At 38.7% G+C, this 129,746-nt stretch overlaps 2 protein-coding genes across 2 annotated transcripts; both read left to right on the forward strand.

The window, feature by feature from the left end:
• The first annotated feature begins 37,564 nt into the window (after positions 1 to 37,564).
• LOC149284612 (centrosomal protein cep57l1-like) lies at positions 37,565 to 56,480 on the forward strand. Its single transcript, XM_089496463.1, has 12 exons — positions 37,565 to 37,618; positions 42,995 to 43,048; positions 43,660 to 43,834; positions 44,328 to 44,507; positions 44,901 to 45,019; positions 46,308 to 46,421; positions 47,349 to 47,426; positions 48,065 to 48,154; positions 48,904 to 48,981; positions 49,065 to 49,294; positions 55,610 to 55,754; positions 56,256 to 56,480. The coding sequence occupies exons 1-12, from the start codon at positions 37,565 to 37,567 to the stop codon at positions 56,478 to 56,480; spliced, it is 1,542 nt and encodes a 513-aa protein (XP_089352589.1).
• Positions 56,481 to 60,188: 3,708 nt separating this feature from the next.
• On the forward strand, positions 60,189 to 116,820 carry LOC149284613 (uncharacterized). The gene is made up of 48 exons (XM_089496464.1): positions 60,189 to 60,316; positions 62,267 to 62,339; positions 63,140 to 63,250; positions 63,636 to 63,749; positions 64,448 to 64,642; positions 65,372 to 65,510; positions 66,072 to 66,232; positions 67,280 to 67,432; positions 68,565 to 68,666; positions 69,372 to 69,512; positions 69,611 to 69,714; positions 70,216 to 70,351; positions 71,205 to 71,411; positions 71,847 to 72,039; positions 72,208 to 72,338; positions 72,671 to 72,871; positions 73,819 to 73,940; positions 75,211 to 75,439; positions 75,978 to 76,177; positions 76,698 to 76,853; positions 77,400 to 77,493; positions 77,848 to 77,991; positions 78,540 to 78,688; positions 79,449 to 79,560; positions 80,766 to 80,815; positions 81,083 to 81,253; positions 82,058 to 82,175; positions 82,605 to 82,767; positions 83,257 to 83,395; positions 84,438 to 84,591; positions 84,976 to 85,071; positions 86,495 to 86,638; positions 87,550 to 87,782; positions 88,615 to 88,753; positions 92,317 to 92,437; positions 92,754 to 92,863; positions 93,147 to 93,296; positions 94,654 to 94,707; positions 106,208 to 106,375; positions 106,734 to 106,886; positions 107,499 to 107,633; positions 108,253 to 108,405; positions 109,222 to 109,431; positions 109,832 to 109,952; positions 110,430 to 110,486; positions 111,181 to 111,311; positions 112,140 to 112,230; positions 116,729 to 116,820. Exons 1-48 carry the CDS (start codon positions 60,189 to 60,191, stop codon positions 116,818 to 116,820), a joined length of 6,648 nt encoding a protein of 2,215 aa, XP_089352590.1.
• Positions 116,821 to 129,746: the final 12,926 nt, after the last annotated feature.

Here is a 129,746-nt window from a genome sequence, read left to right on the forward strand (position 1 = left end):
AAATATGCCAAAATTAAACAGCTATGAACTTATTATAAGTTTACTTTATATGGTTCCATAAATAAAAGCAGTCTACCAAACTCCCTGTGTTAGCCAGGCCTAAATGTGGCCACTGCAGGCACATGTCAGGAACTGCTTCTGGCAAAATGTGAATGAAGGAAAAAACCCACCAGTGCGGCTGGGTTACTTCAGAGTTTTATCTAATGAAAACATAAGATCTGGAATAGGAAAATTATAATAAAAATATTGGCAGGCATTCACATTTCACTGCATAGTTTAGCAGTGTATTTATCCTTGCTAGAGGAGTGTGGTATGATTGTATGATATTGCAAATAAGTCCTGGGAGAAATAACAGTTTAACAAAATAACAATTCATTTCTGGAGTACAAGATGAGCTTGTGTTCACTTAAAGGGAAATAACACCAGTATAAACCTGAAAGTTAAAGGGACAGCCGAGTAGGAATTGCGGGCTATTGCTCATGTGCTCCTAGAACGTATTCTCTCCAGGGGTGTCACTCTAACCGTCATGGTTGAGGGTAATTAGTGTTTCCAGGAGCAACACTACACATTGGTACAGAAAAGGGTAGGGGAGTATCAACAACAACTAATCGATAAAATCGATAATAAGCGATAGTGAAAATCGTTGTTAACAATTATCATTATTGATAAGTTGAATCGATTTTATCGAATATAAGATGAATGCTCTGAAAAATACCCCTCGTTTTATAATCTGACGTCAAATAGAGGTCGGACTATAACACTCTTCAATGGCAGCCGGTGGGATTTTCTCAATCATAGCTTTTATTAAATAGGCAAAAATAGTTGACATGTGAATTCATATTTACTAGTAAAACTTTTTTAGGTATTAAAGCCTAGTTTGAGAAATAGTGTGTTTGGGTTCTTGTTCCTTTAAGATATAGCTTGTATTATTATGTCAGTAAAATAGGAAGGCGATTAGAGAAATGCCATTGGGATAGAGATAAAAGTGTTGTGTGCGCACAGTACAATGACATGTTAATGTAAATTTAAAGTTTTTTTATTCTGCTGTTTGCTTTTAACACCCACTAGATACAAAAATGCCTGTTCTATTAAACATATTATACATATATATATATATTATACATATATGTTTACAGATAACATATATGTATAATATATATATATATATATATATATATATATATATTATACATATATGTTATCTGTAAACTCTAGGTTAATGCTTGTATGTAATATTGTTTTTATTTGGGGCATTTTGAGTGTAAATGGCTTCTGATTAGTGTATAGCCGGTAGTGTTCGTGTTTGCAATTGCTTGTATGAGTGATATGTTGTGAGAACAGTTTAAGCAGACCATGAACAGACACAGATCTCAATGCAAAATCTCAAAGATTGGTTTGCAAAGAACTGCACTAGAGAAATCAAAAACTGAGCTGATTTTGGTATCTGAAGCAGGAGGTTAGAAGGTTATGTTTGCTCAACTAGGGTTTTCCCAGAGTGCTAGGCTCCAGCACATCTGGAAGCCTTGACTTTTGCTGATGAAACCAAATGAAAGAGCAGGAAACTGTGAGCTTTGAGTACAGATCCTGCAGTTAAAGGCAAATTCAGCTGACAGGAAAGGAGCTACAGGCTATAAGCCAAGATCATTAACCTCTGACGTTTTTTTTTTTTACAAGCCCTTAACTATGAGTTCTAAAGATCTTAAATTTTGAAAGTACATTTTTTTTAATAAAAAAAAACAAAAATGAAAAGATTCACAAATTACTGAAAACAGAATTTAACTGTAGTTAGGATAGTTAGCAATTAAACAGGATTATGATGTTTGGAAACAGGAAAAATAGTAGGTTTAGGCTGTAAAGCAATAAAAAGATCTCCCCCTCCGCCTGTTCGAGGGACTCCTGATTTTATTTCTTAAGCAATTTGATTACTTCAGCACATGAAAACAATGGAAATCCATAATACTACTGTAGCTCAAAGTACTATGATTCAGTGCCTATCAACTCAGGGTCATGACAAGAATATAGCCTCACTATCTACTAACAGATTTTATCTGAAACTTTTCACAGGGCTGACACAGCGGTAGACTACACATAGCTAGAACCAAAGAGGATTCTACCTAACACAACTTTACCCCAGACCTCAACACAAGGACCTCTAGTCACTAATATGTGAGTGATTTACTATTGCTTATTCACGTTTTCACCCACTTAAAATAACACTCAACTCGAACAAACTTGATTGCAACATGATTGCAGGTTACCCCAAGTAGAAGGCAGCCTAATATGGCTCCACTCTACCATGGTAATATAGCATGGTAGACTGTCATCTGATTTTAAAAACCAGATCCCTGCTAGTACCTAGGGATTAGCTAGTACCTAGGGATTAATGATGGTGACAATATACTGTATATACAACATACATTTACTCACAAAGTCCATTGCACACCATTCCAAGTTTCCCAAGCCTGGTGCTAGTAACCAGCAGTTTCCATATAAAGCACTTTCAAGAGATGGTCAGCACTCCAGGTCTTTAAATCGTCCTGAGGAAAGTCAGAAATGACTGAAACATTGGCTTTGAATAAAGAAAAATTGTTGATTTAAATACCTGGAGTGCTGACCATCTCTTGAAAGTGCTGTATATACAACATATACCGTATTGGCTCGGATATAGGCCGCCCCCGTATATAGGCCGCACCCTAAAAGTTTGGTGCTTTTTTAAAGAAAACGTTTTTTTCTTTAAAAAAGCACCAAAAAACATGCTGCCACTTCATCTCCCCCCCCGAGATATGCTGCAACTGTCCTCCTCCCCCCCCGAGATATGCTGCCACTGTCCTCCTCCCCCCCCCGAGATATGCTACCACTGTCCTCCTCCCCCCCGAGATATGCTGCCACTGTCCTCCTCCCCCCCCGAGATATGCTGCCACTGTCCTCCCCCCCCCGAGATATGCTGCCACTGTCCTCCTCCTCCCCCCCCCGAGATATGCTGCCACTCTGCCCCCCCCGACTTACCAGAGCAGACTCCCGGGTGTCTTGCGTTGCCGGCGGGGGACATCTACGCAATACGCGTATACAAGTTCAGCGTATACAATATCAGCGGATGTGTCGGCACCGGACGTTGTATACGCGTATTGCGTCGATGTCCCCCGCTGGCCCCGCAAGACACCCGGGAGTCTGCTCTGGTAAGTCTTGGGGGCAGAGGTAAAACGCATCGTGCTTAGACAACCTCCCGTGCCGGCACCCCCCCCCCGTGGAAAGTGCTGGCAGGGGAGGCTGTCTGAGCGGATCGGAGAGTAGGATGCACCGCTGCGGGGGATCTGTATCCTAACCCCGCTGCCTGTCGGGCGCTAGACCCCGAATATAGGCCGCACCCCCACTTTAAAGACTTAAAGTGGGGGGAAAAAGTGCGGCCTATATTCGAGCCAATACGGTATATGTTTTCAACTGTTAATTTGATCACCTAAATCTAACGCTACTAAAAAAAATGTATCCTGGCACTAAAAGGGTTTCATCAATTTACCACTCAACTTTTAATGATTCAAGTCCAATGAGTGACATTAAACAGTAAATAATCTGCAGTAAGATACCATTGCTAGGGAGCGGTCTGAGGCTTACTCCACAGATGTAAATGCGCTTCTAACAATGTGAGCCAAGAACCACCACTGGACAAAGTGGAAACCAGGACTCTTTGTAGAGGGGTTCTTGCAATAATATAATGCTGGTAGTTGAATGAAAAAATACTTCTGTTTTTGCAACAAAATGGATTAAATTGACTATTACATATTGTATTTCTAAATAATGAAACCCATTTCAAGCAGAGTAGGAAAAGTCAATCACGAGTAGAGTCATTGGCTTCTGAAAATACACTATTAACCTTAACTAACCCAAAAGCAGATTTCAAATTAAATTAAAAAAAAAGCATGTCTAGGTATGTCTCAAATTCATATCTGAGGTCTTTGACATGCGACGTAACATTGGTGTTTTTCAATCTTTTACAATGCAGGAAAGCCAAGTAAACACATTTTAACAGCTACGGGCGAGTTCGGTTACCTGAGATGACTTTATTTTATACAAGTATCCCAGCTCTCAAGAGTAAAGTAAATGTACTTTAACACAGAAATGAAAAATACATCATAGATGACAGAATCTTACTGAACAAGAGTCTAGTAATAACGAGAGTTTTACATTTTTTAAATAAATCCTTCAAACAACAAATCTTCTCAATCAAATGCCATTAACACCTCAAGCAGAACTGGTCCTAAAATCTGTTCTACTCTTGAGTAGTCCTCTGCTGAACTAGTCCTCAAAACTCAGACCTTCAGCAAGTCAGGACTTATCTTTGAGTTTCACACATCTCCCGTAACTTCCATAACAAGAAAGCCTAATGTGTGACAGTAAGCACTTCTGGGGCAGTTCTAAGTGTTAAGATGCCCTAAGCATTTTTCATCTCTGATACCTAAACAATGAATTTCAAACCATATCTAATTTTATTTCTATAAAGCAAATATATGTAATTAGTGCTTTACAGTTTAATAAAGGTAAATTAAGTTCAGCTGTATAATAAATACTGCAGTCATACAGATATTATCCCCTTAAGGACCGGGCTCATTTTTCGTTTTGTACCCTGTGGGACCGAGGCTGTTTTGACACTTTTGTGGTGCTTGTGTTCAGCTGTAATTTTCTCCTCACCCATTTAGTGTACCCACATAAGTTATATATTGTTTTTTTCAGGACAAGATGGGCTTTCTTCAGATACCATTATTTTGATCGTATCATCTTATTTACTATAAAAAAAATAAAAAAAACATGGTGAAAAATTGAAAAAAAAACACATTTTATGACTTTTATTTGAAAAATCTTTTACTCACCTAAAAAAGCAAGTAAAAAAACTAGCTAAATAGATTCTACTACTTGTCCTGAGTTTAGAAATACCCAATGTTTTTATGTTTTTTTGCTGTTTTTTGTAAGTTATAGGGCAATAAGTACAAGCAGCGTTTTATGATTTCCAAATCTTTTTTAACAAATCTGGTCAGTCTGCCTCCATCTCCTCTTTGGAACATCTTTGAAGCCGGTTAACTCAATTTAACCAATTCAAACCATATCTTTTTGAAAACTAGACACCCCAGGGTATTCCAAATGCTGTTATTTTAACCCTTTCCATGCACCAATTATACAACTACACTTTGTCAAACTTTGTAATAGTAATTTTTTTTATTTTTTTTCACACAAATTGTACTTTAGTTATAGATATACAGGTCCTGGTATATGCCACTGTCAAACAACACCCCAATGTGTGTTCAGGAACATCTCCTGAGTGCAGTGATACCCGACATGCATGGATTTGTCGTGTTGTTTGAGATTTAAAATGCCACATTTGGGAAGTGCGCTTTTTTTGTCCATTTTGGAAAGTCTGTACCTATGCCCTATCTTTTTTTTTATATTAGACACCCCTTGGGTATTTGAAGTGCTTTTATTTTAACTCTTTGTTGAGATTTTTGAGAAATTTTAGCACTTGCTCAAAATAATAAACTTTATTTTTTTATTTTATTTTTTTAATACTTTTTTTTTTTAATATTTTTTTACACAATTTGCTGGTACTGGATGGTTCATCTAGTGACATCACTGCATAATTATTTTTAAATGTTAGCACTTTTAATTTTTTCCATTTTTTTTTTTTTTAATATTTTACTAATCAAATTGTGATTAGAAAGCTGGGCTCCATTGACTTGCATGGTTGAATGCAGTACCTGTATTCAACCTGCAAGTGGAGCCAGAGTTCTCTAGACCATCTAGCGAACTTTAAAAACTTGTTTGTTTCTTTTACAGGGCGGCCGCCATCTTGCTGATGCTGAAGAACACCGGCAGCTGCGGCTGTGACCGCTCTCCGGAGCGGTCACAGCCCACCCAGAGGTAAGTGTTTGGTGTCGCTGGATGCCTCCTGATCGAGGCATTCCAGCGACACCATTTAAGTTTAGGAGGCGATCGTTGATCGCCTCCTAAACGCTTTTAAAACGGGCGTCCGTACAATGTATGGCGGCTGTTGACGCCTCGGTATCTGTATGGCGGCTGTTGACGCCTCGGGGAGGGGCCAGACGAAGGGGTTATTATATCAGGATACAATATATATAAATACATTAGGAAAGGAGGACCTGAAGAGCTTACAGTTTAAGCTGACCATTTCACCAACCTCCAATGTGATTTGGCATTTTTGTAATGGAGCAATAGTTGAGTAAGTTGCCTTTAAAAATCACTATTCAGCATGTTTGGTAACATTGCCAGGGAGATAGCTTATGTAAATGGACAAACCTCTCCGATTATCTCAGGGATAACAGCATACAGTGACTAGCCAGGAACCAGTGTTCTCTTGAAGAACACTGATACGAAAACTGTGGCATATATACTCCATACGGTTTCTAAAGCAAATATTATGACTATAGATCAAATATAAAAGAAATAAAAGTAACATTGCCCTATAAAAACCTCCAAGACTTGCTTCTCCTTGCCCTTTGATGGTCATGCCAATGTTTATCATGTATCCTGTGCTAGTGTATGTTATAGCATTGATATTGTGTTTGGCCTGGTGTGGCCCTGACTAATCTGTTCTCTGGTTCCCTGACTTTGGCTGTGTTAGATAGCTATGCTGAAAAATGTTTTGTGGACTAATGAAACTAAGGTTGAACATGCAATACTACCTTCATCGAAAAAAGGACATTGCATACCCACATGAAAACATCATCCCAATGGTGAATTGTGGTGGAGGGGGCATCATCGTGACATCCCAAGTTTACAGTGTGGCTATCTGCCAGCTAAAGCTCAGTAGAAGTTGTGTAATGGAGCAGGTCAATGATACTAAACATCAAAGTAAATCTACTACAGAATGGTTTCTAAAAAAACAAACCCGCCTTTAAGAGTGGCCCAGCTAGAGCCGATAGCGTAACCCATTACAGATGCTGTGGAATTACCTCATGAGAGCCGTTCACACCAGACATCCTAGGAAAATGGATATTAAGCATTTCTATAGGGTGGAATGGTCCAAAATTCCTCCTAAATATTGTGCAGTTCTGATCTGCAGCTACCAGAGCTTGTTTGAGATTATTGCTGCAAAAGGAGGTTTTATATAAAATCCAATATTTTAAATTTTAGGTAGGTGTGAACACTAGAGGCAGAAAAAAAACCTGGTTGTCTGCAAAAAAGCTTTTCCCCATCACAGGGGACACAAGGTCGTTTATTTCAAACATGTATTGCAGCTAGGGTTAGTTAATCCCATTAAGCACATCTCATGATTCTCATGATCAAGAAAAATGCAATAACGGCACATTAAGTGACAAATGTTACCACAACTGCTGGAAAACTACCAAGTGTATTATTTTAGTTGCTTTTTGTGTGCTTTTTTGGGTGCCTTTTTCTACTACCCTCTAACTACACTCTTTTTTTGTAATACCTCAGAATCAGCGCTATGGAATTTGATGGCGCTATATAAAACAATAAATAATAATAATCTTTGTTGTGCCTTACAGAGCTACACAACATTATCTTTTTTGACTACAACTCGCATGATGTTGAGCCAGCAATAGTCACAAGGATAGTCGCAGCTAACACTAGATTGTGCTAGGGGGCTACAATAAGTCTTCAGTACAAATATTTACTTTTATTTACTGCAACAACGATGATATTCAGCAGCCATATTGCTGACTGAACCTCATGGGAATTGAACACACTAACTGCACCTCCCATGATATACATTACTGGCTGAACACCATTGCATTACAGTTATTTAGATAGCGTCAGCAAATTTCGCAGCCCGGTAACAACAGAGTCAGTAAAATCATTTAAAATCACACACAATAACAAACTGGCACCAAGCTTACAATCTAGATGATCAAGGGTAGTTGTGTCTAATGTTTAGCACCCTAGCTATTGTAAAGTAAAGTTTTCATATTGGGCATGTACAAACTGGTCTGTTAGCTACTATCATATAATTTTTCCTATTAACGGATGACTAACATTTGCCTCCCACCAGAAAACTCCTTTTCTGTTCCAACAAAGGTAGGCATTGGGAAGAGGTAAGGAAGTATTGGTGTGGGAGAGGGGAAGGTGAGGAGGCTATTTTGCACCCCCTGAAAAAGATCCTGATGACTCCCATGTTTGGTGTAACCACCCTTTTCCTTGAAAACGTATCAATTCTTCTAGTTACACTTGTCAAGGATTTTGTAGGCATGTTGTTAGGTGTATGATTAAGCAATTATACCAAACAGGTGCTAATGATCGGAAATTAAATGTGTAGGTTGAAACACAATTATTAACTGAAACAGAAAACAGCTAAAACTGGGCGAGGAACAGCCAAACTCATTAACAAGGTGAGGTTGCGGAAGACAGTTTAATGTTAGACATCATACACCATGGCAAGACACAATAAGCAAGACTACATCAGCAAGGGCTCTGCCAGGCAGACATTATAAGTAAGACAGGGGTTTCTAGATGTTCTGACTAAGCTCTTTTTTTTTTAAGAAGAAGAAGCACAAAAAAAACAGGCAATGTTGAGGAACTATAGACGCAGTGGCCAGCCAAGGAAACTCATCGCAGAAGATGTCCAAACGTACCATCAGCTCAGCATTGAGTGTGCACAGCATCCCCAGTAAATTTTGGTGCGAGCGTCTAGAGAGGGCTTTTGCAGCACTGAGTCTTCACAGTAACTAGAGAACTATAGCACATCAGAAGCAGATGAATACTGTTAACACTGTTAATCTGTTATCTGTTAATTATGAGAACAAAATGTAATGCTAGTCAAAGTATTACATGTAAAATATTGTCAGGATAAGATTGTTTAGAACTAAGCAATAGATACATTTTCACTACTTAATTGTTAAAAATGTTAAAAATCAGTGAATGTAGAAGCCGTTCAACAATTTTAATTCATATTTGCGTGCTAAAATAAGAAGCCAACGTTTCATTAATAACTGAGTATCGCAAGAATAATTTGGCCAAGAACACGGTTCCTTGTTTTCAATCCATCTAAACTAAGATAAATAAGACAAGCTTTCCAAACCTAAGAAAATATTGTATTAAGACTTTCTTTGAACAAAAACATTACAAAACAAAAACATTATGGGTCACAAACCACTACCACTGCTCATGGGTGAATTGCCCTCTAATGCCTATACTATCAACTGCTCCATTGTTAATACTATCTTATCTTTATACAGCGCCAGCAGAGTTCATAATGCTATATCAGATCAAGGCTGAGTAGATAGATTTAAAAGCCTATGGATAATGGGCACACATGAGAAACAGAAAATAATATTTGCAGTCAGATATAAACCATTTGGCTTATTTAGTCTTCTTTTTTTCTCAGTGTAAGAACCTTATTTGGCTCTTGGTCTTGTTGAGCAGGGCTAGCTAATTGTCAGGGTTGGTGTAAGAGTGTTAGAGCAGAGGATGTTATCTCTTGCCAGGCACCCCTACCAGGTAGTATACGGCAAGCAGGACATCCTAGATCAGCAATAAGAAACCTATGGCTCAAATAGGCTCCCTCGTGATGCTGCGGACAATTGATGCTGATTGCCAGAATATGATGTCATAACCTAGTGCTTAGCATTGAAGCCATGGAAGAAGTTTATGGGGTTTTCATAGTGCTACAGGTCTTTACTCTTCCCCTCTGCTGGACAAGCCCTCATTAGATTGGATGGCAGTCACAGAAGCACATTCCTCTGCCTCTTTGACTAAAGACCATTGGAGGCAGTGTAATATTGTAATTGTGTGGGCAGGCTCTCCTCACTCTCCACAGGTGCAAACACCAACATTAGTCCACAGTTTTGGCATATTCCACGATTGCGGTTGTGGCCTACTCTGAAATTGCTCAGCTTTTATGCTGTATGACTGGAGGGCAGGAGAGGAAGACCACCAAGCATGAGAAGAAAGGGCCAGAGGGGCCTGTCACTGACAATCATGGTCAGTGGAAAGCAACCATAAAGGCATTGTTCCAGCCCTAGAAAAAAAAGTGTGATATATGTAGCTAGTGTGACAACATCGGCCATGTTTTCATATTGCTGACCAGCACAGATAAAGTGCTACCCTACAGAACATATCACATATGTTCTGTGGCACAATTTCAACTTATTCACTAAACCACGAGAACATATTATCATGGGGGTAAATGCTGTAACAGTACCAAAGCAAGCTTTATCCTGCAAGAAATGCAGAGTCAGTCGTGCATAATGCATAATTACATTTGTGAGAAAACATTCAAGAAAGTTCATCAATGTAATGACGCTGGAAGGGATGACTAGGCTCTTCTTGAAGAGAAGCTCTGCAGGGAAGATCATTCATAGTACATACTCAGTGAGATAAAAAATCAAATTATAGAGCACAACATTTTCTTTATCATTTGGTATTTTCTTATATTTTCTTGGCACAATGGCTATACGCTGATACTCCAAACATAATAAAAAATCATTCTGTCCTGGTGTGTTCCCCACAAGCAAGAACATTATTTAGCTTATCATGTAAACAATGGAGATGTTTTAATTAAAAATAAACATTTTCAATGTTTTGTGCTTTCCAGGAACTTGTGGCTAAACTTTATTTTTTAAAAATATAATACTGTGCAATTCATTGAAGACAGGACACTTGAGGATGATGGTTATACTAAAAGCATATGATTTCTTAATTTTAAATAGGTTTATACCATGTTGTACCATTAGCTGCCAATTATTATCTATAGTTTACCTTAATATTTCTGGCTTTGATTAATTCTAAAATGCATTTGACAGAAAAAGCTTTTTGAAAAGTGTGTGGATTGTGATGTCACATACAGCTCTGCCAATTGATGACAGCACTATCTTCTGATATGAAAAAGTGTTGATCACTATCTGCTGAAATGTATGTCCATGTTTATCATAACTACAGCACAAAGTGTTCTGTTTCACATCCAATCCAATTAGGTTGAGGAAACATTTCTAATTGACATGAGTTCATGTAGTTGCCACAACAGAAGCTCATTACAGCCCGTAGCTTTAGGTATTTTATGCTTGCATTGATGATGTTGACCTCATTTGTTTTGGAGAAAGTAATATGTATCAACGGATATAGTAACATTCTAAAAAAGTATCATTACATTCATGTTAATATTCATGTAAGGAATGCAATTATTAAATACATCTGTGCAACTGCTAATTTGGTGGCATATACTTTTGTGCAGTAGAAGTGTTCAGGTTTCTTTTGAAAAGGTTAATCGAAGTGTATTCTGTGTTTGTGCTATTTTTGCCTTGTTGTCTGGTGTTTATGGTTTAAAAAAGCACTTTTAAAAATGTGTCCACTTTGATTGTGTTAATAATCTGTCCAATTGGTAGCTTACTAGAAGTTGTTTTCTATTGACTTTAAGGTAGTTTTTTTTTCAGAATCTATATTCACCATTTGGAGTTTAGCCAGGGATTTGCCTCCTATGACATGAGTTTTTAAAACAAGTAAATACTTTGATGGGGCATCAAATGAAGCCCAAGGGGTTTGCACTTGGCTGAGAACAAATAATATTTGTTTTTTTTAGTTGGAAAGCAAACAAGACAATAAGGAAGTAATATTTTTATTCAACCTGCCTTCACTACAGCTACTGCAATGTAGAAATATCGAAAAACAGAATTCGACAGCAAATAAGAACCATTCAGTTAATTTAGTCTGTAAAACCCTCAAAACGTATTCAGCCCATGGCCTTTTATTGTATGAAGAATAGCCTTATGCCTGTCCCAAGTTTGTTTAAAAATGCCCTCACTGTATCAAATATATTTTAACTGGTCAGTGGTTTCTCTTTGAATAAAATGTGTAACAACGTAAGTGGAGGATTTGAGATTATAAAAAAAAGGAATTGGCATTTATAGCAGACAAATTTAAACCGAGTCTCTGTTAAAGTTGGAGAGTCCTGTACTGCAAACTGATAAATTATGAAATAGCATGACAAGTCTATATTTATTGTTAACCACATTAACGGTCAAAGGGATACCATTATGATACATATCTGCAATCGCAAGTCACAAGGCAATTGTTTATAATACTAAACAATGGGAGTCTTAAAAGACCTGTTTTGGTTAAAGGATTTCGCCGAACTAGAAAGACTATGTATCTAAACCAGGCCTACCCAGAACTGCCTTAAAGTACATTGACCCAAACATTACTCCTTACCTTACTTTAAGGGAACAGTTTGCTGTCCTCAACAACCTCTCACTAAAGAATGCATATTCCAAAAAAAAAAGATTAGGACTTGCCTGAAGAAGCAGATCTGCAGCTTCCCTCCTCAGCCTCTGTGATTTAATGATTTTTGCCAATGATTGGCTGAATACACCACCCGCAATGTTTGTTGAGCCAGCGCTGGAGCTGACCGGAGGTAAGTATATCACATGCATGATGTGTTCAGCCAAAGACACCTCGTCCTCGCAAAATAGGTGGGGGAGTGCAAACACATTTTTGGGGGGATTCAGTGGGGACACTTCCTGTTACTAATGATCAAAGGCCTCATCCGAATCCCTTCCATATATGACATGTTCTATCATATCATATCATATACAGAAGCAATCGGCAAGAGTTCTTTGATCATTAGTCCCATCTATAAAGCATGAGATAGCCAGAACTGGGGTTCTTGAGCCTTGTGCGTGATCGGTACAACCTACTAGACTTTTATATTTTCACTGGTATTTATTATATTTTCAAGATTGAAAATGTATCACTCCTTACACAAATAATTTACCCATCTACACATGTCCATTTACACATGTCCGTTTTGCAAATCAAACTCAAAATCAACAATGATTCCTACGGTGGTGTGTTGATAGACAGGTAGGAGCCGTGTTACATACATGTAAGGATAATAGAAAATCAATGGTAATTTTATATTCTGGGATATTATAAAACCACTCAAAATACACATTTGATTAGAAATCAGAAAAGAGTATGTATATCTATTTTAGTGATAATGGGGAAGATACCTTTTGTGGCGCTAAAAGGATTAACCCAAATTACCCAATTACATTCTATGTGAAGGGTGGCCAATATCTAACTGATGTGGAACTAGAAACTGAATAATGAACAATGATCCATAAAGAAGCCAAGCATCAAACAAGTTGTAGTTGTGAAACAGGTGAATACCCTTGTCCCCATAAGTATTTGCTTTTTTTAAACGGTGGGTTGGAAGTATATGCATGCACAGACATGCATGTTGTTACTTTCATAAGTGCATCACAGGGGTACTTCACATATAGCCTTGTTTAGCTGAAGGTTTTGCATGTGTGTTCTTGTTTCTGCACGCTCTACTGCAAGAAAGCTATGTTGTATGACATGCAATTGTCATTGTACATTTGAAAGACGTAGTTTCTCAGTAGTTTTTTGTTCAAATTTTTGTTCAAAGAATACCATAAACAGGAGTTGCCTCAAATTACAATCTACAGCTTTACATTTCTGCTAAAGTTTTGATTACAAATGTCAATATGATAAATTAGCTAGGCTTATATTCACTAAAATGCATAGTTGCCAAAAAATTTTTTTAAATTCCAGGGACACTTGAGCAGCACAAATACTGTACTTGCCCCACCCACTGTCTCAAAGCCCCACCCATTATGTCCAACATACATAATTAGCATAATTTACCTCCGCCTACTTTTTTTGGTGCAGGTTATTTCACCGAGTACCCACCAACACTACCATACATCTTTGGTATGCGGTAAATACATTTGCAGTACAGCATCTAGACCGGGCAGGTGAATGTTATTACCTTTAGGTAGGTTGGGTATCAGTGGTGACACTGTCAGTATAAGTGCAAATATATAGTAAGACCTTGTGCAGAGGTGCTTCAGTCAGAGGGCTGTGTCTACACCATAGAACAGACATTAGCTCACAAGAATAATTATATTGGAGGTATCGAAGAACAAATTACAGAAAGGAATTGAGAGAAATGGGAGCAAAGGGAAAATGTAAATTCAACACACGTGTCATGTTATGTAGAATATCTCAGATTGAGGCTTCAGTCATCATTCCACTGCTTCTGATTCTTTTAGTTCCAGGAGTTCTAGAGAGGATTTGTACCTGTGAGAGCTTGCACATGATCTCCCTCTCTCTTTGTTCCTGTAACTAACTGCCTTGCCTCTGTCTCTAACTCTGTCTGCATGAATCCTAAAACTTAAACTTTCCAAAACCGAACTTATCTTCCCTCCCTATGCTAACATTCCCTCAACATTTCCCTCAAAGTCAATGGTGAAATCATCTTCCATCCCCTCACGCTCGCTGCCTGGGTGTCACCCTTGACTCTAACCTCTCATTCACCCCTACAACCAGTCTGTCTCAAAAATCTGCCTCCATCTTAAAGACATTGCCCACATTCATCCTTTCTTAGCACAATAAAGCTGTTGTTTATGCCGTCATTATCTCCCGGGCTTGACTATTGTAACCTTATCTTAGCTGGTCTCCCTCATACCCATGTACCATGAATGCTGCTACCAGACTTATCTTCCATACCCTTCGCTTTACTAACACGTATGTGTCAGTCTCTTCCCTGGCTGCCTGTGCTCTTCAGGATTTAAAGCTCTTCATAGAGAATCTAAATAGAATTGAACACAAATTCCTTTGAAACTTCAGAAAAAGAAACCCTTCACATGCTACATTTACTTATTACCACACAAGGTTAATCTAAAAATCCTAATTATTTGGAGAAACAAAACCTTTGTAATCTCCCAGTATACTTCCTAAATGAATTATTATATCATGAAAGAACCATCTGTGCGACGATAACGAACAATGAAAAGGAGCAAAGTAACAATCCGTTTAAATACAAATTTATCCAAGCTTTGCTTTTTGATAGATTTTTTTTTAGTAATTTCTCTCCATGCTCCACGCAAACATCTATTGCAATGTTTTTCGAGAGGAGAAATTCCAGAGGTGTGTTGCGTTCTAACCAATAGCAGACAAATAACAAGTTTGTGCCAGGGCTCGATGCCCAAGCCGAGCTTAGTCTGAGTGTAATATGGATATGTTGTTTTCACATTTTCCTTTCCCTACCGATGCCAAATAATCACGGAAAGCCCCCCCAGCTGCTTAACAATTGCTTTGCAATTTTTTTTATAGCAGGTAAAAATAGGCGTAATTTGAAAGCTGTCCATTATTACACTGTGTGTTTCTTTAAATGTGACTATACTAATAACTTTTATGGACATGCTAACCTTATAATTTTATTTGGGATGTGGTAAGACTAATTATTAAGTTCTTCAGAAAGTATGCAAATAAACAGGAAGCGTTCACATACTTTAAACAGGCCACTGCATTTTTAAAACATATTTAGTATGTGTGAAAGAAGCATGGGTGGAGGTGGTGAAGAATCATAGGAAGATCCTTATTTTGTCATGCTGGTTTGCGTGTGCATTGTGTATTGAAACATACCCCAGCTTTTAAACTAGGGGAGCAAAATATCAGGAAAGAATGCAGACTCTCAGTATGTAGAGGGGAGAAGAGAGGGGATGTGATAGAAACATTTAAATACATAAAGGGTACAGCAGTTATGTTGTACCATACTACACTTACCTGAGCCTTCAGACTTTTAATCTTTCTTTCAGCTGTCTTTTAAGCCGTTCACACTCATAATGACTTTCCATGTCGTCACAACTTCCAGGTCACAGTAAGTCCTTCATGACAGCAAGGAACATCATGCCTTAAGTGAGCTACTGACTCGTAACCAGTGCAGGGGTCCTTATTGGTTTGGTGGTGCAGCTTTAGCTAAGTGAAGCAAAAGTATAATAGGGGTATGTTTGTTTTGGTACACTCCATATGTCTCAATATGTCTTGAAAAGATAGTACAACGATCAGCCATAACATTGTGTCCACTGACAGGTGAAGTAAATAACACTGATAATCGTGGCACCCGTCAGTGGGTGGGATATACCGTATTTGCTCGATTATAAGACGAGGTTTTTTTCAGAGCAAATGCTCTGAAAAATACCCCTCGTCTTCTAATCGGGGTCGTCTTCTAATCAGACCTCAAATAGAGGTCTGATTAGGAGACTAAGATCCAGATCCCCCCACCGCTGCAGGGGACCTGGATCCTCCTGTCTCACCCCCCCCCATCATACACACACTTACCGGTGCTTCCTGCTGTACTGCCGGGGCAGCGGGTTGACGTCTACGCGATTCGCGTAGACAACGTCCGCTGCAGCCGGAAGGAGGTGTGGCTAGCAGCGGGGGTTGTCTGCGTCCGTCGCGTAGACCTTCCCCGACTGTCAGAGATCAGAGTTCCCCGCACCGGAACCGCACCGGTGCGGGGAACTCTGATCTCTGACAGCCGGGGAAAGTATACGCGACGGACGCATACAAACCCCCCCTGCCAACTCCACCTCCTTCCGGCTGCAGCGGAAGGCGACGTCAACCTGCTGCCCCGGCTGGAAGCACCGGTAAGAGAGGGCTGAGAGGGGATAGAGGGGAGAGAGGGAAGAGATGGGTGAGAGGGGTGAGAGGGGGGGGAGAGAGTGTGTGTGTGTGTTAGTTAAATGGGGGTATAGGGTGTGTGTGTGTGTGTGTTAAATGGGGGCATAGGGCATTTCTGGAGTGGCGTTAAGGGGGCATTTAATAGAGCACTCTGCCTCCTGAAATGCCTTATACCTCCCTATATGCCACTCTGCCCCATAATATGCCTTTTAACCCCCTAAATGCCAGAGTGGCATATAGGGGTATAAGGCATTTCTGGAGGCAGAGTGCTCTATACAATGCCTTTTAACTCCCTTAATGCCACTCTGCCTCCTGGAATGCCTTATACCTCCCTATATGCCACTCTGCCCCATAATATGCATTTTAACCCCCTAAATGCCAGAATGGGATATAGGGGTATAAGGCATTTCTGGAGGCAGAGTGGCACATAGGGGGTCAAAAGGCATACCATGGGGCACAGTGGCATATAGAGGGTTAAAAGGCATATCATGGGCCACAGTGCCATATTGGTGTGGCAAGCCTGGGGGCAGATGTGCGTAACTGGGGGACAGGTTGGAAAATACAAGGAAATAAAAACAAAAAAAATATTTTTCTCAATCATAGCTTTTATTTAAAAAAATAGTTTACATGAATTAACATTTACTGGTAAAACTTTTTTCCTTTAGGGTCGTCTTATATTCAGGCTTTTTCTTTTTTTCCTAAGTTAATATTCAGATTTTGGGGGGTCGTCTTATAATCAGGGTCGTCTTATAATCGAGCAAATACGGTATATCACGCAACAAGTGAATATTTCAACCACAAACGATGTATTAGAAGCAGAAAAAAGTGTAAGGATCTGAGTGACTTTGACAAGGGCCAAATTGTGATGGCTAGATGACTGGGTCAGACCACCTCCAAAACTGCAACTCTTTGTGGGGTGTTCCTGGTCTGCTGTGGTCCAAGGAAGGTAAAGCGGTGAACCGGCGACAGGGTCATGGGCGGCCCAGGCTCATTGATGCAAGTTGGGTGCGAAAGCTATTCAAATCCAACAGACCAGCTACTGTGGCTCAAATTGCTTAAAAAGTTAATGCTGGTTCTGATAGAAGGGTGACAGAACACACAGTGCATCACAGTTTGTTGTGTATGGGGCTGCTGGACCATGGAGCAATGGAAGAAGGTGGCCAGGTCTGATGAATAACATTTTCCTTTACATCACGTGGATGGCACCAAGATGCATCCATGGAGGCCCCATCTCGCAATTTACAGGACTCAAAGGATCTGCTACAACGTCTTGGAGTCAGATATCATAGCACACCTTCAGAGGTCTAGTGGAGTCCATGCCTCGATGGGTCAGGGCTGTTTTGGCAGGAAAAGCGGGAGCTACACAATATTAGATAGGTGGTCATAATGTTATGGCTGATCAGTGTATACAATTTGATTACAATAACACTAAGGTCATATAACCTTGTTTGGTAAGATGCAGATCTTCCTATGGCTTCTTTCATAAACAGTGTTAATCCACAGGCTTTCAGTTTACACTGACTGTTGTGCAGTTGCTCGGTTATTATTATTTATTGTTTAATATAGCCCACTCATATTCTGTAGCGCTGTACAATGGGTAAAAAGGATATGACAAGTAGTATACAACATAACAATTAGACTTAAACAGAAACAACATGTGAGGAGGGCCCTGCTCAAACAAGCTTAGCGTATTGATAGTAATCCACTGCTTGTCATTCTCCAAAGTTTTGGAGCAATACAAAGAAAGGTTGATTGCTGAATTGCCTGGCTAACTAGAGTAGACGCTGGTTCCTGTATGCCATCTTCTAGTCGGTAAGGAACCTGTCATCCTGTGCAGAGACCTGCTGTCCGAAATATCTGTATTCTCCAAAATATGAGCTCTTTTGCAAGATGTCTCAACATAGCCATACCATACCCCACCTTTAATTGGGGTGCTTGGTGAAAATACTTGCAAGCCAGCAGTGTTAATATATATTTTACATTGGCATTTTAAATAGGTGAAAATGTATGTTATACGATGAAATTATACATCAGACTGAATTTATTTTCCTGTAAGTAATAATTTTTAGGATATTATGTAGATCTACCTCTAAAGATCTTAGCAGTGCTCATGGGGTAGAATAAATTAACAGGGAGATTTAGCTATACAGATCAAGTATATATGGATAGCCATAGGAAGGTCAGTAATACACACAACAATTTTTTTGAAGACTAAATATCCCATACGGCTAATAAACAAACTTAATCTATGTGAATTTACTTAACAGTTTTGGCCTGTCTATGGTCTATTGCATAAAAAAATAACACATTGCCTGTACTGAATATTATGTAATCATGATGCAACACTAATCAATATATATTATTCCATAAAGTTGTCTTAAATGTATAATCTGCTGAAAGTAAGAAATATGATTTGATTGTACACCGACACTAACAGTGTGTCATTTTCCATAAAGCATTCACAGTCAGACAACTGTTAGTATTTGAACATAGAAAAAAGGCAGCAAAAGATAAAAAGTATTCATGTTATTCAACAGTTACTATATGGCATCTCAGTTAACAGAGTAAAGTGTGTCCATATCTACTGTTAGGACTATTTATTTCTTTCTTTTCTTCCTGATCTAGAATTACATAGAATTTACACTTTTTTTGCCAAATATTCCTATACTGAATATTAAGTATAATAAATGTAATTACTGAAATGGCTGAGATTTCTGAAACTAAGGAAGGGACGTGTAGGATAAAAAACAGCAGTGTTTATTTTGTTATGTAAAAGTCTGTTTTGAGCCATACCACAATAAAGCATGATATCGATTCAGCTCTTTGAAAGAAGTATACTCACAGAACTAATAAAGTATAAAAAAACACCAACAAACTACAGTGGTGATGTTCCAATAATTCTGTCTCTTCACTGATACAAGTGACATAAAAGATAAAGACATATTATTTTGCACGTTATTTTTAAAAAACAGTATTAAAACGGATGGTAGAAATAGAGTTAAATGGAAATACACTAACTTTTAAGAGAAAGGCTAATGTCTATAATTGAGAATAAATGCTCCACTGTGCTAATTGTTCCACTGGCTCCCCATACACTCCAGAATCATATTCAAACCTCTTACCTTGACCTACAGAGCCGTTAACAACTCTTCACCCCCTATACCTCTAACCTCCTATCCAAATAGACCCCTAACCGCTCTCTTCGCTCCTCTCATGACCTGCGTCACTCTTCTGCTGCCATTACCTCGTCTCACTTCCGTATCCAGGATTTTCACCCGCGCTGTACCCCTTCTTTGGAATTCCCTTCCTCGTTCCTTCTTTCATCCCTCATACGTAAACATCAAAAGTTCTCTAAAACACACCTTCTGTAGAAGCGGACAAACCTTTCCTCCTAGCACACTCAGCCATCATCCTAATCAAGCCATCTGAACTATCAACAACCTCTACAGATCATCCAGACCCAATTGACTCATCCCCAAGCTGTCCTCGTCTACTCTTTCACTTCTTCTTCAACAACTGACTAGTTAGCTCACAATTGCAGGGCCCCCTTTCCTTTTTGTATGTTTGTAAGTTTGTTATTGTATGTGATTAAAAAAAATATTTTACTGACTGTTGTGAAAGCAATACGGAATCTGCAAGCACTATATAAATAAATGTATTGTAATGTTGAGAAACTTCTAGATTTTACAAAGGAATGAACTATTATTATGTATGATGCAAGAATTCTTCAGTCTGTGTGCATTAGGAACACATGTCAATCAAACTCTTGTTTTTTTTGTAATGCATGAGAGACGTTAGCAGGCTGAGCTTTCACTTCGGCAAATGACCACATTATTGCATCATTCTGACCTACATGTTAATCACCGGATACACTTACTGACTCTGCAGCGCCCCTTTACACCTGGCTGCTTTTTGATTTCAGTTCATGCTAAAACTACAAAAAAGAGCCTAAAAGAGGATAGCTATTACCATATTCACCTGAGCATTTTGTCAGGATCTTTAGGGATTTAAACCAGCAACCTTATGGATTACAGAGGAATTACCTATCCACTGCTCCACCAGGTGGATCCTGGGTTGCTGTTTCCTTCTGTCTCTTCTTGGCCATGTTATTCCTGCGTGCTCTAGTACTGGAAATACAAATCTTTGCAAATAGTTTGGTTCATTACTTTTGAGCGTGTGTAGCATTCAATTAATTCATATTAAAAATGATAAAGGTGCCAACATTGCAACAGTTATTTTTAAAGGGACATTGCAGCCATCATATGCACGTTAATGCACATGTAATGTTTTAGATCATTTTCACTATCATTTGGTTGCACTAGCACCACAGAATCATTTATAAATAAATGCAAAGTTTGTAAAATTGTTCAATTTCTGTGATCTCAATTGGTTGCTTAAATGGTTGCTTTGACCTTTATAGACAAGCAATAGTTTTAAACAGAAAACAGCAAAGTTACACATGCTAAACATGTAAGTGTGGTTGAAAAGTCAATTTTACTTGACTACGTACCCCACTTTGTAGACTAGTTCTGCACAATAGGTTATCTGGCCCATTATGCCCTAACATATTCACCACATATATCTAAAGCACAGAAAAGGCTGCATAATAAATAACATAACTTATAGTCATGTTTACCACATATTGTACATTGATTAGGGCAATTTATTATGTATTATGCAAGACCAACGTGACACCGGGGTCTGGAAATTTCCCTGTGGTTGGCCCTTTACCATGTATAGTATATGCAATGAGATTAAATATTGTGTCTTATCGCAATATACTCGTTGGTAAATAAACCGCTTAATTTATTGACTGTGAATGCAGGTCTGTGTATCTATGTGCAGAAATGTGAGTTTGGATTCATGGGACCCTGCAAGTAAGTGTCCACATGACTTAGTTCCAAAAGCTCTGTATGCTTATTTATATCTACCTTATAAATATCACACAAGACACTATCCTGAAAGCAGGTGCCCTAACATAACATTAGCGGTACAAATTCTCTGCACATCTACATGCATTCCTGCACGGATTCTGCAAAGAAATATAATAGTAGCGCACAACTTCATATGCCCCGTAAACACGAAACACTCCAAGGAGGAAACAAGCGTTACATTGACTCAATCCCATAGCTGCATTAAGTAAGCATTCCAGCCCTGATTAGATAAGCAGCAGCCAGATGACAGTGTGAGGCAACACAGTATCTGTGTGGGCAGATCACATTTACATGAGCAGGGTTATGCTGGGATAAGGACTTGTTTTGTTTACCAGAAACACTAACGTGCTTTATGTCTAACATAGAACTTGACATTGTCACAACGTATTGCATGCTATGATACCTTAAGTGGCAAGCAATGGCCACTTGTTTCATGTTTCATGTCAGGGAGTGAATACGTGACCAAAAATGGCTTTGTGTTAAGTTTGTAAGGTAAAAATTTTACGATACAAAATGGTGGTGGCCAGAGAACTAACGTGGAGCGAAAAAATTCTGACAACAATTCCTGCGAGACAAGGGCTTATTCAGTAAACAGGGAATTTGCAGGAGAGTTGACTTCCAACTCTGGGATACTTCAGAAAAATGCATATTAAGGTGCCACTGATTGGCTGCTTAAGCTGTCAATCAGTGGCACTACAGTATTTCCAATGAAAACAATGGGAGTATTACGGTCACTGATTGATCCATGAAGCAGCCAATCAGTGGCAAGAAAGTGCTCCCATTGAAACCAATACACAGATTTTATGCATGTGTATAAGTGGAGTCTAAACAGATCCCTGCACAGGGAGATGTGTTTGGTTGAATGCTTCTAGTTGGGAGTGTTAAAAGGAGCAAATGCATTTGGGGGTAAAATTTAAAGGGGCCACACACCTATCGCATGCATTAAATTGCATATGATGACTGGAGTGTATCCTTAGCAAGTGCTCCTCTCCAGAAGAGTTTGGTTGACCCTATATAATTAGCTAAAAGAATACAGCGCTAAGGCAGTATACCGGTATAAAGATATATATTTTATTATAAAAATACACAAGAAAAAAAAATATATAAATATACACAAGGTCAAATAATAGTTTAGTTTCTTTGACCCTATATAATGCACGGTTAAATCAGTGAGATTTCTTGAAAATCACTATGAATTATGTAGGGTCAACCCTATCCTTCTTATAGAAGAATATTGCCATGATTGTCCTTTCATAATGCAAAGTGAAAGTGATGAGCTGAAACATATAATATATATATATAATAGGTATTGAATACCAATCTGGTACCCATGGTTGAAAAGCCAACACAGCAGGGGTTTGGATTCTGACATGGATCTTATCCTTCCATGTTCCAACATTATGTATGGTTTTCAACTGAAAAATATTTCGTGGGGTAACATACGGGATTGATAATAAGAAACATATTTCCATTTTCTCTGGATCAATGTAAAGAGGAAGAGCACTTCCCATTTCATAGGCCAGATTTAGTTGCATGGGTTCCACTGTATTGCCATCGACTTTCGTAATCATTTTACGAACAATATCATCTGAAACAAAATATAAAGGAATATGTCCTCTGGTTAACTCAGTCATTCCAGATTGCACTTCATCCAAAAATGAATTTGTGTGGAATATTATCGGGTCGTGCATAAACAAAAGTTCACGTTTGAATTGTTCATGACTTTGGTGCAGATTAATGGAGTGAGAGATTAATTTAGAATGCATATTTGTGGTTACAATGGTGTCATTCACCATAACCATTAAGTCTACTAGATACTCTCTTTGTCGTTCCATTTCCCGATGAATAGCATTGATTTCTCCTTTTAAACCTCGAATTTCGTTCTCCAAAGTTTGAACGGAGACAGAGTTTGCGGCAGACATACCGGTTGCAACGACTGCACCTATGGCTGTACATACCAAGGCGACAATTAAGGCAACAAGGAATCTTTTAGCTCGATGATTCATTGTAATGGAGCTCGATACAAACGGCTTCCTGGCTTGTTCCAAAATTTCTTGAACGCGTCTTTGTGCTCTTTCAAGATGCATCTGGTACCAGGCCTTTAATTCAGGTAGCTGCATCGATGAAACGTTGTACTGTTTTTCGATGGAGATCTTCGGGTCTAAGCTGACAAACACACGTTGTGTTAGGATCCTCTTTTCTGTAAGGATGAATCCAGGAGCTTCTTGGATCATGATGCCGGAGGATGGTCCAGGCTCTGCGATCGGTTCCATCCGCATCTCGTGACACAGGAGTAATACGATCCAGACAATCGCCACATCCTTCTTGGACATCTTTCAGAACTTGAATCCTTGCCTTAATATTCAAAAAGAAGAGTAGTATGAGAATACGTACTTGTAATATCACTTGACATTAAGACATATCTATCCCAGCTACCTATCAATATTAATATAGTTGCTGGATGGTATGGAAATTAATGATATGAATATGCATGATCGCATAACATAACACACATTTCAAGTTGTATACGATACCACATTGTTGATTTGGATCTTCTGATTCCACACAGATGTTCAGTCTTCTATTTCCGATAGAAATGGATAACAAGCATTTTGCAATAATATTATCTGATTCGCCGTCCAGATTATGGATCCATCTGTCTTGGGGAGAAAGATACCGGATCATTTTAGGATTAGCGATCTGTTTTAACAGACTTTTGCTGATATAGCTGTTTTCGATCTCCAATTTCAGTTTGGCATTCTTACTTCTCCCTAGATCATTCACTTGAACAGGAAAAAATAAATTGTTATTAACCCTTTCAATTTTGTCAAGGAATTGGACATGACCTGCTGATTCCACAGATTCCACATAATTCCTGTGAAGAGAAATGGTTAAAACATCGCCTTCCAGAGATACATTTCGGATCCTCTCCGGTTGAACTTTTATGGAATGATCATCTGCAGGGGAAATAAAATCATTAACCTGCAAAACAGTAACATCAGATGACTGACTATTCCTAAAATGAATTTCAATAGAGTCCGGCCTTTCCTCAATCACATGGCAATTACGCCTGGATTGCTGATGAGACTTATCATATGGAATGGGTACTTTGGTTTGTGACCATACAATCCCATTCACACAATCTATGATTACATTAAGTCTTCTGAGTAGATCTATACCCAAAATCAATCGGTCATAGGGGAGATTTACCACTATTACCGGGTGTCTCAAGGTCTTATTACCTATGGTAAACTTTAACCAGGTAGAACCTACGACATGAAGGGAATTACCTCCAACACTCAGTAGAGTATTTGGAAAATCTCTTAGCTTCGGCTTTTCCGCTGCTAAGTCCATTACCTTCTGAAAGTACACATTTGACAGTATAGTCGCCTGTGACCCAGTGTCAATTAACCCAATGAAGGGTTGTGGTAATGAATCCTGTACATTTACCGAAACATAATATCTTCCCTCATATTCTTCTAGTTCACATAAGAACTTAGAATGTGTCAGCATATCACTTGTCTTCCATACGTTACCTGTCACGGCAGTAGTTCCAACCTGTACTGATGTATGCACACTCTTACCCACTAGTTCTTCCTTCTCAGGAATGTCTTGAGCATTCAAGCGGTTACTAGCGGTTGGCATCTCATCGGTTAACTCCTTCAGTTCCTGCGAACTAGGTGCTTTTAAAGACAAGTTAGCTTGCGGACTCATTTGGTCTGGCTGCAAAATAGAAGATAAAGTTACAGACACGTCCCCCCTAGCCAAAAGTGGAGGGACCACATAGGTTTTACCATCAATAACACAATCATCCGATAGATAATAAGGATCTGGAAGTAAAACAGGGTTAGGAATTATATCATCTGATAACCATCCCTGCATTGCCACATCGGCTTTAACTTTATTATGATCTATTGCGGGGGAGCTGGCATTGTAGCAGGACCTACCCCTAAAAAAGGATTGGTAGTCGCTGTAGCCATAGTTTGACTTAATTTAGTCATTTGCTCCGTTAACAATTTGATTTGGTCACTCATTTGATTGACATGATGACGCAAATTGTTTTTCCCATTCCTGTACTGCCTATTAGGTTTGGAGTTATTTGGCTGAGACTGTTGGGAGTTATCAGACTCAGATTGGCTGGATCTGTCCCTATTAGTCCTGTACAATTTCCTCCTTGCCTGAGGGTTTTTATTCCATTGGGAATTACCCTTCCTCCACTGTGGATTCTTTTTGGCAGTCGGACTTTTTCCTTTGTTATCCTGGGATGCCACATTAAGAGTTTTAGGCCTGACAACAGGTGAGGCTGTAGCCGATTCCTGTTTCTGAGGTTTTGGGGATTTAACCACCTCAGCATAGCTTCTCTTTTTCTGTGATTCTAATCCCAGATGGGCTTGGGTTTCTGCCACCTCTTGTCCATGAAATTTCTGACTCTTTTTATCAGACAAATCATCATTCGCATGCAGTACTGTATACAGCGTCATGCATTCATTAACAAGCCAATCTAATGAACAATCACTATCATAATCTCTAGCAAGATTTGTCCGAATTGGAGAAGGCATTGCATAGAAGAAAAGATTTCGAAATTCTCGAGAATCATATCTGGGCTTACGTTCTGTAAGAGAATAAGCGTTCTTTAGAACAGTTAAAAACTCTCTAGGACTTTGGTGAGGTCTACATTTCAGATTATACACAGCCTTTTTAGCGGCGGAGACAGTTTTATACTGTCCAAACTCAATCTTAATCTCATATTTCATTTTAGACCAAGATAGGGTTCGCATGCTTTGTAAACCTTCAAAGTAATGTCTGTGATGACTTGAAAAAGTCCACGACACATAGTGCTTCTTATGGATATCATCATCCATTCCCAAAAACTGTATTGCCCTTTCAAATGATTCTAAATGGTCAGCAATATTAGCTGTGCCCTTTTTAGAAAATTCAGCAACAGTCTCCTTAAGGAATTTAATTACCTTAGGGGCATCATAGACAGGTACGGGTAATTTCTTAGTACCCTTTTTCACTCCTTTAAAGTTACAGGAGCGCCCATCTGATCTGTGTGTTCTGGCCGTATTGGCACCTTGTAACATCACAGAGGGTTCACCTGAAACATGACCTTCTGAATAAACGGAAGATTCACTATCACTTTCATCACTACTCTGATTTTCATCAGAGTCAGAGGAATCACGTACATCAGAGCATTTAATCTTCTGATTCCACTGTGATTGGACCGAAGCCATCTGATTAACCTGTTCTTGTAGAGTTTGTAATTGCTTACTTATACTCAGAACAGCAGACTCTGTTATGGTGGTGTGGGTTTTAACCCCTTCATCACCTTCACCATACAAAGATAGCTTAGGCATTTGCACACTATCCTGGTTAGACAATTTGGCTTGGAGTTCTCGTATCTCCCCATGACAATTAACAAGATCATACTGACAATCAGTTACCCTGCTCTTAGCATCAAGGTATTGGCCATGAAGTGCCAAATGCTTATCATTTAAATCATCAAACTTTAGTCTCAACTGTTTGTACTCTGCCTGAGTATCATTTAACTGATCCAGGGCTGTTTTAGAATCTTGCAATTCTTTTTGGAGACTAGACACTTCTTTATCTCTAGTTTCACGATCTCGCAACAACCGAGAAGCCAATACAAAAAAATAGGGCCAGGATGATAAGATTAACCCTTCTCGCTCCTTCAAATCTGATGTTTGAATAATAGCATTCAGATGTCCAACCAAAGGTGATCCTTCAGACCATTCATTTGTTAGGGTCAATTGTACATTATCCTTAAGGGATTGGAGCCACTCTCCATAAGTCCCTTTGATTTTCATATTTTTATGATAACCTCTCATAATATCCTGTTTAATGTTATTAACATGTACCAGCATTTGTGCTTTATACATCGAAACATCTTCATCAGAAGCAGCACTCGATTTGCTAGATACAGACATGTTTTATGCACTGATCAGTATGCAATACACAGTACCAGAAATATACTATGTGAAACAACCGAAACTCACAACAACTACCGTATACCAATAATTTGAATTATTCTTTACGTGAAAGATCTCAGCAGTGCCTCCAAGTATGTTAGGGATATTAATGAGACAAAATAGGAAAAACCAATATTTTATCACACACGCAAAATAACGACGCTACCAAATATTGTAGTACCACACCCACAATATTAATTTAAGGAGATACCCTATATTTTATCTCCGATCCTAAATCCTTTCAGATCGCCGAAAATTATAATTCAAATCAGATATATATCACCATAATAATCAATCAAAAATATTTATTTATTGTGAATACAATTTATAAAATCTATATATGAGTCAAACAGTGCATAATATAAACACAAAGTTCTTAAAACATGTCAAATTGCAGTATATCCAAATACGGTATATTATCGAAAGTTATCAATATGAATTAGTACTTTATGAGTCTAACACAGCATTAATTTCCATCCCACTCAGCAACCAAAAATGATAATCAGGGCGGTAATAAAAAGATCACTAACTCTATTATATTAGTTTAACTAATATGACAATTTAAAATAATTTAATAATGTCCAAGAGTATTCAGTGACATTCCTAATAGATGCAAATAATGTCAAACTTCATCTACAGGTAAAAGTACCTTTTCATTATTGTTATTATCACGGGTTATAAGCTGCAGTCTCACAAGCCGTCATATACAATAATGCAATATAGTACTTCCCAGAAACAGGGAATTCTATACGAAGAAGACAAAATTCACCTCTAGTGAGAATAATAAAACAATTATATTTACCACCACTTGTTGCTGTTGTCCAACTGGTCCTTGTAGAAGTTAATCCAGGTTCAGTGGCAAGAAATTAAGTGGAAAGAAATATAACTTACTAAAAGTTATATAGATTGGGACTCAAAGTAATTCTAAGAGTAAAATTATGGTGCCAGGATCTTAAGATTCCAATTCTCTGGGGTAAATTTAAATGAGTCCGTCAGGGTCTGTCTGTTTCAGGTCCGTCTCTTTTTTTAAGGTCCCACCCTTAATTATTAAAAACCTAAGCTTTTAAAGACAGGGCTTATTATCATAGCCTCCACCTCTTGATTGGAATTCTCCAATCATAATGGTGGGTTTTACCCATTATAATTAGGACTTTTACTCGTATTTACATCGTTGTAATTTCTTAATTTACCTGCGAGAGACGCTCTGGTCTAAGAAATAACTTAAGACCATTACATATGTGTTAGGAATTTATCCTTGGTCACCTTATCTTTAGATGTTACCTCCTAGATAGTAAATCAGGTCTTTGTAGTCACTCATATCTCCAGACGTTGCCTCCTAGGTAGTAAATTAGGTTTTGGTGGTCTTACGACGTAGTATCCCCCATTCCAATTTACATTCCTAAGGATATGCAGTGTCTACTCCTTAACTTTCTCATGGAAGATAACATTAATTGGATCATATATACTGAATACTTCTTTGTTCTCAATTATTGAGGGAACAAAGACACACAGAAATAACCGTTATATGATTAAATAAAATAAAATGGCTCTGACTCCATTTTGTGCTCATGTAAAATACAGAATATATAGAATACATGTTTTCTAGCATAAAATATCTGACAATATATATATATATAAATATATAGTCACACAAACTATTAGGTGAGAGGATGATGTCTTTGCAACAGAAAAAGTCCTAGCTTTGACAAACATTTGTTATGTATGATGCAAGAATTCTTCAGTTTAGGAACATTAAGAATACACAATATGTCATAGTCACACTTTTTTTTTATAATGCCCATATTAATTACCTATCAATTCTGTAAAATTAGAGAGAGGACTATAGGGGTGATTTTATAATGGAGTTGCATGGTCGCATTTCTGTCTAGGAAGCACAAAACAGTTTAGTTAGGAAACAAAAACACCGCAAATGCCCACTTGTGGTATCCTAACTCAGACCCAAATGGCAAAGCAACTTTGAATGTAGCGGCTGTGCAAAAGGGACCCATCACAAGCCTTTGCCCTTGCTTTAAGCCCCCCCCCCGTGTTTACTCACATGAAAACAGCAAACAGCTGACATTGAAAAATATATGTTTTCAACATCAAATCAAAAGAACAAGGTGCAGTGTACTCTTTGGAGACGCTCAATATAATAATAATAATAATAATATTATTATTATTATTATTATTTTAGATGTGGCTATTTAAATACAATAATTGGTGATCACCACTTAAACCACATATCAAGCATCATAGAGTAGACTGATGACACTTATTATTGTACTATATAATAATGTAATATAATACTATATATAATATATTGGAATAAGCCAAACAGTGTATGTCATGTGTCATATAATACACAGAGAAGACACTAAATATAGAGCATCTTGTTTTAGAAAAAGTATAAACTAAAGCATAGAATATTAACTAATAGTAACAATTGTTGCCAGGGAAGACAAAAGAAATCTTTGTTGTTTCCAAATGAAAAGTGAAAAGTGATTTGAAATGATACAGGAAGCTTTCACAGCTCCATTGGATTTAGTTCCTGGAAATAGCAACATTGCACTTAAATAGTGTTAGTTGTGTTTATTTTGTTCATAGAAACAGAATGGGGTTTTTCACCCTTCTCTTTAGAACAAGAGGACAAAATTGGAGGGTCAGGGGTTTAGATGTAATGTAAAGAAGTTTTAATTTACTTAAAGGGAGGTAGATAAATGGAATGGCCTCCCGACATGCATGGAATAGGCATAAAGCTATCCTGCAACTAAGACAAGACGAAGGATGGATTAAGGTCTGAGTCTCTACATCAGGGAAATGGGCAGACTAGAAGGGTTGAATCTGTTGTCAGATTCTATGTTTTGTATATTCCTATGTTTCTCCTGTCTATCTCCTCTGTCCCTCTCCCTCCTTAACCCCTCACTCTCCCTAACCTCAACCCCTTTTTTTTTCTTTTCACTCTTAACAGTCAAGGGGTCTCTCATATAACAATCTCTTATATTTTTATTGTATATGCATACCTATATCTGTATTCATAAGCCTTGCCTAATCTACATCATGTGTGGTGACCAGTTGGCCAATAGATTCACGTCTATTTATTAATCCATTTATTTTTTCCTTATTGCTTTGTTTTCAACTCCCCCCTCAAATATTTAGTAAAACTCTTCATTAAACTTTCAATTACCAGCAAAACAAAATGGCTTTATGTTCTCGAATAAGCCACTGATACCCCCCAGTGTTCTTGAATAATGACTTTGCATACAATACATTAAACAGTTAAATATCCCAAGAGTAGATTTTGGCAAAAAAAAAAAAAAAAAGGGGCAATCGTGGTCAGTGAATACATACAGGCTAAGCCGGCTGGTACTAAATTCTGAGCTTCAAGGTCGCAATTTTGACAAGCGTTTTGTTTCTGGCTATCATACTATTATGAAATTAAGCAACATTTCTAATTGAGTACACTTTCAGACTATCCATATTTGTTTTTATGCACATGACATACCAAATCATCTACTGCAAACACAAAATAATTAATCGTGAAGAAATATATTCTAACGTTTACATGATTTTTTATGTTTTTTACATAAACTTTCCCAGCTCCTTTAGGAATACTTTAGTTTTTTTTTGTTTGTTTATTGCTACCCGAAATACTTTATTCTGGGAATGCAAAGAAATACTGTGAGGGATCTCTCTTTGCATTCCTCCTCCTCTTAAACTTGTTTTTTAACTTGTTCTATGTTCCATGTTTAAGTTCTTTATAGTCTTGCAAAACATTCAGCAGTTGGCCCGCACGTTGTGTTCTACCAGACATGGCTTTCCTCAGAAAAAAAAAACACAGAGAAAAGGGGGAGAGAAAATGTGTTTTTAGCTGTAAAAAGAAGTCTTATTATGGCCAGAGACTGGGTTGGGCAGTTCAATACATTGATTTATTATCTGTGTCCCAATAGCGCACACAGTTGTATTACTAAAGGCAATGTCACCTAAACAAGGTTTCACAGAATACAGAAATTACTCTAGGTGAAGTGCTGCTTCTTTGGGTCACTGTGGGGAAACCCTGGGTTGCAGCACACCCCCACTTCCCCTCCAACATCGGCTTGTGTCCGGCAATGTCATCAGGACCGACTAGCAGAAAGTTCCCAGGTATTTTAATATGCCTTTAAATTTTCATGTTGCCCGTTTTGTAAATTCTGCCGAACCCCCCCCATGTACATTTGCCCCTTTCCACCCATCCCAGCTAAATGGCATGTAAGAGATGTGTTCGGGAAAGACATTTCCCAGCACATGGTATACTCATTACCAGTCCAGCGCTCGTGTAAATGCTGCAGGCATCTATTCATTCCCCCATGCGCATGGATGGAAAGTGCTGACATTGACTTCTATAGGAGCACTTTCCTGCCACTGCTCCAAGCAGCCAACCAGTGGCAAGAATAGCCTGAAGATGGAGGGTGCTGGTAGGTGCTGCTGCGGGTCTGCATTTTCTGTGTCAAATAAGTGCTTTGGTTTTGTTTTTTCATTTACTTTAATATGCATCCTTCTTTATATGGGGTCCTGGGGACATTAAACCATCGCTTTAAGAACAACAGGTGTGTTTATTGTTTTTAACTACCCAGACCCTTTTTTTCCTCCCCCTAAAAAACACACACACAAACACCACATTAGTAAACGTTTTCAGACAATATTTGCTTTGCATGCCATTCCACACCTAAGCATAAAAGTTCCTGCGAATGTATCTAAGAACTGGAGAAATCTCAGTGCCTAATGGTCACAGTAAAACAAAGAACATCCCTGGTGCCCAATATGCCATTTTTTTCAAGCATACATCTAATTTATGCATAATGCAGGGAACAAGTAAGCAGTGGTCAGCAACATGTAAAAATAATGTGTTCTGGTCCAGCTGCTACGTGCATTGAGGGTATGTGACCGTACAGTTTTGATATCTGGTCTCTGATGGCCAGCACTGCTCATGTCAGAAGATCGCCAGCATAAAATAAACAAGCCATGTTTTTAAATGAAAAGATGCTCATCTGGCTAAAAGACGGGAATCGGCGAACCTGTACATTAAATGACACTGACCCTTTAAATTGGCAACAAACTTTCAGGTAGATCACGCCATTCCTGTAGAGTGTTGCAGGAGAATGCAAACCAGCCCGCTTTCTTCTTGGAAATAGTTAAATGAAGCCATTGTACAAATATAGTCATTTATTAACAAATAATTTAAATAAGAGCAAATATTCAATTATAAAATTGAATAAAAGATTTTGGTTAAAGGTGGAAAGGGTGGAACTGAATAACCTAAGGCGTTGCTATTTTATTTCACAGCAAAAGGTCAGTTTTTGTTTTTCCTTTTTTCTCCAACATAAGGCACATTCTGAGAGAACAGTGCAGCATGTGTTGCTTCATCAAAATTGATATTTGATAACAGGCAGCAAACCAACAATGATCTGCAAGATTAAAGCATCAGTGCCACTTGCTATGCAGCTATGTAAGTTCAAAGGAAAGGGAATGTTAGAACAAGGGGTCATAATCTAAAATTAGAGGGTTGTAAGATTGCTGATAATGTAAAGAAGCTTTACTTTACTGAGAGGGTGGTAGATAAGTGGAGTAGCCTCTTTGCAGAAGTGGTGGAGGTTAACACAGTTGCATAGGGATAGGCTATCCTGAATCTTAAATGATACCAAAACTATGAGTCTTTGAAGCATGAATAAACATGCAGACTAGACCGGCCAAATGGTTCTTCTCCGCCAGCGAATTCTATGTTTCTATGGTGCTGGTATGCCTGGGTTCACCTACCATCAGATCATTTTGCATAATTTATTTGTTGCTTCACCAACAACCTCTTATTAAAGGAGATAAACACTGCATCCTAGTGGCTATCATTGTAACCTCCATCATACGTTAACACTTGTAAACAGAAGAACTTCACAAAAACAGGTCTACTGAATCTTGCCCACATAATGTTACTAATGAAGTTCAACGCAGCTCCCTCTGACAGCTGTCAACATCACAAAATTGTCAGACAAGCCCTATTTGTTTCTTAGCAGCTGTGCTTATTCTTCTCCTGTGTATATTTAGAAATCTATACCATATTGCGTAACATTGAATAGGAGAAGACTGGTATTTGCTGTATCAAGACTTAATATGACACAGGAGTCCCCAGATTGTATATCTACTACAGAAAAAAAAATGAAGTTTGTTTTTTCTTAATATTTTCCAGCTCAAGAGAGATCCTTATTTATTGTCCATTATACCAAAGACTGTTAATGACTTTGATGAAAACCAAACGATGTTCAGGATTTTAACTAGAATGTTATAATGCTTCAAAAATATCTTTCTACATGTAGTACGGAGCAGTGAATACATGTAGTAGGGGACCAATATATTAAGTCAGAATAAATGGAAAATAACTAATTAAATAGAAAAAAAAATAATATAATAATAATAATAATGTTATGATTTCTTGGGTTGTGGCCAACTCTTCAGTGTAGCAGGGATTATTAAATAAATATGAAGTGTTACAGATAACAGCAATTTTAATAGGATACTGCAGTATTTTATTAAACTGCCCCAGTAAGGTAGGTAATCCAGTATTGTAGACACACATTAACCAATGTGGTTAATGTGTGTCATTTTCTTGTTGTACGTGGTTCAGAAAATGATGTCACCAGTCTGTGTTTGCTCACGAAAAAAATGTCAGGTGGTAAAGTTAAGTTCTAGAATAGTGGACATCAACACAGGTATCAGGCTTGGAATTATTGCTAAACAGGAAAAGTTCTACTGCGTATAAGCAAAGATAAGATAGGACAACATCTGCTGTTGTTCAGATATGTGAGAGAAGGAGGGTGAATCACTGAGTAAAATCAACACTGACTTCATGGCAAGTTTGCCCTCTTGTGTTTATTAAGAACATAAAAACTTAGGGTATTGGTCCATTATCTCAAAGTCGATACCTTTTATAGAGCCAAAATAGAAAAAGAAGGGGTTTTTTTTACGCTTAACTAAAAAAAAAACCTAATGGAATAGCAAGTAGGGATGGCAACATAATTACAGCTTACGACTTTTATTATCCGGTTTATATAAATAGCTTCATTATCCAGGATGGTATTGCTGAATGAGTTCTAAGTATAATGTCAAAAAGAGAAGCAGTGACAAATACAATGCATTGTATGGTGTTCAGACATCGCCTGGATATGAGTGGAAACAAATCCTGTTGACAGTACCTGGACTATACACCGATAGTGCTACTGCTCATAAACTGCCAAGTTTGATAAGTTTTCAGATATATCATCTGGTGAAATGCAATTAGCCTTCGGAAAGCAATCTCCTGTTGGCATGTATCTAAACAATTTAAATTGTGGCTTCCAAGCTCACTGGCTTTTCTTTATCATAGCACAATGGGGTGATAACATTCCGTTCTCGCTTCCACAATAATGTTTTCATAACATGGCAAAATATGGTGACAGAGTTATGAAGAGAAACCACTCATTAAGATTACCCAAGTGGGATTAGTGGCTTTGCTTTTTTGCCCGTATGATTCACTTAAAAAAAAAGTTAGCATTACTATTCTTTCATAATAAATCTGTAGGTCTCCCATACTCCGTGTGAAATATCCTGCAAAGCTGTATCTTAGCCTATTTCCTCTGTGAATTATCCTGTTCAGCAATCTAGTGTAACATTGGTGCAATCGTGAAAATGATTACCAGAATGGTCGTCTGTACATTTTCTCCTTAAAATAACATTCAGTTCAGCAGTTTGAGACAGCATTCACCACATTCAAATTACTACATTTTACTCACCAAGTCAATACACATTGGGTTACAAGGCACTGCAGAAGACAGGTAGTTTATCATTTTTGTTTGTAGTTTTGGCATGGGCTCCCATGGCTAATGTGTCTTGTGGTGTCCGGTGTATAAATCTAGCCTGGAGTTCCTATTTGTGGATGGTGAATGAGAACCTAAGGTAGGGTTACCATATTAGCCATTTTTTAGAGGGACACATAGACATTCCACAGCACGTCCACTTGTGAACAGCACAATTAAAGCCCTCCACCACATCAGCATGTAGGATGTATAAAGTGACCAACTGATTGAGGCTGCTTAACCCCTTCAATCCCAAGGGTTTTTGGTACCTCAAAGCCCGGAGGAATTTTGCAATTTTTGCGCTATGTCTGTTCAGCGATGATTCTCTTTTCCTGTGAATAGTGTACCCACATAAACTATATATTGTTTTTTCAAGGAGAGATAGAGCTTTCTTTTGATACCATAGTTGGATGATTAGCTGAAAATTTAGAATTAGAAATTTAGTAAAAAGTTTTTTTACATTTTCCCTCTGAATCCTCACAAAATTAGGTAAAGAGACAAAAAATTCCATCCACATTTATCAATTCAGGTGTCCTGATTTCAGAAATACCTAATTTATATAGATTTTCCATATTTTCCCAGCACATATAGGCAACATACTATAAGGTGTACATTACTTTATACAAAGCCGTTAAATTTTTACATTAGGTATGATGGGACTGCAACTCTAATTTTAAACAAATAAAACAAAAACACCCACAAAGGTATATATTTCTGTAAAGCAGACAATCCAGGTTATCCTATCAGGGGTATTTGGGCACTCTACATGCAGGTATTTGGCCACCAATCACTGTCAAAGGTGGCCACAGAAAATAGTTCCTGCATTTTTTTCACCAACGTGTCTTAGTATTTTGTAGTATTTTTAGGATTTTTTGTACAGGGTATGTGTTACGGCAGAGAAATCTATCCTTAATTGTTCAGCCGCCTCTCCAGATTACGGAAATACCCCACGTGCCTAGTTTTTTTGTGGTTTTCTGGACATTACAGGGCACAAACGGGACCATGCGCGTTATAGATTCCAAACGTGAAATTTTCACATTTTGCTTTAGTAGACCTATGTTTCGTTTGGGGCGACGCTGGCTTCTGCTGCCAGGGGGGAGTCCAGGCTGTCAAACAGCCTGGTCTCCCGTGCACCGGCAGGGATGTGTCCCTGACGTTGCACGAAGGGCTAGGCGTACCAGTACGTCCATAGAGGTTTCTTAGTGGGCGTTTTTTGGACGTCCCGGTACGTCTATAGGGGATTGAAGGGGTTAAAGTAGCCAATTAGTGGCAGGTTAAGCGTTCTCACTGGAAGCAATGGGAGCGCTTAATGTGCATGCATGCAGGGGGTCTCATTAGACCCCCTAGAACACTTGTTCAGGTCAGTGCTAGAGCTGGGTTGCGGCGAGTATTGCGTGCATGTGTTCTTGGCAAGCAGATGAGTTTGTTGTATCTACTGGAAGAACAGGGCACTCTTTTCCTTCTGTATCAGCATGTTTTAATGTGTATTAATGTAATTTTAAATTGTCTTTGATAATTGTATTATCATTGTCCCCTATTGCAACAGCACCTGAATCTGCTGGTGCTATATAAATAAATATAGTGTAATATAAGCTTAGGAGCATGCGTGAGGAGAGGCAAATGCATAAGAGGGGATTCTGCGGAGTCAAAGAGGACACAAATCATAATCTGAAGGTTACACTCGCCTATTATGTGCATAAAAGCGCATATTTTGCCTAGAGTGTCTCTTTAATCTCTGAAAAAAATCGAACAACATTGTAGGTTAGTGCATGCCAGCTTTGCAAAAAAAATAAATATCGACTGCACCCTTTCATCATCGTATTACTTAATGATATTGTAAATAAAGAAAAAACAAATTCAATATAACCTATTATCGCTTTTAATCCTGTTGCTTATGAATGTGAGTGGAATGAATGGATCAGTAGGTTCCCAGGAAAAATGTACATCTCGAGAAATATCAGTGGCTGTGGTTATCCACACAATTTTGGCCGGATCCCAACCTCCAGAATAATTTGTGGTCTTTGCTGAAGGTGTAATTTCAAGGCAACCGCTTTCGAAGCTCGTTTGATTTACTTTTCTAGGAAAAGCTTGGGGTTGTGTTTCAGTCACAGCTGTAAACAAACTCCACCAGGCTATGTAACATAAGACTGTTTTGTGAAATGCAGAACATTTTGTATCCACCGGGGTGGTGGGAGCCCTGCCCTTCCATGTGTTTACAATATTCTGCCTTTCGCTTGTACAAATGCTCTGTGTTACTCAAAGCAGCAGACGTGCCACTAGTTTCACCTACACTTTACACTAAGAGGCAATGGCAGACCCGTGAAGTAATGCAGTGGTAGATATGGCAACACTTAAAACACTCCGTACCACCTACTTCGCTGCTCTCAGCCAACAAGTAATTAAGATTAACACCAACGATAATATTTTGAGCCAGTAACCCAATCACTTGGAAAACCTTCTAATTATTATAATATCCATACTCAGAGAGGTGTGATCCTGAATATTACTTCAAGTGCCAGCCTGTCTCTTGTATCAAATAACTGCAAGGCATAAATGATCACAAATGCCTCCGAATGCCAAATCTGACATATATATTACAGGCCCCAAATTAGAGGCTATATACAAACAAAGGTAAGATTAAAACAGGTAGTACTTTTCCCCATAACTCCAGAAAGTTTCCATCAAATGATGGCTGTGATCGCATGATCCAGAATGCTATAATTATGTGGCTGTAATTTGGATGATGACCAGAAGTAAGGAGGGATTTGCCGTAGGTGGATATGTATATTAGTCAGTATTGCACAATAGGGAGGGACAGTATGAATATACTCTAGTAGCTATGCTCACTACAAGCACACAAGAACAAGCAGTGATGATAATAAGCTGACTACAGAACATATTTGAGTACATTGTCTTGGTAAATTTATAAATATAATGTAGTCATATGTGGATCATACTTTCAGCTAGACTTGGTAAACCAAAAGGTATGCTCTTTTTTTAATTTTTCAATTTGTAAGCACTTATACTCCTTTTAAGGTAGCTCCATGTTCAGGTATTATTAAAATGTATCAGTAAAAAAAAAACCCAATTCATATCACTATGCCAACCTGCTTCAGTCCTCAACTTTCTTTAAATGGGAAGTAATACATATTATATACTCAGGCATCATTGAAGCAAACTGGCACACAAATAGTTTGGCACTAGGTCCACCATCATGGGGGTACCACAGACATAAGCAGACATGAGCAGCAGCAAGTGTGTAAAAACCTGCAGTTAGGGTAGAGTTTTGAAAACTATTTATTACAATTTGTGCCATCTCTCCCCCCAAACAGCTTGTCAGTGCCACCTTAATTTCTGCCTGTGCCATTTTGCATCCCAATCAGCTTGTATGTGCCATCTTTGACCCAAAACCATTTGACCGTGCCACAATTGCCCCCAAACAGCTTGTGCTGTGTTATCTATTCCATCATTGCCTCCAGACAGCTTGCCTGTGCCATATTTGCTCCTAAACAGTTTGCCAAGATGCCAACATTGTCACCAGTTTGTCAATGTCACTTAGCTTGTCTGCGCCATCTTTGTCACCAGTTCATCAACTAAACAGACTGCTTGTGCCAAAAAATCAGTAGAAGAGAAAATCCTGATAGTATGTGGGGGGGTCATCTGGGGAGGGGGGCCCAGAACACTTGTTCTGTAAGGGGCTCTAAAATTTCTGATGGCGGCCCTGAAAATAATCAGGTGTCATAATGCAACAATGATCAGTCACATCATACCCAGGCTGTTTATGGAGATTATTCTGCTTTGTTTCTTTTTTCTTTCTTCCTTCAGGATGCTGCTCTTCCCATTAACTTTATAATCCACTTCTAGGAAACTAAATAAAGCAGCTACCCGAGATCTCCCATCTAGGGATACTTTTCCAAAAGATTCCACCTTTTTCCATAGTTGTAGTTCCCCGCTGATAAACAACTTGCAGCACAACCTGTTCCTTTCAGTGTCTTTTTATAGTGTCTGGCAGGCACACTTTACCCCTGCTCAATGCCAGCAGGATGCACTACTCTGAATTGTGCTCCTATTTCATTCAACAAGTTAATTTAATATATCCCATTCTTAGCTTTATTCCCTTGAGTCTTGCCAGTCCTCTCTTTACAGTACATATTTAAATACTTGTATATATTGAAATCACCCTCCTCCTTCTTTCAGATCCTTTCAACACCAACAGGCTGTCTACTCCTCACACAGGGGCAGGCTCATGGCCCAGAACGTGAGCTGGTCTACTGTCACTTCATGCAGTAGCAGTGTGCCCTGGGTCTCAGCCACCTCTCAGTTAGGAGGTGTAGCTGTTTGTCCTGACATTGATGCTGTGTTACCACCCTTCATGTACATACACTGTGCTTTGTTAACCAAATGTCTTCCTTGATTTGCAAAACAGGTACAAAATTACATTTGCACATACACATTCTGTAACAATAATAATAATAATATCATCTAAATAGAACAGGTTATGTGCTGACTAAAAGTAACTCCATGGTGAACTAAGAAAATAAAACAAAGGTATGGAAATTAGGTAAAGCCTGACTAATGTAGCTTTGATAGTTTTTAGGCACCTGTTGACAATTTTAGAGCACATGCTAGTGTAAATACTGCAGAACTGTATTTATTTATACATATAGAGATAGATTATCAATATGGATATGAGTATTTTATATATATATATATATATATAACCAATGTACAATTAACTTTTTATTTACATGTGTTTTGTGGCCCTTTCATTTTTTGCATGTGCAACAAATGGGTTTCAGGGGGTCATGGGACAGGGGTGGTAATTTGCCATTCCAAGGCATGTTCTTTTAGGATAGATTTGTGGAGAAAGAGAAAAGTTTCTTCACCTTTCTTTCTCCGCAAATCTATCTGCATTATTCTTGCATCCCGTTTCTGTCTTCTTTTTTTTTGTCCGCTTCTCCCTGTGTCTTGTTTTTCTGTCTTCTTCTGCTTCTCCATGACCCTGGCCTCCTGTTGCACTTCCACAAAAGGCCATGGGGACAGCCTCTCCCGTGTTCCCCCATTCTTTCTGGGAGGCCAGGTTCATGCAGAAGCAGAAGAATACAGAAGAAAGAAGACAAGAGGAGAAGCGGACGAAAAAAGAACAACAAAAGCAAGAGAAGAAGCGGAGCTGCGGGAAAGGAGACAGGAGACTGCGGAAGCACTCAGCAGTCAAAGAAGGTAGGAAGACATTAAGAGAATGTGTGAGTTACAGTGTTAAGGCAGGGCCACCCTCAGAAATGTTGGGTCCCCTTACAGAACAAGTGGTCTGGCCCCCAGATGACCTTTTCCCCCACACACCTCCATGATTTTCTTTCCTACCTATCTTTTTTCGTGGCAAAGATTGCACAGGGTATTGACAAGCTGTTGGAGACAAAGATGGCACAGACAAGCTGTTCGGGGTCATATGGGGCCATTGGGCTCTCATTACAAATTGTAGTTATTTTTTTTCCCGAATGTACTTTACCTTGTCCTATTTGCAGAATTTTGCTGTCACTCTTGGATCGTATCGCACAGATGACTAGTTGCTGGGCCCACAACATAACCAGAAGGCCAGCTGTCTCCAGATATCTGGGAAGGTAAAGTAGTAATGTGAGTGGCTAACCACCAGAGGGAGACAAAACAGGGTGGAGGCTCAGATAACTAACCAGAGCAAATTAAGAACAAAGGATACCTCTGGGAACTCAATTGCCAAGGATTAGTAAGGAACAGGGTGCTGCTCAACAGTACATTATCCCCTCAGGATTCTGAGGAAGAGACAGTGTGAACTCCCAGGGGAAGATGTGCTCTTGAAGATGAAGCCCTGGATGACTGAAAGACTTAATGAGACCAACTATGTGACGACCAGTGGTTTAACTTAAGTGGTGGTCTGCCCTATGGAATGTATCTATGTTATTCTCTTAAAATCCTTACTCTGCAGTTAGCAACAAGGCCTCCAAAAAACTGGCAAATGTCAATATCAATATGCAGACCACTTTGTAATTGTAATGTGGGCACACAAAACAAAATAAAGAGTCTTCAAGAGGCACAAGGTTTGAAGACGCAGATGATCCTTAAAAAGTTTGCACAGAAATGCAAAAATATAGAATTCGACTTTAAATAAGACCCATTCAGCCCATATTTCCTGATGTAGAGTCTCGGACTTTAAGCAGTCCTTGGTCTGTTCTCAGATTTAGGGTGGCTTTATGCCTATTCCACACGTTTAAATTCCCTTACTGTATTATCCTCATTGCAGCTCCTCATTAAGTCCCATTTTTTTTGTTCTTAATTAAGAACACAGAAAATCAAGAGTGAATTCAGGGCCCAGTTCATTAGACATGCTTTATATATATATATATATATATATATATATATATATATATATATATATAGATTGTAGGCTGATTTGAGCAGGGCCCTCCTCATCTGTTGTCTCTGTTAGTCAAATTGTTATGTCATATACGACTTGGTATGTCCTGTCTAACCATTGTACTGCCCTACGGAATTTGATGACACTATGTAAAACAATAAATAATAATATTGATTTTACCCAGTGAAATAATGTTTAGATATTTTAGACATCAACCACACATTTTCAAGACATGCTATCAGAGCATGGTAATGGAACCTTGTCCAGGCCCGGACTGACCATCTGATCTACCACTCTAGTCTTGGGTCAGCGGCAGGGTATGCCCAGGGGCACGCTAATTTTGTATCAACACTCAGCAATACATTTTATTTATTTCTACACTGACATGATGATGTTATTAATATTAGCTATCAAACGATATATTCAAAAATAGTAGGAAGACTGTACTGACAACCACAAAAAATGACATGGGACAGTTCTGTATGTTGTCGCCAATACGACTTATTACAGTGATGTGATAACGACAGTTATAAAGCTACTAAGATGTCTTGTTATTAGGTAGCCTCTGCCTCACAAAGCCCACTAACTCCGAGAGCATTACGTATCCAATAACTACTAGCGTCATGGCAACCTGGAGACAGGGAATGTCGCGCTCGGCCGTTATGTGACGTCACAGCCCCGCGACGCAAAACAACAGCAACGGCGCGACTGAGTTCCAGCAGGAAAAGTCCAAACATCGGCGTTTTAAAAGCGGCGGATAAGTCTGCAGCAGGATTGTCAGGGGTTTCAGGTAACTGTGCTGGCAGTTGGAGCCTTGAAAGTTGATAAGTGTGTGAGTTCCCCGGCCAAAGTGAATCCCCTCTGCGGCATCACTGCGTGAGGTGGTGTTACGGAATAGTATTAGTAGCATTAGAAGAATTCTTCCCGTGCAGCCAGACATAACTGAAGCCCTCACCGGCTCACCTGATCATACTGCCAATCACTGGCCAGAGCTTGCTTAGGAAGTTTAACTACTACTCCAGCCTAGGGCACACTCCACTATATACTCACAATAATATTGGAAGGAGTAAACCATATCAACTACATACATGCCAACATGTCAGGCAAAGATGCACACATGTGATGTCATCTAACATCATGTCTGCATACTCTGCATTTACTTTGAAGCTGTGTACTAAGTGCAGTATCAGGAACTCCATCATGTAAAGCCTACAGGTCAGGGCACACTTATATGGCCAGACTTGGCTTCTTAGTGATGATTGTCAGCTTTGCAAGTATTTGTATATGAATTGATATTATAAGCCCGTTGGTTTTTGCAATGTTTTAAATATTGAAGAGTGGGCAGTTTATAAAAGTTCCTGTAATACATGTTATGTATTACAGGTAGGAGAATCTGTGACTGGACTTGGAAAAGTCTTCAGGATCGAGAAGGTGCAAGTATGTTGGGTGAAAGGGCCCTGCTGTGTTATGGCAGTTCACACACCTGCTTATTTTCATAAGACTGTAGTGTGTGGCAGGTTGTTGTGATCCCTCATCAGAGGTCCTGCTTGTATCTGCATCTGGTTATATAGTGTTTTCATGAAAGACTCCCCACACGTTATCTCACACTCGACCCCTCAAATATTAATACCAGCCCTGACACAGCGGATTAAATATGCCAAGAGCATGCAAACAAAAAATGCGAGGAATAGGCTAAGGCTACAACGATGATGATTCTATATAACGAGGCTAAAAAAAATTAGATCCATTCAGACTTTAGTTTGTCAACTACTTGGCACCTTTAAAAATAAACAGAAAACTCAAGTGAAGAAATAAATCGATAGGGAAAAAATATATACATGCGTGTGGTTCACGTATTTGGTGGGGTTTCTTTATTAATGGACTGTATATCAGCATTGATAGAACATAACACATTTGAAAGGCGCTATATATATATATATATATATTGAATAATTATAAACAATTTAAAATAGAGTATCCTGTTTCTCTGTAATTTTAAAATAAAAGTTTACTTGTTTTATATCTATTTATGTTTATTATTATTTCAGTATCGTTTGTTGCAGATTCAGATGGACTCTGTATTGAAGGATAGCATAATGGGAAGCTTAAGTCCGCCTCCTAACAATACTCATGGAACAGAATTTCTGCAGTCCAAATCCTTACTACCCCAGAGCACAGCATCCTCAAATTCCTATGATATTCTCCAGGCACCAAACAGCAAAGGTAATCCAACGCTCTATGGATGTACGTGAGTATGAGTCAAAAGAGAGAAAAGTGTTCTCAAAAGATCAGTCCTTAACCTTAAATTATGGTCCACTTGAGAGCTGAAACTGTACATTGGCACCATGTATTGGCAAAACCATACTGAATTTGGTATACCTGGCTGTTCCTTTTTTTGGTACGCAGCTGTAATTGGTACTGTGCTATTTGATTGATGAGTACTTGTCATAAGAAATGAATTGGTTAAATCCAGGACCCAGATTCTATTGGTAAGTGCTTTGGGAGTGTGCGAAGTCTCACATGAGCAGAAGTGCTATCTGACGGTTCTGACCAAACAGCATTTGTAAGTGAAACATGGCGCATTTAACTGAAAGAAACAAAACATTGCTCCAATAGTCGCTGAAAATAATGGGCTTGGCTGTCCCCTTAATTCTTAATCTAAAGTCTAGTTTAAAATAATTAAGTACGCTCACCCTCCCTTATCTCTACCAAACAGCTCTTGTTCAGGCACTGAAGACTCTTCAGGAGAAGATTTCCCGCCTTGAAATGGAGGAATCACAAACTCGTGATCGTTTAAAAAGCTTATCTAGTGAGGCTGCTGAGCGCAAGACGATTTTGGATTCTGCCAGGGAAAACAAGGACCCTTCTCATAATGAAGAGTCACTTCAGAAAAATGGTAGACCATCATTAACTGGGAATATTAACACATTGCAAGGGGCACTGCAAAGTAAGAGGCACCTTAATAACAATCCACACAGTTTAGACAGCCGATTTCTTTATATTTGGCAGTTGTTTAATGGTACCTGAGCCACAGAAAACGTGATCATCATATACTGACAAGTTTAGTGTTCGGTGAGAACTCTTATCAGAACCGGTTCATCACCATAATACATTGCCTAGCGTTTTTGTGCCTGGCTATTTAAAAAAAAATATATACATTTTGAAAGGTTATTTGGGGTTGAACCATTTAGACCAGATGCAGCAATCAGCAATACATTACTTTCTACGTGAGGTGATAGTGCTGTATTTAACCGTTCAATAACAGTCTTTCTTTGTCTTCAAGCATTAGATGTAAATACCAAGCTACAAGCAACGCAAGAGCGTTGCTCGTTATTAGAAAAGCAGCTGGACTACATGCGAAAAATGGTTCAGAATGCTGAAATGGAAAAGCATGCAACGATAGAACAGGTACGTACTTTTTTTCCTTTTCAGTGGATTTAAAGGGACCCTCTAGCTATCAAATGACCTTTAATGCATATGGTAGCTGAGAGGTCCCTTTAACTTTAATGGGTGGACACACACACACACACACACACACACACACACACACACACACACACACACACACACACACACACACACACACACACACACACACACACACACACACACACACACACACACACACACACACACACACACACACACACACACACACACACACACACACACAATCTGCCTGCAGAAAATCTGTTCCGTTATGGCTTGGTTACCACCAATCAGCTCCAGTATTAGTCTAACAGGACCTGCTGTGCGCATGCCCATTGATTTCAGTAGGAGTGCTTTCCTGTCACTGATGGTCGGTGGCAAGCGTCATCTACCATGTAGGAGAATGGGAGCTGCAGTTTCTATCTTAGATAAGGGAATTTTTTTCCATACCCCCCATTTTAAAGAATTCATATTAAAGTGCCCACAAAGCATTTCAGTATATTTTATTCTTTGGTGAGGTACTGTCCCTTTAAGGTAAGAATACTCTGTTTTAGCCTTTCCACTTTTGGTTTTGGAAAATTTACACAAAGTAGTATAGATGTACTGAATAGTCAGACGTAATAAGCCAAATTACATCTTAATCTCTCTTCTCTTAATTTTCCCCCACAAAGTTTTGAGTATTCTTGATTTGTTCAATAGACAAATAGAAACTTCTACTTCCCAGTATTAAAAAAAAAAAGAAAAAAAAAAATTGATTAACAAAAGGGTCAGCCACTTGACCCACTGTAAGAAAACAAAATTTATCTTGGAAAATATTCCAAATGGTTGTTGTGGCAACAGTACTTCTCAAACACCCACGACTGTATACACTGGCTAACGTGGGACGCATGAGTCGGATTTAGGAGTGCTGATTGCAAAATTCAAAACCGATTTAATAAGCTCTAAGCTTTAGTTGCTGAATTAAAGGGACCCTGTCACAAAAAAAACTTAGCAATCAAAAGAAGGCTATTTCTATGTTGGTTTGATCCATATTATGTGAGGTTTTAAGATTGTATCCCACATGTTGGTTATGGTCAGTATTTCCTGGTTTCTGCACCTGTTGCAAAGCGTGTTCCAAGGCTGTTTTAGTAGCCAGGAAAGAAGAGGTGAATCAGTAGACGGGAACATTTATTGCACATATCTGACGTACAAAGTACCTTGTGTTGCTGCTTGTGAAAAAGTAGTGTTTGCGAGACCATTGAAGCCGAGTTGTACTTTTTCATTGCAGACATTGCCTCCGCAGGAAAACACACAGCATAAGGAAGTGCATTTAAAGCTGTCCAAGCTCGACCTTCTGCAACAGGAATGTCTAAGGCTCTCGCATACTCACAGAAGTGCAGAGGTGAGGCATCTTACTGCCATCTGGCCATTGCTGTGTCACTGATGAGCTTGTTTCCTCCTAAATATTTATGTTTGTTCTACCTTCACTCAAATGTGCTTTAGATGCAAATTTTAAAAAATAAAGAATACCCTCACCATTCTCTTCAGGATATTTGCCATGCCACCAGTATTTGGGTCTTTTCCTAGTTTTTATTTGGTTTACATTTGTGCCTTGTACAAATTCTATGCTTCCAGTAAGATGCAGAGTTAAATCTGTATCGCATGCTATGCAACTCAGTAGCTAATGATATTAGTAGTAGTAGTAGAATAATTATATCCTTACCTGATGTCTGTCTCTTAAATAACCACACGTGACATCATTGTAGAGCACACGGTGCAATGAAGTCAGGGCGTTGTTGGTCTATATTCTGGCATATTAGAAGTCTACATCTATATAAAAACTTCACATACAAAGCTACTATACCTATGTATTTGCTACAAATTTGGCTAACATAATGCAGAGAGAAAACTGTGCTGCTTGCAGCAGTGCTCTTTTAAATGATAGGTTCTAGAAACAAAGCTATGTTTCTCAGTCTTTATTTTTAGCTAGCATATGTGACCTAGGTACAGCTGGCGGTTGTGATACTGTGGAAGATAATGCACACAGATCGCGCTGCATGATCACCCTTGATACCAATTATATCTTCAGCACTCTTGTAACAGCAATTACGATATTAAATGAAATTACATAGTGAGGGTAGAGTGAGAGGGGTCTCATGGCCCAATACTAGGTCCTTACACCGAGTTTCAAGTACTCTACAGTACTACTAAATAGGTGCAAAAGCCATGAAGTGACTGTAGTGTTATTATACATGATAGATTGTTTTTTATTACACATTATTGTTAGTAAATATATATGTATTATATTGTTAACATATCTTTGTTTTAGAGCAAAATTCAGCAGCTGGAGCAACAACTGTCTGTAGAGGAACAGCAAAGGAAACTACTGCAAAATAAAGCAGCCGAAGTAAGATTTGTGTTTTAAGTACAGCTGCAACTAACGATTGTTTTCATAATCTAATAGTTTTACTGGTAAATATGAATTCACATGTAAGCTATTGTTTCTTGTTTTTATTTCCTTTTTTTTGCCTACCCCCCACCCAAATATGCCCCCAGATTCTGGACTTCTGTGACGGAACACCAAAAGGTCATGTCACACCGGCGCTCCATCATAGAAGCCCCGGCGGAAGCTCCGGGCAGCAGCGAAGGTTGTCTGCGTGCATCGCACTGGCTGCCGCAGAAGAGGATCCAGGTCCCCTTCAGCGCTGTGGGGGATCTGGATCTTAGTCTTATAGTCAGACCTCTTTTTGAGGTCGGATTATAAGACAAAGGGGTATTTTTCAGAGCATTTGACAACGATTTTCAGTATTGATTTTATCGATTAGTTGTTGCAGCCCTAGTTTTAAGTTTTAATTTGGAAAAAACATCATACAATAACTGACATCATTATGTACTCAAGAAGCACTACCCACAGCTATGTTTTGAATGGCTCAGCTGTTTTAGAATGGGTCGACTTTACAATTCTTTGTAAATCCGGCATTGCATTTAGATCTGTAAGAACTAAAGTGATAAAATAGAATTAACTTTATTGCTGTTTTTTTTCAGTTGCAAACTGGATTAGAAGTGAACAGAATTTTACTGTCTTCAGCCCAAAAGATACCTCCCAGAAAAATTAAAAAAAAGAAGCAAGTGAAGGTAATTTTCAATGAATTACTTGGTTCTTTCTTTTTTTCTTCAAATGAAATGGTGTTTGTATGTATATGTGCGTATATATACAGTGATGCAGTTACTCTTGACTCTGCCCTAGGCCTGACCCAGGGCAGCTCCCTCAGCTGCTCACAGCCACCATCTTTGCTACAGGGCACCAAGATATGACATAATATCCTGGAGCTCTGTGTCTTCAAGGTGGCAGTCTGTGGAGGCTATGCTGGCCTGGTACATCCTTAATGGGGTAAATGGGCTGGTTGGGGAGATCAGAAGTCTCCCCTGTAACTGGCCCATCGAAGAGCAGAGCACCAAGGGGGCCTGATCACGCAAAAGGGTGATCTACCCCCCTAGCCTGCCTAGGCCAGGATATATCAATATATATATAATCTATATCTTTATAGCCTGCAAGAGCTAAAAGTGAACCTGAAATATATTTACTCTTAAATACTCTTACTAGTATTGGTAAAGTCAGTTACCTGCCTAGGGAATGCAAAGTTTAGATTTGATGTATTTATGGATTTTCATTAAAATGCTATGAGGGAAAACGTGACATACACCGCAGGCTGCACAATTACCAACCAATTACAGGCATTCTTCATTCTATGTGGCGTTGCATGTAATGCATCCATGAAATATTGTACGCAGCAAGACCTATTACATATTGACTTCAAGATTAGTAGTAGACTAGAGTTTTTTGTTTCTTATTTTTAAAAACATATTTTTTTGTCTTTTGTAAGACGAAAGCTGCTCTTAGTAAGGATCCTGTTAAACAAGTTTACCCAAAGGCTGGACAGCTCCCATTTGTAGCTGGAAAGGTCAGTCAACACTTTTCCCCCCCTTTCTTTCAATGAATTCATGTGATGTGACTGTGTTGTTTAACTATGTCATCTTCTTATAGTCTACAAGTTCCAGTCATTCTCTGAGTGCAAATGTGCAAGCTGTTTTGCACATGATGAAACATCATAATCCTCGAATCAACCAGGAGTACCGTAAGGGCACTGTAGTGGACAAGGGTTTTAGACGTTTGCCTCCTGGTCGCACCATGACCAGGCCTTCAGCTCTCTCCACAGGTGACAGTCTGACTGACATTCTGCTGGCTTTGCAAGATGAACTGGGGCAAATGAGCTTGTGAGTATTCTGTATATTTTAAAGGCTGGCCAATTCATTAATGGTATAATTGTGGCAATCCTTATTTCCAAATCCTTTAAAAGCTTAGGGTTATGAAATGATTTCTGGTGGAGTCAATAATACAAATGTTAACTTAAATAGGAGTTTGTTTACTAAACAGTGAGTTTTCATTTGTGGTTAGCTGGTTGTATAGCATAGTTAATGTAGCGAGATGGTATTTTTCACCTCCCAGTATTAAACTTGGTGATTCAACAAAAAAGAAAGCGGGTGAAATTAATGACACAAATGTTTAAACCAAAGCATTGTTCGTCTTTCCTCCAATATGTGAGTCATGGCTTTGTTTACATGTGAAGCACTGATTAAAGTCTTGTAACTTTTAACCCCTTAATGACCAATGGCATTTCAGGCATGTCACTGCATTAAATTAGCGTAGAAAGGGATCTAAGGTCACTTTCTTCGCTTAAATGGTGTTGCTGTAATGCCTTATTGTTGCTGAACACATATTGGGGTCTTGTTTGTCTGTGACATATACCAGGAGCTATATATTCATACCTGAAGTACAATATGTGTGGGGAAAAAAACACAAAAGAAATTAGTGACACACAGGCTGGTAGTGAAATTAGTGTATGTAAAGTGTTAAAATACCACCATATATCTGGGGGTGTCTAGTTTTCAAAAATATATGATTTGATGAGGTGAATTGAACTGACCGGGTCAAACGTTTCCCAAATAGAACATAGGGACATGATTAATAGATTTGAAAAAAAATGGTTTTGAAATAGCAAAACACTACTTGTACTTATTGCCCCATAACTTGGAAAAATTGCATTTTCATTGGCTTTCATAGATGAGTAAAAGATTTTTCAAATAAAAACAAAAAAAAAAGTTTTCACCATACTTTTTTCCTGCCATTCAGTGGCAGTACGATTGGGGTATAGCCTCTTCATGTGGACAAGAAGACGCTACGGATAAAAAAGGGTTAATAGAGAGGAACCCTCCCCCTTAAAACCATAAAACCAGGCTCACCCTGAACACATCCAGTTTTCTTCTTGTCCCGTTCAGGGACGGACGTTGGCTACGGCTGGGGGATGTTTTCTCCCAAGATTTTCTGGTCTGGTGAGGCGCACGGGTTGCTGCCTGGGGGTCTTCTTCCTCCGATTGCTCCCCGGGTGGAGAGCAGAGCGAGGTCCCCTCCGTAGCGATGGCGTTACGGAGGGGTTTGGACAAAGAGTCTTTTATGTGTTTCCGGCTGTGGGAGTATCCGCAGTGAGTGGAACGCATGCCCGGGTGGCGTTGTGTTCCACTGAAGATCCGATGACGCTACTGCGCGTATCGGATCTTCTGGAGGGCGCCAAATTCAAACCTTTAAAAGGTTTGAATTCATCCTGTCTGTCTGCATGGGCATTGTTCAGCACAGGATACCGTGTCACCAGCCCCCCCCCACACGGTTCAGAGGATTTGGAGGTAGGATTATTTATCTTTGCCTTCATTTTTCTCTTCCTCCAGAAGATTATTTGTTTTTTGTATATATATGTGTATTTATATATATATATAATGTGTGTGTGTGTATATATATATACACATATGTGTGAGGCTTTTCAGGTTTCTGCAGCTCAAGTTCAGTCCAAGGTTTGGAGTAAATCCTCCGGCAAACGCAAAAGATCTCGGTCATCTTCCATATCGCAGCTATCATCAGGTGAAATCTCTCAGTCCTCAGGCTCTACTACTTCGTTCAGAGGATGAGGCCGTTTTTCCTCCCCAAGAACTTCGGAAATTCACCAAGGAGGTGACTCGTATTATATCGGACGAAGAGGTTAATAAAATCAAGGGCTTTCCTGTTCTTCCCAAGCTGAAGCAACTTATGGAAAGAGAATGGAAATACCCGGGAAAGAGGGCTTTTCTCTCCAGACATTTTAAGCACCTATTCAGGCTCCAGAGTGAAGAGCGTTGGGATGAGCCCCCCAAGGTTGATGTCCAAATAGCTCAGCTGTTGAAAAAAACAACCATTCCCATTGGAGGAGTCTCCGGCCTTAAAGACTCAATGATTAGAAGGGTTGAGACTTCCTGCAGGCGTATATTCCAGGCATCAGGTGCGCAATGCAAGGCTGCTGTGGTTAGTGCAGCGGTCTCTAGGGCTCAAAGCTATTGGATACAAGCCTTGGAAGAGTGCTTACCGGCCGATCAAGATTCCGAAATTTCTCAACTACTAAAGAATTTGAGATTGTCCAACAGTCTTCTTAAAGATTCCTCTCAGGAAATGGTGACGATTTCAGCTCGCAATATGGGCTTATCCTTGGTGGCCCGCAGAGCTTTATGGTTGAGATCCTGGGCGGCGGATACAGCCTCTAAGGCATCCCTCTGTGATTTACCCTTTGAAAGGAATAAATTGTTCGGAGCTCCTTTGGATGACTTGATTAAGCAAATGTCTGAGACTAAGAGGGCTCTCCCTCAGGATAGACGTTCCAGATGGAATAGACGGTATCCATTTAAAACCACCAGGCTCTTCCAGACGTCTTACAGATCACAGAATTTTCGAAGTTCCTTTGGAGAAACAAGAAAAGAGAGAAAATTCTGACAAAGTAGGAGGAAGGCTGCAGCGGTTCACTCATGTTTGGGAACGGACGACGCGCAACAAGTGGATTCGGAAAATCATTTCAGAGGGATACAAGATCAGTTTCATGTCACTTCCCAGAAGTCAGTTCCTGATTTCATTATACCCATCCCAGATGAAAAATTTAGCGCTTCATTCGGCTTGCCTATCTCTCCTTTCAAAAGGGGTCAAAGAGAGGGTTCAAGCTTCACTACACTTCCAAGGAGTGTATTCCAGACTCTTTCTAGTCCCAAAACCGGACGGATCCTTTCGCCCCGTTTTGGATCTAAAGAAAATGAATAGCTGCATCCCGTATCGCTACATCTGGATGGAGAACATCTCTTCGGTCGCCCGGTTGCTTCAGAAAGGAGACGTCACGGCAACCTTGGACCTGAAGGACGCATACCTTCACGTTCCAATTGCACAGTCTTCCAGAAGATTTCTCAGGTTTGCAATCTGAAGTGGAGTCATTCATCATTTCCAATTCAAGGCACTCCCGTTCGGTCTATCCTCAGCCCCAAGAATCTTCACAAAGATTTTGTGTCCATTGGCGGCATCTCTGCGAGAAAGGGGGATTTACATAGTTCCCTACCTCGACGACTGGCTCATCAAGGCCGAATCTTCAAGGATGCTCCGGGTGGACCTTACCACCACGATGCAGTTTCTGGAAGATCACGGCTGGATTATCAACCGAAAGAAGTGCAACCTCATCCCTTCCACCAGGATCCAGTTCCTCGGCTTAGGAGTAGATTCGATGTCTCAACAATTTTTTCTACCATCCACAAAAATCAGGAAGATCAAAAAGGAGATCAGGTCCCTTCAATTACACCCAACTTGCTCTATCAGAAAAGCCATGAGCATCCTAGGTCTACTGACAGCATCCATCCCGGCGGTCAAGTGGGCAAGAGCTCAACTGCGTCCCCTTCAATGGGATATTCTACGGAATTGGTCAAGACGAGAGGAAGACCTGGATCTAGATGTTACGATCGCGAGTCAGGTCTTATCCCAACTTACCTGGTGGAGGACGTCTTCCCATCTTTCCAGAGGCCTTTCTTTTCGTTCCCCCAATTGGGTAACACTTAACACGGATGCTTCCGGTATCGGATTGGGCGCCCATTTAAGTTTTCACTTCCGGCAAGGCGTATGGTCTCCAGAAGATTCGCTTCGTTCATCCAATTTTCGAGAATTAAAAGCGGTTCTTCTTGCCCTCTTAGCCTTCCAAACACTGTTGGAGGGTCGTGCAGTGAGGATACAGTCGGACAACGCTACGACAGTCGCATACATAAACAGGCAAGGGGGTACACGGGTAAGGAGCCTTCAGATTCTTTGCTCTGTGTTGATGAGTTGGGCCCAGCTTCATTTGGAAGACATATCGGCTACACACATAAGAGGCTGCGACAATACCGTTGCGGACGATCTCAGCAGGCTAAGATGGTCACAAGCAGAGTGGTCTCTAACCAAGGGGACCTTCGCCTCCCTGGTGTCAAGATTTGGCCTCCCAGAGATAGATCTGACGGCGTCCAGGAGAAACAGGAAAGTTCCAATTTTTGCCTCTCTCAACAGGCAAGATTCACCAGACTTCCTGGACGGTCTGTCCGCAAAGTGGGATTTCCGTCTGGGTTATTTTTTTCCTCCAGTCGCATTGATTCCCCGCGTCCTCCAGAAGATCCGTTCAGACAGAGCCCGGGTCTTAGCCATCATCCCATACTGGCCAAACCGCAGCTGGTTCTCCCTCCTAAAACAACTAAGTCTAACGTGTTGGGCTCTGCATCTGGAGCATATCCAGATGTTCAAGTTGACGGCCTGGCTACTGCAAGGATGATTCTGTGTGGTCAAGGTGTTGAGGATGATCTTTCTGACTTGCTGTTGAAATCTGTTAGAGGATCTACTTCAAGGATTTATTTTCAGATCTGGAAGAAGTTCCTTCTCTGGTATGCCTCAAGGGATTTTTCGGTTTTTCCTCCTACAGTCAACTCCATTTTACTGTTTTTAAAGGATGGATAAGGTCAGATTTCGGCTCTTAGTCATTTTTTTCTGGAAGACCTAGCTTCTCATTTACTAGTCAGACGGTTTTTTAAGGCCATCACCATTCAGCGTCCTCCGAGGAGAGGTCACTTTCCAGTTTGGGATCTTACAGTGGTTCTTCACTCTCTCTGCTCGCCTCCATTTGAACCTTTGGAGAAAGTTCCATTGAAGATCTTATCGTTTAAGACGGTGTTTTTGGTGGCCATTACTTCCGCCAAGCCCTTTCATCCTCTGAGAAGTTTACCATCTTCCATCAAGATAAAGTTGTGCTCCACCTTCAGCCTTCCTTTCTTCCGAAAGTTTTATCCAAATCCGCTATTAATCAGCCTTTAGTTCTTCCATCATTTTTTCCGTCTCCCTCCTCTCCGGAAGAAGCTAAATAGCACATGTTAGATGTCAAGAAAGCCCTTGAGTTGTATATTTCTAGGACTTCCGCCATCCGTTCCACTGACCAACTGTTCGTTGGTCTGGTCGTTCAGCGGGGAAGGCTGCCTCAAAGGCTTCCCTGGCAAGATGGATCACGAAAACTATTCGTATGGGCTACCAAGTCTCTGACGTTCCTCTTTTGTCTCCTGTCATGGCCCACTCCACCAGGGCTGTGTCTGCTTCATGGGCTGAGAAGGCCCATTTGTGGTCATCATTCAATAGTTCGTCACTACCGGCTAGACGTCTTCTCATCCTCTGCAGCGGATTTCGGGCGTAAGGTGCTCTAGGCGGTTGTTTCCTAGGAGTTTTGTTGCCCTCCCATTCTTCAGGGATCTTGGTACATCCCAATCGTACTGCCACTGTATGGCAGGAAAAATGGAAATTATTTACTCACCGTAAATTCCTTTTTCCTTAATACAGTGGCAGTACGGATTTCCCTCCCTAAATAAATTATTTTTTGCAAGCAGTTTTGGTGTTCTTGTTTTTTACTGGATGCGTTCAGGGTGAGCCTGGTTTTATGGGTAAGGGGGAGGGTTCCTCTCTATTAACCCTTTTTTATCCGTAGCGTCGTCTTGTCCTCATGAAGAGGCTATACCCCAATCGTACTGCCACTGTATTAAGGAAAAAGGAATTTACGGTGAGTAAAAAATTTTCTTTTTTATTATTATGATACCATCAAAATAACGATATCTAAAGAAAGCCCTTCTTTTTCTGTATACAGATATGTAACTTGTGTGGGTTTATTAAATGAGAGAGAAGTAAATTACAGCTAAAGCACCTCAGAAATGTTAAACCAGCCTCAGTCCAAAAGGGTACAAAGAAAATACAGCCTAGTCCTTAAGGGGTTAATATCACCATAATTGTGTCTTCATCCTGCTTTCTTTTTTATGTGTCAAGAAAAAAGTCACGAAGCGCCTGATGGATCTGATCTACCACCATGAGATAAATTGATACTGTGCCTTTAGTGTTGCTTACATTTACATATTTGTAATATATTTCATCAATATTATTGTATATGGTTATATTGTTTTAGGCCTTAGATTATTTGTGACTGGTAAGATTTTTGGGGGGAATTCTGTAAAATAACATTTATTTCAATCAGAGTTTTATCAGGAATCTAAGTTTCAAGTATTAACATTTGAATGCGCTGATGAATTTAATTATATAACATGGAAATAACCCCCTATGTGGACTACTAATTGCACTGCGTGTTAATAGTGCTGGACTGTAAATATGTGTGCTGATAGATGGAATGCCTTATTTTTGTGATTAAGGGAGCATCAGGAGCTTTTAAAGATGATACATGAAACCGAAGACAATGAGGCACGTGAAGATCTAGAGCGTGAAATGGAATGTCTTGTTAAGCAAATGGAAACTAAAAGTGACCAAATACTCAAGCTGAAACGGCATCAGGAGCATGTGAGTGCCATGATAACAAATAAGAGCTTGAGAATGTTTTACTGTTGTACATGCTGTACTACAGAAGCGAACCTTGCTACTATGTAAGGAAGCCCACATGCAAGGACCAAAACACAGTGGTGAGAGAGTTTGAGCCAGCTCTGCTCTAGCTCCCATTCTTTCAGAGTTCTGTAGCTGGGGCCAGCTGTAGGAATAATGGTCTTGTTTCATAAAGTATTCTATAGTTTGCTTTGTTTAGTTAAAGAATTCCACATAGTAACAGAAATATGGAAAATGAAGAAATTATTTTTTCACCAATCACTCTTAATCCTGAGACCATCCACCCAGGCTTTTGTCATTGCATATCTAGGACATATAAAGTACAAATACAGAACCAAATGTTTTGTTTAATTCTGCACATGAGTATTTATCATGAAATATGACTTTCCACTAAATTATTTTTTTATTTTAAAATGCAGCATGGAATTTTAGTAACACGGGTCTCTTTCCATATATTTCCAGGCTAATAAAAAGAAACCTACTCTACCCGTAAAAGGATGTTCTGCTACTATGCAGCCACCTGCGGCAGTAGAGCGTGTCAACAGCGACACTCTGAGCACCCCCAGGCTAAAGGCTCCAGCAAGAAGTACTGTGACTCCCACAAGCAAACCAACACTCCAACTGCTGAAAAATGTGCAAAAAATTCAGATGACATTAAAGAAAGATGACATAATGTGGGAGAAATAATATTTTTGTTTAGAATGTTGTACTTTTGTTTGTAAGGTGTCTGATCTTAATATATGAATGTTTTATTATTTTAATAAAGATTTTATATTGTGTGTGTATAAGAAAGGCCTGCACATAAATCAGAATGCTTATGTTTTTCCTTTGGGATGGAGATGCTAATCAGAACTATGAAAATTAGCTATCCATCCTTTTTCCATATGACAGTATCTCATTGACTATGCCTGCAAGACTGCTTCATTATCTGTATACAAGTTGGTGCAGAAGAGTTATTCATGGCTGTTCCCGGTAAAAGGGATTTTGTTTCCTACACCTGCCAATTTCAAAAATAATTGTACATCCTCCAGGGAGTAGGGAAGATTGTGCATGAGATGCCTGGAGAATGACCAAACTTTAGTAGTGTAAGCAGGGAGTGCTTCCTCTGGCAAGTGTGTGTGTGTATCGATGTACAAATGCACAAAATATGTACGGGGGCCCACCAAGTAATTTTTTTCCAGGTCCCTATTAATAATGATTGGAGGCTATCATTCTTCCTCCAGTAGAAACATAGAAAGTGACGGCAGATAAGAACCATTCTTTTAAATTAAAAAAATTGGCTGAGGTGAATTTGTGGACTCCTGCAGGAAATGCCTTCAGAGTGCCTAGTGACATTGACAAAGGAAACCTTGCATTTAATGATTGTATGGGGAATGTATACTAATAAACATCATTGATGGTAAGGGGCATGTTAGGATAAATCCATTCTGTAAGAAATAAAATGAAATATACAGTATCTCACAAAAGTGAGTACACCCCTTACATTTTTGTAAATATTTTATATCTTTAAATGTGACAACACTGAAGAAATGACACTGCTACAATGTAAAGTAGTGAGTGTACAGCCTGTATAGCAGTGTAAATTTGCTGTCCCCTCAAAATAACTCAACACACAGCCATTAATGTCTAAACCTTGGCAACAAAAGTGAGTATACCCCTAAGTGTGGCCACCGTTACTTTCCAGCACTGCCTTAACCCTCTTGGGCATGGAGTTCACCAGAGCTTCACAGGTTACCACTGGAGTCCTTTTCCACTCCTCCATGACAACATCACAGTGCTGGTGGGTGTTAGAGACCTTGCGCTCCCCCACCTTCTGTTTGAGGATGCCCCACAGATGCTCAATAGGGTTTAGGTCTGGAGACATGCTTGGCCAGTCCATCACCTTTACCCTCAGCTTCTTTAGCAAGGCAGTGGTCATCTTGGAGGTGCTATAATAAAATATTTACAAAAATGTGAGGGGTTTGCTCACATATATATATATATATATATATATATATATAATGGTCAAAACATAGACAGGTATATTTGATATAAGAAACGATGGAAATTGGTACTGTTAATTGCATAGGCAGCGTACAGCTCTTCTGCAAGTAGTGTCGGTGTGGTACCTTTAGACAGACTTGTGCCGCCTGCTGCTTGTACTGTGTGTTGCACTTAGTGTAACCTGGAGACAGGTTTCGGGTTGGGACGGTTGTGTGTATGGGGGTTGCCATGGAGACAAGGAGGCGCGTCTCAGCACACTGTGAGCAGCAGGAGTGAGCAGCCTTACAAAATAAAATAGAATTTACAGATTCTCCCTGTATGCACGGATTGACATAACCCGATTGAGTTGTACAAGAGGATACTTGACCAGAATCAGGTAACATTACAGGCACCTACTGTCTCATTATACAGATAAGCTGCGTTATTTCCTAGGGTTTAACACTTGTTTATTAGACTAATTCATTACATGCTACTATGACACTCAGAACAGGCTATATATTCACATAAATAGAAAAGAAATGTGTGTTGCTAGTTAACTCACATGAGGAGTGGTGAACAATGCATCGCTCATCCCATTGGCATTTAAAGGGTCATTGATATATCTTCCCTGTGTAATAAGCTGACCCTCACTATTTTAGTGACTGGTTGACGATAATGACTTCAAATTGTTCAAATAGTGGGCCTTAAGAAAACCATTATTTCTCAGGATGTAAATGTATTCTGAAATCAATCACCTGTATTCAAGTAGGGCGTTTAATCATGATGTACAAGTGAGAAAAGCACCAGCTGGGCACGTTCAGTTTTCAATTCAGAACAGAATATGATGAAGTCTGCTATGTTAGGAATATGGTTATCAAATCTTTTTTTCCATTAAGACAAATTGGTGGGCATATTATTGATTGCATCTGATTATTTAAAGCCAGAAGTTACATTTACAAGCCTAAAGGTACAATACAGCAGGTGGCATCCATACCTACCACATTAAGCAGTTTTTGTGCTAAGGTTTGTGTGGGCTAACTAAACTCATTGGTATGACATGGTTCCCTCTTAATCAAGACAATTAAAAGAACATTGTCATTTAAAAATGAAATTGATTATTTACATAAATAAGTTGAAAAGGAAAAATTCTAAATTAAACTGAAGGTTTTGTAGCTGTCAATGGTGTACACTAAATAGCGTTCTCGAATAAGGTTTTGTAGCTGTTCATGGTGTACGCTGTATACAAAAAACAAAAACTGTCTGCGCTTCTTACCCTAATAAAGTTGGTAACAAATATATAAACATAACATAAATGAGAGGTTTTGGTGTACACTGAACAGCGTTCTAGAATAAGGTTTTGTAGCCTTCCATGGTGTGCACAGGAAACCTAGCCCCTGCATACATATATCTGCATTCTATGCAGGAGGTGAAACAGGCATATATGCCAGTATGGAATATATATTTCAGCATCTGGTGGTCTAGCTACACTAAGCCTCAGCATGTTGAGCATCAAGATACAATCTTTCACTTTAGTTCTTAGTTTCAGGTCATCATAAACTGTGACCTGACACAAATCACTGACATTATGAACTCTCTCTTTGATAAATCGATTAAGTAGATTATAATATATTTTGGCAGATTATTATACCCTTATCCGATCAAAGAAAGATGAACAGGTGCTCCAAATGGTAGGGCCACAATGGAAACCAGGTCCCCAATCTTCTGGGGCTCTCCATGGAGGATATGCAACTTCTTCCATCTCTTGCTGAACAAAGTCAAGAGAGAGCCTGATTTTCTAGAGCCCACTATAGAGGACGCACTAAAGTCTAAAAGGAGGAGTGGTGGCCAGAAGGCACAGCCCACCTTCCCACCAGAAACTGTGTCTTCAGTGTTGTTTTCAGCACAAAACCATATAAAAAAATATGCATGCACAACAAATACAAAAAATAACACGTGTGAAAGGGCTAGCCGTATTGACCTGCAGCTTGAAGGGTCCTGGTGCATTTGGTTTTCTTACCAACCTAATCAAGTGCTGTGAACAGTACAACCACAAAACACATGTAGAGTGCCCTGGCTGACCAAAGCAGGGGATTCTGAAATGTACCCAGGTTCAACTTTAATGCCATAAGATCAAACTTTCCCTTTATCACAGGTACTCACTTGATCTCAACCAAAAGCGATCCTTATTAAGTTTCAACAATTCAAGCTTGTAAAATACTGCCACACTAGTGAGGAATTGAAAATACTCTTTGCATAGGATACAAGGCTGTCGGTAGAACTTAGGGTAACCACATCACATCAGCATGTAAAGTGTTGACCTCATATATCGTGTTGACGTTACATACCTGAGTAAAAATGTTCTACTTTTTTCAATTTCATTTCATTTTGGGAAGAAAACAGTGTTTACTTTTATTTCTAGTCAAAAGACAAGGAATGTGTGAAGTTTACAGGATCTCATCAAATGAGAAGATCCAGTTCCTGGAAAAGGAACTGGCCACCCAGCTTGCTGAGTTAAAGACAGAAATAGAGGAGAATGGGGTGCTGCATGGCACACCAAGTCGGTCTTACAGGTATTTGGCAAAAATTATTTTGATTTTCCCAGTCAAATGGCTTTTTCATCTAAGTGACAAACAAAAAAATCACTTTATACACATAGGTAATATATTCCCATGATATTGTACATAAAGTAGCCAAATTCCCATTTTATGTTACACACCTGCAGTCTGATACAAATACACAATTCCTACTACAATAGAAGTATTCATATATCAATAGTTCTGATCCTGTGAAAGTATTACAATGACTCCAATTTTATAGCAGTGCATGTGTCAAAATCCAAAAGAAATACTTCATGGTTGTATATTATACTATGTTCAACTGTGCCTGTGTAAAGGTGTAGTGTAAAACTGTATTTCTATATATATCTATTGCACTTGACATTTATAGAATGAACAACATAATACGGTAATTTGGGGGCCAAAAAAACCCAAACTAAAGAACAGAAAACACATTAAGAAAAACAAAGGTCACTTACGCAGTATATTTTAGGATATATAGTTTGGGGTTACTTAGAAATTTTTTAAGAAATGCTAATTTTGTGTAGCAAAGTATGGAAGCATGACATTGTCCATAATGACTTGGTATGACCCCTTCAGCATGTCAAGATGTTTTGGACAATGCTATCCTTTCCACTTTGTGGGATCAGTTTGGGGAAGGCCCTTTTCCATAAAGACATGGTTGGTTAAGTTTATTGTGGAAGAACTTGACTGACCAACATCAGTGCCTGACCTCAACCCCATTGAACACCTTTGGAATGAACTGGAACGGAGAATGCAAGCAACACCTTCTAGTCAAACATCAGTGTCTGACCTCACAAATGCTCTACTGGATGAATGGGCAACAAATTCCACAGAAATACTCCAAAATCCTGTGGAAAGCCTCCCCAGAAGAATGGAAGCTGTTATGGCTGCCATGTAAGGACCAACTACATATTAATGTCTACATATTTAGAATGCAATGTCATTAAAGTGCCTGTTGGTGTAATGGTCTGGGGTCTAAAATATAGTGTTTGCATATATATTTATATATACTGTGTATATATATATATATATATATATATATATATATATATATATATATATATATATATATACATACATACTTGTTTTTCCTTCAGAAATCGCATGGTGCCACAACCACAAGGGATTCTGGGTAGGCGCATGCAAATAAGGTTAACAATTATCGCTCTGTATCCACTTTATACATGGATCACTTGAAAGTGATTCCATCACCTTTACCCACCATAACTTATGTAATGGTATTTCTTGGCTACCTCAACTATTAAGCCAGTATCACAACCCCATTAAGGACGAAACAGCTGTCCATGAGTGGTGATCTGACTACTGCACTTCTTACCTGAGTTTTGTCTAAAGGCTGTCTTGTACAGCGGGCAATTACTTTCAAGGGATCCATGTATAAAGTGGATGCAGAGGCAAAAGGTGATCATTGTTGGCCTACCCAGAATCCCTTGTGGCTGCGGCAGCACCATGAGATTTCTGAGGGAAAAATAAGCCTTCTGGCATGTCTGGTGTGTGTAGATGAGTGTTTAATAATACTTCTACTACCCCTTAAATTTAAGTGGAAGGGTTTTCCACCACCTTTACCCACCAATGTAATTGGTGTAATGGTATATATATATATATATATATTATACAACAGGAACAACTATGTTTAGTTGCATAATAATAGACAATAGACATCTTGACCCCTCTATTCCAGATGTGGTGGTGCTGATGACAAGCTACTGATTGCAGTGGGCTACTTGTAGTTCACACTATGTAATGGAGATCCCTCAAATACATAAACTTAAAGGAACAAGGAAGTTACAGCACTGACATAGCAATATGTTAATTTTGCATTATCTTACTTTAATTATTTTAGATTTGCAATGTTTACTTTTATTACTTTTCCATTTTATTTTGTAACATGCATTTTTAATATATACATTTCAGCTCTGTTCCAGTACCGAAAGACATTCTTTATTTTCGAAGGGAAAGGGAGGTGGTTTTAAAAAGGCTACTACAGGTAAACAGAAAAAATACAAATGTATGTTAATATAAAACCAAATCAAGTCTTTAGCCAAGATAAGATGCTTTCAGGACCTCAATGGTTTTTTGTTCCATCTGAAGATAAGACCTCTGTGGTCCTGAAATCGTATGTAACTTTACATCCTGTTCTATGTTGGCCCAATAAAAGATATTACCTTCTACTAAAGAGTTGAATTCCTCTTGAGCAAATATGGCATTATCCATTTTTCTCATCTTAATATAATACCCAGAAACACCTGCTGTGCTTCTAATTTGAGCTACTTTAGTTCAGAAATTGACAAACATTGATTTGATTCAGAGAAACCTGGACAAAAAGCTCTAGGATAGTGGGCCTAGTTTGGTCTCTCCAGCAGCCGTGACCGACGATACCTAACATATGTTTTCACTTACCCACGGGTGGTAAATATAGGCATGAAGTATGATGCCGATGACTGTTAAGCGCCTCTTACTTTTCAGGGTTAGGTCTCAACCACTGGGAATGGTAAAAGGGACGTATTTAAGAATACATGTAATACAGAATTAAAAAGCATGTTGTTGATATGTACAGTGTCTGGTTGCATATATCTGTGCTTTCAACTTTTATTTTCAGGCTTATTTAGATGATTCAGTGATCTACAGGGCATAACAACATGATGGCGATGGTGGTAGATGATCTAATAACATAATGCAATAGGAGAGTACATAGTATAAACCCTATTGATTTCAGATCTTTAACATCAGTTAATAGATAATTTGACCAGGTGCTGGTGTTTATTGATTTCTCTATGTGCTGTGAAGGTGGCAGGGGCAAAACCGGTTGTCATTCAGGCAGAAGTCATGCAGAGAGAGCTGGAGAGCTGTTTAAGGAGAGAATACACTGTGGAAAATGTGCCTCTTCTGCTGCACCAGGTAATATCCCCTCTCGAATATTATTGTGTTCTGCAGACCTAAAATCCCACCATTGTAAAGCCTATTGCTAATGCATGCAACTAGCCCTTAGTGTAGTGTTGGTGCATATAGGCAATTAAAGATGTTGTTCCACTTAGATAAAACATTAATTCAATCACTAGTATGTTCAGCAGTAAACCTTACAGGAATTTGTCATTTTATTATTTTAATCACATAGAACCAACACAGAAAAATGTGGATTATGTTTCTAGTTTCTATTGCACTAACCCATGCCCAGCCCTGGACTTGTCATCTGGCACAACAGGCTTCAACAAGACCTTCTACCTACCATTCTACCACAATATTTATTTCCCAATATGTTTTACAATTCTGTATTCTGTTTTAGTTCTACACAGACAGGATCGATCATTTGATTCGATGTAAATACTTACATATGCTGAGATGGAAAAGATTTTGTCAGCACACGAGTGTCATGGAACAATGTTATCCTCATTATAAGGTAGGCAGTAAAATCTCCCAATGGTAGCTTCATGGATTAAAGTATTTTGGCATGTGACACAAATTAGCCTTTATTTGCTATAGGGCACATTAAGAAACTAGCTGGGACTTTATTTTTATTTTGTGTGTGTTTTGGTAGTCATGAATGGGGCCCCCTATTGACATCCTTATTTCAACCAACTTAGAAGTATTGAATTTGATGGCAGAAAAGAACCATTAGATCCATCTAGTCTTCCCATTTTTCTCTGCTGTAAAAACCCTCAATCCATATTTCCCATGGTAATCCCATGCATTTTAAATTCCCTCATTGTAAAAATCTCTTGTCCGTTACCTACCCACTAAAGGCTGTGTGGGCTTATCCCCACCCTATATCCAATTATCCCTACCTCTTGACAAAACTACTTCCTCAGAAGAGGGGGAGCTCCAGGTAGCCTACCCTGAGAACTTACCAGGTATATCCATGAGGTGTAAAGTGTGAAGAGATCTGATCCTCCAATGGAAGGATATCATACCCTGTGTAACAAACTCTCACCTTCCTCATCTATATAACCAGAAAACAATTGCATGCTAGTCGGTGACATGGAGGTAACATTACATGATATTTTACATAGATACTGGCCCCCATATGTTTCCCATGTCTAATAGATAATGTTGCTATTGTTGCCGTTAATTCAAGATTGTACTTGTCTTCTTTCATAGAAGCAAGTTGGCTTCATCATGCAGGAATACTTTGATTCACTACAAAGAGCAAAGAGGCTATCGATAGCAAGAGAACATGCGATGACTGGACAAAAGAATTCAATAAATTTAGTGACTCTGGAGGACCTTGTTATCTACCTACAGTGGCTAATCTGTCACTTGCACTCAGTGAAGCTCATTCACAGCTATGTACAGGTGTGTACTGTGTTGTATACATGATGCTAGGCAACATAATAGAATTCTATGTATTGTATTGTGACTTCTTGGATTTTTTTTCAATTAAAACCCCAAAACAAGAAACTTCTCCCCTCGATCCCCTTGATCCATACACTTCCGCATTGTGTGACCGATCGGCACTTAGGTTTTAGTATCTTTAAACATAAAACTGTGTTACCGGAAAGCTATGCCTGGGTGATGCTTTTGTCAACCTCATTGTGTAGATCTCCACTTGTCTGAGCCCAGAGGTCCAGTGACGCTAAGAAGCTTAGTAGCAAGTTTGTCACTCTCTGGATGTGACTGCATGTATTCTTGTAGGTTGCCTACTTAGAGGTGATAACTGTATAGAAAAGTAGGTGTCAATGGCAGGTACCAGAGTAAAAAGGAGCAGCAAATTCAATTTTCTTCTTGTAGTTGGGTTGGGATGTTAAGAATATGCTATATACGGCTTTTTTGCTGATTAAAATAAAAGTTATGCTTTAATAGACAGGTAATTTTAATTACTTCTTTATGTCATAACTGAGATTCAGTCCCCTATCCTGTTTCACTTTGTTGTTGGAAATTCATCTTTGTTGTCCTGGAGAGTATTCTGTATTTTCTTGTGGCTTTTCTACTTTTTTAGTTGTTATCATTGATCATAAGTTTAGGTATCCTGGAATCAAAATGCAAACAACCATCACACAAAACATTTTTACATTCCTTCCTTAGACACTCCAATACTTGCCTATTTCTGACCGGGTTGAGCATGTTATGGAAGCACATAGGAAGGATGTTGAAAGCCAATCCCATCATCTCACTATGTTTGGATCTGTTACTTCTAGTCCGCATTGCATAACAGAGCAAGATGGTAAGGAAAAATACAACCATTTTGGTGGATATTGTAATATATAACAATACCTGGGAACTTGCCAGTTGCTTCCCCTCTCCTGGAGGTGTGACTGCCATAAGGAGGTGGCTCTAGCCACATTAAGACTTTGAAGGGGTGGAAAGTGGCCATAAAATGGCCAAACCTGTTCGGGACTAAGCCAGTACCTGGGTAGGGAGTGGATGGGACTAGACATCACTCCCAGACCTGAAGCCTAAAGACATTAACTCAAAGCCCCAGAAAAGCAGTCAGAGACTTAGAATGAAATCCGATAAGTTCTGATAAGTTATTTAACATAACCCATACAACCAATTTAATTTGAAGACAAATCCTTATGCATATATTTTATAACTAGATACCTAGCATGCATTATAGAAAAGCCACCTTTCATATCATTCATAAATAAAATTGTTTGGAAACTCACATTTGTGAAATAAAACTTCTCGCTACATAATGATGTGTTCCAAAGTTATTATTTTTGCTGCATAAAAACACATTTTAATCAATTGCTAGTGACGAATCTGTCTTTTTATATTTTGTAAGGAAACCGCATAACCGAAGGTGACGGTATGTCACTCCCAAAACATCAAACGGAAACCAAGCAGTTAAAGTCACTGCTATGTAACTTGCTGTTCACTTTTAAAATTGAGTATGACACAGAAAAACTGAAGAACACCGCCCATGAAATGGAGCTTCTGTCTTTGGTAGGTGGAAACCCAATGCAAACATGAGACTTTTATACTTCCACTGACTAGAGATGATTACATTGATTACATGGAAGGAATACTTTCCATTGTTAACTGATACGTTAAACAAATCAACTTTTTAAGTATTAATTACTGAATTAGCCTTTTATTGCCATCTAGGATTTCTTCTTTCTGAAAGGATACAAGTAGTTGGAACAACTGCAAACTACAAACCTACTGGCACAATCATATTATGCTAGAATTAAAAAGATGTTTGCAGCTTCATTGTACTGTATAGAATGATCACAATATTAGAATTTTTATGGCATTATGTTTTTGGGCAAGTGAGATGATATTGTTCTAAGTCAATTGCTTAAATTAAGAACACATTTACGGAACAAAATATAGCATCTGAGCCTTAATGCTACAGAATCAATAGCTTGAGTGAGGTAAGGGTAGTTATGGGCAGATATGAGGTTGGGACACAGCTGTCTAAAAGATCTGAATTTGGTATCTAAGGAAGCATAAAACATACATTTGTAGAGTATGGATACATAGTCAAGCCAATGGCCATGATAATAGAACGTAGTCAAAGGCAGATAGAAAGAATTACATGTAGTAAAAATTTGAAGTTATACATAACCAGTGTGGTGGGAATACTTTGGAAGTTAAAAAACACTACACCACCCGGAGTATCATCATTTAATATGTGCGTGTGTTTGTGGTCCTATTTTATCCAAGAATGTTACATGACTCAAAATAATGAAATAGGAAGATAGAAAAATACTCTATTTCCCATTTATTTTCTCCTGTTTTTAAATTTTAAGAATTTGTACATCATCCTGAGTTTAATATCTCTGCTCTCTTCGTGTCTTCCTTTTTATTCTACCATTTTTATAAATTAACTCAATGATTTTAAACATATGATTCTTTCACTTGATGAAGAGATTATTTTCACCTTCCCCCCCATTTAAAGGTAAGAAATCAGCAATCCCTTGCAATACATTCATTTTCACCTGCAAAATGAACTGTTTTTTTAACTTGTTTTCTTTTGCATTGTTGAAGGTGGTTTCTAAATTCCGAACAATATTTAACAAGCAGCAAACTATGAGGACATTTCCTGTATATGATTCAGGCTTGGAATCTGCTGACAGATGGGGTTTCAGAGGCCCAACTATGGCCTTAAAGAAGAAAGCAAACTGGATTCCATTTGTAAAGGCAAGTCTAGTATTATCTAATAAAAAATATCTTCATTGAGCTCTGTCTTCATTTCACATCCAAAATAATCCTAGTAATAAAAATCTATAAACTTTAAACAAGCTCATTAAACCTATAACCAAGTCACATTTTCTAAATATAAACAGCAAGCAATTTAAATAATGAAAAGCTGCTTTAAAGCACAACGCCGCACTAAATCTGCTTTTCCCAGAGATATCTGGATACATTTTTCAAGGTACATCACCCATGAGATGTATTATGCTACAATATGGGTAATATAATATTGTTGTATGTGGTGTGCTGGCTCCGTTTTTTTAGAATAATACATGGAGAGAGATCTGGCACCACCAAATTGGGCACTGTGTAAGCAAATACTTATGGTACTTAAGTGGGTAAGAATTTTAACAGTGGGATGCAGGCAGAGGTGCAAGATAGTAGTAGTTTACCTAGAGTTATAAACTCTCTTGGACTGGCCCTACGCCGATGCTCTTTTTTCAATTGTTTTTTTTTAGTTAAATATATCCTTTTATTGTTTTAATCCTTTGTTAACTTGGATTTTTTGTTTAAAAGAAACTAGAAGGGGATATATATTATACTACATCTCTTTTTATTTATGGGGTCTATTCAATAAAGATGAATTAACTAAATGCAAGTTAGTTGTTGGGTTATGTATGCATGACACATATTTGCACATGTTAGCCAAAATACCCAACTTTTATATTCAGGATTCCATATTCATTTTGAGTTTCAACTCAAAGATAAAAGAGTTGCTAAATTTGAATAAGCCTCAATTTGCCCCAAATTGTAATGATGTAATAGAAACGCGTGTATTCAGATGTAGTTGAATTGAGTTTTGTTAATCATTGAGTTGTCAGTTTGAGGTTACTTGACTTCATCCATCTTGACCTGCGACTTGACTAACAGACTTACGTGACAATCAAATGGACAGCTAAAAGTTTCACTCAGTGGAGCTGAACTTGATAAAACTCAACAGGAGACTTTCAGAAACCAACTAAACTGCACCTTGAGTGTTGATGAATAGAGTTAAGTAATCTGGTAGCGTATACTCTTGTGCTTATACTTCATCTAGGTTCATTCCTAACTGCATACACCACTGTAATTTATTATGCAGATAAAACCCAAGCGAGATCCATGGCAGCAGAAATATCTGACAAAATTAAAACAACACAAAAAGGTGGATGAGCTGTTGCGTCTCCAGTCTCAGTTTATTGAGGTAATTGTTCATACTTTATACAGTAATAATGTGCGTTACACAAGAAAATAAATTGTAACATATATGGTCACATAAAATTGTGCTAAAAAAAGTGTAATTGTGTGTCTTTGGTAACCATTCACCATCTGTGTCTTTCAAAGAAAAATAGTTACATGGCTGGTGCCAGTGATTATTTATGAGGACAATACCCTAGGCCTTACGCAGAGCAGCATCCTAGTCTTGTAATGATGATGAGGTATTTTCCTCTCCTCACACACAATGTTGCAGCATGACATCTTTACCACAGAAAACATGCTATGGAGGTCTGCACTGTCATCTATGGTATAAATGGGCCCGTTTAAAGGTCCATTGATCACAGAATGATAACTAAATTCTATAAAGAGATTCATTATGATTCAATTTCAAGAACTATGTAAACAAAGTTCTTCGCTTCTAAGAGAAAAACAATTATGGGAAACCTTTTAAGGTTTCTAGTCAATAAAGAAGATTAAAAAAAAGTTATCTTAAATGAATCAGCACTTCTATCACCTGTCCACACATCAATATTTTATTGTCTAACAAAGCTAATTTGTAAAAATTGACTGGTGGGGCTATATGTGCTTACAGTACTCAAGTGTTTTCTAAATCACCCCAAATAAATGTTGATTGTCTTTACCATTGCTGATTGATTGATTCATTAATTCATTCATTAACATTGTCCTCCAGATCTCAAATCCTGAGAAAGTAATGGAGGTGTTGCAGGAGCATGCAGGAAGGGTCCTGGAGCCTTCACCTGTTCATGGGATGTCCATGAAAAGTAGCTATGAAATCTGGGTTAAGATGTACTGTCCAATGGACATTCTTCAGGTAAAGACACAATACATATGTGTGGTATGTGTAACTGTGTTGCAATCGAGCTTGGTACCGTTAGATGCCCAAAACTTAACATAGGAATCTTATTGCAGGATCAAAACCCAAGTGATGTATTATCTTCACAGCAGAGCGGTGAAAAAATCCCAGACAGTTCAAACAAACGTCCCACATCATCTAGGCAGAAAAAGGAAACAGGGTAAGGGTGATTCTGAGCATGTTTTTTCCAACGACAATGATTAGGATTATCTCAAGTATCTAATGGCCAATCAATCTGTGCTTTTCTGAGGAGATCTAGGTAAAGGTTGTTTACACTGAGTACCAGGCTTTGAGGCAGCTGGGCCATCTCTTTTCTTGTTCTGCTCTTCTGTGGCCTTTCCATCCTGTTAGAGGTTATCCCCATCCTTTTACATGGCTAGCCTTATTTCTCAGATCAAGCTAGGAAGCAGAAGGAAAGAACTGCAAGAGGCGCTGGGAACGTCCTTGCTATGGTGCCTAGGGTCACCTTAAGAGTCAGGCTGTTTATTAATTTCTTATAATTGGTTAACAGGGTAAATCTGGCATCATTCAGCCCATTCCTCTTTGTTCACCCTTCCTCTTTGTGAACAAGATAAAAATCAGATGACAACCATCATTATATAACCTCAATGTGCACCATACCTGCCAATTTAAAATTAATTTCCTGCTCACTCTGATAAAGGTACAACTTCCAAAACATGTTGCAGCTACTGGGTTTAGAAGAGGCAGAGGATAATAACAGTAATGATCCTGTGATGATGAAAGGAGCCTACTTGTCTTGTCTTTACTTGCGTCATCTAAGAATCAGAGAACTCCAGGTGAGGCAACTTCTTTTTTGCATATATTAAAATGAGCATTAAGAACACAGAGGGAGTTGAAGAGGTAGCTACTGTTTCACTGTTTACATTGTAAATTGCATTATTTGTATACTGAAATTTGTTATGGAATAACCTTTACTTTCCATTTCTACATGTATACGTTTCCATGAAATTTTTATTTTACAGTCCATGGTTTGTCCATGCCTCACTAAGTTTTCAGAGGTTCTGTGTCTGTTCTACTGTGAGAAACATTATTATTAACAATTACACCTTCTCACCCAGTGATATATTTTCTGTCTGAAAGAGGTAATGTCAAGATTATCAGGAAACTTGAACTTTGGTGTTTTGCTTTCTGATTTCTCTTTGACCTTTGGGGCCTAGCCCAAGGGTCTCTGGGAATCCCACAGGCTTTGTTTTAAAGGAGAACGGGCATGAATGAAGGATTTACTTTTTTCAATCAACTATGGGGATAAAGTCAGTCTGTTGTCTTTTAAAACACAGGGTAAGATGGAGGGAGCATTTTTAACATGGAGGGTACCATAGGGGATTAACATGATTACAGTAATGGATGAGGACTAGACATTAAGAAGATAAGACTCATTAATGTGTGACAGTGGTCCTGGGGCTACCTAGTTGAAAGTGTCACAATTCCACAGGTACTTCGAGATAGATGTGGGTGTGACTTAATAATTTCTCCATCTATTCTTGCCCATGTTCCTCAACAGTCACCACAGGCAGTTCTAAAACACCTTAGGGTCTGGACATGGTTACCGAATCTCACAAACAAATATATACAAATATATATTCCAGCTCTTTTATTAGTTAATAAAACTGGTTTACTGTTTTATTTCAGCGCGCTTGTCTTGGATACTTGAATTATTTCCGGTCTATCCAGAGGACACTAACTATTGACACAAATTGTCTCACGGCTACTTCTAGTAACCAGATACCTGGTGCTGGTGAGGAGCCATGTTGGGTAAATGCAGCTCAGGGAGGTTCTGGTGTGTCTGAGGGACTTGGATGTCATCTTTACATGCACCACACCCCAGCAGACTTCAAGGTAATCTAGTTCAGCTATTGTATAGATCTGGGAGGGTTTCTTTTTATTTTTACTGGTTCTTGTTATTATTGTTGTCTATATATATATATATATATATATATATATATATATATATATATATATATATATAGAACAGGTAAATACCAGTTGTTTAATGCAAAGTGTAAGCAACCAAAACCCGACTGAAAAATTCATACTCCTGCTAGATTTAGCTTTGCAATAGTCCTCTATTGTTACAACTGATCCAGAACAGGACAATAACACTTTTATAAACAAAAATAATGAATCTTGAAAGTTTGAATATGCACTTTTTGTAATTATAAAGTGTATTCTCCATCTGTAACGGCACTGTATATTTTTCAAGTATTGCAAATGGCTACCATACTATCTGCTATTGTCTATTAGCTATGATGCCCTAAATATATTCACCTTCAGGTGCACAATGCCCAATTTATGGAGTTCTCAGAGATGGACAATCACAATGACTTCTACACAGTGGAGAATGGAATGATCCACACTCAGGATCAGAGAGGGGCCTTTATCATGTATGATATAGCTTTGGAAGATCTAAAAGAGATTGAGGAACAGCTGCTACTTGTGACTACTGACTTCATTCAGAGGGATAAAAGTAAGCCACTTGAACTCAGCATGTCTTTCCGAGTTAGTTGCTTTATCAAATAATTTACTCATATGCAAAAATGTCATGAGAAGTGAAGGGGTAAATGTTTATTGCAATGTTTGGAGACTCTCAACATACAATTTACACTTATTTACACTCTTATTTCTGCTGCAGAAGGTTTCAAAATAAGCACAAAGGACTCGGGTGCTGCGGACCTTTTAGACTGGGCATGTATAAATGTTGATCGTTCTGCTGTACTTCTTGATTTGTGGACATGGGAGGCTGTGCTGCTTGAAAACAAACAGCAGGTAATGGATTCATCAGCATTGGATTATTATCATTATTATTGCCACAAAATACACTGCTGTCTATTAGTAAGTGGTTCATTACCCACCCTGAGCAGAAGAGTACTTACAAAAATAGTATATAACTAACTAAACTAATCTTTATTTTCCATTCAAAGTACACACATGCTGGTAATCATAGTCAGATCTCCACTTTTGACAGTCGATATTGGGAGATTTCATGTTTCGGCGTGTATACTGTCCCCTGTCTTCCAGTGAATTTTCAGACATACGGTTAGCTGGAATGACTAAGGACGTAAGTGTAATAATGTATCTTTTTGTATTCCTTCACTCAGCTTCTAGATAGTTACTATGAGGCTTACCAGCATGTTCTGGACCCAGAAGAAAGATTTGGTTTGGCACAGGCCATCACTGACATCATCTTCAGACGACCGCGGTTTGACATTAGTTCCAATTACTTCCTGACAGCTTACAAAGATGAGTGCCAATTAATGAAGCTTCATATGCAGCTTGTGAGAAATGCACTGAACAACCAGGTACAGGAATATTAAGAACAGATGCATACAAAAGAAGACACCTCTAGTATGTACAATATGCTTGCAAATTTAGGAGCCAAATAATAGATCATGAGAAAAAATGGCTTAGATTTGTTTGTTTTTCGACAACTCCATTTGTCATCATACCCAAATACAGTAGCTGCTGATATACTGTTAAAATTGAGTGGTGTTATATAACAACTAGGAATAAGTGAAGAAAATAGACAACATGTCAGGGTCTTTACATTACATCAACGCAACCGTTATGGCTGGCAACGACCAGGGTAGACAACACTAGTTCAAGAAAATCTAGAATATACATGGAAAATCCAGTGAAAATTAGGAATTACTGAAACCCACACTCAGGGGGAAATTATATTTTTTCCTTGGACAACATTCAATTATATCTTGCCATTGTGATATAGTTATCCAAATGGCATACATATGTCCTATCTTATTAGATCATTTACATAATATGTTTCAACCTCAAAGGAAATACATGGAATATTAAAAAGCTGATCTGTAGTAGAGAAAGTGTATTGCATGTGCATCCATTGAGCAGTGGATGGGTATCGCAACATCAACATATGAGTGTTACAGCTCATAAGCAGAGTGACTCCAGTCTATGGAAACACCATCAAAGGTGAAACAAGCTTCCTGCAGTGTGCCTACTTGTGAGACTTAAATATAAGTGATAGCGGAGTGTCTTTTGTAAATTAACTTTCTTACTCCCCTGCAAATACATGGAGGGACTCATCAGATTCCCCCACACATGCATGTATTCTCGTTCCCCAAGTCCAGCTCCTTGTCTTGTATGAAATGTGTTCAGTCTGACTCATTTCCTGCTTACCATTTTATCCATTTGATTTGTTCTTGTCCATACCTGGACTTTTGAGATTGAAAAAAAGCAGGATGCCAATATAAATGTTCATTAATATGTCATACAGATTGAAAGGCAGAGAGAATTTGTTAAGAAGATTTGGCGAAATGGACAAAGAGGCGGTGTCTATGAATATGGACTTCCTATGAATTTTGTTACTGAACCACTTGTATCACTTAACACCAGTTGGTATGCGTACTTCTTCATTGTTATGTTCCTCTAGTCATTTGTATCGGCTGGTACAGTATTTCTGTATTACAAAGCTATTGTAATGGAGTTGAAGATCAAAAAGATTTACTAGCCCAAGTGACTTAACCAGAAGAGCACATATGAATCAATATTAAAAATACATTAATCTGAGTCATCTGAACAACCATCCAATATGGAGCCAATGGAATACAATTCAGACCATTAAATGTAAAGCCAGTTAAAATCCTTACACCTTTATAGCATAGGAACTCTTTGAGTAACATTCATGTGCTTCTTCTGAAAGTGACTAGTGAAGTTACCACTTCCTGCCAAGTGACCATGTGACCACTTTTTCACTTTATAATGTGTTCCCTTTGACTACCTCCTCCACTCCATGGATCACTCCTAACCATCATGGGTTCACCATCTTGAGCAACAGGAATAACCTTAATAAACTGCTGCTTTAGGAGTGGGTTGATGTTAGTGTCCAGTAACCAACAGACAGAAACATATAGTGCAAAACACCTTTATTAAAAATACTGGAAACTAAGCAAAATTGTAGTCCAAAAACTCAAAAGACAAGCCGGGGGTAGAAGCCAGAACGATACTCAGATAAACCGGTTCAGGAACACAGAGAATAACGAAGTCAGGAAGCAAGCCAGGAATCAGAAGCCAGGAATAGCCAAGTCATCCACGGCACAGCAACACAGAATAAACACACTAGCAGCCAAAACAACAAGGGCCAGGAGGAAGTGAACCCTTACTGTTTAAATATCCTGAGGGGGCTGGCTGTGGGCTGGATAATGAGCTGGTCCAAGAAGAGTAACCCTGACAGGCTATATAACTCTAGCAGTGAGCAGAAAAGCGTCAGTAAAGTGCCCAGACGATAAAAGTTTGGCTTCATACGTGAATGCAAAATCCATTTACTCTAGATATTTGACATTTCTATTTTGAAAACCATTTAAAACTGATTGTTTAAATGGAATGTCAGCACCGAAAAAACTAGATCCATCTTATTATCAAGCTATAGGTTGGAAAACATACATACTAAGTTAACTTGATAATGGTCAGAGGTTGAGCTCTTGGCACATTGGAGGTGTGTTGCATTGTGCAGCCATAAACACCATTCAATACGTTTCTATGAACAGGGTCCCATTCAAGTAATGCTACACATATGTGTTTGTATTATGAAAAGCCATTTGACCTGCTGTTGAGCTGGGAATGCTTAATAATAATGGTAATCGTATTATTATTTTTTTTTCTCTTAAAGCCCTGCTTTAAAGAATGTCTATCTCTTGGAATTTCACCCTTCTTTGGGACTGGCATACCTGATCCCCAAAGCGTTGGATCATATTTATCAAGAGTTCCAGCATATCTGCCAAACAAAAACAGCAAGGCAGGCTTCCAGTCTGGAAAAACAAGTCCTCCATTTAGCGATAGATGAATGGCTGTCGACAACAGATCACAAATCATCTTTCAACGACAACACTCGGAGAGATGTAAGGATCTCGGTATCATGACAAGTAACGAATTGTGATCTGGTACATGATCAGAAAATGGATGTTCATGTTATGCAAAATATAACTTATGCCTGACCTTAAATTATACCATCTGTGTTATTTTGGTTATGGAAATGTTGCTAAACCTGTAGTAGTAATAATAATAATATTATTATAGATATAATATAGCTATCCAGTGAGCTAGGCTCACAAATGTCCTATTCAGTGTGTTGATTCATGTCTGAAGTCTCACAGAATGAGTCATTTATATCTGTAGATTATGTGAGCATGAATTCATAGAAAAATAATCCAAATTTATAATGGACACTTTAAGTGTAGTGGCATATGATACAGCGGCTGTACAATAAATGAAATACATTTAGAATTATGCACTTGACCTAGGAGAATGGGGATGTTGCAGGCAGGACGTAGACAGAAGATTTCTACTAGAAACAGTAGAGAGACACGAGAAGATAGATGCGATATAGACAGCTCAATGTATAGACTCTTTTAGTTACATTTTTTTTCTGTGATTTAGCTGTTTGAAGAGGTGTTTGTGGAGGATCCTTTGATGATTACGGATCTTTGCTTGTCTGTCTTGGGGTCAGTAGATGAAGAGAAGAAACATGGCCGTGCTAAACAACTGTTTGTTCTAGACACATTTTGCAAGGTTCTAGAGCTGGTCACTATTCGCCATCGGTTAATAGAGACGTCCTTCGAAACAGCACTTCTTTCGAGGTTAGTGTATAGCTATGAATGTCAGGTGGAACAGCACCATTAGAAAAAGAACATTTGAATACTTAAAGCAATTTAACAAAGTACAGGAAGGAACATTACTTCAAATGAGTAGAAAATCTCATAATCTAAACTAGTGGGTAAGAGGTTTAGGTGTAGCGTATAGAGGTTTTACTTTACTAAGAAGGTGGTACATAAATAAATGGTGGAGGCAAATAAAGTGATGGAACTTAAGCATGCATGGGTTAGGCATATGGAATGGATCCTGAATCTAAGATGAGACCCAGACTGATTGAGGTCTGCAGCTCAAGAAAAACGGGCAGACAAATGTTATCTTTCTATAGTTATTGACATATGTGTATAAAAAAATTAATTGAAAAAAATCAAAGATTTAGAGGTATAGGTATATAATGCTGTTATAAATTAGCTGCGTTATGACCATGAAGAAAAATTTAAAGTCGCACATTTGTATGTGCAACAGAAATGTGTTGTGACGTACATGCTCTTAAATTACACTCTAAAGGAGCTATAAGATCTTTGCAGAAGAAATGGGATTTAATGAGTTCCACCTATACTTGAGACCGGTACACTTTGAGTTTGCATCTCACAAGAGGCAAGTGGACAAGCTTCCTCCTACGTTCATAACTTCTCTTCTGGAGGATGACAGCAGTGTAGACAGGTGAGTGGTCATCTTTGTTGACTCTTTTAAGGAAATGTAATTTAAGAAAAAAATACAAATTTAATAGATATTTTAAATGAATGAGTTAAAAGCAACCAAAATTTCCAAAACAGAATGCATTACCGACAAAGAACTGTTGATTTATGGAATCTGGTGTTCTGTAGTGGTCTTTCATACATTTCCCAGGCACTGTCCTGATAGCGGATCTGAACCTTTGATTTCCCCTGACTGGCCCAGGCAGCAGTAAGATCAGTGCAGGTCTGTGTTGTTGCAGACAAATGCTTTAGACTTGAGAAAGGGAGAAAAGCTCCCGAAAATGAAAATGAGCTCAGTAAGTGTTGCTGAAATGCCTCGCCAGCCCTGTCTCATCTCACATTCACATTCTTCTAACTCTGTTTCACATTTACTAGTTAATTATACTGCTCTGTGTGCACAGTAAAAACAAATATGCCAGAGATTAGTATATCTTTTTTTGTGATTTAATGGAATTATACATTCTTGATGTACAGCACACAAGTAATATATCTGCATTGTTTTCATTTATAGGTATACACCATCATCACAGCTTCTTGCTATTCATGAAATTGATGATAATCATATTGGGAAATTTAGCTTTTGGACAAAAGATGGTGTATTACAGGTAAAAACCCTAGACGAAACACAAATTATTACCCATTCTTGTGTATCTAGGAAATAATATGAGTTAACATAGGTAAAAACATATACATTTTGGGATAGTCAGTAGTCCCACATCTTCTGTTGCTCTGAGTGTTCATGGGGTTTAGGATGGGAAAAAAGATCTAAATGGAAAGTGTATTGATTGTGGCTGAGAGTAGTCAAAGCACTAGTAAAGTATACTCTGCCGGGAGACACAGCAATCAAATATTTTTCTGTACTTCTTTCTTCAATAACAAAACTTATATTCTTGATAATGATGACGAAGGTTGGCTAATGTTAAGATATGTCTTTATTTTATATTACATTTGTTTTCAAGCTCTTGAATAAATCTGGTGTAGAGAATATGCAAGTGGCCCTCGCTTGTCAAGTCAGCCAGAAGAATGCACTGGTGGCAGCTGTCCAGCTTGCCGCCTTCTGTCACATGGCATCTTGTGCATGGCACAGTGGGGATGACACAAAGGTCAGTACAAAAAATATGATGTACCAGAGACCATAATAATTTAAGGTCTGGAAGAGTTTGTCAGAGTATATATCTGATCGAGTGAAAGTATTAAAAAGATGGAGGGAAAAATGCTAAAGAAAGGACATCAGCTTCTAGATACAAGACTGTCCATACATATGCAATGTAGTCATTGTAGTGTTTGGTCCTTTCAATAACATGAAACTGTTACATGTCATCAACTCCAGCAATATTTTTTTAATTGGCAGAAATAGTAAACTTGTTTTTTGGAGGGGCTGTTCAATTGATTTATGTACATTATATATGTCAACAAATGCACAGCAGCATATATATATATATATATATCTCTATATATATCTCTCTCTCTCTCTCTATATATATATATATATATAGATATATATATATATATATATAGATATAGATATAGATATATATCAAAAGGAAATGTATTCATAATAATAACACTGGAGTCCGCAATGCTAAATAAATATGCACCAAAATAATGTTGGAATTACTAGTGTTTCTCAGAAGTCTTGTTAATGTTTTAGAATGGGCAATCAGAGGTACGAAGGCAGAGCAATTCTAGAAATGAGAGAAATCCTCCATCATATGCATTTGAGGACAACCAAGCGTCATTAGCACCTATGCATCATGCCAGTAGCGGGAAACCCTCACAAGGACAATGGAATAAGAAAAGGTACTTCACAGCGCATTATGAAGGCCCAACCCTAGCAAGTTTATTCTGCAAGAAGGGCTGAGCTGGCCTCACATAACACATTTATTTAAGTATGTATCATACATGGTCAACAAAGCACTTCTTGCAAAATAAATCCAAGGGGTTCTCTCTACCTTACATTACAGACACAGGCTTATGTAGTTTCTTTTTTAAATTAATTTATGTTAATAGCATTTCTGATTGGAGGATTCAAACTTTATAAATAAAAAGGTGAAACATTTTAGATACATTGACCCCACATTTGTATCCACTGTTTTCAAATATATGATTAAATGAATGGAGGCAATCACCTGTAAAAAGCAAATATTTGATGATGATTTACAAAATAATAACCATGCTAAAAACTGTCAAGAATTAAAAACAAATGTCAGTTTTTTATATATGCACATAATTCAAAATGCCTTTGTAGACCATATAAGTTTAAGATTGATTGACAACCCCCAAGTCAAAAAGTGATGATAAACAGCCTGGCATGCGTGGTGTGGATAAGACTTCACTATTTTCTCCTGTAGCCCAGCTAGAGCTTGTACTGTGCCTATCTGCATCAGTTTAGTGCCTATGAGACCTCAACGAACCTAAGCCTATGCTGACACTGAGAGACAGCCCAAAAATTGTGTGAGCTCAGCTAGTTATGTATGGGACTGCTGCTGCTGTCTCCCAAACCACATATTTCTTTCATACATAGCTAGGCTTTATGTTTTTGATTATACATCTTTTCCAGGCTTCCAGAAGCTTTTGTGTCTATCCAGCTTGAAAAAGTGGGCCCACGTGATACAATGCTAAACATGTTCCTTCACAAGAAAGAATCGATGGGTACAGTGATGAGAAACCCTGTAAGAACCACACAATGGCTCACCTTGGGGGCATTTATTTGTTCTTCACTCTGTAAGGACTACATCACAAGGGTCAAAAATACACAAGGAAACTTTCACAATTTCTATGACATAGTGCATGACTAAAAAACACAAACAAATAATGCATATTACAATGTATCATGTATCCAATATCATTTGGAAAAATCTATATATCTTTACTACTCAACACATACAGTGCAATGAAGTGTGTCACAAATAAATTGTTCGACAGATTTTATGCCTTTTGTAGAACACCACTGGGGAAATAAATATGTGCATGCATGGAAAACGAGCTTGCATGAAAAAAATCAATACATTTTCAGTATTATACCCAACCAATCACAAGTGTTCTGAGCATATTCCTAATTGGTTACTGGACAGTTATATTTGACTGTATTCATTATGCTTCAAAATGTTTATTGATTGTTCACTGCACTTCAGATCTGATTAGCACAGAGATTTTTCATTGTGTCCTAAATATGTACCGTATTTCCCCATGTATAAGACGCTCCCATGTATAAGACGCACCTTAATTTTGGGGCCCAAAATTTAAAAAAAAAATGTGTTGCATAGTTATTGAACTCAAGTTTTATTTATCAAAAAAATTCATACTCATCATCCTCATCACTCCAATCCATTAACTGCCCCTAAATTAACCCTAAAGACCCCATCAACCAGAACTGCCCCTAAATTAACCCTAAAGACCCCATTAACCACAGCTGCCTTAAATTAACCCTAAACACCCCATTAACCACAACTGCTCCTAAATTAACCCTAAACACCCCATTAACCATAACTGCCCCTAAATTAACCTCCACCTCCCTTAACTTTCAGCAGCCCAAATATTAATGTTATACTTACTGTTAGATGGTGGGGCCACTCATCAGTGTGACTGCAGGGAGGGACTGTTAATCAGAAAGGGGCAGGGCCGATTGTCAGTGTGACTGCAGCAAGGGACTGTTAATCAGAAAGGGGTGGGGCCGATTGTCAGTGTGACTGCAGGGAGGGACTGGGAAGAAGTAACTGCAATCTACAACGCACCTAGTTTTTAGACCCCACATTTTTTGAAAAAAAGGTGAAATATGGTACTTTTTTATGTCACAGAGCAACAAACTTATGACAGCAAACATATCAGATATAAAAGATATTTCCAGAGGGAGATTGTCACATTTCTATTTTTTCAGGACGAAATGGAAAAAATCAAAAGGGAGCTTGTAATCGAGTACAGTCAATCGTGAGTTACCTTTGATCTGTTTAATACTTTATTAAAATACGATTAGAAATAATTGAGACACATATACTGTAAATCAATGCTTTCTCACCCCCTAGCAAAGTGCTGTCACCATTTTGAGTTTAATTGTTAGAAAGACCTTCTAATAATTAAGCTCAAAACCCTTGATTACACGCTACTTTTGACTCCATCATGTCACACTGGGTTATGTTATGGTGTCATGATCTTGTTCTAGGCTTTGACTGTGAAATATGTTCTTCTTTTGTTTAGGTTACATAGACGTGTTTCCAGCTATTCCCTTCGAGGACAGATCATTGCTTATTGTAACAGTATAAATCATATTCTAGAGGAATTTCCGGTTGTTAGGAAAACATATTTTGTCTTTGGACTCCCCCAAGGAACAAAATCAATCCAGAAAGAAGCTCTTGAAACAAATCCCAGGTTTGTAACATTCCCCCAAGACTCCCAATACCTTTCAACATTTCAATCATTTTAAACCCAACCCATCCTTACAAATAGATGGAAACTGACAATGGACTCTATTTAACAAACTTTAATATATGATATATGATTTAATATATTATAACACCATTGATATTTCTTGTGAAGTTACTTAAAACCTAAATAAACCTTAAGTTTGGTTCATTCTTAAATGTTAATTTTACTGACTCGATTGATAGCATGTTCTTTATCTATAGCTTCAGATCTTTCCATACAACAATCACCTGATGGATCTTGAAGTCTTTTCCAACCTATTTGTTTTGGTTTTTTTACAGAATTGTAAAAATGAAAACATAAAGTAACTTAGTAGTTACAACAGAACAAACTTCTATCCTCATTTTAAAATGATCACCAATCACGTATTATGTTCTCCCTCTCAAATGCAAACTCCACCAAAAGAAACATTGATTATATCGTCAGTACGCTTTACTTAAACTGCTGTAAGATTCTCTATGTAATCCTTTGCAGTAGCAAAAACACATTTTTCCCTTGTTTTTTTCCTCTCCCTCAGAAAAGCAAACAAAATCCTGAGTCCTCAACCTTTCCTAGTAACGGGATGATATCTTCCATTGTATGTAGTTGACAGGAACGGAGATATGCGTCCTAGTTGTACAGTAATAAACCTGACTTGAATTGAGCACCTTAATTAGATTTATTAAAATACAAGATCCACCAAAGCTAAACAAAGACATGGTCTTCTTGACCACTTTAATATAAGACATCTCTTGTATATATTTTTTTCAGAACATTTCAAGAGCGCCCACATAGTTTGCTGACTGAGGATGGACAAATATTTCTCAATTTGTGGTATATTCCTCACCCGTCTGAGGTTCTTGTCATGTTTAAAATGTTGCCTGAGAAGGTACGTGCAGATTTGGTTACTTCATTGTTTTAGCAAATCAATGCAGATGTTTATAATTTTTGGGCTCACTAGTATTAAGTTATTAACTAATCTAAACAGTGTGCCAGTGGACCCTTAGTCCATCACAATACCTGTTGTTCCTGTTGTTTATTACTGTATGTAAGATGCATATATAGTTTTATATATACCTGGCTCACCTTATTTCTCCCAGATTTGTAACCAAGCCAAGAGGCAATATATAGTGGTACTTAATTGCAATGACGTATGTGAGAAATATAAGTAGGGGTCATTTTTAAGGCCATCGTTTGGTTTACCTTCACAGCAGTTGTTTTTAGTCGTTGTCTCTTCCTCAGAGTCACTGTTTTTAACATTAAACTTTGAAATCAATAATTAATGGAAATACACACTAAAGTGTTGTCTTGTTTGCAGGAAGCTTCTCGCGCACTTACCCTGACGCTACAGATTATAGCTGCATTGCATGACATTGTTTCTTACATATGTAGCTTTGCCCAGCTGGGTAATTCAGGCAGTCAACATGGCGATATGAAGAACAAGACACTGGCAGCGGACTGGGGAGGCACCGAAGGCATAGGTAAAATATTGCCTGTGGTAGATTCACATTTACATTATTCATTTGATGGTAGGGGTTGGTAAAGTAACTGTTAGAAAAATGCTTGTTATCGTAAATATTATTGCTGACAAAGACATAAGAATCAGGGAATGTCTGGTCTATGATATATGCATGAGTTCACGCCAACACGTCTACTCTATGTTGTTCTATATATATGTGCAAAGGGTCAAGTCTAGGCCATTCTTAATTATGCAGCTTAAAGAGGTGTAACTTGCCTGAAAGGTAACCAATCATAATGATGCATGCTATTAGAAGTAGATAAGAGGTTATATAAACCATGTAATTCAAACATGTAATCAGACAACGCTTTGACTTTTGTGTGTTGTGTGCCTTGTCTTGATTATGCGCATGATCTAAATAAAGGAAAACTCTTTCTGAGGAGAATTCGACCATTAATTCAACCAACAGTAACCTTAGTAGTATGCCAAAAAAAATGTTTTTGCATGGCAGGAGCTGAGCTACGGGATATACAGAAGTTAATTGATGGCCTTCAGAATCCCCAAGATCCCAAGGAAGTAGTGACATTGCTGCTTCTGAAACGTGAAGTCATGTTTCTGCAGTTTGATGCAGCAGTACGCCATCTGATTCGGTATGCAGTCTTTGTTTCTTGTTCCAGTGGACTATTTTTGGTGTCCAAACACTGTTTGATACTTATAAGCACAATGGTATATTTGCCAGTAAGAGAAATGTATTTGCTTGTATAAAGTCCCTGACAAAAGACAAGCACCCTTTACATCCATTTATGCAGCTAAGAACAGGCAAAGGTATGAGGAATAGGGCGACCACATGTCCTTGATTGCCCAGGACAGTCCTGCAATGGGACTTTAAGTCCGAGACATTGTCTTGGAATGAGAATGAAGGAGGTCTCAACCAAGCAGGAGAGACATCTCCACTCTCCTGATTGGCTGAAAGTTCAGAAGCCTCTCCTTTACACAGAGCTCAGTGTAATCTGCAGCCATCACCACGTATGTTTTTATGTGACTTGGTTTGTCTGTTTGTGTGTCGGTGTAATATCTTGTAATAGAGGGGTTCATTCTGTGAATCTGCACATGTCTGATAATAGAGGGGTAAATTCTGTGAATCTGCTCATATCTGGTAATAGAGGGATTAATTATTAGAAACTACTCATGTTTGTTAATGATTGAATGTATATTATAATATAAATATATTATTAAATCTGAAATCAACATGGTTATCAAGGCTTCCTAATAATATAAAAAGCATTTTATGTATATGTGAATACGTGTGTATTTGATATGTAAACATACATATATATATATATATATATATATATATATATATACGATGTCAAAAAATAGAGTATTGCAGAGTATGCGGTGATACCTTATATATATATATAAACGCCTGTGTATGTGTGCAATCTCAGCTGGCTTCATAGTGTTCATAGAAATAAAATGTGGTCACCCTAGTAAGGAAGCACCTGAAGTCATCAGCTGTAGAGGTCTCACTCTGGTTCTCTTTAGCAGAAGCTGAGTTAAGGATCCTACATTTTACAGGGTTCGTTTTAAAGAGAAACAGCTTATACTTCATTTCCTTTGCTACACTTTAAGTGGCCACAATGTTTATTTTGTCATATAGGTGACATATAGGTTTATTCTTGTCGTCCTCAGAGATGCATTCTTGACTTCGGGAAATGTCTCTACCTTCAGGAGTATGACAGACAACATGTGGTATGGGCTACCAGCTCTGAGTAATGCCATGGCCAGGACTGCATTCTCCTCACAGCTGCCTGTGCCACAGCCTCTCGATCCGCGTAGTCAAAGGGTACACACACTTACAAATACTGCTTTTATGTACACAGATTACCACAAATGTTAATTTTTTTTTGTTTTACATGACCACTTAAACTTAACATGGCCTCACAAGGAGTTTTTATGTGAAACACTGTGTAGAGCCTTAATGTTTTTTTGTCATGTTAGCTATCCTGAACCATGCAACTTGGAGGGTGCATCTTCACATGATCATGTATGAGCTTAAGACAAGGCACCATGTGAGCTGTAATCCCATAGGTGCTGCCTCACAAAATTCAGGCATGACATGTATTTGCTTCACTTATGACTCATTTTAGGCATATTTAACATTTTGAGTAAGTGTTGTGGTTGGTTTGCACACATAGTGTATTAAAATAAGCATATTTTTTTCTTCTAGGCATTTATGCTTTATCCTTGGAGGACCTTTTTAGCTGATGGAGGACTCTTTCCTTTGGCAGTAAACAAGCTACACACCATTGGATATTACATGCAGGTAACATTATATTACTTTGCATTTGCCCTCATGGCAAATAATGAGAATTGTACTTGATGTTCATGTTCTTCTGACCACACATGATTTCTTTGCATGCAACTTTTAATTTGCAACTTGCAGGCGAGGGTATGCAAGTTGATTGAAAACTTTAAGATCCTGGCCTGCAACTCACAGATTTGAGTGTTCAAAATCCTCCCTCTTGCAATACATTCTTAAAAAATGAAACTTACATCATTACAATCATTAAAATCACTGTCCACTGAAAATATGCCATTTATTTGAAAATAGGCATTTTTACAATATTTTAAATTACCTTTTAGGGCCATCTAGTAGTATGAAGCCATCAATCCTCATTTTTGGCCGAGGGAAAGGGACCACTCTAGAAATAAAAAAAAAAGCCCAATGCAAACAAATAATAAAAAATAATTCATTCTGCATCTCATGGCTGCAGCTCTCTTATTTGCCTACACCTGCTATTTTAGAGATGCAGATGAGCGAGGCCATGCCGGCATATGCAAATGTGGGAGCCCATGTAACCATGGGTCATAAATCAAAGAGTGAAATACCTTGTGACTTTGTGTGCGTGTCTTAGGCATGCCCATATCGGCATATAAGTGCATTTGTGTAATGAGTGTGTATTATATTGAAAATAATTATACCTGTTATCATAAAAATGATTGCATTAGTAGTGACATTTATTACTTTAGGATTATAGAATTTATTCATGGTAGTACTATAGACCCTGTTGATGCTTTAGTGATAAGGGTATTTAATCATTTCGTTCGTCAATAAAACGTTTTTTAACGCACACATTAACTGAAAAATATATAGAGTTGGCATTGACTGGAATACTTCTTTTCCAAGAGAAATTAAGGGAACAATCTTGCTGCCAATGTAGGCTTGCTTGAGCTATGTTTGTTTTTGTCTCTCCTATAAGTCTTACTTATTAAGTTAGGGTACTCCTAGAGGTGCCTGCAGCATTTATATCTGGCATTTGTATATTAACGTTACGAGTAATCTCAGTTTGCTGTAAAAAACTAATTTCTTCCTGTTTTTATCAGCTTTTATTTAGGCTGTTATCTCTCCCTTCTTGCTTCTTTTTTTCTTTGTTAATTTTTACTTTTCTTCTTTTCTGTTAAGAATTCCTGTCTATTTCTATTGCGTAGTTAGAAGCAATATCTTCTGTCGCTCAGTCGTATCATCAATACCACAAAGAAAAGGCAGGCACAAAGAGCACTAATATAGGTGTCTTGATTCTGCACCTGCATTAAAATGATAGATGGTGTCATGGAGGACAGCTCTGTGCTAGGCCACATGTTTGGTATCTCAGGCTCTGTCGGGTAATTGATTTGAGGATTTGGCTTCTTGATTTAGGACCTGTGCTCTAACTCCCTCTTGTCAATAATGCATTTCTATTTCTTAGCTATGTCTCTGTGAACTGAATGACCATGAGCTCAGTGTAGCCCATGGGGAGCTGGTTGGAGTCCAGCTTTTGATGGAAGATATCCTTCAGGACAACTATGCTTTTGTATCATTCACAGTGGAAGGTGAAACAGAAGCTAATCAGGTATTTGGAAAATGAAAGTATTCAAATACATATTTAGAAATATGGATTTTAACGGCTCCCCTAGTCTGCCTGTTTTTCCATTTCTGGCTGAGTATTCATTCTTGATGCAAGTCATGCAAAATCAGAGATCCTTGTGCTTAATTGTCCATGCGTTGGATGAAACTGTGCAACTATGAAAGAGTAATGTGGTGTTTGGAGCATCTTCAAAAATAGTGCTTAGATAGCTTTGCCCAAAAATTATGGAAAAGGATATGATATGTCCCTTTGCAGAAACTTATTGAAGCTTATTGATGAGAAACAGATGACTTCAGTTGTAACTGCTTCTAAAGGGAAAGTGGGCTACTCCCTTTTGCAGGCCACATGATTATAGGGTATCTATTACAAGTACTCTTGATTCAAATGATAATTATAGGTCTGGTTAACGTGTATGTGCGTGTGTGTGTAGGGGTATATTTGGATGGTGGAAAATCCCATTCAGAAAGGGTTACAGCAGTCAGCATAAGGACTGCCCCCCGAAATACCTTTTGGTATCCATTGAGCAATGCTGGACTTTTTGAACCTAAAACAGAGATTTGGAATGATTTTGTGATATATTTAATGTGACAAAGAAAAGACTGGTCAAAGATGCTGGAGTGATGTCATTGAGTTTTATATAATAAGGTCCTTGATTGAATATACAGACATTAACAATGTATCATTTGGTTAGAATTATATATATATCCGTATTAACTACTATTTTTTAACAGCTATTAGAAAAACACTAATGTAGTATTGTATTTTTTACTCTTTGAACCACTAGCATTGAATCATTGGATTTCCCTACTTTTCTTGCTTATATTAAATGTATATGTTACACCATACAACATATATTTTGTCACACAAGTCATGGCCAATAACTTTAATCATTGCAGATGTCTCCTGAGTCAGTTCATGTAGCTGAAAGGCAGCAGGACCTTGTGACAAAATCATCCAGGCATCAGGTCTTTATACCCCATGACCCCATATCTGTGTACAAACTGCTGAGGGCATTTCTGATGCTTTGGAAGCAGCTAGAGGTGTGTAAAGACAAATGGGGAAAGCTGAAACTGCGAGTGGAAGAGATTAACACTGTGCCTCTCTATAGGCAGTTCTGTGAACTCTACAGGTGAGAAACATAGAATTTGACGGCAGATAAGAACCATTCAGCCCATCTAGTCTGCCCATTTTTCCTGGTATAAGACTTGGGTCTTAATCAATCCTTGACCTTACCTTAGATTCTGGAAATTCATGTTTAAATTACCTCATTTTATTAGCCTCTTCCACTTCTAATGGGAATCCGTTACGTTTATCTACCACCTTGAGTAGAGGTGAGATCAAGGTTTATCATTTTTGTGTGGTGTGCTTCTTGCAGGGATGGGCAGGGAGGTAATATCCTCCTGGGCTGCCCTTATTCAAGGCTAAGTTTATATTCTTGCGTCCTCTCTGTGTTCAGGACAGGACCAAAGTTTGTGCAGGTTTCCCCAGCCATCGTTAGCCAAATGGTTTGGGACATTATATAATTGGGCCTCTAGCTTTGACTTGCCCTTTGGGTTGAATGAGTATACAATCTAAGATCCCATTTGCAGTTATAGCTCCATGTTTAACTAAACAAAATAAGTGTGTTGTAAGGTGTTAATGTTTCTAAAAGGTGTTGATTTTTAAGATTATTACAATTATTATATTTGTAATAACTGTAATTGCTGCATCACTTCAAATTAAATTTGATCCAGACTTATCTTGATAAATATGCCCTTTTGTAAGAATTACAGTTCTTCATATGTTAAAGCATAATAGGTTTACTATAATTTATGAAGACACATCATCAACCAATGTTACTTAAAAGCAGTTCAACATTGACTGTACCCCTGTATGCAATCAGCCTACATGATTTATCTTGTGATTTATACATTGTTCTCTTGGGCCTCTTGTTAATTTATATATTTTTGATTGTTTTCAAGAGATGAAATATTTTATCCAACAATGAAAGCAATTGCCAGACAAATGGGCAAAGAGGAAGAGTTTGAAGGGCTGACTCTGAGGTCTCAGGTTATACTTCCTCCAGAGGGTGCTTCTGAGATTGAGACCCGGGTTCGACAGGTGGGGAGAATATATAATATAAATATTGTTATGTCATAAGGAACACATGGACTAGAAGTCACATGTCTGTCCTATAGAAGCATGGGCGTAAGAACCCCTAAAAAATCTGGGGGGGACAGCATTTTCCCCCATCAGATCCCCACTTTCTCACACTATCTACCCCCTCTCCCCCCTCTCATACTTTTTTACTATCGACCCCCCTCCTTACCCTCCCTTCTCACACTATCTACCCTCTCCCTAGCCCCCCTTCTCACCAGCTACCCTCTCCCTACCCTCCCTTCTCACTAGCTACCCTATCGCCCCCTTCTCACTAGCTAACCTCTCCCTACCACCCCCTTCACAATAGCTACCCTCTCCCTACCCCCCTTCTCACTAGCTACCGTCTCCCTACCCCCCCTTCTCACTAGCTACCCTCTCCCTACCCCCCCTTCTCACTGTCTACCCCAGGGGTGTCCAAGTTTTTTCTGCAGTGGGCCACTTCATCAGAATTGTATACGTGCACGGGCCACACTCATTTTTCACTGTGAGAAAATATGGCCTTTAATAAAATATGCAGATTAAAATAAAGTAAATGACACAAAACGTTTACTTTTCCTCTCACTGATTTCTGGGCCTAGAAAGTTTTGTGACTAAAAATTCAGGACAAAGAAACGTGAAAAAACCTAAAATCACGTGTGATGTGTTAAGGTGAATAAGTGACAAAAGTGAAAATATATATTATTCCCCAAAATAGGACCGCAGCTACCCACAAAGAGAACACTCTTCCTCAAAGTGTAAAGATACAACCAAACAAAAGAAGTATGGGGCGCAGATGCATATAAGGGAGAAAACAATTGGAGTGAAATATAATAATATTTTTAATAATGAAATATATGTAAAACAAACTAAAAAAGTGCAATATGCAGGTAAAGAGTCAATAGACCAGCAAAATGCAACTTACATTTAGTCCATGCACCCGAAGTGCATAATGCGTATATATAGAAAAAACCACCAATGGTGGAATGTGGACAAAGTTCAGATAAGTCCTTCCAGATCCTTCCAAACGCGTTTCGCCGACTTGGCTTCTTCAGTAGAAGTATGCTCTGTCCGGTAAGTGGTTTCCTTCTGTTTTTGTGTTGTTTTTGTAGTTATTTCGGTGTATACGTCATCCCGCGTTATCCATCACTCGTCCGGTAATTTCGTCGCATGCCGTACGCGTCATCGCGTTTTTGCGTGTTGTATGCGTCATCGCGTACTGTCCGTTTCAAGCTGCCGCATTTCGTGTGTCTCTACACGGAGACTTAGAGATACACGAAATGCGGCAGCTTGAAACGGACAGTACGCGATGACGCATACAACACGCAAAAACGCGATGACGCGTACGGCATGCGACGAAATTACCGGACGAGTGATGGATAACGCGGGATGACGTATACACCGAAATAACTACAAAAACAACACAAAAACAGAAGGAAACCACTTACCGGACAGAGCATACTTCTACTGAAGAAGCCAAGTCGGCGAAACGCGTTTGGAAGGATCTGGAAGGACTTATCTGAACTTTGTCCACATTCCACCATTGGTGGTTTTTTCTATATATACGCATTATGCACTTCGGGTGCATGGACTAAATGTAAGTTGCATTTTGCTGGTCTATTGACTCTTTACCTGCATATTGCACTTTTTTAGTTTGTTTTACATATATTTCATTATTAAAAATATTATTATATTTCACTCCAATTGTTTTCTCCCTTATATGCATCTGCGCCCCATACTTCTTTTGTTTGGTTAAAAATTCAGGACTCAGGATAATTAAAAATGAAATAGTTCTATTTATTCTAGGGATGCACCAAAATGAAAATCCTGGACCAAAACATTCACGGTTCACTTAGCCAAAACCGAAAATGACCCCCCACCTTTAAAAATAATAATAAAAACTCACATTTTTAATAAAATTAGCAATATAACTTGGCATGATAGGAGTGTGATTGCTAACAGCAATCACACTCCTATCATACCCAGGCAGCCAGTACATGCTGGTACAGGGTGGCTGTAAGTGATGTGCAGACCCAATACTGCTGGCAGCATCAATACACAAGGGGGGCAGCTAGCTATGTTTCAGCATGTACTGGCTGACTTGGCATGATAGGAGTGTGATTGCTAACATCAATCACAGTCCCATCATGTCTAGGTTCCAGCACTTACACATCCATGCTATCACACACACACTCATTCATTCATATACTCAGCTCCTCGATGCCGCTCACAGGCTTCAGCAGAGGGCGCGGCCTTCCTCTGCATTCTCCGGTACTGCACAGAGGAAGCAGGATGCGATGTAATGTCACGTGAACTCTGCTGGGTTCCGGTTCCTCTGTGCAGTACAGAAGACCCTCCCACAGGTAAGTAGCAGGGCTCGAGGTGCGGATTGCGTAAGATTGGTTGCCCTGGCTGCCGATCTTACGCGGGCCGCACCTCGAGGTCTCGCGGGCCGCATTTGCGGCGTTTCTATTGGGGGGGTTCCTACGGACCTGGGGGGGATTTCTTAATTATCGGTCCCCCCCGCATGAGTTACTGGGGGAGGATCTGTCCCCCCCGGTTCCTACGCCCATGTATAGAAGACTAGGAAGGCATGTTATTTGTTATTGGCCAGATAGAGGTAAAATGAAACTCAGCTAGTAGTGTTCAAAACTAACGAGCAACTATATGGACTTGTTTTTTAGATGCTTAAAGCAGACCTGTTTCCCATCTCTGCCCAAAGGAAACAGCTCCAGACATAAAAAAAAAAAATATCAAGGAGATATGGTTGGTATCCTGCTAGGCACAAGTGAGCAAGGAGGTCCATTCTGACCTCACCTTTTCACTTGGGTGGACGCCAAGAGATCCCTGAAGTGTGGAATTATATGTAAAAAATAGTTATCAGCAGAACCTAAAACAGACAGCAGGGAGACACTGTAATGAAGCATGTGTCCATTCTCAGTTGAGTTCTTCTCAGATCTTTTCGTATGTCATTTAATTCTTGAGGCATCTCTTGGGGTTCAAGTCCAGACATGATCCTCCTTGTGTACTTGTGCTTAGAGGGATACGAACTACACCCTACTGAAGCCCAAGAAGGTAGAAATGTATGTTGGGGGGGGGGTTGGTCTCCGTTTACAGGAGAAATATGGCTTTTATGTTGGTTCTGGACTGTACTTGCAGGCATGATTACAGTAGAATGGCATGTCAATGGAGATTTGGCCTCTATAATGGTGAAGTGAGCTAAAACTTGAGATATGCCTGTCTGGAGATGCCATTATAGTGCAGGCTATTAAGTGGCTGTTTTCTCTCGTCTTTTTATGTGTAACAAACAACCCTTTTGCCACATATATCAGCTTCCATTGAGTAAAATTCAGTAAAATTCTACAAGATCTACAAAAAAAATATGGAGACATTTTTATTTCACTTATTTAATATAGAATTCCAGTGTTGACGTTGCTATATTTCAGATATGAAGTGTGGTGTACAAAAGAACTGAGGTAAATCGCCATCACTTATATTGTTTTTTGTAAAGGTCATAGAAGTTCAACATATGCATGTTCTCATTGTAGCTCCAGAAAATCCTGGAAAGCTTTGAGAGTTACATGATTCATGAAGTACAAAAAAAGATAAGTAAAGAGATGACAATGGTGATATCTGAAAGAGCGAGAGAAGAAAGAGGACTGCCGACAGGTGAGTGAAATTCACTCCATAAAGTACTGCAGGGTTAAGGAGCAATAGCTTTGTTATTATTTATTGGGATTATATGTTATCCTTAGGAGATGAGTGGGTTAATGACCAGGCTTCAGTTAACTGAGCTAACATCTAAGAGGAGGTTCTCTTTTGGGTAAGGGGTCTTGACAAGTGTCTCTGTTGAGACTGAAACATTCATATGTAATAAAGCACTTTTTTGAAGAAATCCCTATAAGCGTTTATTTATTTGGATATATATATATATATATATAGTGATCAGGTGGACTACCATATGTATATTAAATATGTCTTTCAGAACTTTGGAAGCAACCTATCATGAAGGAAAACTTCTCACCAGTGAGGCCTCATATTGTTGAACAGTTTGTGCAGAGGCTAATGAGTGAACATAAGGACAGTTCCACTGAGGTATCCTTTCATACCTATTAGCTGAATAACATATTTTATTATTAATGCCATAATAAACCATCATACCATATTACCAGAGGAAATATAATTTACTTCATGTGCTCTTTGTGTAAAACTGCATTGCTTTGATTTACATATATGATGCATCCCAACCTGACATGCTTCCGGTAGAAGTTCTATTAATTCATTAATTAACCTGCAGACACATTTAGAGCTTTACATGAAATTTAAGGATTACTGTATTTTCCTTAGTTTGGTAACAATAATGTATTTTTTTTTATAGGTCACTTTCAAAAAGGGGCATTTAGAATCATGCCTGACATCACTGGCATGTGACATCATGGCAAGAGAACAGAGTAACTTTGAAACCTACTCCATGTTTTATGAAAATCTTCTTCAACAAGAGCATCAGCTGTTGTACCAGAAGGAGCAGGTATGTCAGTCCTGAAATCAGTATGAGGAAAACAGCTAAATTCTTTGCAGTTTACACAGTGACTTTTTATACTCCACACTCATATTGGAGATTCCATCACTGAGGTGCATTGAACAGACAGTTTCTTCTGGACCATCATGATGTAATATAAATATTTCCAGGGAAGGTGGATGCTGAAAATACTGTTCCTAAGTGTTCCTAAGAGCAATAAACCATTTCTGCATAGATTAACATTAACATCTGTAACTGATATTCTTTTTTTGTCTACGTATGTAAGTTCCATCATGGGAATTTACACTTCCATGTTAGAACATAGGGGTTCCAAAGAGCTTTCTGTCTCAGGTTACTTTTTGCAGCAGGGATAAAAATATTGTATGATCAGATGTCTACAAAAAAGGATACCCCTCTTTTGTTATTAAATTTGATGGCCCATATAGTCTGTATATAGCCTTAATCAGTTCCTTGTCTGGTCTTAGTTTCAGAATAGCCATATGCCTTTCCCATGCATGTTCTAACATTTATCCTACTTTGAAATAAACTTCCCTCCTGTACTCTGTTAAATCCCATTATGTATTCTGCCATGTTTCTGTCATGTCTCTTCTCTCTATTCTCCTGTGGATAAACTCTTGGTCTTCCCAGATATTTTTTTTACCCTGCAAACAATTTACCATTTTAATAGCCGGCCACTGAACTCTTTCCAGACAAGGTCTCCAGAACTGTATACAATACTCTAGGTGAGATCTGATTAGAGATCTGTAAAGTCTGTATGTTGAGTAGTCAAGTAGATTGTGTCAATCAGAAGAGAATTCTATCAGTCAGAAGAGTAGGTTTTGCAGCTCTGTTAAGAATATATTATAATTAAAGGAGTTCAACTTGCTTTCTCCTGATTTTCTTGAGCTAAGGTACATTTTTCAAGTCACCTGACCAGTCCAATGCCAAGTCAACTCCTACATGATTTTCAGTAAGTTTCATACCTTACTGTAGATTGTCAGTAGAGTCAACTTGATTTGGAGCTTAGTTTAGCTGGCAGTCGAGTTCACTTTTGTGAATAGATGAGTTGCTTAGTTTCAGTCATCTTGCAAGTCAACTTGCACTTCAGTAATTTCAAATCTACTTGCACTATGGAATAGACTCCATAGTGTCAATTAGTATTAAATTAATAATGCAATCTATGGGTTTCCAGTAGGATTAGCCCTCTGAGCATCAGCTAGACATTCTAGTGTTCATGGTATTGATTTTAATAAAAAATGCTACCCCCATAAAGTCATGAGCCCAGGAAATTACTTTATTAATATAGATAGTCTTGAGTCAAACTGCAGAAGCTGTGCACTAATTCATCCCACACTGTCTTTTGCAGGAGGTGCTTGCCTTACACGGAGAACTCAAGCAAGTAGAAGAAAATTCATGCAAGGTGTGTTAAAAAGTTTAATTATGCTCAGACGTGAAATATTAATATTTTAAGTTGTGCTTTTGAAAACACATATGTCTCATATTTCAAAGATCTGGTGGTTTATTTTTAATTGAACATGTTCCCCAAAAGTTTGGTACATTCGTATAATTCCAGATTTTCCAAGTCTGGACGTCAGAAAATATAGATTTTATTAAAGACAGGAGGCGACCATTATGCTTATATCTTTCTTTACTTTCTTTTTTTTTTTTATTATACTCTTTATTTTTTTTATTTTTTTTTTTCCAATTTAAAAAGAATACACAATTTATCCAAAACACACATACGAAAAAGAAAAATAGAAAAACAAAAATTACATAATAAATACAAATAATATAAAATAATATAATACATTTAAGTAAATAAATACATAAATCTCTTAACTGCATTTGGGAATTATGAAGGCAATGTGGACCCCGAATAATCATAAACCAATAATCATTTCCAGTTAGCATAGGTGAAATTACTTAGTCAACAAACCCAGGCATTATTTCATATATTCTTCCAGCCTCTTTAGCCAATCATCCCATTTCTTAGCTTTTGTTTCAGAAATAAAATAAGATCTATATAGCTGTCTTTCCATTTTAATCTGATAGTTCAATTGAGAAATAATCATATTCCTTGATGCTAAAGTATTTTGTTTCCATAAACGGGCAATCGTGATTTTCACTGCTATAAAGCAGTGAATAAAAAATTGTTTTTCGTTATTGCTACAATTAGGCCACACTAAATGTAATAAAGCCGTTACAGGAGTTCGAGCAATAGATTTTGCTCTTAAAGCAAAAATGAAATCATAAATATTGGACCATAGATTTTTCACACCCACGCAGTCCCACCAAATATGAAGAAAGGTTCCTCTTTCTATTCCACATCTCCAACAGATATCTGAACAGTTGCTATACATTTTATGCATTCTTGATGGTATCAAATACCATCTGTTTAGTATTTTAAATTGAGTTTCAGCCAATGACAATGAATGAATAGATTTCGTAACCTCATGTAAGGATCTGTACCAATTATCCTGATCAATTTTTATATCTAACTCTTGTTCCCATATCTTAATAACATGTGGAATATAATCAAGCATAGCTAGATTAATTAGATCTAAACACTTGGATAACACTTTGTTTACATCATTTCCTGTAAAAACTTTCTTTAACCCCTTCGAGACAAAGGCTGATTTTACTTTTTGTACCCTTTGTGACAATGGCCTTTTTAACATTTCTGCGCTGCTTGTGTTTAGCTGTAATTTTCTTCTTTCCCGTTTACTGAACCCACACACATTAGATATTGTTTTTTTCAGGACAAGAAGGGCTTTCTTTAGATGACATTGTTTTGATTGTATCATATTATTTACTATTAAAAAAAGTATAAAATATGGTGAAAAATTTAGACAAAAATGACTGTTTCTAACTTTTAGTTGAAAAATCTTTTACTCATCTATAAAAGGTAATGAAAAAACCTGCTAAATAGATTCTACTATTTGTCCTGAGTTTAGAAATACCCAATGTTTTTATGTTTTTTTGCTTTTTTCTACCCATTATGGGGCAATAAGTACAGGTAGCGTTTTGCTATTTCAAAGCCATTTTTTCCAAATCTGGTAATTCTTCCCCTCATGTGCCATTTCGGGTATCTTTGAACCCGGCCAATGCAATTTACCCCATCAAGTCATATATTTTTGAAAACTAGACAGCCCAGGGTATTCCAAATGCTAGTATTTTAACTCTTTCCATGCACCATATCTACCACCAGTCTTTGTCAAACTTTATGGTAGTCATTTTTTTGCATTTGTTTTGTCATACACATTTTACTTCAGGTATGAATTAAAATGTTCTAGTTTATGTCACTATCACAAAACACCCCAATATGTGTTCAGCAACATCTCCTGAGCGCAGCGATACCCCACATGAATGATTTTGCCTGGCTGTTTGGGGGCAAAAGGGCCACATTTGGGGCATGTGCATTTTTCAATGTTGAACTTTGGCATTTGGGGATCCACTGCCCATGCCCTATCTGGTACATCTTTGAGCCGGGCCATTTCAGTGTGCCCAATAAACCCATATATTTTTGAAAACTAGACACCCCAGGGTATTTCAAATGCTAGTATTTTAACTCTTTCCATGCACCATATCTACCACCAGTCTTTGTCAAACTTTGTGGTAGTCATTTTTTTGCATTTGGTTTTCCACACACATTTTAATTCAGGTATGAATTAAAATGTTCTCGTATATGTCATTATCACAAAACACCCCAATATGTGTTCAGCAACATCTCCTGAGTACAGCGATACCTCACATGAATGATTTTGCCTGGCTGTTTTGGGGCAAAAGGGCCACATTTGGGGCATGCGCTTTTTTCAATGTTGAACTTTGGCATTTGGGATCCACTGCCCATGCCCTATTTGGTACATCTTTGAGCCAGGCCATTTCAGTGTGCCCAACAAAACCATATATTTTTCAAAACTAGACACCACAGGGTATTTTAAATGCTGGTATTTTAACTCTTTGCATGCACATATTTTACCACCAGCATTTTTTCAAAGTTTGCAGTAATATTTTTGTGTGTGTATTTTTCCCACACACACCTACTTTATGTATGAATTTACAGCTCCTGGTATATGCCGCTGTCACACGACACCCCATAATGTGTTCAGCAACATCTCCTGAGTGCAGTGATACCCCACATGCATGGGTGTGTCATTTTTGGGGGGAACTAAAAGGCCACATTTGGTACGTGTGCATTTTTCTAATTGGAAATTAGATGTGTGGTCATCCTCCCCCCCGTGTTAATTGGGACGTTGTTGAACCTGGCCCATTCAATTTACCCCATCAAATCATACATTTTTTAAAAGTAGACACCCCACGGGCATTTAATATGCCAGTATTTTAACTCTTTCCATGCGAGAATTGTTTTAAGCTAATATGCTAATTTTAGGACTTGCTCACAAAAATATATTTTTTATATATATATATATTTTTTTTTTATTTTTTTTAAAAACAAATTTAACATTTTTTTTCAACTTGGAGGTTCCCCTGATAGTGACATCAGTGGGAAATGATTTTTACATTTTACTGTTTTTTTACTATTTTTTTCTAATTATTATTAATTTTATTTTATTTTTTAATTTATTTTTACTAATCACACTGTGATTAGAAAGCTGGGCTCCATTGACTTGCATGGTGAATGCAGTACCTGTATTCAACCTGCAAGTGGAGCCAAAGTTCTCTAGATGGTATGGACTATCTAGCGAACTTTTAAAATTTGTGGTTCCTGTTACAGGACGGCGGCCATCTTCCTTGATGGCGAAGATTGCCGGCAGCTGCGGCTGTGACCGCTCTCCGGAGCGGTCACAGCCCATCAAAAGGTTAGTGTTTGGTGTCGCTGGATGCCTCCTGATCGAGGCATTCCAGCGACACCATTTAAGTTTAGGAGGCGATCGTCGATCGCCTCCTAAACGCTTTTAAAACGGGCGTCCGCCGCCATACAAAGTATGGCGGATGTTGACGCCCCGTGGAGGGGCCAGAGATGGCCCCTTCGTGCCGATCGCGGCGTTGCTGAATGCCTCGAGGTCGAGGCATTCAGCAACGCTTTTTGGGTGCAGAAAGCGATAGTAGATCGCTTTCTGCACCCGTTTAAAGACGTGCCGGTCCTGGCACGTCAATTGTCGTAAAGCACATGCTTTTCCGTGCCGTGCCAGGACCGGCAATTGTCATTAAGGGGTTAAACGAGTTGACAACTCTCGGCTGGGTTTCCATAGGTCTTTCAACAAAAGGTTTTTCATTCTCAGGTATTTAAATATATCAGCACTAGATACACCAAATTCTTGTATTAATTGAGAAAAAGGTTTGGGTCCCCCAGAGGTCAGTAGTTGATCTAAAGTAAGTATACCCTTAATTCTCCATTCATCAAGATTTATATCTGGAATAAAAGATTCTACAAGTTTGAGTTTAGAAAACGACGGAATCCCTTTATTGGGATTTAATTTTTTCTTGATAGACTCCCATACTGGAAGAATCTGTCCCAAAATTAAATTGGAACTTTTTATTTTTAAAAGAGATTTTGCTGTTAGGGGGTACCATACAATATTATGCAAATTGTTAATACCATCTGTTCCCATCTCAATTGCATACCATCCTTCATTAATAGAGTGCTCTAGCTGCAATCTGTGAATATGAACCATTATGTTTGCCAGATATATATTTTTTACAATGGGAAAACCCAAGCCTCCATACTTCGGTTTACGTGCCATAACAGCAAGTTTTATTCTTGGTTTCTTAGCTTTCCAAACAAAGCATTCAAAACTCGCCTGTAGCATTCTTATCCATGAGTCCGGCACCCTTAAAGGGATCATTGAAAACAAATAAGACCATTTTGGAACTATATAAGAATTTAGTATATTTATTCTGCCCCACCAGGAGAATTCTTTATTTCTCCATTCTTTTAGCCAAATGTTTGTTGATTTCAATAATCGGATAAAATTGGTCTCAACTAATAATGACATAGATTTTGTTATATATATACCAAGATAAATAAAATCGGATTTGGCCCAAACAAAATCAAATTCTTTTTTAATCTGTTCGATTAGGAAGTTTTCTAAATTAATTTCTAATAATGTTGTCTTGTTTGTATTCATTTTATAATTCGAGACCTTACTATAATCTTTAAATTCCGCGATAAGATATTTTAAAGAGACTCGAGGATTAGTAATAGAGATTAATATATATTTCTTTACTTTCAACAGCAGCAAAGGTAATATACAAGTTAGTTAGAGAAAAAAAAAATGAACAGGTAGGTGTAACCAAACATGCTATACGCATAGGTAGTCCATTAGCCAATCAGGTCTGGTAGACAGGTATAGTGGCAGTTGAACCTTATAGCTCCTCCTCTTTCTTGATGCGAGAGGACATGTCTTAGTAGAATAAACAACGAGAAGAAACAATTCCTGAAGAGAAAACTGGAGAACTTGTAACGATGAAGTAGTATTTGTCCGTCTCAAGCTGAGGAGAAAAAACAAACAGAGAGGGTTAAAGGGTGGGATAATAGTCGCCTCCTGTCTTTAATAAAATCTATATTTTCTGACATCCAGACTAGGAAAATCTGGAATTTTATGGCAGACAGGAGGCTCCTATTATGCTGGTTTAAAGCATAAGTATAACTATAAAACAACACTAGAGACATGAGGTTGAGGTCGGTAATAAAACGATTTAAATGTAGAAGCCGATGACCAATCGGCTGCTTTAAGGATGTCATTTAAGGAGCCTCCTGCTTGTAAGGTAGACATAGCACCTCTAGTGGAGTGTGCTCCGAATTTAGAGATGTCAATACCAGCCATGGACATAATAAGTCTGACCCACCTTGCTAGGGTGGCAGAAGTAACTGGTGCGTAGGGTTTACAATAGGAGATTAGTAACTGTTGGGAAGACGAACTTCTAAGACTATGAAAGCGAAGTTCATATGTTTGTAACCATTGAACGACACATAATTTAGGATGGTCAGGAAAACAGGGATAAAATACCTTTTTAAGGTTAGTTTTGGTACGTCTGGTTATATTAAAGTAAACACCGTCAGGGGAAAAAGTTCTGTTAGATATATCTAGAGCTTTAACATCCGACACTCTTTTAAAAGAAATTAAACATAGTAAAACAGTTAATTTACAAGATAACAATTTAAGAGAGAGTGAATCATTATCATTACATGAATTAAATAAATCTAGAATAAGAGTAACATTCCAAGTGTCTGTGTATTTTGGATGTGGAGGCCTCTGAAATCTGATACCTTTTAAAAGTTTACAAACCAAAGGGTGTTTGCCTATAGGAAAAGAGTTAATATGGGAATGGTAGGCAGAAATGGCAGAACGATAGAGATTCAGGGTCCGGTAAGCTTTACCTGAGTCAAATTCTAAAGAAAGGAAATTTAGGATTTGAGAGATAGATGTTTGAATGGGATCCAGATCCCGTTGCATGCACCAACGAACCCAAAGTTTCCAGGCTGATCTGTAATTAGATCTGGTACCTGGGGCCCATGCTTCTGACAGTAGTCTTTGAGTAGAAGCTGAAAATTCTGGATTCGGTTCGAATGGCCTGAGATCAGCCATGCTATCAATGTCAACTGTTTGTCCAGAACAAGAGGGTGTGGGTTCCCTGATGGGTCTAATAATATCGATTGGAAGGTCGGGAGGATCCGTGGGAAGTTTTTGGCCATGTTTAGTATCTGGGGAAACCATGGTTGACCTGGCCACCATGGGGTGATCGGGATTAGGTGAGATTTTTGCACAGATACTTGAACAAGAACTCTGGATATTAGAATGAATGGGGGAAATGCATAGTTGGTTCCCGATGGCCAATCCTGAAGGAAGGCATCCGTCCCCAGAGCTTCCGGATCTGGACGCCAGCTGAAGAAATGTGGGAGATGTCGACTGAGGCGAGATGCAAACAGGTCTGTTTGACATGGTCCCCAAAGGCAATTGAGTTGATAAAAGATTTGGGGATCGAGTCGCCAATCGCTGTAGTCTACTAGGAAGCGGGAGTTCCAGTCTGCTATCGTGTTGGATAGACCTGGAAGATATTCTGCTTTGAGGGAGATATTCCTCTCTAGGCGGAAGTGACAGAATTGTTTTGCTAGATCGGCTAGAGGTTTTGATCTCGTACCCCCTAGTTTGTTGATGTATTGGACTGCGGTAATGTTGTCCATCTTGAGTAGGACACAACAATTTGTTTTGTTTTTTGATGGAACTCTTGAGGGCAAAGGATCCCGCTAGAAGTTCTAGATAATTGATATGCATGTGGGATTCTGAATGTGACCATTTCCCTTATGTGGAATTTGCACCACAGCGAGCCCCCCAGCCTATACGGCTGGCGTTTGACTCTATTGTTATATCCGGGAAGGAACGGAAAATAGTTTTCTCATTCCATGATTGAACATGATTCAGCCACCAAAGAAATTCCTCTTTGGCCTCCATATCTAATGAGATCTCGTCTGAGTATCCCAAGCCCTCTCTCAAATGTCTTGCCTTGAGACGTTGAAAGGCGCGATTATGGAGGGGAGCTGGAAATATGGCTTGGATTGATGCAGAGAGTAGACCCACAATCCTTACCACAGATTTTAGGGAGATTATCTCCTTGTTGAGAATAGATCTGATTTCTTTCCGAATGGTTTTTAATTTCTTTGAGGGTAGACTCAGATTTGCTTCCTGAGAATTGATGATGAACCCTAAGAATTCTACTTCCCTTGAAGGGGTCAAAATGGATTTCTTCTCGTTTATGAGGAAACCCAGGTTTGTCAGTAATGAGATTGTCCAATTCATATGGAGGTGAATGGTATGAAGGTCTTGAGACATGAGAAGGATATCGTCTAGATAGATGATAAGTCTCATTCCTCGACTTCTTAGGAGGGCTATGACAGGTTTCAAGATTCTTGTAAAGCACCATGGTTCTGAAGAAAGGCCGAAGGGAAGGCAATTGAATGGCCATTTTTGACCTTCCCATATGAATTGAAGAAAATGTTGATGTGAAGGATGAATTAGAACAGTCAAATAGGCATCCTTCAGGTCTATTTTTATCATCCAATCGTTTTGGATTAATAGATCTCGTAAGAAATGAATTCCCTCCATTTTGAAATGGTGGTACCGAACAAAATTGTTCAGTTGTTTGAGATTGATGACAGGACGATAGCCGCCATCTTTCTTGTTCACAAGAAAAAGGTTGCTCAGAAAACCCGGGGAAGAAAGGGGAATTTGAGTGATGGCCTGTTTCTGAATTAGGTTGAGAATCTCCAAACGAATGAGATTTTCGTCCGCTAGGGAGAATTTTAGAGAAAAGGGTAGAGACATCTGTGTTGGTGTTTTGAAAAAGTCTATTTTGTAGCCAGTGACAGTGTCTAGGACCCATGGGTCTGAGGTTATATAGGTCCAAATATGGGAAAAAAGTGTTAACCTGCCCCCTAAGGTGACTGGGGAAGAATGGAGAGGAAGATGGCCTACCTGAATATGGTCTGGATCTGCCTGATCCGCGTTATCCTCTTGGCTTCCATGATCTTCCCCTTGAGGGGAAGAAAGGGGAGATATGGTAGGATTCAGAGTGTGGGCGGAATCCTTCTTGAGAAGGGCCTTTTGAGAAGTATTTCGAGTTGGTTGATCGGCTGGGAAAGCGGCCCCTGCCTTTCCCAGCCCTTCCAAAAACCTTAGGGTTGAACACCTTCTTAAGGTTAGATCGGGCCTTGTCTAACTCAGAGAAAGCCTTTACGTATTTATTGATTTCTTTAAGGCTTCTCCGAAGAGGTAACCATCGGCTGATGGCCCTGGTCCTTTATGAGCTATGTAAGTTAGTTGAGGGTCCATTTTCATTAATAAGGACCTGCGTCTTTCACTGGCCAGCGCAGTGTTAACATTTCCAAATAGGCATACAGCCAGGCTGGACTGGGACAAAAAATAGGCCCGGGCATTTAAGCCCGAGCAGCCCATATTTATTTATTTATTTATTTATTGTTAAAGCCCACCCTTCATGTACCATCTTTGCATTTACTCATTCACACAAATCATTAACACATTCATTAATGCAGTCTCACAAATCATTCAAGCAATTCATCCACACATGAATTCATTAATTGTCATACGCATTCACATAATTCATCCACACATTTATTCATTCATTCATTCTCATACGCATTCACACTACCCCCTCTACCCATCTTATCTGCCCCTTCTCACTATGTTCCCCCTTTTCACTATGTACCCCTTTTCACTATGTACCCCCTCTCACTATCTATCCCCTCTCCCCATTTCTCACTATCTAACCCCCCCTCTGCCCCTTCTCACTGCACCCCCCTCCCTCACCCTACTTACCTTGTTGCCGGAGCAAGCAGCAACTGCGGCCGGGCCGGCGGCAGGACCGGACTGACTGGGCCTATGCGGCCTCTACGGCCGCATTAACACAGGGCATAAGGGGCACCTGCCCCTTAAGCCTGCCGCAACTGCGACCGGGTCCGCCACTCTAAGGGCCCGGGAAGCCCCCACCAGGGCCGGCCTTAGGGGTCTGCGGCCGCACAGGGCTTACATTAAAACATCGGGGGGGGTTTTAAACTTTATTTAACATCCTCCATGTTAAATAAAGTTAACAAAAACTTTATTTAACATGGAGGATGTTAAATAAAGTAAAAAAAACAAAACCCAGATGTTTTAATTTAAACCCTGTGCGGCCGCACACCCGTAAGGCCAGCCCTGGTGGGGGCTTCCCGACCCCTTAGAGTGGCGGACCCGGTCGCAGTTGCGGCGGGCTTAAGGGGCAGGTGCCCCTTATGCCCTGCGTTAATGCGCCCGTAGAGGCCGCATAGGCCCAGTCAGTTCGGTCCTGACTGGGCCTATTTTAAGGTAGGGGCCTGGAGCTGCAGCCCTTTGTGACCAGCCTCTCAATATCTCTGTATTGACTGGGGTTCCAGAATTTGCAGATTCTTCCGCTAGCTCGCAAATTTTTGACAAAGGACCCAAGAGGTCAAGAAGTTTATCCTGGCATGATCTCATGGATCTGTTGCGAGCAGCCATATCGAGAGGCTTTCTAAGCCATATCTCTAGGTATTTAGCCAGATGAGATGATGGCACCCATTCTGATGAACGAGGGTGTTTAATATTAATAGGATCAAAATAGGGTTTCCCTTTAGCATCTAAGGCTATGTCATCGTTAGATTCACCAATTGGTGTAAGGTCAGCCTCATCAGAAAAGGAGTTTGAGGATATTTCCTCTATAGAGGCATCCGACTCTGAGTTGGAATCCGAACTTTCATCAGAAGAGGTTCTGTATGAGTCTGGTTTGGTGCGTGATCCTTTTTTTTTCCGTTTTTCTTCCTCACGGATGGAGGTTTTTTTGTGTGATTTAGACACACTTTTTGTATTGCTGTGGTGTGACAGCGATTCATAATTTGTATCCTGATCTCTATCCTTGTTTTGGCATTTAGTGCGCTTTGTGTGTCAGAGCAGTGTTTCCTCTTTTCTGAGGCTTTGCCAGGTTTCTTAAAACCTTTAGCCAGGTCTTTGGATGACTCCTCTGCAGACCAGAAACATTCTCGGGTAGCAGGAGTGTGAAATGACCTTTCCCTAAGAAGGGACACAGATATGGCATCTGCCATAGATTTTGATTCTATGTGTTTCCTGTATGGAGGACATGGCCGTAATAACAGCAGAGGAAACAGATTTATTAAGTGACTCAGATAGTTTGTCACTGTCAATAGTATGTGCAGAATGAACAGTGTCACTAGAGGTCTTTTTGCTGATTTGCTGATAAGGAGGCAAAAAGAAACAGTATATAATAATAATTGTAAAGTATAGGTAGGTTGTAGAGAAAGCTAGGTAAATAGAAACAAATTGCTAGTATTTGAAGCAAATTGCTACAAGTGAGCCTTTTTGTCTTGCTGAGGTACTGTGAGGAAGATGGGCGGGGACGCAAAGCAGCTGATCACCAGCTGAGTGTAAATTAAGGGCGGGTAAACGAAAAGGAGGGATGGTGCGAGCAATATGGACAAAGTGGAGACAAAGTGAAATTAATTCCTAGAAACTAATATAGAAATGAGAGGCGTGTCCCGCCGAGGGTGTAAGAGAAATAAATTATAAGAAAATAAAACTTAATATATAAAAATTGGAGAATATAATACTATAATAAATATTTAAACGTAGTGAATAAATGTAGGAATAATCAGTATAATATCTCATAAATATACAACAATGAAGGAGAGTAAAGTAATTGTACTTTACTGTCCGAACAGCAGCAAAGAAAGAGGAGGAGCTATAAGGTTCAACTGCCACTATACCTGTCTACCAGACCTGATTGGGTAATGGACTACCTATGCATATAGCATGTTTGGTTACACCTACCTGTTCATTTTTTTTTTTCTCTAACTAACTTGTATATTACCTTTGCTGCTGTTGAAAGTAAAGAAAGATATAAGCATAATAGGAGCCTCCTGTCTGCCATAAAACTGGGGATTTTAGAATCAGACATACATAAAGTACCTTGATGATATTACTTATTTTCACAATCAGGTGAAACTACCACTGTGACCTGCACAAAAAGTTTAGGTGTATGGCCAAAGACATCATTAGTTTTGTTATAATCACATCAAGAAGGGTACTGTAAACCACACTTTCCATTACTTCACTGGGTAGAGGTGAATTCATTTGTCTACAGCCAATGGTCAACATTATTTAACAGTTAACATGATGTTGGTAAGAGGATAATATGCTCTAGACGTTAACACTCTAACCAATGATTCTGTTCCCACTAATGAAAGAGTAACAAATCTCTCCTAATGAACAGTAGGAAAAATGTAGCACACACAGGGAAAATTCAGGGAAATCAAAAATAATGACAATGAGACCTTAATCCACTACCTTTCCTTAGCTGATGAACACAAAGTGGAAGAACAGAAGAAAAATGCCCTTACTATGCCATGTTTAATGATACCCTTTGTTATTCATTAGGCAGCTGACCTGAGTCATGAACTCATTATTGAAATAACAGCTCTCAGAAACAAGCTGCAAGATCTAGAAGAACAGGCTCTCGTGGTTAGAGAAGAGATCACGAAGAAGGTGCAGGGTGAATACGAGGCTCTAGTAGCCACTTTATTTGCGACATGTGTAAATTTGAAGGTATGTGGGTTTTTTCAGGCATATATCCATTCTTTAAACTACAGATCTTGTTATCACAATATGTGCTTCATGTGAACCCTACAGGGCCTGGTCACACAATGGCTCTAGCTTGTCTGTCCTGCATGCACTTGCTTGCTAACATTGGATAAAAAGATGCCCCTATCAGCTCACAGCCCTATGCAACTACCATGTTTGCCTATATGGCAGGACTGGCCCTGATTCTGTCACGGAAACAATAAATTATATCAGCAAATAATGGAACTTTATGTATTAACAAATGTCATAGCATGATGATGTACAAGCAGTTATACACATTGTAAAGCTATCACTCACACATACCTTCGTGTTCATGTTGCAGTCGAAAATAGATGATTATCATTTTAACATGAACAAGACGGTGAAGGGACTCATCAGTGAAGTCAGGAAAGAAGGTATAGATGACATAATCCTTCTAAAGAAGAAATATGGTTCAAAGAAAGATGACAATGATCTGAGAAACACTTTGGCCATGGTAAGTTTTGGGACTAAATCAATATGCCAATCTTATATGTAACACCCTTTGATATATCTAAATATCTTTAAAAAACACCTTATTTAAATATTTAGAAAAAAAAGGACACGTCATTTTAAAAGCAGATCTAGCTGAATTATACTGCCAAAACCTAAAATTGTTTTAAAATACTTATGGCATCGACTTTATGGGGGAAGAGAAGCCCCTGATTAGCCCATCTGATCCTAATCCCGTGGAAAACACATACATATCATATGTAATTTATGTCATACAGTCATGCAATGTTCCCGAGCCTACAGAATTGCATTTCAGTATTGAACGGAGGACATAACCTCTACAGGTTTGTGCTGTATAAACCTGAAATGCCATGTCCGTAGGATAGATTACTGGATTACTCAGTATTTCAAAACATGGTTATGTTAAACTTCTAGTAGTTTATAACTTTTATTCCATATGTGATGCCATTGAAAATGGTTGTATTGTAGCCTATGACTTAAGAAGCATGGTATGTTTGGTCCAACTCTGTTTAAGGGAATATTTGCCTTCCCTGTAATCTCCTTGCTAATGTATTACATATTGTGGAATAACTGTCTGTTCTGTCTATTTATTCAGCATGACAAGCTGCAGTCTCTAAGAGATGAAAACAGTGGACTACAATCTCTAGTTTGCAAATTAAAGGCTTTAAATCACTGGAAAATAACAACCAAAGAAGGTCAACTACGTAAGAAACTCAGAAGTTCTGAAGAGGTACCCTAAGTTAGCTCTTACCATCTTGTTATTTTTTAATTGTGAATACAATTTTTTGCTTTTATAAATCAGATGTAGGAGGAGCAAACAGCAATTACAAAGGAGGTATGCCCAGAAAACCAAAGCAAATTATGACAGAAGAAATTTATTAGTAAAATATGCACCCAGTGTGCATGTTTATAGTATAGTCCTCCATAAGAATATTGGAAAACGTCACATAAGCTTTGGGGACCTCAGAGATGACTTCTCAACATGGATCTAAAAAAAAAAAGCACCTTGGTCATCACGAAAGCTTACAGGACTATCCAATATTTTCTATATGGCCCAATAAAAGGTATCAACTTTGATTAGACCCCTAGGAGAAATTCTTTATTGCGCTTATAGCTAAAAACAAAGAATAACTTAAAACAAAACCAAATATAAAAAAAACATAACTTAAAACAAAACCATACAAACATAGGTATTTCACATAACGGTTTTCCAAAGAAATGGACACATCTTCGCAAAATAGTTTCTCCCAATTGTTTATTTGCATCTGCTGAATTTATCAATGTGACATAAATCATAGTTAATCTGTACTTCTAGAACAAACGCTGATATCGTGTTCATATTTTCACAGGAAGCGGTTCAGAATAGAAAGGAGGGCCTGAAACTAAAGCTGGTTGTTGAGCAAGAGGTGAGCTTGCTACGTCAGCAGCTGATGGTCGTAAGGACTGCTCTGACAAGGACACAGGCTGAGAACAGCAAATTGAAACAACAGCTGGGCAAACAGGTAGATGGAGTTAATGTTTTTTACTCGTTTGATACCAAAGTAGCCTATTTCATGAGAGAGAGAGGTGTTTATTGAAATATTAGGAGAAAAAAATGAGCTCTACTACAAAATGTTTACATCCACAGGACATAGAAAAACATCAATATATATAAACATAATATATATATAGTGATACTGGTACGGTACAGAGTTTGAAAAATAATCTTGATGCGATAACAACAAAAGAAATGGTCCAAATGAATGGAAGTTTTACAGCCCTCCTTCAGAAGTAGTACAGACTATTGCAGCCCCCTACTTACTGGTTTCCCGTGCCTTTTGTCACTGTTGTGAACACTGCGGCTAGACTAATTTTCACCTGCTGTCTCATTGTGCCAATCATTCCATTAGCTCCCCATACCCTCCAAAATCTAATTCAGACACCTGGCCCTGACCTATAGAACCCTTAATAACTCTGCACCGTCTACATCTCTACAAATAAAGGTATCCTGACTCTAGAACAAGATCTATCAAATGGGCAGACTAGAATGGGCCGAATGGTTCTTATCATCATAAAATTCTATGTTTCTATTGCATAAGCAACAATAATAAAAATATTCATACGTTATCTATTTAATTATAATGCTTGTTTTAGGGTGTGTGAACTAGTTTTTAAAGTTTTAATAAAAATAGAGATTGTAGAATGATTCTTGTTCCATTTGGAATTATATTTTAAAAAGGCGAATATACAGTAAATATAAAGTACTAATAATGACGTCATTTTGGAAGGATGTAACAAGGGTGTGATCATTTCATGACTTCTTTATACCTGGTCCACAGAAACAGTTGTTGGATGAGTCCGAGCATAGACACTCACAGCAGGCAAGGAGCAGACAGCAGCTGGAAAGCATAAAGTCTGCCAGCATGGACAAACTGCTGGAAGACATTGAGCAGAAAGAGTACCAGCTCCGTGGCCTGGCTGAGGAGGCTGATAGAGCTACAAAAATGAGTCAGATCCAGCAAAGCAAGATCAAAAAAGAAGTAAAGCAGGTAACAGCCACTTCTAGTGAAAGTTGGGTAAAGCATGCATGTTTCTTGTTACCTCTTAGTTCAGTCTGAAACCAAATATTGTTTTTGTGGCATAAATCTAGGAACCAGATACGTTTGAATTATTTGAACCAAATAGCTGGAAGGATGCACCTGTAGCACCAGGGTTTTAGGGATATAGTGATGTAATCTAAAGGAAAGCAAAACAGCCCTAGCCTCTACGAACAGGTTTAAGTATTAGTAGCTGTGGGGTACTAACATAAACTAAATCATTTACAGAAGGCCTAATGCTATCACATAAGCTGGAACCAGTGATAACCCACACAGTAAATGCTCCTCACCTTATTCAGATCAGTCCATATAAATGTATACTACGTGCCGGTCATTCTGGTCTGTCGCCTAGATAAAATCACAGCTCATGCAGGAACGTACCATGAAACTAGATGCCTTCCAACGAGTGGATGAATTACAGACTCAAGTCTATGATCTGGAAATATCCTCTTCAATGCGAAGTTCACCTGCCGGTGAGACATAACTTCTTAAGCATCTTAGACATGTCCAGTAAAGTCAAATTGCAGCTCATCTGCAGATACCTAAAAGCATTTTTCTTGTGTCTTTGTATGAAGACTTGTCTTCAAACTGATGAATAGGCTTAAATACCTTCTTCAACATGTGATCTCTAGAACCCCTCTATTGCATATTATATAGATCTGTATTCTGCTTATAGTGGTAGCCAAAATACTAGAAACCCCCACCACCCATACCTTTCTGTGATCTAATAGCATGCTGGTTTCAGGTATACGCATGGATACCCATCAATGTCTGCTAGAAACTTGCATGTATGTTCCTTATAGCAAAAGTTTACCATCTGGCAATTTCATTTTTAATCAATTCACTTGAAAAATCCTTAAATATGCAATTTTTTATTTATTTTATTTATTTATTATAACTCCAAAGTTATAGGTTATGCTGGGGTTAATGATAATTTGCTTTACTCTTAGGAATGAGAAAGCCACCTACCTCTGCCTTATCCCGCAGCACAAGAAGCCATTCAGCAGGTAATGGAGATTTGATTGGTTCAACATTTTTGTAAGACTAGAAATTCTGTGGCCTGTTTCATGAGAGAGAATTGATGTTTTTCAAACAAAGTAAGAAACGTATTAGCCTTCTGACATTAAAGAGAAATAAGATACACTAATGTCACCGTAAGCATTTCAAAAAACGATCCTGTTCTGAATTGAAAAAAGTGTAAAGATTCCAAAATTCTTCAAGATTTAAAGTTTTTTGTAAAGTTTGCATTTTTAATTTTATTTTTTATTGATTGTGTAAAGTTAGTCTACAAAGGTTTCAGCGAACCCGAATAGCATCAAATACATAGTCTCAACACATAGCCATGTGGTTTGATCATCAATGACCGGCTTAGTCACTTGTGTTGGCCGCACCTTTTGTAATAAGAAATAATTCAACAATAACATTCCTCTTTAAAAACGGAAACCAGTACCTTAACTGTTCCGAAAGGCTAATATTCAGTGGCCTCTTTATCAGCCTTCCACGTTACAGAGCTAGTGCAAAGTCTTGAACATGATCCAGCTTTGCCCATAAGAATGAGCCCTTAATGGCTAAGGTTCAATTTTGTTTGATCTGTAGTTCATAATATTTTGCTGCATTTGCGCAGCATCTTAAAAATGTTTATTGTTTTCTTGTCCGGGTCATGTATTTTAATAAAAAGCTTTCAATTATGTTTTTCTTTAGTCTCCTCTCGTGTCTCTCCAGCATGCCCTCATTACGATCTCGGGGCATCTGTGGATTTCCTTAAAGACTACTTAGCAGATGACGTCAAGCTCAATAACCAAATGGACATCAAAATACAGAGGCCTAAGACTGTGAGTGATACCGGAGTACATAATATATAAATTATATATACACACACACACGATATTCTGGCTTTGAAATTTGTATCTATTTCCAGTTAAAACTAATATAATTCCTGTATAGCAGTATTGGTCTGGATTCATGTTGTTCTTTAGCATGTCTTTTTAGCCTCGGCTTTCCAGAAATGTATGCAGTCTGTTGTGAGATTTTCCTACAACATCATACTACTGAATATTTTTGTAAACTCATTTTAACGTGGTGAATCTTGTGATACCATTTTGGGGGTCCCTTTTAATATCAGATAAGATAGACAATTTGACAGGTTTCCTTTAACTATTAAAACAATAACATATTGAGGGTAGGAAATATTACAAATACAGTAAAAGCAGTCTAATGAATACTAACATTAAATACCGGTACTTTAGTAGGATGCAGAGAGGGGGACGTTTTATACACAAGTGCAAAAAACACAACTTCCATTCAAGGTTTTCCTGGAAAGTTAGTTCCTGTTCCCAACGTATGAGATCAGCCAGCGCAGCTTTTAATTAGACATCCCAATAGGATCTAAGCACTCTTTTTCAGGTGTCTGTTGCTTTCGGCAATGCTCCCTGATGGAAGGGAATGACCGATCATATGAACAGTGAAGGTGGACTGGTGTCTGCTGCCATGGGAAAGTGCAGGCTGTCATCATGCCTTATTAATGCAATTTTAAGGAACCCTTTATGATACATGAACTGTTTAAGCAATAGTATTATGCGAGTGCTATTATGTTGATGATTACTAAGTTCCAAATGTTAGATTTGACATCAAATGATCATATATTGACTTGTATCTTTTAGGTGCCAAGCAGATTCAGAAACAGAGCAACAGAATTGAGGTCTAGTACATCTCAGGCCATCCTCACACAGCTTCACGAGCTACGGATAAAAAGTAAATGAACAAATCGGCGTTCTCTGTCCCCTGTAGATGACGGATAACCACATCGGTGTATTATGGCTGTGGAGAAATACCCCATGCATTCTCAAAGCTTCAGGAGCCAGGCTATTTCTGGGTGTCTTAATATACTGTATGCAACCATGCTACAAATAAAATGTATAATTCACTTTAATAGATGCATTTTCGCATGTGAAAAGAAGCCTTACCCTTCTTGTGTGTTATTGCCCCAGTTATTTAAACAGAACTGGGACTTCCGCATGATGGGACACTGCTTCTCATTTCTGCAGACAAAAAACAGTAAATGACAAAGTGTCTAAGTAAATGCCGAAAGGACAGATGTCGTGTCGATTCTGTGACGCTTATGACCATTGCTTGTGTATGAAAACAGGCAGCTAACGCCAGTTACTTTTAGTAGTGAAAGTACAGTACATATTCTATGCACAGCTGAGATATGCCCGAATCTTAACCAGTTTAGTAGATGTCCCCTTTATAATGCTTAATGAACTCAGGCAGTTGAATCTACAACTCATGGACACCAGTGCTATGGTTTAATAAACCCCAAAGAGAAATAATGGCACCTTTATCATCATCTGAACGGACAGGCAGTAGATTATATTACACAAAAAACAACACAGCTGGTATAACTGCATTGTTGGAGGGTTTTTGTCTGGCTGTAAGTTTCTGTTCAATTTAGAAGCCTCACAGCTACTAAAATTGTGACACCCATAAAGAATAAGGTAGGCACAGTGGGAAAAGGCAGATCGGAGAGGAAATGACGCATACAGAAAAGATACTAGGAGGTCGGCTCAATAGACCAAGTCTCGGGGAAGACACCAACTCTAGGCATCATATATATTGAATTTTAGGCCCAGCTTTCAGAGATGATGGCTATCTATAATTTACACGACACACCTAACCAACTGCTCAGCATTGAGAGATTATGGGGAGAAACTGCTACTGATTGAGCACAGGACAGGTTCCCTGACACTCCATGTGGCCAACCTAAGGCACCTGAATATTAGAAGAAAATCCATGAGAACGGCATTGGACATTGTGGCTGCCTGAATCTACTAAACCAAACAGAAGATTGTTATTTAGTTGCTCTACAATTATTAGCTTGTGTATAAACTGCTATTGTTATAAAAAATTTTTTTTAAAAAGTGTTGATTCCAGTGTCAAAACCCACAGTTCCATGTAACAGTAGAAGTGTGTGCTCCCTAAACAAAAAGGTTGTTTGTTTTCAGTATAATACATCTTATCAGTTGAACTGTATGTTCACAAGCTATGCATTTCACATTTTAGGTATAACATCCAGGACAATGGGCGGTCCCTAAACCCATTGAAAACAATGCATTTTGAGCCCGTACATGTACGTGCTGTCATTAAGGGATTAATTATTCTTAATAATGATGTAACAATCCAACAAATTCAATTGTTTTCAACAACAACAAAAAAATCAACTTTATTTGCAGATTTTCTGTTAACCGAATTATGCATTTATGGTGACAGAGTCATAAGTTACTAGAAGGCATTTTTGATCTTTAACAGAGCTCAAAAAAACAAAGTCTTTCAAAAAGCTTATGTAACTGCAGAAATCAGACAATTCACATCAAATCTTTCAAGAAGGCCACATTATAACAAACCAATTTGGCACAGGAGTTTTCTAGCATGTGCCCGCTAGACACATGAGGAGAGCTTCAACACCATGACAATGTGTATCTTCAGGTCTAAAATTCCTTTCTCTTCAGACATTTGGAAAGTAACATTTTGTCGTTTATGATTACATGCGATACTAGTGTGTAGGTTGACTTCCAAAAAATGATATTGGTGTTATTTACAAAGCCATGAAGGTACAGTAGTGTGCAGACAGTCCCCCAAAATCCTGCAATGTGTTTATTGGGCTTTTGGAACGCGCATTCTGAAGGAGTAAGACAATTGGGTACCAATCTGCGCTGTCTGGCTAGCCATTAAAGTGTTCATTCTAAAGAATTACCTATGCAGCGCTGCATGTTGGAGATGCGTGTCCAGAGTTAGTCACGGGTCCAGCTCACAGTCATACTGAGAAAATGTTCAAATATATTTACAGACTGGTGGTGGTGGTGGTGGGAGGGGGGCTATTAAGGAAAGATACACCTGAACTATTTTGAATAAACTAAAAGTAATGGAAAAGCCACTGCCCTTCCTGACAAGCCAGTGACCATGTACACTTCTATGCCAAACAACCGGGAACCATCAAAACGCTGACTGAATAAAATCAATGCATATTAACTGGCAAAAAAAGGAAAGAACAGGCAAGGGTATGAAAACAGACATCACTTATTGGCAACAGAAAACAGACAGATTTCTGCGCTAAATAAAAACAATGCCCAAGAAATGTCAAGAAATAAAACGGCACTGCATTAACTCTAATAGCGCTGCACCTATAACGTGCACGCTTTTATAAATGGTATGTACTAAGCTTGTGGGCTCGAGTCAACGTAAAAACACGCAATGATGAAATCACGTGCAAATGGACTCAAATGGAATTATGAATAAGTATACCGCTATGCGTCCGCATTCAATATGTTTGAAGGTGCATTTTCACACGATTCGTGGTTATATCGCACAAGCACTAGGATCAGCTCTAAAGAGATAGAATGACAGAATAATTATTGATTAACCATTTTTTGCTCACCGACGGCAAGAAACCCTTAACACAAAAATACAGGTTAATTTGTGATAACTTGTAGGCAAGGACCCGTGCCCTAGCAGGCTCACTCTAGGCCATCGTTTGAATGCACAATGTGGAGTAAGATAGTTTCATTACTTTAAATTTGATCATTTTTTTTTTTTTCTTTGATTGAAAGTTTTAAACACAAAGCGTGTAGATGTACACCGTTTTTATGTTGCCTAAACCAGGTGGTATAGGATGAATTCGGATTAAGGCACTTAGCATTTGCAGGTACGTTCCTAAAAACCAACACATTCTATTAATCTGCTTTCTAAATTGAGTTTGTAAAATCTGAACAGATACACGGTGCTATTGTACAATTATCTGACTACTAAATCTAACATGAAAAGAAAAAAACATTCTGCAAGTCATCAAAAGATTAGAAGATTCACAGAGCATAGTGCAATTCACACTGGTGATTTAACATCTATTGCTATAGAGCTTGCAATTACAAGGAAATAGATTATCTACATGTTCTTCATTTAAGCATTTTTCCCTTGCGCATTCCCATAATAATAATAATAAAAGAAAAAACAAGATCAGATAAAGGGTTCTGATTTCTTCTAACCACTTTACCAATAAGGAGTTTAATTTTAACTGCTCTGGATTGCACGGTTCCTTATATAATTTCAAGAAGCTGATATAGTGAAATGCACCACTTGTTTAATATATCTCTGAACATTCCAACTGTTGCGAGTATTAATTATAAAGGGTCAACATATAACTGGGCATCATGCATGGTTGACCAAGCTTTTCTTGTGGTCTTCATAATTCAAAGTGATGACAGGGAGATTAAATGTTCAGTTCTCCTGCAAAAGTGTGTTTTTTACCCTACAGGGGATGAATATTTCTGTCTGCCAAGCATAGTAAAAAAAAAAATAAAAAAAAAAATTTAAACAAAGTACGGATGATATTCATTCTTCTGAGAATTAACCGATGATCCAAAAGCCCTCCTGGGCATCCAGACAATAAGGCAGCTGAAACCTTCAGTTCCCAAAACACCTTTGGAAATATGTTTTGCCACAAGCACCTGGTTCTACTGGTAAAATGCTTTAAAACAAGACAGAAAAAGGCCTGAAGATTCTATACTGGAGCCAATACTTTGGAGCAATTGCACAAAATGTTTTTCCTTTATGGAAACCACCATAACTCCAAAGACTGAAAAACCTGTGATACTTTCATTACAACCGTAAGGCACAAGTACCAAGACCTTACATTCATTCAAATATAAGGTGCACTTTGCAAGGACAAAAAGGTCACATAACTCCATTTGTCTTAGAAACCTGCGTTGGATTTCCATGCTGATAAAATAAGATACAATTTTAGAGGCATATCAAATGGGAGAAAAACAAAAATATCCTTACCCTTAGTGTTCTGAACTACCCCACTGAGCCTTTCGCATAATACAGAATTTATGTCTATAAAAACGTGTTGTGTTTTTTTTAAAATAGGGTCATTATCCATCATGTTAACTTCAACTGAATTTACATATTCATAATTTTAACTTACCCATGGTACAAAACTGGCACCATAAAAAAAAGTTTGGGATGCTGCCGAGAGCCATGCAATTGGCAGAAAAATAAAACTGGTACAAGCTTCCTTCTGGAGAATTATGGCACACAATATAAAGTTATTGTACAAGGGTAGAGAAAGCATCTTTCTGGTACATTCCTCTATGAGAAATTTCCTCATTGTAAAACATTTGGTTTGAGCAATGTTGGCAAGCACTCGACGAATGGCAGTCTTTAAAGAGTATGATAATTCCTGTCTTTGGCCTTGCAGAACTTGTACAAGAAGAATATGACCGCTTGTATACCCAGGACGAGGACTATTCCCCCAATGAAGCTGGCGGCATCAAATGTTCCTTTTTTTGAAGGAGCCGTGGGAGATACAGAGGTGGATGGTGCTACATTCCAAGAAAAGAAAAAACAAAATTATAATATATATTTACACACACAAAAAATATAAAATGTAACGCGCTTACACGCACTGGAAGCAGTTGCAATATGCCCGGGTGCTAACAATCCAAAAGATATATACAGCAAATAAAGTTGATGCACTCAGCGGGTCTTCTTTTTATAAAAATTATTGACTTGGTGAAGGACCTTCACCAAGCCAATACGTTTTATAAACAGAAGACCCGCTGAGTGCATCAACTTTATTTGCTGTAAATATATATATCTCACACATACACACAGAGATATTAGTTTTCTGTGATTAGGATAGGATAGGATAAAGGCCATGAGTAGTTTCCGATAAAATGGCAATGTGTAATACATTCTTGGAATCTGGCATCCTCTCCCATTATGAATTCCCACCAAGCTTGTCGTGCCTCTGTTTTCCGTGGTCTAGAAACTGATTGGGATAACAGCGCAACAGAACCTGCTGGTGCTATGTAAAATAATGTAATATCAGACACTGTCTTTAGTAAAATTTAATAAGGATTATAGAAGAAAAGGAGGCCATATTCTAACCAAAAATATAATGTGGATATAATATTGTAAACTATGAGTAATTATATCCTCTCCAATACAGGTGACAGTGCCCTTTTCTAGTATCCCAATAAAATTGCTCTGGACAAGACCTTATCCAGGTTAAAGTCTGATGCCTTCAACGCCTACACTTAAACCTCTGCTATACCACCAACCATAAAAAAAAATCTTCCAGCGTTATCATTAGGTATGACTTAATAGCAAGATATTCACTTATTTGTTCTTAATAACCTGGAGTGAGAGCTATAAAAAGGGTACATAGCTGGCACATTGGACTTCCAGCTAAATATGTACACATTGCATAATGGCTCTCATACATATACATATATCTACCCATCTGATCAAGGTTAAGTGTGTGCTATTTATCAGGTAGTCTCATTAACTATAGCACAACTACAACCAGTCTTGCGGGAGGGGGGTTAGCTTACCAATAGATGTCATGTTGGTTGTTGAGGTGGCTGTATTGTTGGTGGTGGTTGCGGTGGCTGTGCTGTTGGGGGTAGAACTCGCTGCAGGTGGAAGAAGACATACAATACATGAACAGAAACACGAGCACTTTCTATGGCCCACCTCTAGTACATCAGAAGTATCTAGCGAGCCAACGTAATCTGCTCCCCCGAGATTTGGTTTTACATATATCTATATATACGCACGACTTACTGGGTGGTGATGCAGTTACGGGCATGGTTGTGTTTTCAGTTGGTGTGACTGCAAACAGAAAAATGTTACCAACGGCAGAAAACAAATGCCTACTCTCAATCCAGACATTAGAAATTCAACTTGCAACTCAATCAAGTAAAAATAAAGAAAGAAAAAAACAAACAAAAACGAAATGTCACTGCATGCTTATATGTGAATAATAAAGAATTATTGTGGATTATTAGATATCTGACTATACTAGCATAATAGCTTCCTCTAATTGGGGAAATTAACTTTACAAATGTTGCTTTACATAAAACATGGATTATTCTACCCCGCAAAACAAGGGTGGACAGAATATACATCACTGACACACAGGACATGCCAGTGATTTGTTTTCTCTCATACCATATTTATTGGCATTTTCCATCACCACCCACATGAAAATGATTACATTTCTGCTGTGAAAGATTGACCAAGGACTGAACGTATTAACCATTATCTGGCATGCACAACACTGGAACTCATTTTCAGTTCTTACATATCATGTATATACAGACAAAAGGTATTCTTACCAGGGGCACTTGCAGTGGTTGAGCTTGTAAACGTGGTTGCCTCTACAATAAAAATAAAATAAAAAAATGTATACTTCATTCAAGTGTAAATCACTGATGTCCATAGTAACTTTGCAGGACAGTAAGTATAGCAATTGCAATGAGTGATTCTCTTGAAATCTAGACAAAAATATTTTAAAGGACACAAAGTTGTGTGTGTATGTGTATGTACATACATATACACACACTTTATAAAAAAAGCACATTAATAACAGAGGAGCAGAGAAATATGCTGGAGAATTTAAGTAAACCCTTTTCTGATATTATAGTCTAAGGTGGCCTATTGTTTTAGAGATTAGTATTGCTGAACAGCTACATTAAGATAAAAGTGATCTGCAGATTAGGTTAGGGTGGAGCACTTAATCTCCAAAGCAAATCCGGACTACAATTCAGGAGTTTGCAATCTCTGAACAGGACGGTAGGAAAGCCATTATATTTCCTCAATTTTTTACACAATCAGAGTGGGGGCTCCCAAGAGAGATCAGGGGTGGCAATTGCCATTTGGACAGAAATGATTTAAGGCTTTAGGACACCTCCACTAGTCTGATTTTCTCCTTTTTGTGCCTTTTGCCATCACAGACTGCATTTAAAGCCCAGAGGAGTGTTCTTTTTTTATACGGATAGAGGCTGGAGTTGGGGGTATAGGGAAGCTAAAAACATAAACTACACTCTTTTGACATAAGCTGCACCTGCGGTTTTCATAAAAAAATGACCTTTATTTCCGCAGTAATATAGTAGAATTTTAGAAATATCTTAAGTGTCGGGCTGTACTACGTCTCCCTTTGTTATAATCACTTGTTTGACATGAAGAAAGAGGAGCGGAACAGGTCTGACCACTTGAATAGTGATAGTTTCCATCGGCTTGTTTACATTTTTGAGCCGCAGCCCCAGGTCCTTCACGCTCTTCCCCGGCAGAAAGACGAAAGGGGGAAGAAAAAAAAAAAAGAAAAAGGAGCAAAAGGCCGCAATATCTAACAGTGCAGGTAACAAATAAAGTAACAACAAGTCGCGTTAATGAATGAAGTCCACCACTGTTCTAAAAATCTGCAGCATCTGAACATCTTTGGATATTAAACTGTTTAGAAAGGCATACGCTGAATTAACAGCCCAAACCATTTTAAGGTAGCATGCAACATCGCAACAGCAAACAAAAATGGGTATGGCCGCCTTTTATAGAGTAACCATTTGTCAGTGCTAAGGTTTTACCGGGTATTAAATGCTTTAGTTCCAATGCACTAGAACTCTGAGTAAAGTTGAAGGAGTTGTAATGGAGGATGCAGCCCAATAGCAGGAATAACAAGCAAGGGTTTTATGTATTTTTTAGCAACTGTGAAGACTGTCCACAAAGAGGCAAAAATGATCAATCTCAAACGGCATTCCCTATAAGGCATTTTATAGGACATTGCAAGCAGCTTTTATGTCCCAGCTTCTACATCTCCATGCGAGCAGCTAGTATATTTTTTTGTTAGGTTAAATACTATTTCCATTCACATATCTCTCTCTCGTGTATCTTTATGGAGATCCCCACTTACTATTGTGCGAAGAGGCTTAACAGAAGCTGGGTCGGGCTATACTTTCACATAGGAGCAGAGCGTTGCTCCTACACCAGAAAAGCATTCCACCCAATATTACCGATCTTTATCTACATTGTAGACATTTTGCACTATAGATTGCGTTATGTTTTTGTCTTCCATGTATCAGCATTGATCACATTGCAAGAACATAAGGAACCTGGTTCTTAAAGTATTCTTGATCATCACCCATTACAAAGCTTTTATAGCCTATATGAAGAAGTGGGATACGTTACCTCGGCAAGGTACTTCAGAACAGTTTCCTTGCACTGAACTGGAGTTTCTGCAGACTGGCTCAGACCCTGAGGAAAAATAATATTCCAAGAATTAACATATTAGATAGTAAAAAATAAATAAATTACAAATTAAAAAATATTTTAATACGCATTTGTGTAAAAAAAAAAATAAAAAAAAATAATGGAATAACCACGATCACATACACTATATATTTTTTATTTTACTATGAGGGTGGTAAATAAATGGAGCACCCTCCCAGTAGACGTGGTAGAGGTTAATACAGTGAGGAAATGTAAACACGCATGGGATATGAATAAACGATCTTGAATAGAAGACAAGACCACAGACTGATTAATGGTTTGGGTGATTAATGGGTTGAGACTAGATGGGTCCAATGGTTGTTATCTGACATTAAATTGTCATGTAATGTAAAAGTGAAACTGAGTCTAAGATATATTTCAATATGTCCTTGACATTTGAACCTTTCGTATTGGTTGTATGTTGCTGAAGTCTACATCTGAGTAAGGGAAGAAAGACAAAAGGCGCTTTCAGTCTACATCCATAACATACCATTTGTACAGGATACCCAGGAGCAGTTCAGGCCCTCTGTGTGGTTTGTACAAGTGTCACATAATTTGAAATCTTCACAAACAGCTGAAAAGCAAATTACAATAATTGTTAACCCTTTGGGTGCCGGAGGTCAGGTCATGAACTCCCCCCCCCCCCGCTGACCAGCTAACACGATAGACTAGAAGGCAGCATGCATGGTTTTTGTTGTGTTTGGTCAAAGAGCTTTTTTGGCATTTAATTACAATTCCCCTTTTCCGTGTGCACATCCTTTTGTTCCAGAACAAATAGGTCTATAATTTAAACCCATAGAAACATGCAAAAAATAATTGCGTGCGCTAGTAAGAAAAATAAATAAATCTTAGAATTTATCCTATACTTTAGGTTCCACTGTTGAACAATGACCACATTTATGTTCTAGAGGGGAAGGCTGCATCCATTACTTTCATAATTAATGGGTCTGAGAGTAGGAGTTATACTTTTTACATAAAGAGTTAGGGCAATGGCATGTAAGATTATTATTTTTTTTAAATATATTTTTAATTTTTGCATTGTTATCTGTGCAGTACGGATAGAGATCCCAATAGGGGCACATTGTGATAACCGAGGAAGTCTCCATAGATTCTAGACAGACCCTGCAGGGGATATCCTGTCATCTGCTGACCTTCAGGCTGATGTAAGCAATAACGTCTCCCGGAATGAACACCCGATCAGCATGCCTTATGTAACGGCTTAACGGTGCTCTGGCCAGCAGCCCTTACAAACGATGGGTCAGGAGGAGGCCAGTGATGCTGTCTTCTGTTGACAGAGGAATGCAGGCTATCAAACAGCCTGATCTCCAAAGCAGCGGCAGGGAGATGTCCCTGCTGCTGCAGGAAAGTCAGGACGTAGCTGTCACACCAACTTGTGTAGTGCATACATGGACTTGCTACCTGGTAGAGATGGCACGGCCAATTTCAGTATGTGAGGGGTTAATTCGATTGTATAGGCATGTGGTATCAAAAGGTCTTTTAAGATAAATTGGTCTTTTGAAGCTGGGACTCCAACCAAGGCCCTTTGCAAGGTGTGAAATTTCACAGGGAGGCGGTGCCTTTAAGTCTGCTAGCTGAGTCATTCACCATATGCCTGTTTCCCCCTCATGTATAATGGATTCTTTGATATGCTAAGTGACCACTAGCAGTCAGGAAAACCATTTCATATCCAGGTCATATCCAACCCATATCAATAATAACTCATATATTCATTATCATACCTCCTTGTGTGCATACCTAGAACGGGGAAAGCGCACCCTACAGAAAGAGTACAAACATGGCGGCGCCACTTAAACAGTTTGGAAGGAATTGTGAAGTCTATGATGTTCAGTCATAAGTAGCAAGTGTGACATATCTATGGACTTCACAATTTACAGGAAATTCATAAAGACATGAATTATGGCTGTGGCGAGCACAGGAGGGACGATACATTATTTGGACTGATATGTTTCCACCACACAAGGGGGAGGTCACTTATGGTACCCCTTCCCCTCCGCTTATACCACCTCTGGGCCGGCTTGGAAACTCGAGATGAACTGGGAAAGAGTATAAAATTAATGAGAGAAGATTGGTCAGTGTGCTTACTAGGGGCCAAGATCTAATTTTGATTAAGTCGCCATCTTTCCTTGCCGGAGCCCTACAGACAGAAAAACTGTTACTTGAGAATTCAGTGAGTAGTTAGGTTTTCTGTAATTTTCTCCCTTTTATTTGTATCTGTTGGTGTAAATCTGTTTATCATCTTTTTGTGTATGCACTGTGATTTTTTTGTTCATAATAAATATTCCTTTATTAAGTTCTGCCTTTGTCTGGTAAAAACTCACGTTACCTGATTAGACCATTTTATCGGTAATTTGAAATCACATAATTATTGTGTTAAAATATATTGTGTGGGTTTTTTTAGTCTGATTCGTTCGGGGTACCAAGGCACCCCATTTCTAAATTGTCTTGGTGGTGGCAGCGTTATTTTGATATTTGTTATATCATTATAGTTAAAAGCGGGTGGTATTAAGGGTGGATATTTGTATTTTTATCACTATTTTCAGTCTAGGGCAGACAGATGGTGAATTTTAACCCTTTTAATACCAGAACTAAGTCACGCGCACGCTTGGAGTAGAGTGCGTTCATGACAGTAGCTGTACGTCCTGAAGGGCTTTATTGAATGCCTTGTTAGGATGTACAGGTACGTCCAACGGGCACTGAAGTGGGTAAAGTACTCCCTGCATTCAGGGTAGGCAGCCAGTGGAGGAAATAAAATTAGATTCAAGGTTGCATACACTGGTTTGCATGCAGTGGAGTCTACCATAAAGGGTCTCCAATATTCAGTAGTTTTACATCACAAGTGAAGCGGCCAAATAATTTAAATAAAGCAAGTTTTTTGGGGTTTTTTTTTTTTTTTAATCAGAAAACCTGGGGGCTGCCATTGTCAGTCATGTAATAGTTTGGGTGACTTTACCTGCTGAAACACCACATTGTGCTAATTATTTAAGGCAAAGCTAAAGAAGTGTATTCCTCCACCGCCTTTGTGTGCCTGACTGGGTGACTAAGAGCCACTGTACGGTTTACCACAGACAGTATGATAAGGAGTCTAGAACATGAAGTCACCTAAAAACATTACATCATGCAAAAGCTAACAATGTTTCCAAAAAGAATTTTTTTTTTTTTATTATTTTTTTTATATATAAACTAAAACAGATACTAATAAAAAAAAAAAAAAAAATGGTGGAGGATCCCCTTTAAGATATTCCACTAGAAATACAAGAGCCTTCTTGGCCAGCACCCAATCACCATACAATGCTTAAAGGGGAGCCACACATGGAAAAACTACATCATGTAACTTCATCTTCAGCCAATTTGTTTTGGTAGTTCGTCTTTCTCCCCAATTCATTTGAATGGATGAGATTACACACGCATTTCCTGCTTGCACTTAGCAGGGACAATGACTGCAATTAAATGTACAGTTTAATAAGATCCACCCATAGGTTGAACACCACCGAGTGTACTCCATAGCTTTACGTTACTCGAAAGGCAAGTAATTTACCTTATTCCCTCGGGAAGAATCCCAGTTACACTGAAACAGTAAACACTTGGAAAAACTGGGTTTAATATAACACTTACAATGGCTAGCTACTAAATAACACCACTTAGGACACAACCTTAAAAGCTACCCACAGAACACCTTGGACGTACTGTATGTTTTATCAGTACTGAACACTGTATTAGTAATCTTATCAGTGACTGTATATTTTACATGTTAGAGCAGCCCAACCAATTTCCATATTAAATAAAGCATATGATGCTCTCAGGGCCATAGAAGTATGCCAAGGCTACATGTTGGCCTTCAACTGGATAGAATGGTGTATACTGACCAAGGACAGTGGATCTGCTGGAAAACCAGGGGCAGAATGTCCACCTTGCTCAATCGAGCTTCCTGGTACACCACTGCCCATTGGGTTGGTTGGGAAACTCAGGGGCCCCTTGTAGTGAACACATTTATCCTATGGAGGCCTGTGCCTAACCTGACTAAGCATTGCCAGAATATGACATCATAGCCTGGTGCCCCAGCTAAGGCATAAGACCTAAAAATATATGACTGGCTGGAAAGTCCAAGATTCTAATCAGGATATAGAGTTATTCAGATGGGAGGGTTCCACTAAAACTTTACTTTTTTATTTTTAAAGAGCAAAGACTAACAATCATATAAAAACTATCCTCTGCTTCTGCATCTAAACTATGCGGAAATGTGAAACTGCCCAAGAATCTAAAAATAAAAAAGCCATACATTCTAGGATCTCATTCTGCATAATTTACAACTTATGGGCATGACACGGTCAGAGCTGAATACTGCACCAGATAACCGCCTCTTAACGTCTCACCTCCATAGTCATTCAAGGTACGTTTAATTAATACGACGGCAAACAGGCATACCAACGAAGAAACAATATGCCAAAAAAAAAAAAAAAAAAGTTTCATTCACCTAGTCATAAAAAAAAAAAATTAACGCAGTCGGTCTTCTTAAAAATCAAGCATTCCTTTGGCTGCCCAGAAACCAAGAAGAAAAAAAGCACCGGGCACTGGGTATCGCCTTGCTTTGGCAGCAAAATTCTTGAGTGGTCACTATGGGATGACATTGCAATTTTGTAGAAATTGTCCTAGTTGAATTTTTCCACCCTAAAAAGTGCACAGAATGATAAGCAATAACACCATTGGTGAAAAGTTAACCCCTCGGTGTAAAGACCTCAGGAGGTCCACAAAGCTATGATATGGTCCACAAAGCTATGATATGGTCCACAAAGCTATGATATGGTCCACAAAGCTATGATATGGTCCACAAAGCTATGATATGGTCCACAAAGCTATGATATGGTCCACAGACTCCATCATGGTAAGCCCTGGAGTTCTAAACTTTGCTTTTTCTCCTAGGTGGGAGGAAGAGAACAGATATCAGTTCAGTGGCAAATTCTGAAGCTTCACTCTAATTGGAAAGAACTCCGCATCTTCGTATGATTACTAGGAAGTGTCATGGAGGTTCTGTTCCATCTCGCACCTTACTGCTAAAAACTACGTAAAGAAATCATTCGTGGACGCAGGTGCATTCTTTGAATATTTGACACACAGGCAGCTTATAGGTTAGGCTATGGATATGTGGCTACTGCTACTGTGTGGCAGATTCACTAAAGGGAAAGCTGTGGTTTTAAACTCTTTCCCTTCCATGCTCCTTAGGAAGTGCCAACACTTGCAAGCTCCAACATAGAATAGGTAAGGAGACATTCAAGAACCTTCGCTGAGTTTACTATACATTATACAGGGCCAGCCAAACGCATTTAAGTAAATTAACCCGAGACTAGTTAACCAACTAACATAAATGATGTAGAGATGCGCCCTACGCCGATTGGCTGTCCCTGAAGAAGCTATGAAAGCCAACAAACTGACAAAACGTTTAGGGGACAGCGGCTATGATGTAGACAGTTTGACACAACAATGACACCGTAAATGACGTAGGAGGGAAAACCATTGTAAGAGCTAGGATCGCTGTTTGCTTTCAGCACGGCCACGCAAAGTCCTAAATACCTCGCCTGACAGGACAGGTGCTCTCGCCAAAAGCGCCCAGTGCGCGCGATATCATTACGGACATGTCGCACTGCTAAGCATAAGGAGCCAGGCTGGAGCAATAAGATTGTGAATAGCGGCGGCTACGCCCAGGACTAACGCTCTGAACTTTGCCTACAGGAACTCTTACCTGCAGATTCGGCCGCGGACATCGCCATGGCAAGCAGCAGCACTCCTGGGATAAGCAGGAGGAGGCTCCCCGGTGTTAACTGGCGCTTCATGGTGACAGCAGTGTGAAGTTTCTCCGGGAAGTGCAAGTAATTGGTACCTGAGACTAACACACGGCGATATCACTCCTCCACCCGCTGACTCGCGACTAGTCCCTTCCTGCAGCCTCCAGAACTTCACGTGACAGAAATCAGGGAAAACTGGCAGCCAACCGCTGCGGAATAGGCGTGGTCTCTGTGACCGTACCAATGATCGAAAATAGGGGTGCTCCGAAAGAAGCTAGAGAGCCACTTTGCGATTTAACACAATAATTATCTCAAGTTCTCATCATTTTGGTGCGTTTCATTTTCACTTTGCGGAGTCTAGCCCATTTGTTGAAAAATAAATGGTATTTGCTGTCATCTAAAGCCCCTATTTGTTTTCTGTGCTTCCCTGCTATGGCCCTCAGTGACGTCGATGTGCACGTGGCAGTATAGGGAATAGCTTGCTCACGTCAGAGAAGAGGAAGCTGAGCTGTTTTTCGTTAGGATAGCTCCTGTTATATGATATATGACTCATTGTTGTCAGTGTAGTTGCTCCTTGGGCTGTTCTGGGAGCTGTATTTTCAGTCACTTGAAATAAGGAATAATGGGGAAAACAACAAAATTGGCATTACAGTGCGCTATATTGTCATATAGTTTAGATTTGATGAAAACTTCCTTGTTTCCCCGATAAGCTTTCTCTAGATGGAGGGCTGGAGGCTGCCTGTTAACTTAACACTGAGGCACATGGTTATGATACAATGTTAATGTCCGATAGAGTCTTTAATTGAAGTTGATAACGTTAAGGCGACATAGGAAAAAGATCTGATGAATTGGGTGGAAGAGACCTCTGATGTCCCGAAAGCATTTTCTGTGTTGGTCCGATAAAAGGGATTATCAAACAGATTAGTTAATATGGATGTATCCATTCTGTTCAATAAAGACCCTTTAGTCCTTATATTTTCATTAGTCGATGAATGGGTGATTATACGTGAACCATTCCATTCAGGGCCGGACTGGGAATGAAAAGCAGCCCTGGAAACATTTGGAGACCAGCCCCATATAGTTTATCTCGCGGTCGAGCTCTTATACCCACACGCACCCCTTATACATACCAGAGTCACACTATTTGCCATACAAATAACTATAAAATATTCTTTTTATCGCATTATTTGTATTAAAATCCCAGAAAGCACAAGTGTTAAAAGGCCCTAATAAAAGAAATACACATAATGGAATCAAAACATTTGGAAAATGTTCCATTTTATTCAGCGGAACAAAACAGTGATCACATTAATCTTTACGATATTCTCTTAAGAAACTTTTTTTTCTTTATTATTCCATGTAAACTATTTTTTCATATCTAAGAAAAGCTATAATTGAGAAAAATATTGTTTTTGGTTTTATTTCCTTTTCTTTGCCAACCTGCCCCCCTCAGTTATGAACATCTGCCCCCCGGCTTGCCTCCCTGATATGCCTTTTACCCTCCTATATGCCACTCTGCCCCCATGATGTGCATACCTGGGAACTCTCCGGGTTTGACCTGGAGATTGCCAGGTGAGCGCTGCTTCTCCGGGTCAAGACCCGATTCCTCCGGGTCGCAGGAGCAGGGTCTTGACACACCCCGCTGCAGGGGACCTGGATCCTCCGCTCCAGCAGCCGTGCACATCTGCACGATGCGCGTAGACAACATCCACTGCCGCCATTTCCGCCAGGGCTTATATGGTGGAGCAACGGCATGACATAACCTTCCGGTGCTCCACCATAGAAGTGCCTGCAGCAGAGGTTGTCTAAGCGCCTTGCATGACACCAGGGAGTCTGGGGGTGCATTGGTAAGTCTAGAGGCGGTAGGCAATGAATGTGAAGCCGGAGCATTGTTGCAAATAAACACGCATTTTGCTATTTTTGCAACAAAATGTTGCACACATAAAGATGTCTGATGTAACTTGTGGCATAACTGCACACTGCGTCACGTCAGTGCCACGTTAAAATGTATAAGATACTTCTAGGCCGCTAGAACTAGTTTCGCACATAGCAAGGATCATTGGTAGGTGAGTACTCCAGGTAAATGAAAAACGTAATATTTTTGCTACATATTACATATATGTAAGCGATAAAAGTAAGATGAGAGTTCCCATTTAATGAAAAGGTAGGAATAACCATGCAGGTCCTGTGAATACGAAGTAAAAATGGCTTATGTAGTGTTTAGTTTACTGAACTGTGAAATGTAGAATATGTGGCAGATCTGCAATATACAATATTTAGATAGAGACAGAGGCGTATCTACTGAAAATAGCGCCTATGGCAAGCACTGAAATTGCGCCCCTGTCCAAATAAAAACCCATTTACTAGCCCCTGCTGCATATATATATATATATATATATATATATATATATATATATATATATATATTAGTCCCTGCTGCCGATAGCGGGTATAGATCAACACGCAAACCCAGATCAATTGAAATTCACTTGTGATCTCAGCACTGAAGGTATATATCAAATAAACAGAATCAGACATACAAGTCCTGTATTTGCAGGTATACAATAATAATATATGAAACGTAGCATCGCAGGTATAGATCAACTGAATAAGACATATTAACCCTGTATTTGCAGGTACACATAAATAATGTATGGAAACATAGCATAGCAGATATGGATCTACAGCATAACACAAAAACCCAGCTTTGCAGGTAAAGATCAATTGGAATTCACATAAAAACTCAGCATTAAAGGTATATTTAAAACCCCCTAAATTACAGGCATAGATCACAGGTTGCACCGCAAAGCCAGCCCTGGCGTCCACACTGCCGACATAGAACCTGGCCAGCACCCAGATTACACACATAAGATTTGCCATCTTTGTCCACAAATAGCCCAGCACAAGTCAACTTTGTCCCCAAACAGTCCGGCCAGTGCCATCTTTGTCCCATATGCACCCTGCCTGTGCCATCTCGGTCCCCAAGGCTCAAACCTCCTGCTAGTGCCATCTTTGCCCTTCCACAATTATACATCTATGATACACACAAACACTTTTACAGTCACTCACTAATTCACACTTTAATTCAGAGAACTCATCCACACATTAACTCATGATCTCCCTCATTCAGACAATTCATCCACACATTAACTCATGCTCGCCTTCATTCAGACAACTCATCCACACATTAACTCATGCTCTCTCTCATTCACTCAATGCATCCACACATTAATGCACACTCTTTACTTATATCTACCTCCCTCCCTCATCACTTTTTAACCCACCCCCTCCCTTCCTTCCCACTTTTTAACCCCCTCCCTCACCACTTTTTAACCCCCTCCCTCCCCACTTTTTAACCCCCTCACCACT

Source organism: Sceloporus occidentalis, unplaced genomic scaffold (assembly GCF_023333645.1).
Source record: "Sceloporus occidentalis isolate IW3139 unplaced genomic scaffold, rSceOcc1.0.p SCAF_90, whole genome shotgun sequence".
Lineage (NCBI taxonomy): Eukaryota > Metazoa > Chordata > Lepidosauria > Squamata > Phrynosomatidae > Sceloporus > Sceloporus occidentalis.

Bases quoted from the DNA above. Each gene is read 5' to 3' on its own strand.
- LOC149284613 (XM_089496464.1), top strand. From the start codon at position 60,189: ATGTGTGAAGTTTACAGGATCTCATCAAATGAGAAGATCCAGTTCCTG. The intron at 64,643-65,371 runs GTGTGTACTGTG...TTCCTTCCTTAG, and splicing joins TCATTCACAGCTATGTACAG to ACACTCCAATACTTGCCTAT. The intron at 76,854-77,399 runs GTGAGTGGTCAT...TTTCATTTATAG, and splicing joins GATGACAGCAGTGTAGACAG to GTATACACCATCATCACAGC.
- LOC149284612 (XM_089496463.1), top strand. From the start codon at position 37,565: ATGGCAACACTTAAAACACTCCGTACCACCTACTTCGCTGCTCTCAGC. The intron at 44,508-44,900 runs GTAGACCATCAT...TTCAAGCATTAG, and splicing joins AGAGTCACTTCAGAAAAATG to ATGTAAATACCAAGCTACAA. The intron at 45,020-46,307 runs GTACGTACTTTT...TTTTCATTGCAG, and splicing joins AGCATGCAACGATAGAACAG to ACATTGCCTCCGCAGGAAAA.